General features: G+C 42.9%; 2 protein-coding genes and 1 non-coding gene across 5 annotated transcripts; 1 reads left to right on the top strand and 2 right to left on the bottom strand.

Moving 5' to 3' along the window:
* Window positions 1-65,549: 65,549 nt before the first annotated feature.
* Cmc1 (C-X9-C motif containing 1) lies at window positions 65,550-120,206 on the top strand. Of its 2 annotated transcripts, XM_051173602.1 has the most exons (4): window positions 65,550-65,608; window positions 81,308-81,397; window positions 116,242-116,332; window positions 119,950-120,206. In XM_051173602.1, exons 1-4 carry the CDS (start codon window positions 65,590-65,592, stop codon window positions 120,068-120,070), a joined length of 321 nt encoding a protein of 106 aa, XP_051029559.1. In that variant the 5' UTR covers window positions 65,550-65,589; the 3' UTR covers window positions 120,071-120,206. The 2 variants fall into 2 exon arrangements, with proteins under 2 accessions (XP_051029559.1, XP_051029569.1); XM_051173612.1 differs by lacking the exon at window positions 116,242-116,332.
* LOC127213528 (U6 spliceosomal RNA) lies at window positions 85,274-85,378 on the bottom strand. The gene has a single exon (XR_007833645.1). It is a non-coding gene; the product is annotated as a U6 spliceosomal RNA (small nuclear RNA).
* A 1,570-nt stretch (window positions 120,207-121,776) lies between the features above and the next one.
* Window positions 121,777-142,604, bottom strand: Azi2 (5-azacytidine induced 2). Of its 2 annotated transcripts, none has more exons than XM_051202168.1 (8): window positions 142,490-142,604; window positions 136,013-136,233; window positions 134,273-134,398; window positions 133,722-133,821; window positions 132,781-132,929; window positions 129,747-129,841; window positions 125,853-125,971; window positions 121,777-123,607 (listed from the first exon to the last, which is right to left on the bottom strand). In XM_051202168.1, the coding sequence occupies exons 2-8, from the start codon at window positions 136,226-136,228 to the stop codon at window positions 123,195-123,197; spliced, it is 1,218 nt and encodes a 405-aa protein (XP_051058125.1). In that variant the 5' UTR covers window positions 136,229-136,233; window positions 142,490-142,604; the 3' UTR covers window positions 121,777-123,194. The 2 variants fall into 2 exon arrangements, with proteins under 2 accessions (XP_051058125.1, XP_051058114.1); XM_051202157.1 differs by having other exon boundaries at window positions 142,408-142,556.
* Between the last annotated feature and the right edge of the window lie 1,575 nt (window positions 142,605-144,179).

Here is a 144,179-nt window from a genome sequence, read left to right as displayed (position 1 = left end):
TTTATTTTTCATGCCTCAAACAGTCACTGGGTGAATGCTCTCTGATGACAATTAGGGTTGTCACCCATCTTCTGCAGACTTTCTTTCCCTCAGCCTCATCAGTCTCATGCCTCTGCCAGTAGTGGTCAACTTCCTTTATACTCCAGACACATGTGACCAGTGTTTACAAGAGGGACCACATGTAGCATGTCCAAAGGGCTGGTTTCGTACTGGGCATGCTGCAATTTCAGCCCTTGGAAGGTAGAAGAAGTAGGATCAGAAGTTCAAGGTCACCCTCGGTGTTCTAGGCCAGCTAGTATAGAAACTGCTTCAAACAACAACAGGAAAAAAAAAAAAACTGTTTAAAAGTATCAGGTTTTTCTCTGTAACTTCTTTCTGAGACAAGAGTATCACTTTGTAGCCAAGGCTGACCTCAAAAATATGGGAATCCTCTTGCCTCAGCCTCCTGCTTTTTGCCTAACCTTGAATCCGATCCATCAAATGTGGCTTGTGGAACATTGTTTATGTAAATCTTACATTTTTTTTTTAAATGTGGGCTTTATGTTTACATGAAGTCTAGGTGCCACATATGTGCCTGGTGCCCTTTGAGGCCAGGTGTTGGATCCCCTGAGACTGGAGTTACAGGTGGTGTGAGCTGCCATGAGGGTGCTGGGAATCCAAACTGGTCCTCAAGAAGAGCTGTCAGTGTTCCTAACTGCTGGGCCATCTCTCCAGCTGTGGAGACATGTGGAGAAGTTTTAAAGAATTATGTAAGTATGTGTATGTAGTATATTTATGTGCATGTTTTGTGTGTGTGTGTGTTGAGTGTCTTTATCTCTCTATCTTATTTTTCTGAGTCAAGGTCTTTCACTGACCCTCTATCTTGCTGCCTGGCTAGGCTGGCTGGCTAGCAAGCTCCTGAAACCCTCAGTTCCCAATAGGGCCAGTGCTACAGGCACGTGCCACCAAACCCAGCTTCTTACCTGTGGTTAAGGATGTGAACTAAGTCTTTATGATGCATGGCAGGCACCTTTTCTACTGAGCCATCTCCCTGTGGTTATGGCTAATTTAAGACCCTGTCTCTTTGGGTGCAGGGGAAAGTAGGGTGCCAGAGCAGAAATGTCTGGATTCTTGTGCCACTTCACTAATAATTAACTGTGAGAAATTTTGAGCCTTGGAGTCCTGCGCCTTGTGCGTCCTTCGAAACTTAGTTACAAAGACTTCCGCCTCCCAAGAATTTAGTGGTGTGCAGTCAATTGTGATTCCGTGAGCAGGGGCTCTGTGACCTCCTCATTTATGCTCCTCCTTAGCCCTGAAAAAAGTGCAGGCTGCTCTATGAATCAACTTATATGGCTTTGTCTGCATCTCATTTTCAATGTTTTCTAAGTTGATGCTGAAAACCCAGAGTGAAGTTTTAAAATGTCATTTCTGGTTTAGCACTGTGCCTATCATCTTTATAACTTTACTGAATAATTTAACATGGTTTACATAAAGTTCTATACAGCTGCACGCATGCTCGTGCGTGCGCGCACACACGTACACACGCACACACAGTGGGAGAGAGGGGAGCGTTGAGAGAGAAAGACAACATCTGAAAAACGTTAGGACAAACATTTCTCTCTGTTGACGACATGGCTTCAAGAAATAATGGGACCTACTGAAAAACTGTTGATTTAAATCCAAAGAGAAAGTATTCTATTTCAGAGGGACCATACTTTTGCCTTCAGATATGTGATTTTTCGGTCTCTAGAACTAGGGATCATTGGAGCAGGGAAAGGAATACTAAGGTGGAAAATGGGTGAAGCTCTAGTCACGCCTCACTCTCAAAGAAGGGTGTTTTTGTTGGTAGTGGCCATGATGGTTAATGCCGCTCTATAGACCACAGTAGCGGTTCTGGGTTTAACTGGTGTATAGTGGTAGGAATGGGGAGGGAGGGTAAGCTCACATGTGTGTGGAACCACTGGAGAATGACAATCCAGTCTCTCACTGAACCTGTCGTTCACCACTCCAGCTCAGATGGCTGACCGATGAGTCCCAGAGGGTCTCCCGTCTCCAGCCCCACAGGGCTGGAATTACAGGTGTGTATGGCTATACTTGACTTAGGTCCTCAAGCTTGCACAACAATTGTTTTTACCGACTGAGTCCCTCGACCCACCCTCAGGCAGTAATGTGGTACGGTATTGGTATTTTAAGGAGATTCTGGCCACTGCAGAAAGACCGCACGGAAGCAACTGTCATGGATGCGAAGCTGCTGCAATTGCCAGTTCTTGGGGTAGGGAGGCAATGGTGGAGAGTAGAGAGAGGACCTGGCATATGTTTTCATAAGCTGCCTATTGGCTAGAAAAAAAAAAAGTGTCATGAAGGACTATTTAGGATGCTTCTCAGGTTTTAGGTATTATAAAATTGTGTTGTCCTTTATCATGGGAAAATTGGAGAAGATGAGGTTGTATTGCAGTTAGTGCGGTAGCCGTGACCGCAAGTTTAACCATAAGCAAAAGTTCTGTTGGAAACCTATTAGTTACCAGACATGTGAGTATCCAGGCTTTAAAAGCAGGTTTCACATCAGAAAAAGATGCAATGCCAAGCCTTACTGAGGCAGCCTAGATAGAAAAAGAGGAGGAAGCAAATCCAATCTCAGTGCTAGCCCAACAATAAGATTCAGGGTAAAGGAAGAAAAGAAAATCCCATCGCTGAAAGGGTCTTTGTGCACCTCACCTGGGCAGCACAGTAGAGCCAATCCTGTTGGCAGAGGTGTAGAAGAGTAGCCCCATGGTTTTTTAGCAAGGAAGAGCTGTCCCCATTACTCACCTGTCATGTCTGTCATGTGCCAGCATGGGAAGGGGAAATGCTCCCCGCCCCCCATCAATGCCCGAGGCAGGTGGGAAAGCTGACCCTGCCCCTCGTCAGGGGCAGCACTCAGGAGGGTGGCCTCTATATCATGCTTGGGCAACACAGTAGAGATGACCTTGTAGGTGTGGATGTGGGAGACCCAACCCTGAGGACATGTAAGCCGGAGAACTTGGCCCTGCCCTTCGCTCATTGTTGCAAGGAATGAACTTGCCAAGGCAATGCAGGAGACCTCACCCTGTTGGTTAGGACAAGGTTGAGATGGCGGATGGGCTGCAACTACCCAGGCCCAGAGCCAGGGTTATGAGTTGGCACACCCCAACATCCACCCATCTGCGATCTGCTAGAGCACATAAAGGGACCAGCTCTGCAGACCCAAAGCTGCAGGATCTCTACAACAGAGCACAACAGCAGGATAACCAAGAGAAGCTCCAGTGAGGGCCCAGCATCAACAGAGTGGCAGAAACTAAAGGCCTTGAGACTAGACCAGCGATTCTCTGCAATGACACTTGCAAGTAAAGATATATGGATGAAAGGGTTTACTGCATGGCTCACTCTGTCACACTACAGCTTCCCACGATGAGAATGATTTTTTTTCCCTTTTCTGTCTCTCTTTTTCTTTTTCTTTTTTCTCTTAAATCTTATTTGTGTGGGGGGTTGCAAGGGCAGAGAACATATATGAAGGGACAGAAATGAATAGGATGGAGATGCATGATGTGAAAGATGAAAAGAATAAATAATAGTAATTTTTAAAAGGAAGGAAAGAAGGAAGAGAGGCAGAAAGAAAGAAAGAATGAAAAGAAAGGAAAAGGGTCTTGGTGACCTGAACAAGAAGAGCTTTGGTAAACAATGGGAAACTAAAAGGAAAATGAGTTGAGGGGGAAATGGGAAGTGTAAAAATGGTGATGGACATGTGAGGCCATGAACAGGCTCTTCGATGAGCAGCTGCATGGCTGAGCTTTTTTGGAGAGTCCGAAGCACAGGGGCACAGGAACGGGGGGAAATGCTTTCACTATTCTGCTTTGAGGATTCTTCCCCTTGCAGAAGCCAGCATTTCCTGTGTCTTTTCCTGATGATGTCTTTCATCCTGCTATTCTTTTGAAGGCAGCTGCATGACTTGGCTGAGTTCACTCTGCTTTGTAAGTATACTTCAGGGCCTGAGGTTATCTCAAGATGGTGTGTTGGAGTCTGTACAAGTTTCATTTATTTAAAGCATGGACTTGGTAAAAAGAGTCTCTGGAGATGTAACACCTTCCTCCTCTGGCAGGCGCAGGGAGGGGAAACAGACCATACATAGCAAATATCATTTACACCATTCTAACACATGCATAGCGCTCTTACCAAACCCTAATGAAGGAACGAGAGGATGAGAGCTATGCAGCTGTTTTGAGAGTACGAAACCCAGGAAGGGAGTGGAGGGGAGGTTGCTATCGCCCCCAGTTTTTGGCCTTGAAGAGATACCAATATCTATAACATCAAAATAAAAAATAACTGGATTCATGCCTCTAAAATAGGAAAACTTGTTGTATTGTGATACTAATACTGATGATCAACTCAACAGGATTTAGCATTACTGAGTTGATCAACTCAACAGGATTTAGCATTACTGAGTTGATCAACTCAACAGGATTTAGCATTACTGAGTTGATCAACTCAACAGGATTTAGCATTACTGGAGAGGCAAGCCTCTGGGATGTCTCTGAGGGATTTCTACTTTAGGTTAACTGAAATGGGAAGACTCACTCTAAACCCAGGTGGCAACGCTCCGTAGACTGGAGTCCCAGTCTGAACAAAAAGAGAACAGCAATCTGACCATCAGAATTCATCTCTCCTCCTATGGACCGGGGCCACAAAGCAGCCAGCCACCTCATACTCCTTCCGGCATGGCTTTCCTTGCTATCTCTCTGAGGGTAACGAATCTGTTTTGCCAGATTGTGAGGTACTCTGTCTCACAGTGAGGTACTCACTCACATGGACTCATGCGACTGATAGGGAATCAATTTTGTCAGTCCTCGCCTCTGTCTTCCTGCTACAGAGGTCACAAAGTCAGCATTTCCTACCCAAGCCTACCTTGTAGTTAAAAGTAACCACGGAATCCAGTTCAAGTCAAGGGTATATAAAAACAACAAGAACAAAAACAAAACAAAAAACACCAAAAAAAGTGAGGATTTGGGCCGGGATTCTGTCTTCTGTCTTTCTTTTAAAAGGAATCATGGTAGGAGGTGTGTGTGTGTGTGTGTGTGTGTGTGTGTGTGTGTGTGTGTGTGAGTGTTCTTTCTTTCCTACTTCTAAAATTTGGAGTTAAATTATAGATGAGCTGTATTGTCACTAATCAACCACAGAGAAGAAAATAAAGGGACTCACAGATAACATAGAATGCTTATGTCATCCTGTGACTAACCATAGACTTGTTGCTAATTAGTTGAAGCCTGTGGATTAAGCCAGGGTTGGCTTTTCAACTACCTAAAGCTATGACAATAACAAGTCTACAACAGCTCTAGGCAATGGTCATTGTCCATTATAACAGCTCTATCCATTAGTATGATCTCTCCTCTACTAGGAGGTGAATCCTGACTCTTGTGCTCTCTCCACGGAGCTATAATCCCAGCCCTCAAATTTACTCTCTGCAATACTATTGTAATGTAAGGCATTCCTAATTCTCTAATGGAAGACAGGTGGGAAACACAGACCTTTCAAGATTGCAGCCTAATACACTTGGAGTCCTCTCCTTAGCAAAGCTCAATTTCCAGAAAAGCTATCTTTTATTTTAAAGGAAGAGTGTTTTTAGAATTTTTATATAACCATTGACATACTAAAATGTCACGGTCAAGATGCTAGGCTATGCAGGTTTTAACATCTTTGACAAGTAGACGTGAAAAGGTATTCCTTGCCACTCAATTAGGTCACTTTCTCTACTTGCCTAATGACTATGGGACCCGACAATGTGAATTCTGAGAGACAGATTTGAAGCATGCCTATAGCTGCTTTTTAAAAAATTACCTTCATTGCAATACACTATCGGAACATGCATATTTTATGTCATCTCTAAATCCATGGATGATAAAAAAGGCACTACCCACTACATTCTATACTTTATATCATACTAAGAATCAATATGGCTTACTAATTTATAACCTATAACTGTAGATGACTCACATCGGAGTCCAAAACCCCCTATTTACTAATGAATGCATTTAGTCTTAAAACAAGGAATTTAGATACCAAATTATTTGTGATTTTTTCATGGAAAAATTTCAATGGTTTAAAAAATCAGATTTATTTTTATGTGTATGAATGTTTTGCCTGTGTGCATGTAAGTGTACCATGTTCATACCAGGTGCCCATGAAAGTCAGAAGATAGCATCAGAAATCCTGGAACTGGAATTATGGGTGGTTGTGAACTAGTACGTCAGTGCTGGGAACTGAACCTGGGTTCTCTGCAGGAGCAACAAGGCTCTTGACAGTGGCTCAGGGGATTACAGAGTGCTGGGATCATATATGCATTACCATACCGATGGGGCATGTATGTGGGATCATATATGCATTGCCATACCCATGGGGCATGTATGTGGGATCGTATATGCATTACCATACCCATGGGGCATTTATGTGGGATCATATATGCATTACCATACCCATGGGGCATTTATGTGGGATCATATATGCATTACCATACCCATAGGGCATTTATGGAGGTTATTGGAACACCTGTCTCATGCTCGATGCTTATGTGGCATATGGCACATGCTTAACTGTTGAGCCAGGTTCCAGGTCCCACCTAATTTTTGAGACAAGGTCTTTCTCACTGCAACCTAGGCTGTCTGACTAGCAAGCCTCAAGAATGCACAAGAGCACACTGACACACACACACACACACACACACACACACACACACACGTACATACACATCTGCATGTACACAGACATACGCACACACAGACATACACACCTGCATTTGCATGCACACATATACCTACATGCACACACACACACACAAACACACACACACACACACACACACACACACACACACACACACGGCTTTTTTTTCCTTTCCTTTAATTAACACAGACACTGGGACTGCAGCTCAGGTCTTCATGCTCCCATGACCATGGCAAGCACTTTACTAGTGGAGCCATGGCCCCAGTACCAAAGAGTGTTAAATGGCTTCTAAGAAGACTGTAGTCATTTTTCTCTGTTTGCCACGGTAAGGCATGCCTTCCTGGATGTCTTCTGTGACACTTATTCAATATTGAAAAATCATATGAAAACCTTCAACTGAAGGGCTATTGACAGTTGATGGCTTCTGGTGGAGGAAGAGACACTTTTAAGATAGTGTGGCCCCTGGTATGTTGACCACACTCCAGTGGATGGCCCCATTTCTTGGACTACATGGTCAGCACAAACTGGCCTCAGTGGATTATTTATAAAACAAAAACTAAAGAGGTCATGAAGTTTGGAAGGGGTGGGCAGGCGGGGGTGACTCTGGAAAGAACTATGAAATTCTCAAATAAATAATAAAAGTATTAAATATAAAAGGGCAGGCGCAACTTCTCAGCTGGCTGTTGTAGTATACATGTGTGATCCCATCACTCAGGAGACTGAGCTGAGGCAGGAGGATTGTGAGTTTGAGGCCTGCTAGGGATACATTATAAGACTCTCTGTCACAGAAGTTTCTCTAAAAATCAGAGAACTCCATAAAAATCCTTTAACTATAATCCCCTTTCTCAAGTCCTTTCTTACTCTCAATACGCTGAAAAAGTTCCCTAATATGCCTTAACATATATTCTGTTTTTCAGGCATTGTGTTATTATGCATAGTTTACTTGGAGGAAAATGCTTCTTATCATTTGTTCTAGTTGCTGTGATGAAATGCCCTGACGTAAAGCAGCTTAGGAGAGATACGGTTTAACTGGGCTTACATTTTCAATTACAGCCCATCCCCACAGGAAGTGCACAGCGGCAGGGGCTTTGGGACGGCTGGCCATATCACACTCACACTCAGGTAAAGGAGAGAATGAGTGTGCTCAGCTCGCTTTCTCCACTCTCATAAGGTCCAGGACCCCTGCCTAGGGAATGATGCCACCACAGTGGGCTGGGCCTTCCCACATCAGTTAGCTTAGCTGAGATGATCTCCCCCCATCCAAACCAGACCCTCACCGGGACTCTTCCAAGGTGTTTGTAATCTACCTTCATACCGATTTCTCCAAGTTTCCCCCACCGGAACGTCTACCATTCAATTATTAGGTCTTTTCTTTTTTATTAACTTTAAGTTGTGTTTATTAATTTATTGTGTGAATGCACACACACTACAGCACATATACCCTCTCCCTCCACAGTATGGGTCCTGGGGAGCACGGTTTTCATAACCGGTCTCCTCCCTCCACAGTATGGGTCCTGGGGAGCACGGTTTTCATAACCGGTCTCCTCCCTCCACAGTATGGGTCCTGGGGAGCACGGTTTTCATAACCGGTCTCCTCCCTCCACAGTATGGGTCCTGGGGAGCACGGTTTTCATAACCGGTCTCCTCCCTCCACAGTATGGGTCCTGGGGAGCACGGTTTTCATAACCGGTCTCCTCCCTCCACAGTATGGGTCCTGGGGAGCACGGTTTTCATAACCGGTCTCCTCCCTCCACAGTATGGGTCCTGGGGAGCACGGTTTTCATAACCGGTCTCCTCCCTCCACAGTATGGGTCCTGGGGAGCACGGTTTTCATAACCGGTCTCCTCCCTCCACAGTATGGGTCCTGGGGAGCACGGTTTTCATAACCGGTCTCCTCCCTCCACAGTATGGGTCCTGGGGAGCACGGTTTTCATAACCGGTCTCCTCCCTCCACAGTATGGGTCCTGGGGAGCACGGTTTTCATAACCGGTCTCCTCCCTCCACAGTATGGGTCCTGGGGAGCACGGTTTTCATAACCGGTCTCCTCCCTCCACAGTATGGGTCCTGGGGAGCACGGTTTTCATAACCGGTCTCCTTCCTCCACTTGCGCACGTGCCTGAAGTTCCTAACCCACAGCCTCGTGCTGGCTAATCTAACAAGGAAACTTCCTACCAAGCAACCATGTAGGACAAGCAGCGGAGAACAGTGTCCCCTATTTTCAGAACATACCTCCAGTAGAAGCCATTTCCTGGTTCTTCAGACCAAAGTTTAAATGTTGAGTGGCAATGCCATTGGCATCGTGTAACTAAAAGGTGGGATTCTGAAGTTTGACAATAGTGAAAGGCTTCTGAATGTGCAATAAGCAAAACTCAATTAGAAGTGAAACACACGCAATGAATCCACAGTGTTTCTTTGCCTGTGTGGCTTCGTGCGATTTCACGAGGCCTCAGCGTTAGACTTGAGCTCTTTGCATTACGAAGGACGTACTTATAACTGACTTATGGGTAAATGTTTCATTTACATACCCTTTCTGTGTCTGTATACGCAGGGTCACATGAGAACTCTCCAGTGAACAGATGTCAGGAGCTGACAGGAACCCCATAAAAATATATCCAGTACATGGCTACTGCTACTCTACCTTTCACACGTCTGTGCACATTCCATGAGCACATGCACAGGGACACACACACAGTCAACCACTGACACACAACCTCCCTCCCTCCTGATACACTATCACAATTTCCCCATCTCCTTTTGTATTTCTATGCTATTTCTGCCAAACATTTAGATTCACTGATAAAATTATTTGCTTCTTTTGCTTATTGTGATTTTGCTTGAGGACTGTTTTTATCTGTTTCAAATAGGTGAAGCCATCTCTTCAGTTTCTACATTAATTTTAAATAAGCACTGTCCAATTAAATGTGTTGTGATGGCAGAAACATCCTCTCCCAGATCTGTAGATCTGTATGATGTGGCATACAAAACTAGCTACATGTGGCTATTAAACATGGAAATGTGACTGAATAGCTGAATTTTCAGTTTAGTTTCATCTTAATTGATTTATGTATTAATTTGATACTTGCAAATGGCTGTTGGCTGTGATTCAAGACAATACAATTCTAGGAAGCAAAGCTGATAAACTAAACCAAGACTTCAGCCAAACAGACTGCCATTTCTATCACAGCTATAGATTTGGTCTTTTTCACTCATAGATGATTAAATGTAATTAATTCTCCAGAAGCACTTCCCATGCCACTGTGAGCCCGAGAAGCCCAGCTGAGGAGTCAGACTAACGTACAGCTGGAATTTCCAGCAACATGACAGATCTACAAATTACCCTTTGTTTATTGTAAGAAGATATACTTTGCTAGAAGTATTGCTATGGAATGCTAATGCTAGAGCTCTTCAGTTGTACTTTCTAGCTTCAATTTATTGATCAACAACTGAAGTTTGGGTACAAGGTAAACAGATATTTAAAAGATTAATTTTTGTATCACAAGTTTCTGGCAATGATTGCTTCAGTGTTTGTATTAAAAATGAAAGTTTCAATGCAACTGAGACTATTACCAACTACATTAATATGAATTCCATTTTTAACTACTAGTTCATCACAAAGCATCCCTTGTCAGGCTAAATAAAGGTTTATGTCTAAATCTCACAAGGTATGGGAAAAGCTTGGATCCTTGTATATGTGAATTCGTGGAAATCAAACATCTCTGAAAACAGTATTCCCGTTTACTGAAGGGCACTAATGGCTTTAACAAGAGGGGAATATTGTGCTTGAGGCAAACTGATTGACCTTGACAACAGAAGTGTAAACAAGAGCCTGATGAATATTAATCTTTCGTCTTTCCTGCATTAGCTCTAGCTGTTGCTAATTCACTCTGACACACGGTCAAATTAACAAGCACATTTGTAAGACTTTCCCATTGTTTGAATTACCCACAGTATTTTGGGGCCTTGGTAGGTTATTATTGGCAAGTCGCCATCATGTCTTGGAAATCCATCAGATTACCTTCAGACAATCAGCTGTGCTCACGCTCACATCCTACATGTTTGTTTTGAAATGGGTGCACGCTCTTCCAATAACTCCCGATGGGACCTCAGAGGCTGAGTCATGATGTAATCTCCGTTATCATGCTCACACCGGGTTAAACCGGTTTTCAGCTGCACTGATGCACGGCAGGATTGATGCACCCAGAGTGCCATACTCAACTAAGTGCCACTTCTCTCCTGTCCTTGCCATCTGTGGGATGACACCAAAGGAGAGAAGGCAGGAGCAGATGGGACCACAGTCGATGAGAGCAAAAGTCACACCCACAGCGCTGCGCTGCCGGGCGAGGAAAGCAAGGTGAGGCGCAGCAGCGAGCAGAAGGAGACTAAAGCAGGGTCACAACGGTGCTCTGATGATGGGGTCTGACCCGCTGAGCCCCCGTCATCCAGACGGGGACAGTGAGCCCCGCCCCACTCCCAACACACATTTGTCATGCTTTGCAAGTCCCCAACCTCCTTGGCCTTAGAAGATCTTTTCAGGTGGTGGGCACCCACCCAGGCCCAGGCCCATTTTGCCCAGAACTTGAAGCAGGTAAGAGCAGAAATCCATTTTAAAAGAAGGGTTAGTCAACCACCGCGCGACGGCAACACAAGAGCCGTCGGAGATTTCGGGGCTGGCATATTACGAACCAATACTATCCGCACTACTTTCGGGGCTGGTGGCTGGTTCAATTGGTAAAGTATCTGCTGCAGAGGCATGAGGCTTGAAGTTCAGATCCGTAGCAGAGTGGCATGCCTCTGCAGTCTCAGCACTGGGGAGATGGAGACAGCTGAGCCTCCTTGGCTTCCCCGACCAGTCAGCCTAATGTTCTCTGAGAGATCCCTTCTCAGAGAGCAACCTCAGAGTGCACTCAGCATAGACTCTGGTTCTCATGTATGTCTACACATACATGCGCACGCACACGTGTACACTCATGCACATAAGCACATGAACACACATGGGCTGGGGGGAGATTGCATTTTGCAGGGCAATCTCTGGAATGGAATTTAGATGGAATTGCCTCTGCCTTCTCTACATATAACACGACACAGATACTGGGAACCAAAATCTGGTCCCACAAGAGCACTGCATGATCTGAGCCCCTGACCGATCTCTCTAGCTCCAAAGCTATCTTATTTTCTTGTTTGTGCATCCTGACCAAAGCTTCCCCTCCTCCCACTCTTCCCAGGCTCCTCCCCATCCCCCATCCACTCCTCCTCCAGATACAGGCAGGCATCCCATGGGCATCAGTCAGCCATGATATATCAAAGCTGCTCTGAGACCAGGCGCCACCTCCTCCACCAAGGTTGGATGAGGCAGTCTGGCAGGAGGAATGGGTCTTAAAATCAGGCAACAGAGTCAGAGACACCCCCAACCTCTGTTAGGAGTCCCACAGGAAGGCCAAGTTACACAACTGTCACACACATGCAGAGGGCCTCCGCCGGTCCCATGCAGGCTCCCTGGGTGTCGTTCAGTCTCTGTGAGCCCTATGAGCCCAGAGTAGTTGGTTCTGCCGGTTTTCTTGTGGTGTCCCTGACACCATTGGTTCTCACAATCCTCCCGCTTCCTCTTCAGGGTTCCCTGAGCTCTGCCTGATGCTTGGCTGTGAGTCCCTGCATCTGTTCCCATCAGGTGCTGGGTGAAGCCTCTCTGAAGCCAGACGGGCTAGGTACCAATGTAGGAATCACTTGGTTGAGTTGGTGTTTTTGTTTGTTTGTTTGTTTGTTTGCATTGTGTTTGGTTCTATCCTCCCTCTCTGAGGTGTCCTGTTTCTGGGTTCTGGCCCTCGGGTCAGCTCCCTCTCAGGGAATGGGTCTCCAGCTGGGCCAGTCATTAGTGGTTACTCCTACAGTTTCTGTGCCATCTTTACTCCAGCACATCTAGCAGGCAGGACAGCTTGTAGGTCAAAGGGTTTGAGGCTGGGTTGTGGTTCCCAGATCCTCCACTGGAAGTCTTGCCTGGTTACAGGAGAGGACAGTTCAAGTTCTGTATCCCGCATCACTAGGAGTCTTAGCTAGAGTCATCCTAAAGCATTCCTAGGACTTTCCATTGCTCTAGGTTTTTAGCTCATCCAGAGATCCCCAGATTCCAGGTGTCTCTTCCAGTCCTCTCTCCCTCCGTCCTCCCCCTACCTGACCCCTCCTGTTCCCATCCCCATTGTCCCTTCCCCCCCCAATCCACTGGCGAACATCCATTCTATCTCCTCTTCATGGTGAGCTTCACGAATCCCTCACCTCCCACCCCTCTTGAGCCCTCCTTATTGGTAACAGCCAGAAACTGGAAACAACTAGATGTTCCTCAACCAAAGAATGGATAAAGAAAACGTAGTACGTTTTCACAACACAGTATTTCTCAGCTGTTAAAAAAAAAAAAATGACATCAGGAAAGTTTTTGGCAAATTGATGGAACAAACAAAAAAAAAAAAAAAAAAAGAAAGAAAGAAAGAAAAGATCATTCTGAGTGAGGTGACCCAGACCCAGGAAGACAAATATGGCAGGAATGTCCTCACTTATAAGTGGGGATAGATAATAGCCCAAAAGGAAGGGGAGACCCCGCCTCGGCCCAGACCCAGAGGGACTGAAGCTATCTTTTAAAGATCTATTTTGAAGTAGGGGAAATAAATAGGATACCTGAGACTTACTTTAAAATAACCCAGGCTAAGGATGAAGGATAGAGAGTAGGAGTGGCTGTACTTGAAATATGCCTGGGTGTGATGCTGATTACAGAAGCAGACTGAGGATTCATGGGCTTACCACAGCAGTCTTGCTTTTGTATGCTTCAAAAACCCCGTGATAAACAGGCATCACCTTCCTGATTCTAGTCTAATTTTAGCATCTTTATTCTTTTGAACTGTTCCTGGCTTGGGCTGTTTTGTAATTAAATCATGGGCTGAGGTTCCTTACAATTGAATCAAAAGGAGACATGAGCATCATGAGAGGTAGGAAGCCACAAGTGTATTCAACCTAAATATCCCCTGACTTCCAAATAATAACATAATCGTACTACATAATTACATGTGCCCTTGCTTTTGTTTGGCTTCTGATGAAGCTGCGATTCTGCAACTGGCTGCCACTGGATAATGGCGTGTGATGAATGTCAAACATAATTAAAACATAGCAGAGCACAGGAAGAGACATTGTCAGCAGCCAGTGAATGCTGTCCTGTTCTTTGCCCAGTAAGAAATGGTGCCGCGGGCAGATGAGTAGATGCTACTTTTAACTCAAAGGAGTTTATAGACAAGGCCAGCAATTTCACAACCCTCGATGGCCCTGTCCCCAGCACTGCCTGGACCGTATTAGCTGCACTGTTCAGAGAGCTCCCGGCCTGTGTTCCTCCCCTCCTGTCTCTCCCTCTCTCAATCAATTCCTAAAACTCGGCCAGCTCAGATGCTGCTCTCGGGCCACTCAGCTCCAGTCACCTGCTACAGTCAAACCCCGCGCTTATCCCAGCATGCAAAGCTTTCCGCCACCCCTCCTGCCCTTTGCCCCAGCTCCTCTTCTGAGTTGCTGGCCCAGGCAGAGGTCATGTCCACCTCCTGAACGCAGCAGCCAGCTCCCCTTAGAGTCCTCACCAGCTGTACTTACTATCCCTGACCTTTACCACCCACGCTTCTCACCCCCACAGCACCCTGGGCATTTGGAAAGAAAATCTAAAACTCAAGAGAAGTGGGCCCGATACAGGTCAGTGGGGAGAGAGATTTCCTAGCATGTACAAGGCCCTGGGCCCCGTCCCTGAGCCAGAGAAGCGGGACACCGTGGCACATACCTGTAATGCTGCCACTCAGGACACGGAGGCAGGAGGGTCAGGAGTCTGAGGTCATCTTGACTCCGTGGGGAGTGTGAGGCCAGCCCGACACACACCAGACTACTTCAATAATGACACGGGAGTATCACAGTAAGAAAATTCAAAAGCAAGGCTGGGAACGTATATCCTCACCGCTTGGAAAATTTACTTTTTTCACGTGTGTCTGTCTCCTCACCAAAATCATAGAGACCTTTTCATATTTGTAATCCCAGGGAATGATGCAAAACAGCAAAACTGGGAACAACAAACCTTAGCTACATAGCCAGCATTGCCTTCTTATGTTTGTAAACTCCTCTCCCCGATTGATGTCATCACTTTTTGATTTTTGATTCCTCTTTAGAAAACAACCTTTTTTTTTTTTGGACAGGGTTTCTCTCTGTAGCTTTAGAGCCTGTTCTGGAACTCAATCTATAGATCAGGCTGGCCTCGAACTCACAGAGATCCACCTCCCTCTGCCTTGCAAGTGTTGGGATTAAAGGCGAGCACCAAAGAAAACAAACATTTACATACCAAGTTTCCCTACATACTTTTTTTCAAGTAGAGTATACATGGACACTAACCACCCTAGAATACTCGTGATAGGGTGTTTTCATTTGCTCTTATATCTGTTTCAATTTGAGAAATTGGGAAAATTGGAAAATAAATGAATTTTGCATGGGAAGTTAAATTTGACTTCTCAGACTACAGCCACTGGTCCAAATCTATTTTTATGGTCTATGTTTTCAATAAGGTTTCTGCTGAAGAACATCTGTATGCACTTCATTGTGAATTAATTTTGCTTGTTTTTATCCTGTGAAGACTCCCCTAGCCTCAACTATTTGAAGCCTGTTCCTTTGTAGACAAGGTTTCATAATCTAATACTTTAGTTTAAGAGACTATTAACAGAGAATCTGTGGCTCAATCTTTCCAAGAAAGTCACCTGTAGGGAACAGTTTCAGCGTCTAGTGAACCCCTGATAAGTAGGGATAGTTAGAAGGGAAAGGCACATGCCCAGAGGAAAACAATTTAGAAACAGAATCCCAGCAACAACAGGAATGCCCTTTGCCTGTCTGATGTTCCAAACCCAGATCACATCACAATCAGCTCTGCTGGATCAAAATTACTCAGTTGAGGGTTTGTTCGTGGCCCTAAACTAGTAGTTCTGAGTGTGTTGTGGAGCGCCACCATTTCATTAAGGATGAAGTGTTAGGAATTAAGGAAGTGATGAGGAGCAAGACGGGGAATGCAAAGCTAGGGGCCCTGGGGCAGATAGATTAGTTCACCAGCAATCCTTTGCCTCCACTGCTACTCGGAGACTGGATAACATCACCCATGAGGAAGTCTCCAGCATGGTGGAAGAAAGCTGAGCAGAGCCCTGGAATCCACCCACCAGGAAGGGTTTGCTGCTGACTGTGGATGGTGACAGAATCAGTTTCCCATGGAGGACAGTGATCAATCCTGCAGTGAGAGCAGGGATGTCCGTCTGGGTCTGCTTTCCCTCAGACCACCACAACAGCAAAGGCCTTTCTTACATGCCAGGTGCCAACCCAGAGTCATTTAGTCACAACTTGTCATCTTGTAGCACTAATGGCCATGGCATCCTCTCCGTGAAATTGTCCTAGTGTCCTATTATCATGATGGATCCATCCACCAAGAACCCAGAATTACTATCCGATTCTTCTCTTACTCCCAAAGTCACCCAAGGAAGTACTGGCCTTGGAGCCCCGTAAGTAGATAGCAACACCCAATCCACACTTTGAGTTCCCATCTTTAAAGTGAGCCCCTGATCTGCTCTGCTTGACTTTCGTAAAAGACCAAGGAATCCTTTGGTGCCCATTTGTCTCTGTTCTGCTAGACTGGCCCTGTTTTCCTCTGCCCGTTGAGAACGTGCTGTGCTCTAGCTATGTCCCTAGGGTTTGAGCACAGGGCATGTCTTAAGGTAACAGCTGGTATAACAAGAAAAAGTTTACATTCCTCTGCTGTAAACCCACAAAAACTATTTTCTGGTGAGCTTGTACTTCTGGCTTCTGAGAATGATGAGGTGGAGGGTGCAGGGGTGGGGGTGGATCGCCAGGATAGGGAGGGGGTATTGTTCCATACAATCACCCTGGGGTCCAAATTCTAGAGGCTCTGCTACTTTCTACATGTGAAATTCCAAAAATGTCAGCTGGAGCTCTGCAGATGAAGGATAAGAAAGCCTGAAGAATGGTTGATGGAGGGATTACAAACCAGGTATGTAAGGCGGTGAGCCCCTCCCTTTCACCCACATTCCACCATCCAGAATGCCCTCATCTGACCACACTCAGATTCAGGGTTGCTGATAACTGTTATCTCTGGCTGAGTCTCCTTTCCACAACAGTGCTGTACCCCTAAAGGGAAGCAGGACGTTTGCTGACTGCTGGCCAGCTTGCAATGCTTCCCTGCAGAGACAGGGCACTATTCACAGGGCCCCTAAGTATCCAAGGCAATCCCAGACCTGTCAAAAGCAAGCTTGTCAAAGGGGACACGTGTGCATACATTTTCTGTTGACAAAGGGTCCACTGGGTACTTAGTGAGCTATCAGAGGCTCTGAAGCAAAGAATGTGCAGGTGACCCACACGGAGGGCAGAAGACAAGAGAGGGATACAGAGGGTTAATGTCAGATTGCTTGATTGTTAAGCATAACTGTATTTTACCATTTATTAAATCATTCAGTTATTTTCTCAAAATTCTCCCATCTTGAATTTGTTACCACAATACCAAGGAAGCTTAAGTAAATTAAAAAAAAAAAAACATACAAATCAATATGCTGAAGAATCTTTGAAGAACATCTGCCATGGTGTTTAATTCTATGTTAACAGTCACCATAAAATGCATTAATGACTTCTGCAGTTTTAAAAACTGTTCATCATGAGATTGTGTTGATCGTGTTGTATTATAAAGTTTTTGTCAAGGGGGGGGGGAGAAGTTTCCAACTATCACAGGAACTCTAGGTCCTAATTAAGCAATCAGATTTGACAAAGTGTGTATTAGTGTAAGATCACATACCCTAGGGTACTGAAAAGATGAAGTCTGTCCTCTGAAAGTCAATTACAGTCTGTGGTGTCACAACATCACTGTAAAATTTCCTGAATTGTAACTGAAAGTATTTCCAGGCATAAGGAGACTTGGAACTACAGACATGTCTTAGGTGGTCCATACATAAGTTTATTGTATAATCGTTCTGACTGTTTTTTACCTAACACTATGTAGCTAAATTTTGGGTTTTTAAAAATTTTTTATTATTATAAGCATCATTATTATTTCTATATGATGATAATGATGATGATGATTTTTTCCTTTTTTATTTAAATTTTAAACAAGGTTGTTTTACATGTCAATCCCAGTTCCCTCACCCTCCCATCCTCCCCATCACCCCCACCAAACCCCAGCCCATCTCCTTTCTGCTTCCCAGGGAGGGTGAGGCCTTCCATGGGGAGTCTTCAAAGTCTGTCATTTCATTTGGGGCAGGGCCTAGGCCCTCCCCCATGTGTCTAGGCTGAGAGAGTGTCCCTCTATGTGGGATGGGCTCCCAAAGTCCATTTGTATACTAGGGATAAATACTGACCCATTACTAGAGGCCCCATAGACTGCCCAGTCTTCCTAACTGGCATCCATGTTCAGGGGGTCTGGGTCAGTCCTATGCTGGTTTCTCAGCTATCAGACTGGGGTTCATGAGCTCCCCCTTGCTCAGGTCAGCTGTTTCTGTGGGTTTCTCCAGCCTGGTCCTGACTCCTTTGCTCATCACTCCTTCCTCTCTGCAACTGGACTCCAGGAGTTCGGCTAGTGTTTAGCTGTGGGTGTCTGCTTCTGCTTCTATCAGCTACTAGATGAAGGCTCTAGGATGGTATATAAGGTAACCATCAATTTCATTATTCATTATCGTGGGAGGGTATTAAAGGCAGCCTCTCCACTATTGCTTTGATTGTTAGTCGGGGTCATCCTTGTAGATCTCTGCATATTTATTTTCCTATTGCCAGATTTCTCGTTAAACCTATAATGGCTCCCTCTATTAAGGTATCTCTTTTCTTGCTCTCCTCTGTTCTTTCCCTGACTCAATCTTGCTGCTCCCTCATGCCCACCTCTCCCCTCCTCTTCTCCCCTTCTCTTTCTCCTGACTCCCTCTCCCCTCTCCCCATGCTCCCAATTTGCTGAGGAGATCCTGTTCCTTTCCCCTTCTACAGGGGACCATGTATGTCTCTCTTAGGGTCCTCCTTGTATTCTAGCTTCTCTGGTGGTGTGGATTGTAGGCTGGTAATCCTTTGCTCTGTGTCTAAAATCCATATGAGTGAGTACATACGATGTTGTCTTTTTGTGATTGGATTACCTCACTCAGGATGGTTTCTTCTAGTTCCATCCATTTCCCTGCCAATTTCAGGATTCCATTGTGTTTTTCCACTGAGTAGTACTCCATTGTGTAAATGTACCACATTTTCTCCATCCATTCTTCATTTGAGGGGCATCTAGGCTGCTTTCAGGTTCTGGCTATTACAAATAATGCTGTTATGAACATAGCTGAACAGATGTCCTTTTTGTACAAATGTGCATCTTTGGGGTATATGCCTAAGAGCAGAATTGCTGGATCTTGACGTAGACTAATTCCCATTTTCCTGAGGAACCACCCTATTGATTTCCAAATCGGCTAAGAGTTTGCACTCCCACCAGCAGTGGAGGAGTGTGCCCCTTTCTCCACATCCTCTCCAGCATAAACTTTTGGTGTTTTTTATTTTAGCCATTCTGATAGGAGTAAGATGGTATCTCAGAGTTGTTTTGATTTGCATTTCCCTGATGGCTAAGGATGTTGAGCACTTTCTTAAGTGTCTTTCAGCCATTTTGTATTCCTTCATTGAGAATTCTCTATTTAGTTCTGTACCCTACTTTTTAGAAGCGTCTGTAAGGCAAAGGACAAAGTCAACAAGACAAACCAGCAGCTCACAGAATTGGAAAAGATATTCACCAACCCCACATCTGACAGAAGGCTGATTTCCAAAATATACAAAGAACTCAAGACGCCAGTTACCACTAAATAATCCAATTAAAATGTAGCTATGTTTTATACCCTCTCACATGGCACACAGCACCAGGCACTAGCACTTGTCAGCTAAATGTTAAAATATCAAGAGGTGTAATATGTGGAAGAGAATAACACAAGTGTGGAAAGGCACACTTGTGGAGCATTAGTGGGAGCATTAGTGTTTTGGAGATTTGAGTGTGTGTGTATATGGGGGGGTGGTATTTGGCAGTCCCAGTTACATGGCACAGAAAGGACTGTATAATAAACAACCATTCACCAAATTCCAGTATCTCATCAGCTCCAGGAGACGAGCATCCTCACCGTATCTCATAGGGTCCAGGAGACGAGCATCCTCACTGTATCTCATCAGCTCCAGCAGACAAGCATCCTCACTGTATCTCATAGGGTCCAGGAGACACGCGTTCTCACTGACTCAGCCAGAGGCTACTCTCTTACAAATGACCATGAAGAACTTTTTCATAGTATTTTTCTTTTTGAGAAAGGGACTCCTGTATCTCAGGCTGACCTGAACTCCATAAGCAGCTGAGGATGCCTTTAAACTTCTGATCATCCTGTCTCTGCCTCCAGAGTGCTACAATTACAGATGTACACCATGTATATGCCATTAGGGTAAGTTTGGTTCAGGGATGAAATGATTCTGCAAATGCAATAAATAGCAGAGAAAGTATTGGACCAAGTCTTCCTGGCCTCACAGAGAGGATGCTTGACTCCTTAGGGTCCACTATCACTTGAGAAAGCACTGATGACCGGTTAACCAGGTGAAGCTACTCACGTTGTTTCCAACACCACACAACCGGACTCCCAATTTCAGGTGAGGAGAGAGAGGAAACACCTAAAAAGTGTTTCTCGAATGTTGATGCACGTTCTCAGTCCCTCAAAAGGCAGGTTCTGACTCTGTAGGTTACCACTGATCTATAGACCAGTTTTTAAAGAAGTAAAGACCTGAGAAGCAAGGGTGGGGATGACTCTGTAGGTAAAGCATTTGCTACACTGGTGTGAGGGCTGGAGCTCAGACACTTAGAACCCACAGAAATGCTGAGTGGGTTTGGCAGCCCAGCTGCAATTCCAGCCCTCAGAAGGCAGATTCTTAAAGCAGGCTGGCTACACAGACTAGCCCAGTCAGCAAGCTCCAGCTCAAGTGAGAGATCTTCTTCAATATACAAGGTGGTGAGTGGTTAAGAAAATCACATAACATCACCTTTAACCTCTACATGCATACATGAGTAAAAAAGGAAGCAAAGATCTAGAGATGAATTTCAAATCTAAGTGCATCCAAAGTATAGAAAATTGTTAATTTTTACATAATTGAAGCAAATAGGAAAGGAAGGTGTAACTTTTTCAACTTTGTCACAAAAAAAAAAAAAACTGTGAAGTAAAAGGAAAGCAGCCGGGTGTTGGTGGCGCACACCTTTGATCCCAGCACTCAGGAGGCAGAGGCAGGTGGATCTCGGTGAGTTCAAGACCAGCCTGGTCTACAAATAGAGTTTCCGGGACAGCCAGGGTCACACTGTGAAACCCTGTCTCAAAAAACAACAGCAGCAGCAGCAACAACAACAATAAAAGAACACACTAACATTAAACAAAAAGGAAGGAAGGAAGGAAAGAAAGAAAGGAAGGAAGAAAGAAAGAAAGAAAGGAAGGAAGAAAGAAAGAAAGGAAGAAAGAAAAGACCACCTACGGGCTGAGAGATGCCTTGGAAGTAAGAGAACCAGCTGCTGTTCCAGGAAAGCCTGAGTAACAGCATCAGGTGAAGACTCACAGCTACCTCAGCTCTAGCACCAGGGAGTCGGGTAGGTGCCCTCTTCTGGCCTCTGAGGGCACCTACACACTAATGTGCACACAGTCTCTCTCCCTCCCTCCCCCCCCTCTCTCTGTCTCTCTCTCTGTCTCTCTCTCTCTCTCTCACACACACACAAATTTCTAAAAAAAAATTAGATTTGTCCAAGAATAAAAATAATAAGCAAGTGTTTAAACGAGAGAAGTTAGCAAACATGACACAATTCTTGTGTACATGATCTTTAGAGCTGACTAAAATCCCCAAGCACAGTAAGCTCTGGAAGTAAGAAATCATACACATGAAAACCTATAATCAAATACTAACCTACTAGCATATGTCATGAAATGCAGTACCAACTATAAAACTATTAAATATTATTTAACAGCAGCATACTAAAGTAAGATAGTGTAATTTCTAGTCCCTTATTCTATCTAAGACACTGTATATAACACTATACATACATATAAGTACTGAAGTCTACATAGCTTGGAGAGATATACACAGGGATGCTCTGTAGTTATGGTACAAACAAATCTGAACACCTGTGGGATAATCTGAAAACTTTCTTTAAAAGCTGCTGGACATTTCGGTCTGTGACCCCCCCCTCACTCCCCCCCCCATGCTAGGCTCTTTACTGTATTAAACTGCTTCCCCCACGTTAAAAGTAAAAATGCAACAGAAATCTCCAGGGGCAAAGCCACCTTCGCACAGCTCTTCTCCACCAACAACCTCGCAGGCACGTGCGAATCTTTGACCCCTACCAAGCTGGCAGCCTTCTTAATTATGACTCGGAACCAACCCTTTTCATGGTACTCATGCTAATAACAGACTCAGAGAGATGAATAAAACATCTTAATTTTCAAGTATTGCTTTTTAAATTAATGTGGAGAGAAAATGTCTTGTAAAGAAAGATTCTTTTAGGCATGCTGTTCTGGCATAGAAGGTGCAGTCTCTGTGGCCTGTCTTGTTAAAACTCTTCTAGTGCCCGTCTGATGCACACTTATTTATGGATTGCAGACTAAGAGCTCTTTCTTTGCCAGTTTTCCTCACAAGCACTTATCCCCACACCCTCATTAGGTGGTTTTTCTCTTTCCTTTTTGTTGAGGCCTGGCCATGCCCTTGGTATACTCTTTTGTTCCTTGTTGCAAAAGGAATGGTTTTAAAGCCTCCCTCTCTACAGTGCCACCTCTTCTCCCCCCCCCATCTCTTACCCCCTTTGTAATTAGCCTTATTTGAGGACCAGAAAAGCAAAAGACTGCAAAGAAATACAAAAACTACTGAACAAAAGATACGATGTTCTTTCCCCCAACCATATGCTGGGGAGCTCATGTACAACCTGGGTCAGATGACTTGCATATATGCCTTTAAAATGAAAAGAGAAGTAGAAAAAAAAAAAAAAAGAACTAAAGAACTAAAGAAAAAGCCTAAGTTACTCAGCAGCTGCATTGGTATAAGCGGGCTCGGAGTAAATGTCACAGTCAAAGGAGAATAATACATCTTACCTTCCTTGCAAAAGTAATTCACATTGAAACCAAAGAACATGATGAGACGGGAGATGATAACAATGCTTGCAGATAGCCATTCAAACTAGCTTAATATGCATTCACTCTGATGGGAAGGAGAGGCATGCTTTCCTTTTTTTTTTTTTTCCACACTCATATGCTCTGTCATCCCAGCCACAGGCAACTAGGACAGTTCCATAGTTTGTTTCCAAATGGGTTCATTAGGGACAGAGATGATGGTTCCATTAGCAAAGTGATTGACTTGCAAACAGGGACTCAAGTCCAAAATCCAGAACCCATGTAGAAAGGTGTGGTGGAATGCACTTGCAGTCCTGGATCAGGGAAATGGTGACAACTGGAACCCTGGAGCTTGCTGGCCAGCTGGCCTCAGTCAGAGAGAGACCTTGTTTCAAAACCAAACCAAACCAAACCCAACCAAACAAACGAAACAATATGGAAAATGTGTTGAGGAAGAACATGGGTCGAGTTCTAGCATGTGCATGCACACACCAGGCCACATGCACATACACAGTAAGTCCATTGTAGTGCATGCATGCACACACCAGGCCACATGCACACACCCATATCATGTCATGTCAGTGATTCTGATGCAGTGTGGACAAGGTCCATGAAAACGAACAAGAGGTGAGTAGTTAGTACTGATGGCTGTTCTAGGCTTGCGGGGGCAAAGGAAGAAGCCATTTACCAAGTCTAGAGTTGAAGCAATGTAAAGTGAAGTGAACTACGGCTCTGCAACCCACAGGACCAGGAAGTATAGAGGGGAGACCAGCCTTCTTTCTTCCCACTGTCTGCCTCTACAGAAACGCAGGGGCAGACAATCGTGCACCAGCCTCTCAGAGCAGACTTCCGGGAACAGGGGCAGTGGGGTGGGGGTGGAGGTAGGGTGGGTTTCTTTTCCTCTTTAAGTAGCAGATGAGCAGCCCTTTCCCTCCCTAACTTTTGTGCCACAGAGTCATCTATTCCCTTCCATTTCCTCCCATTTGTACAAACAACCAATGTAATGGAATTCTTTCGGGTAGCAATTCTGTGTCTTCTTCATTAGTGTATCAAAAAATCTCAACACTTCAGAAAAATTCTTATGGTTACCTTCTTGCTCACTATTGGGTGGAAAGTGATTAATAAATGGACCCATTTAATTCAGCAAGTACTCGAGTAGTTGCTCCAGGTCACACCCTGTTCAGGAACCAGAGAAACCACAAGCTGAATCAAATAAACATCCAATTATTAGCACAGACCTCTGCTTTTACTCTGATGTGCATGGTCAGTTGCAAAATTGGGCACATGACTCATGTTTGCCAATCAGCATTCTCCGTCCCTTACCAAGGCTGTACGCTTATGACAAATTAACTAGGGTAAACCAATTTGAGTTTTCTTTGCAATGTTACAGCCATATTTACCATTAAGGATAAGATGTAATCTTGTAAATACAAAGGGCATATTTTATCATTTAAAATTTTCCTTCATGTCAAATACAATTTGGACAGGAGCCACACACCCAGCTGATATGAGAAGTTGGAAGACAATAGGTTCCGGGCTACCCAAGCTGACTGGACCGCCTTAGACTCCTCCACCTACTGAGGCACTGAGTTATCTTGCTGAGCACAAGCTCCGATTGAGGCCTTCGCACCTGGAAGAGCTTCAGCTATCATTGTGTTCAACACCAAACACAAAGTGTTACATTTTAAGTTCAAGGTACTGTATTTTACTATTTCAGAAATGTTTTAAAAACCCCACTTCCTCTGTGCGTGCGTGCGTGCGTGCGAGTGTGTGTGTGTGTGTGTGTGTGTCTGTCTGTCTGTCTGTCTGTCTGTCTGTCTGAGATGCAAATGAACTTTTGTGAGGCGGCCACCTGAGCACCGGAAGTCAGAAGGAGGCAATCACGGGTGTGGGTATCTACCTTCTAGCTTGCCTGAGACAAGGTCTCCTCGTTCACTGCTGCCTATGCTGGGGTAGCTGGCATGTGAGCTTCTGCAGTCACATCGCTACATGAGCCCCAGCATTACAGCTCCATGCTAACCCAGCTGGCTTTACACCAGTGCTGGGGACTCAAGCTAAGCTCATCATGCTTGCATGCAGCTTACCCATGAGCCATCTCCTCATCCCTGAAAACATCTGTTAAACATGAGCACATGTGGTCTTAGGCGTCCTTGTGGCACTGAAAACCATTTTGTTCTGTTGACTCCCCTCCTTCTCCTCCTCCTCCATCTCCAACCCCTCTTGCACACACCATCCCAGCCAGCCTCCTTTCTGCCTCCCAGTCACGTGTGTGCCCTCCGCCCTCATGCTCCCAGCCCCTCTACAGCGCCGTTCTCCTTTCACAGCGCGCATGCACACGCACTCACACCTGTATGACACTATGAGCTAGGATCCGAATGCTAAAGAGAAACGTTTATTTCTTTATTGTTTTTGGTCTGTGTTATATAGTTTAATATAATACTTTCCAGTTCCACCCATTTCCTGCAAATTTTGTGCACAGAATACAAAGAGTTGATGGGAGTTAGATTTACTTCCAGAAGTACAAATCTAAACAACGAAAGCAATTAAGATGGCATTTTGTGCATCTCTAAATTTGAGGCTATATTACATATGCACATATTAATCTTGAGGAAGCTGAGCATGAACAGAGGGGACAGATAAGTGTGTTTGGGAGCTGGAGCGACGGCTCAGCAGTTAAGAGTGCTCACTGTGATCATATGGGACCTGGCTCCCAGCACCTGCAACAGGTACTTCACAGCTACTTGTTAGTCCTAGCTCTCCAGACCCCACACCCTCCTCTGCTGCCAGCACTGTAAGGTCTCCTAGGCACACCCACATACACATGACCAAAGACAAACCTTAGAGATGAAAGAAGTGTGTGTGTGTGTGTGTGTGTGTGTGCGCTTCAGAGGAAAAGAGGTGGAGAATACATTTTAATTTATCACATGACTACACTAACATTTAAACAATGGAAACAACTCTAAAATATATAGAAAATATTCAACAGTGGTTGCCTCTTACATTACCCACATGGATAATCATTCTCTGACATTTTTATTTTCTTCAAGCTGTGTTTTGTTAATGAGAAAAAAAAATTTAAAGTATAAAATTATTAGAATGTACTGAAAATGGGAGGGAGGTCACAATTAGTGTTGACTTTTTTTTAAATGTTTACGTCCATTTAGCTTTGACTCAAGACTAAAGGTACATGTACCTTTCTGTGTTCTTAAGTACATGGTCTAAGCTCAAGGCTAAAGTTTACTCAGGCCATCACAGCTTGAGGCTGAAGGCACTCACTGCTTAACAGGCTGCCTTCGATCAATGGGTGTCACAGAACTTGTTAAAACGCCTCCTCATGGCACTAGGAAACTAGGTTTTAGAGATTTTTATGGTCTTACCAGAGAATCCCATACTCAAGAAACACAAACCAACAAGCACATCAAAGCCTAAAAAAACCAGGAGCAACCTGTATGCGGCAGGGTTTCATGAGCGATAGGGGAGTCTGGGTGTTTGCTTTCCAGGAGGGAGAGACTATACACAATGCATATCGGTCGTTTTCAGATGTTAAATGTCCATACATGTATATACATGTGCATGACCTTACTTTGGTAACACATAAAATGTACTCATGTCAAATTGTGGAATGGATAGGATAATTTACTTTATGCTATCAAGAAAATTTACGATAAGTTTAAGAACTATTCCACCAGATGAACAGAGAAAGGAAAAGTCAATGGGAAATAAAGTATCCAGAACAAACCCTACATCACATTCAGGACTTGCAACCTTTGGAGTGGAGAAAGTAAGGACAAGCTTTTCAGTGCAGTCTCAGGTTGCACATAGCCAGGGGAGAGGGGAAAACCATGGTGAACATTTTCTGTACACTATCAGCATCCACACATGGACCACATGAGAAGGTCTTGCCATTTCCCTCTGACCTCACCTTGGGGCCGGGTGATGGTGGGAGTCTGCCATTTTCCCATGGATTTAAGGCTAGGACCCTGGACATGGCTTTGCCCACAACACTCACTCAGGGCTTCCTCTCCTCCCCACAGACCGCTACTGCTGAAGCTGAGATTTGACCTCCAGGAATTCTGACACAGAGCTCTTACTGTCTGGTTTCTCTATAATGGTGAGACAGATGATGCATATGAACAAGCATCCTTAAACAATTAGCTAAGTGGGGCCTTACTTGTAGCTCGCTTGGTAGATTGCTTGCCTTAGCGTGCACGAGGCCCTGGGTCAGTCCCCAGTACAGCACTAACCACATATAGTGTCACACACCTGGAATCCCAGCTCCCAGAGATGGAAGCCATACTTGAAGGACATCCGCATTGATATAGAAAGGTTAAGGCCAACCTAGGACAATGGACTCTGTCTCAACAAACACACACCACACACACACCACACACACACACACACACATACACACACACACACACATACCACAACCACACACCACACACACACATACACACTCCACACACACACACACATACCACAACCACACACCACACACACACACATACACACACACACACACAAACCAAAGAAAAGAGGAGGAGGATTAGACACTTGTTAAGCATGGTAGTGCCCCCTGTAACTCCAGCACTCACGTGGGTAAAGTGTAAAATCAGCCTTAGGTACATGGTGAGTTTGAGGCCAGCCTGGATTATATGGGACTCTACTCACAGAACTAGAAACACATTTACCCATCCGAATCAAGAGAGTGACGAGTTTATCCTCATTTCTCGTTGTCCTTTGGGGTGGAGGATGCTCACCATGCTTTCGGCTTTGGCTTTAGTATCTGTTTTCACACAGCATTGGGCTCAGTTTGTATCTAGGTTGCTTCTAGAACCATCTACTAGCCTCTGTGTGCCCTAAGACGCTGTTTGCCAAGGACAGTCTACTACTATTCTAATGCTGACATTAGTGAATTCAAACAACAGCTGATCGCACACCATGATATCCACTAAAACCTGACAGCAGGTGTAGTCGCCAATTTTGACCATAATGACAGCAATAAGGAGACTTTCTGTTATGGGGACAAGAGAGAGCAGATATCTGGCACTGGGCACTGGGGGGAAAAGGCAAGGCACTTTTAAACAAGTGCCACACACGGTGACTCATTAGATGTTGAGAGCTAACGAGATGCTGGGGGTTTTGTCTTGGCACTGATACTGTGGACGGCAGGCTACCCTAACATCAGAAACCGAGAATGAATCAGGAGGCGGCGATAAGTCCTGTGCCGGAGCCTGGTGTGGGGAACTGGTGGGTGTATTTTCAGGATAAAGACACAGATGAAAAACCCAAGGATGTGCCAGAGGAAGCAAAGCAAGGAGACGACTGGACACTGTGTGCTCTCTTATTCACCGTGCAAGCCCTAAGTGAAGGACCACAGCCGGGGCGTCAGGGTACAGAAGTTCACAAAAGACACAGTCGTTCCTGAGGAGTCTGGTATTAATTTCACTGTTTAATTTACTTGTGTGTGTGCGCACTCGTGTGCATGAGTGTGTGTGTGTGCGCGTGCGCGTGTGTGCTTGTGTGTGAAGAATACCTGTACATGTATGTATGAGGTTAGAGTCAATGTCAGCTGCTTCTTCTCTTTCTCTCCTGTATGTTTTAGACAGGGTCTCTCAGTGAACCTGGAGATCACTGATCTAGCTAGGCCTCCTGGAGAGTAATCCCTGGGGATTCTTCTGTCTCTGCTTCCCCAGTGCTGAGATCACATGTCACCACACCTGTACATGGGTGCTGCAGACTTGAACTCAAGTCTTCATGATTGTATAGAGAGTTCCTTTACCTACTGAGCCATCTTTTCAGACCCCAAAGTAGCTGGCAGTTTGGCAGGAAATAACAATAGTATCAGTAACAACAACAATCAGGTAATGATCACACCATATAATTCATACTACATGGACAAGTGGTGATATATCATTTATGACTTACTAAAGCTTGCCTGAGGATCCAGAAAGCAAAGCCATCCTCAAGCTGTAGGGGTCAGGTGGTGATGGTGGTGGTACACACCTTTAATCTCAGGACACAGGAGAAAAACAGATGGATCTCTGAGCCCAAGACCACCCTGGGCTACTGGAGAGCGGATCAGAGCTCACGCCTTTAATCCCAGGATTTGAGAGGTGTAAAAGGTAGAGACCTTCAGACTGAGAGTCAGTCTGTAGCCACACTGAGGGGAGCAGAGCAGTCTGAGTGAATCTGAGGAGCTGTGAAGTTGGGAGCACTCTGAGGATTCGACCCTTTGGTCTGAGCTGAGGGAGAGGCAAGTAAGAGCTAGTGGCCGGATGCTTTGCTTCTCTGATCTTCACCTTGAAGTTTGAACAGGAATATCGGTCTGTGGATCTTTTATTTATTGTGCTACACAGACTTAAAGACTATCAAGTAGGATGGTACCTCCCACCTGTGATCCCAACAACAGGAAACGGGAGGCAGGGGAGTGTAGGAGTATAGCGGCGTCCTCAGAGCAAGTTTGGAGCCACCCTGAGCTACAGGGAATCCTGTCTCAGATAAGGGAAGGGCAGGAGGAAAGGAATAACCTCCCTGCACAAGAAAACGTTGAACTAAAGTCTAAATAATGAGAAAGAGAGGTAAGCAGAAGTCTAAATAGATACACCTAGCAGCATGACCAGCAGGAGCACCAGGTAAGTGTGGCCAGGGAGAGTGACTGGAGGGAGCCTGAGTGAGAGAGAGTGACCTCAGAGAAGAGACAGGGCACAGTTGGCCCCTTACAGAAAGACTGATCAAACCAGCCTGGTCCAAGATGAGCATAGTTTTAACTGGCAAGTGCTCTTCAGCTCTGTAATTGTTCATCACACTCTCCTGCTGTTCAGTTTTGGGGGCCTTTAAGCTGGGCAACATAACCTTACTCAAATCCTTAAAATGTTTCAGCTACAATCTGAGGATATTCTGTAAGGGGTAAAACAAGGCTGAGTCTTGTCCCAGGCGTCACAGCTGTTTGAGAACATGTACTTCTCACCAGATCGTAGGGAAACTTGGAAGAGTTCACCCTGTCCAACCTCCTACACCACACATGAGTGCTTCCTGCATTATCTGATGCCCACAATAAACTTTCAGACACTGAAAGCCAAGTAGCCCAGGCTGGCCTTAAACTCAAAATAGAGTTTAAGATAACCTTGGACTTCCGATTCTCCGGTTCCCACCTCCCAAGGGATGAAAGTACTGGAACTATAAAAGAATGTCTACATTCTATACAAGTCTATACAAGAATGTTTACATGGTGCTGGGAATCAAACCCAGGGCTTCATTCATGCTGGGCAAACACTACCAGCTGAGTCCCCCCCCTCCAAGTCAAGTTTTAAGAAGTTGCCGCTGGATAGAGAGATAGGACTAAAAGCAAAAAGAACCACAGGAAACAAACTTGAGCCCTAATCCTTCATAAGTTATGTGAAGTTCATGTATTTAATCTCTTTGCACCTCCAGTTTGCAAAGCAGATACAACAGTGAGCGCGGTGCCTGGTGCCCAGAATTTCACTAATATAGACAGAGTCTGCCTGTGGCTCAGGCCTGTAATTCCAGGTCTTTGGGATGGAGACGAAGGAAGAGCCACAAGAAATGAGGCTTGGGAAATTTAACGAGGCTTTCAAAATGAAAAGATCCTTTTCGGGTTTGTGGATACAGCTCATGTGGGAGTCCCTAGCTGAATCAATCCCCGGTATGGGAGAAAAAGAGAAAGGAAAACAGAGAGAAGTGGATCCAGGAGGGAAGGCTTCCAAACGCAACCCTACCTGATTACCAATCACCCTCAGGGTTTGTAGTTCACTTTGAAACTTTTAAAAAATGTTCCAGCTCCAGAATAACACCCACACCGACAAACACACGGGATTTTTTTCAAACATCCATTGGAGGTAGATTCTACAATTTTGTGAAAAATAGTTGAAAGGCTCCTTAGAAAATGAAGTTGGTGAACTGGATGGAGTTGGAATCCCATCTGAGCCCCACCCTCAGTAGCTGAAACTTCCGGGGAGGGGGGCTTAGTTTCCTCCCTCTGCTGCTCACACCCTCTCTAGTCTCCAGCCTCGCTGCCTCAGTGAGTAAACAGGTAAGTTTTACATGGCTAATAGGCTAAAGAAAGAAAAAGAAAAAAAAACCAGTGTCTTTCAACTGTAAACAAAGCCACCAACCATTTCCAGCCATCATTGTAGGCATGTGTTTTTCAGTTCAACTAATTTTCTGTCCGGAAAAGCCCGGCTGGGCCTGAAATATATATACATTCACAAAGGTCCTCACTCCAGCAACTACAGTAACCCAAATCTCTGTGATGTGAGACTGAAGGGGGCAGGACCACAAATGTCTAGCATCTAAAGGGCCCTCTCTCTGAGCACACAGGCAGGAATTGTATTGGCCCGGGAGGAAGTCCTCATAGAGATGCCATGGACCTTGTTCTGCGTGCTGCCCCAATCCACTGAGCCGCTAAGCAACAGCAGCCACAGCAGCCCTTCTGACAGCTCCAGAGCTGAGGTGTGGGCAATGCTGTCTCCTCCTGGGACCCACGAGACAGCTTCGCTCTGTGCCTCTACCCGCTCCTGAATGTTTACTCACAGTCTTGGGTGTTTTATGGTTTACTGACACAACCTGCTGCTCTTTACCTTTATGCTGACATGTTGTGCGTGCAGGAATCTCTCCGTGGGTAATTCATGGGTAATTCTTTTCCTAAGGAGACAGCAGTCATGTTGATGATGAGCCCACTCTGCTCCACAGGATCTCATCGTTCTGACCCTGACCCAGTTACAAACTCCATCTGCAACAACCCTATTTCCTATTTCCAAATGAGGTCACTTCTCCCTGTGAATTGGGGGTGGGAGGGGACAATTCGGTGTCCACACTACTGACGTGAGTGGCTCTCATTTTAACCTTTCTAGTTAAAGGGGGAAACGGTGACTTTGAAAAGTTCTCCAGAATTAACATACTATTTTAAAACTTGTTCCCAACCCTCTGGGTGTGGTAGCACACACCCTTAGTGTCTGTCCCCACTGAGGCAGAGACAGAGGCAGGAGGGGCTTTGTGAGTTCCAAGCCAACTAGGTGAAATCCTGTCCCCAAAAAGAAAAAGAATCTATGTGGCCATGTAAAAAACGCAAACAAACACAGCATTAGGAGAGGAATTAAAATGCAGAGGAGGCTGAAGCAGACCCTCCCACAGGAGCACTCTGCCTTTGCTTGTTTTCAGAGCTGACATCTGCATCTCAAGGGCGGTCCTAAACATGGATTTCATTCCCCAGATCTCGGGTTGGAACAACTGTTAGTGTTTATGGGACTCATGGTATGAAGGCTTCGTTCATTTTAGATTTGTCTGGGGACCCACAGTGATGCTCTCAAAGTCTGGAGATGGGATTACGAATGTAAACAGTTCTTGCTGGTAGCAGAGCATGCTGTTGGCAGTGGCAGATGCCATCAGCTCCTTTGTCCTGTGCCTGTGACTCTGCTTGAGGGCTGTCTTTAGGCCAGCCTTCAGGGAAGGCTGGAAGTGATGGGGTGAATACCAGTGGGAACAGCCCTCAGCCAATGGTTGATGAGAGTTGGCAGGTAGATGCTGTGACTTCTTCGCAACTGGGTTAGAAAATGTCTACACTGATCCTTAGCAACTCCAGGCTGTGTGTCCAGTAAGTCCACGTTCACGGGCTACAGGAGGATTTAGCCACTCACTCCTGCAAACTGATTGCCTCCTTGATTTTAAGACCACGCCACATGTATTCCAGCTCCCTGGAACTTCTGAACTTCCTTCCTTCACTTCCTGAGTGCTGGGGTTACAACCTCGTTTATGTAAGGCCAGGACCTGAACCTGGGGCTTAGGCAAGCATTCTGTTAACTGAAGCCCCAGCTCCAGCAAGCCTTGAGTGGCTTACTTACCTTTCCCACTTGCCTAGCTCCACACTACTTCCTGATTCCCTTTCCCAGAGAAACTAGTACACGTTATTTTAGGGTCTACTCCCAGTAGAACTTGATCTTCTCCAAAGCTGGTCCTTCTTACTTGCTTCCTAACTTTTGTCTCACCCCCCCACCCCCCCACCCCCTACCCCCCTGCCTGTGGATTTCAAAGAGTCTGCTTTGCCCCCACCCCTGGGAGTGTCCAGACCATACCTCCCGTTCTTCTGTGAAAGAGCCATGCCATAAAAATAAATAAATAAACAAATAAAGATCACATCTACCCACAAGCTGTATACATCAGTGCCGAGAAGGTGTTTTGTTGTGTTTGGTGAGTGGCCCAAGATGGTGGCATCAAATAAGATCAGCTGAGAAACCATCTCGAAGTGTGTATCAGTAAGTCCTTTTTTAGTAGGAACAAAAGTGCAGTGACATTTGCCACCAGAACAGAAAGGGTGACATCTATCAGGGACACCGTTGCAATAATAGGAAAGTTAATTAAATAAAGATGGTGCAAGCAAGGGTACCTCTGTCTTAGTGTGTGTGTGTGTGTGTGTGTGTGTGTGTGTGTATGCGCGCATGGGCGTGTGTGCACAAATATGTGTGGGGAGGTCAAAGGGCAACCTTAGATACCTTCCTCAGGAGCAATCTACTTTGTACTTTGAGGTAGTCTCTCACTGACGTGCCATGTGAGCTGAAGTGACCAGCAAGCCCCAGAGATCTGCCTAGCTTTGCCCCCGCAGGACTGGACGATAACCACGAACCACCCTGCCAGGTTTTCCTCCTTCCTTTCTCTTCTTTTCCATGGGAGTTTGGAGAACTGAACTCTACCAACTGAGCCATCTCTACAGCTTAGCTCTAGTTTTGACATGTATCTATCCCTATGGGAGACATTCGTATATGATATTAGTGTATCATGTAAAACTATATTGCTTCTCTTCTAGGGATCAAACTAATGCCATAAAAACCACGAATCCTGAAGGTGGCAGGTACTGTTTCTGAGCATCCTGCAGTGGATTGCATCCGTTGAAATGAACGTATCTTCAATTAAAGTACAGTGCTACTTATGTGACTTAAATATAAATTATGCTCTGTTCTTTATGAGCCTCTGACCATTACTTACAATGTTCAACTGTTTATAGTTTGTACATTAAATCAGGTTAACACCTCTCTTTGCATTGACTTGCAGATGGCTGTGTTAGTTACTGTCCTCCTGCTTTGCATACACTCTGCTTTATTTTCAAATATCAGAAAATACCCACATGTCACAGTTGTGCTCTCTTTTCAAGGCAAGGTGGCTGATAAGATGCTGCCAAATGTATGGTTATTCCTAACAGTATACTGTGTGCACCTGGGCTTGCTTTATCAAAGTATAAAGACAGTTGGTTCATTTTAGCCATTCAGTCAGTCAGTCTTGGTAAAGCATCTATTAGTTGCTAAGTGGTATGGCCCAGAGTAGAAGCTGGATTTAGTGTGCTGCATGTCTGTGTAGGATGTACTGCAACAGCCAAGTGATAGGACCAGTTAACGGACTTATGTTCACCAAGATCTTAACAGTGGGTCAAGAGAAGATGGGGGAAAAATAACCCAAAAAACCTCACAACACAAAAGAGCCTTCAGTGAGAGACATGAACAAGCTCTGGCACCCAAAACAAACCATCCTCAACTCCAGTCCCACAGGATCCAACAGCCTCTTCTGGCCTCCTTGAGCATCACAGGCAAACACACAGACAAAACGCCCCCCCATACACACACGTGTGCGCACACACACACAAATGCAAACACACTAATGCACACACACAAATGTACACACACAAATGTACACACACAAATGCACACACACAAACACCCCCCCACACACAAACGCACATATATATACACACACACACACACAATGACTCTTAATTGTGGGATCCTATAAATAAAAACTGTTACTATATCAAAAGGGAAGTTCCAGGGTAGCAGAATGAAATTATAGAAAACCCCAGATCCAGAAATTTAAGTCATGCTGGGTGGTGGTGGCCCATGCCTTGAATCCCAGCACTCATGATTTTCTGGGCTCCAAAAGTCTGGGGCAACTCTACCTCTCCAACAGCATAGTTTGTCTAGCAGGCTCAGGCCAGCTCTACTTGACACCTATCAATGTTCTTGGTAGATGTCTCATGGTCTTCCTATCTCCAATATCATGGGGTTGCCACAACTGAGTATGCACATATACCAATGGCCTCTTCTGGTCTCATTTAAGTGATTGGCTGTCACATGGTGCCAGGCCTCAGACACTCTCCATGATTCCAACTATCTTGCATTTTTCATGCCCCCAAACTGGGATCACATGGGAGAATGTGAGAGCCACAGTTATATTTTAAGTTTAATTACTGTGCCTAAGCGATCCCTGAAACAAAGATGCCTCTGATCTGCAAGTCCCTTGGCCAAGGTCAGACAGTTCCTGATATGCTGGAGGTTACTGTTTATGGAGCTAACAGACCACATGTTTTCCCTCCCTAACAAGTCTGTTTGACCATCTGCACCCGCTGTGCTTCCTCACATGTGGGCGGGAGGTGCGTGGGCAGGAACTACATCAGGATGCTCCCTTGCCCCTGATTGGATGTAAGCGGGAGGTATGCTCATCTCTGATTGGATCGCAGGGAAATTTGGTAAATTATGGATTTTGCAAAATGTGACTCACAGCCATTTTCTGGGAAACCAGAGATGCACCTGGCCAGAGAGTCCATCAACCTGGCCAGTATTCAATTAAAGTTTCCTTAAAAATTGACTTTAAACTTGTTCTCCACTGGCGGGGTTAATAGACTCTTACATATTAACATGTTTTGCCTACCAGCTTGAGATGCAGCCTTACCCCTTGCCCTGGACTACAGCTTGTGTGTGCTGGCCCTGAGAAAACACGTCCTAGAGCACCAGGCCTAGAAGGCGGCTAGTCCTGAGCCATCTCTCCGGCAGCCCCAGTTCTTTTAACTCTGTAATCCCACAGCCCTCAGATGCACCCTTCTGGTAGATCCTTGACAACACGTCTCCTACTCACAAGGTTATAACTCGGCGGTTCTCAAACTATGGGTTGAGACCCCTTCGGCAAACCTCTATCTACAAAAAATATTTACATCATGATTCATAACAGTAGCAAAGTTACTGTTATGAAACGGCAAAGAAAATCACTTTGTGGTTGGGGGTCATCACAACATGGGACTGTATGAAAGGGCCACAGCCTCAGGAAGAACATGGGACTGTATGAAAGGGCCACAGCCTCAGGAAGAACATGGGACTGTATGAAAGGGCCACAGCCTCAGGAAGAACATGGGACTGTATGAAAGGGCCACAGCCTCAGGAAGGTTGAGAACCACTGTCCTAGAGTATTTCACCTCACTGACGGGATTTCTTACTAATTACCACTGACTCTTTGGTGCCAGTGGACCACCGTCCATTGTCCCAGTAAAGCACAGGTCTCACGTGAGTGATGTTGGATCTTCTGTTTATCACAGCTGATTCTCGAGCTGCAGATAATCAACACACGGACCCTTACTCTGAAACATGGCACCAGTAGGCCCGGTACTTTCCGCCTCCCTTTGAAATGTCACAAGCCAGGCATCCACTGTCTGCATTTGTCTCGCCATTCGTATTTTCCAAGTCAGCATGGGACAGCACAATAAACTCTGAGCCATCAATGCTGCTCTGTCTCAAACTTCAGCACTTCCATAATCCCCCAGCCAAAAAACATGGTTGGCTCCATCACAGCTCTTCTAGCTTGCTTTCTGTTGCTGTGATTAAAACAACTTTGAGGAGGCCAGGATTGACTTCAGTGTATACTTTAGCTCACTGTCCATGCCTGAGCGAAGTCAGGGCAGGACCCCTGGTAGGATCTTGAGTCAGAAATTACAGAGCAACAGTGCTTACTGACTCCCTAACTGCCTTGCTCAGGCGGCTCTTATATACCCTAGGACCACCTTCCTAGGGATGATGCCACGTATAGTGGACAGAGCTGTCCTAGATCAATCACATACATTCATTGGCTACAGGACAATCTAATCGAGACAGTTCTTTAGCTGAGATTCCCTTTTCCTAAGTGACTCTAAATTGTGTCAGACAGACAATAAAACAAATCAGGACACACATTCAGAAACTTTTACTATCATCCCACATTCAGTTATGTGACTCCATGTCGGGTTAAAACCATGGCTAAGAAACTGGATGCTGGGCAAATTCTCTAACCACTGAGCCACACATTCATCCCTCTACCCACCCCACTCCCCATGTAGGAAAATAGGTACTTTAGGTAAAGTGATTATAGCAAACTTATAAAAAAGTCTTTCCAGTAACCCTACTCTGAAGAGAAAGAGGAAAGTCAGACATCAAATGAAAGTGGAATCACAGTGGAAAGTGGGGAAATGTTTTAAGACAGATGCACAAATCACCAACCAGTACACAGGGAAATTGTGATGATGTAGAAGTAGCATCAATGAATCATGACTTTGAAGCCATTACTATGCATGCCAATGTATACAGTAGATGTTCAGTGATGCCAAGTGTGAGATGTATGCAGCAGAGTTCAAAGCCTCTATGCATCCTTCACCTCCCTCTCATACATGGATGCTGCTTACAGCAAAGCACAAGGGCTTTTTACAAGTCTGGTTCACAGATGTCAACCTCCTTCCTCCTAAGCATACCTCAGCCAAAGACTTATGGGTACCAGAGTGCTAGTACTCTCTATAGATCCCTGTCTTTCCCCGGGCTAGCCTGTGGAACTGGCCTCAGCTTAGCTGACACTTACTCCTTGTTCATCAGTGATGGCTGTTTTTCTTTCCCTGTTTCCTTTTTAAAAGGGTTATTTATTTATTTTTTAAATCTCACCCCCCCATCTGTGTGTGCACCCACACACGGGTGTGCATGAGTTTTTCTGCACCACATACTCGCAGGAAGGAGCCTGTGGAGGCCAGAAGAGGGTGATGGATCCTTTGGAACTTGACTTAGAAGCAGTAGAGAGCCATCACATGGGTGCTGCAAACTGAACTGGATTTTCCCAAGGAGCCAGTGTTCTTAAACACCAAGGCAAGGCATCTCACCATCTCTCTCTCTCTCTCTCTCTCTCTCTCTCTCTCTCTCTCTCTCTCTCTCTCTCTAATATATATATATATATATATATATCTGCATCCCACAACTCTAATGCAATGCTGTCTGTTTTCTTAATAATAGTAGATTTCAGTTTGCAGTGTTTGCTTGGTAATAACTGACATTTATGTAGGTATTTCACATGCACCAGACACTGTAATATGTGTTTTGCATTAATCACAGTTTTATTCTTCATGTCAACTCTGTGTAGTGGATATGATCATGATTATCACTCTTATATAGGGTTGAGATATTACAGATTTTTTTTTTGAGACAGGGTTTCTCTGTGTAACTGCCCTAGCTGTCCTGGATCTCACTCTGCACACCAGGCTGGCCTCAGATTCCCAAGTGCTGGTATTAAAGGTGTGTGATACTACTGCCCCTCTGAGTTTAATTGGTACATTTTGAAATCATAGCATCTCACGGCTAGACAGAACCTTAACACTTTATTTTGGTGCCTTTTTTCTGATAATCAAAGATTTGTCTAGTCTCATAAAATAGCAACAATAGGTGTAAATATTAGGAAGTGCCTGCATGTTCTGTTTTATTTTTTTTACCAGACTCAGAATTGCCTTTTTTCTCCAGCCTGCTAAGCTCTCTAAGGCAGAGCTCCTTTATCTCAGCTTTTGCCAAGGGCATTTCTTCTCCATCGAATTCTGGAACACACAACAATGTCCCCAAAGTTTTCTCACTCAATCTCTAAAACCTGTAACTATTTGGAGCTAGGATCTCACTGTGCAGGCCTGGCTGGATAGTTACTTGCTTTGTAGACCAGGCTGGCCTCAAACTCACAGAGATCTGGCTACTTCTGCCTCCTAAGTGCTGGGATTAAAGGTGTGTGCCATCACGAGAGAGAGAAAACATAAAAGAGGGAGCCATTATTGGTTTGAAGAGAAAACTGAACCTAAAGAAAGGTCTAGAGACTTACAAGACTGACTCCAACTAACAATTTGAGCAACCGTGGAAAGGCTACCATAAATGCCCTTCCCTGATAGTGAGATCAACATACCCCTTTGAGAATAACACATATTTTTAATTATTGTATTCTAATGTAAATGCCATTTTGACTACTCCTAGTGTAGAACCTTCAAACAAAATTGCACTAGCATATTAGCATATCTTTACTATAATTTCAGGAATGGCAACTTTATGTACATTTCATAATTTACATAGATGATGATGGTAATTACAACCTGTGTGCACAGGATCCATTTGTATCTGCTCATAAAGAATAGAAACTTATAAATAATAATAATAAAAACTCTAAAATTGTAAGTTATGTTGAATTAGGTAGGTGGGTTGCAAGAGGGTCAAAATGAGGAAAGGAGAGACGTCCACAGAAGCATAACACAGGCTTCAGTCATCATTAGGAGAGGACAGTGAGCCATGGAATGGAGTGATTTCTAGAACATGGAACAAACCAAACAGCAGATTCTCCTTCAGGGTCTCAGGAGAAAATGCATCCCTCCTTACCCATCTTAGACTGGAGTCCCAGATCAGTCAGAAATGAGTCTGTCCACTTGTGTCACTAAGTTCTTAGTAACTTATCATAGCAGTGACGGAAAGCTAATACCAATCCTTCAGATTTTGATTCTTCAGGGGATGTCTCTTAGCACTCTGACAACAGATTCGTCAGGCAAATGCCTATTTCACTGTCACATCATCTCATTTTCTCTTATGACTCCTAGCCCTGACTGACTATTTGATTAACATCTGTGTAACCAACCATCCTGTCACTTCTATGAGGATAGAGCCTAGGCAATTTTACTCCCTACTGCCATCTTAGCTTCTCATATGGTAAAACTCTGAGCAGTCCACAAACTGTTGTTTAACCAGTGAAAAAAATGAAATTCTTAATTGAAATAGGAAGTAAAAATAATTTGATGGGTCCAAAGGGGCATATTAATAATACAGTTATAATTTTAACCGATTAGACCTATACATGAGAATGAATGTTTCAAGGACAGATGTGGGGAGTATTAATGTGAAATGAACTGAACTAGGCTCAGTAAAGCAAAGATGACACATTCTTATTTATGAGAGGAAGCTAAGAAAGCTGATTTCTCATAGAGAGAGCCTGAGAATGGAGGGTGGATAAAGTGTAGGTGGGTTGGGGGAGTGACTGCTAACTGCTTAGTTCGGCAGGGTAACTATGGTTGGTAATAACTAGTTGAGTATTTCAAAAGTGCTAGTAGAGAGGAGTTTGAATGCTTCTGACAAAAGAACTGATAAATGTCTGAGGCAACAGACATAACATTATTTCCCAGTGCCTTTCTGAATTGAAATGTTATACTCTATATGAAAGTATAGTTAATATGTATCAATTAAGTGTAAAAACATTTTCTTAAAACACAGGCAATCAATATTAAATCTTTTAAAAGTCCTAACAGAAAAGAAGAAAGGAGGGGAGAAAAGAATAGAGGGAGGAAGGAGAGAGGTGGAAAAGGGAAGCTCATGCTGCATATAGAAGCATCTTAATAGTCTGTGAAACAACAAGACTATACTACAAAGACACTTGAGTTTATGGCCATAAGATTCAAAGGTGATGAGGAATTTCCTTCTTTGCTTAATTTGTCCCATTTTCTTGTTTCTAAGTCAGATATTTTCCTTCTTGTTTCAGTTAAAAAGTATGACAATTATCTCAAGAAAGTTTAGCTCTGAGATGTGGTGTGTGTGTGTGTGTGTGTGAGTGTTGCATGCACAGATCTGTGTGAGGGTGTGAAGGATTTCACACAGCAGAGAACCTTGGGTATCGCTCTACCATCCTCTACCGTATCCCTGTGAGAAAGAGTCTCTTTCTAACCCAGAGCTGGGCTGGTGGACAGCAAACCTCAGCAATCTCCCTTCACAGCTCCCTATAATACCGAGATGATTATAGAGAAAGGGTTGGGAGGGAGGGAAGGAAAACGAAGCTAAGTTATTTCAAGTACAGCACACTGAAATTTATTTTGGGATGATTTACATGAGGATTTATTTTCCACTCTGAAAATAGTATGCTGAGATAGCAAAGAATACATGTGAACGAATGGTGTGTGTTGTTAATTAAATGAAGGATTAACAATGTAAGAATTTAAAGGTACGTCCTCTCATCTAAAGAATCAATATACTAAAACTGCAAATTTTTCTTTTTAAACCATCTTCTTATATGCTGGCTTTTGTTTCAATTACCTATCACTGCATAGAAAATTATCTCGGAACTTGTTGATTTAAAGTATAAACAAGTTTGGTACATTGCACTGTTTTCTGGGTCAGACTTCAAGCTGAGTTGCTAGGTGGTATTCACTGAGCTATGAGTTCATCTGTAATACTCAAGACAGTTTTGAGCCTTGGCTGTTTGTGACAGCCAGAGGAGTGGGCTCAGTGTGTCTTCCCTGTGATTTTCCAATGAGATTATCAGGCTACCAGTGGAGACTCAGGGTCTCTAGAGAACAAGGTTAAAGCTGCCAGTCCTCTAACAGGCTATATCTAAAACTCACATGTCATTTCTACCACTGTCTACATGTCCAAACAGTCACAGGCCGGCCCAGATTTAATAGGCGTGGCATCAAATAACTTGTGGCCATTTTAAATCTTCCATAAAATTGAGAAAGAACCTTAAATGTCACCAGAGCTTATAAAGAGCCAATGTAATCATGCCTGCTTCTACATATACAACTGCCACCAATGGTAGAGAGTAAATCTTTCTCTTATATGCTGTGTTGGCTGGTTTTATGTCAACAGGACACAATCTAGAGTCACCAGAGAGGAAGGAGTCTCAACTGAGAAAATGTCTCCATAAGATCTGGCTGTAGGGCATTTTCTTAACAAGTTAATCATGGGTGACAGCCCTGCCCATTGTGGGTGGGGTTACTCCTGGGTTGGTGGTCATGGTTCTACAAGAAAGAATCCAAAAGGAGGACCCCAGCTAAGACTCCTAGCAATAGTGGAGAGGATGTCTGAACTGGCCTACTCCTGTAATCAGATTGGTTCATAACCCAACTATCATCATAGAGCCTTCATCCAGTAATTGATGAAACCAGACTCAGAGATCCACCACCAAGAACCAGGCCGAGCTCCAGGAATCCAGTTGAAGAGAAGGAGGAGGGAATATATGAACAAGGGAGGCCAAGATCATAATGGAGAAATCTACAGAGACAGCTGAACCAAGCTTGTGGAAACTCATAAACTCTAGAGTTACAACTGTGGAGACTCCAGGGGACCCCGAACTAGACCCTCTATATGTGGGAGACAGTTTTGAAGCTTCGACTATCACAGGGGTCCCTGCCAGTAGGACCATGAAACAAACCTGGTACATGAGCTGGCTTGTTGGCACAAGTCCACTCCCCATGGTGGGATGCCATGCTCAGCCTTAATTCATGGGAGAGGGGCCTGGCCTTGCCCCAGCCTATTATACCAGACTATGTTGACTACTCATGAGAGCCCTCACCCGTGGGGAGTGAGGGAAGGTGAGGAGAGGTAGGAGGAGGTGTGAGAGGGAGAACTGTGTGTGGTTGGAATGTAAAATGAAATAAAAAATAATATATATATATATATATATATATATATATATATATATATATATATATATATATGAAAGAAAGAAAAAAGAAAGCAAGCGGCTGAGCAAGCCATGGGGGCAAGCCAATGAGCAGCTCCGCCTCCATGGACTCTGCATCAGCTCCTGCCTCCAGGCTCTTGTCCTACTTGAGTTTCTGTTGTAATTTCCTTCTGTTACAGGGAACTGTGAGTGAAATAAACCCTTTCTGCCCCAAGCTGCTTTTGGTAATGGTATTTCAGTGCAGCAAAAAAACCAAAACCCTACCTAAGATACACATCTGCTGCACTGAGGTAATCCCTGCTTTAAGACATGCATTATAAAGCATGCATACTTTTCATACCTCTATCATTTGTTCCAAGGAAAAACTAATAATATATCTTGCTTATAAAGTTTATCGCAACATGGGTATTTATATCAATACATTAAAAACATTGTTTGTCTACATAACTGTAAAGGCTGTGGGTAGAAGATCTGGTACTTTAAAAATAACTTTTAGTTAAAAAAAAAATATGGGCTATAGGCTGGAGAGATGGCTCAGCGGTTAAGAGCATTGGCTGCTCTCCCAGAGGACCTGGATTTGATTCCCAGCACCCACATGGCAGTTCACAACTGTCTGTAACTCCAGTTCCAGGGGATCTGACACCCTCATACAGACATGCATGCAGGCAAAACCCCACTAAACATTAAATAAATAAATACATCTTTAAAAATTATGGCCTATGATATAAGATAGGCAGCCCAGCTGGGCTAGGGAAAGGGGTAGATAGTTAAGAGGTGAAAAAAAAATGTCTAGAGCTTGCCTGAAACTTAATAACAGAGATTAATTTACCGACACAATCCATAAGATGTATGGACACATCCAATAGCATGGCTCAGAATGTCCAAGAAAACAATGCTTTGCTTTGCCAGAAATATTCACCTTTCCGTAGCATTACTGAAGCTTAGCAGCAACAGGCTGCACCAAGAATACCCTGCCATGCAGGAAGAAGGGCTCTAAGGCTAGGCCAAGTGGTGGCATCCAATCAGCATCCCATAACCCAGGAGTTAATGGCTTTGCATGTGTGTGTGGGAGGCCCATATTCTCTAGAGATAGTGACAGTTTGCTGAGCTCCCAGACTTATCTGGCTCTGTTGTCTTGGAAACAGAGCAAGGGCGTTTCAGGGATGCCATGACCTTCTTGAAAATTTTGATAATATGAAAATTTAGGAGCTCAAGATGGTTCGGTGATTAAGTGTCCTTGCTACTCTCACAGAGGACCAGAGTTTAGTTCCTAGCACCCACACTGGACAGCTGACAACCTCTTACAAATCCAGTTCCAGGGGATTCAATATCCTCTTCTGGCCTCTGCAGAGACCTGCACACACACACACACACACACACACATACACACACACACACACACACACACATACTTACTTTAAAGTTTTGAATAGGTTCATGTTAGAATAATAAAAATACTGAGTTAGCTTTGCATTGGTATAGAAATACCATATTTAATCAACTTACAAAAGAGAAAAAGTTATTTGCCTTGCAGCTCAAGGGTTTTTAGCCATGACTGATTGGCCATGCCACTTTGGATACAATAGTATGTAACATCAGGAGCACATGTGGTGAAAACTGTTTACATGATACTCTACCCCCCCCCCCCAGACCTCTCCTCTTAAAGTTCCATCAGATTCCAATAGCCCCAAGCTGGGGGTGAAGCTTTTGACACTGCAGTCTTCAGGAGACATCTCAGGTATAAAATATGACACAGGGTTCAAAGATAAAGGGTCCATTTGAAGAAAGTATTCGCAATGTCAATTACTATCTAAGTTATACAAAGAACATCTACAACCAATGGAAAAAAGGCAAACCACATGAGATAAAGATGGGCAAAGGGTATAATGCACCTTTCATAGACGAGATGGTGGAAGATGCTGAGTATCACTAACGGGGCATTAATATTCTGCACCCGAGAGACTGAAAGGAACAACTGAACATGATAATATCGAGTGTCAGCCATTCTACCGAGAAGGAGCTGCCGCTTCTGGGGACAGCTCTGCCCTCACATGCTGGAAACACTGACGGGCCCTCTGCAGTGCTGCAGGGGCAATGCGCTGGGGCAGACTGTGCAAGCTGAAGGCCACTTGCAGCAGCATTTATTGGAGCAAAAAGTACACATAGGCTGTGTGTGGTGACAGGCGGAGGCGAGCAGATCTCTGAGTCCGAGGGCAGCCTGGTCTATACAGTCAGTTCCAGGCCAGCCAGAGACTACTTGGTGAGATCATGTCTCAAAATCAGTAAGTAAATAAGTGAGTAAGTAAATAAATAAATAAATAAATAAGATAGGCGGTGGTGGCGCGAGCCTTAAATCCCAGCACCCAGGAGGCAGAGGCAGGAAGATCTCTGTGAGTTTGAGACCACCCTGGTCTATAGAGCAAATGCCAGGACAGGCTCCGAAGCCACAGAGAAACCCTGTCTCGAAAAACCAACCAACCAACCAACCAACCAACCAACCAACCAACCAACCAACCAACCAGATAAATATCTTCAAAGCAGAAACTCTGTTATCACTAACTTACATTGTTGCTATGCAAAATGAAGAATTTTGTTTTGCCAAACAGTGACAAAGATCCATCCTTTTACTGTGACTTTACAGTCTGGGTTACTGGTTAAAATTCACTAACTTTAGTAGGAACTTTAGCATGACTGATTTTTTTATACTTTTCTTTTTTAAATATTTTTTCTTATTTTACATATCAATCCCAGTTCCCTCTCCCTTCCAATCTCCCATGCCCCCGACCGGCTCTCCCCCAATCCCCCATCCACTCCCCCACGAGGGATCATCATCAAAATCTGTCAAGTCATTTGGGGTAGGGCCTAGGCCCTCACCCATGTCTCTAGGCTAGGGAGTATCCCTCCAATAACTAATGCTTTATGCAATTATTATTACAGAGAACCATGTTAAAAGTTAGCAGGAGTTTGTATGAAGTATTATTTGTAATTATGAAAAATAGATATGTAAATATTAGTAAAAGAAAAATAAAATAAAATATACCAAAGTGTCAGTTAAAGAATGGATATGTTTATAGATCAACATATACTAGTTTATGTGATGAATTTTGGGGTTAAAAAAACATGGTAGAATATTATATTCAGTGATATCCTATTTAAGCCAATTATGGAAAACAATAGAATGACTTGTCATGATTTCATGTGTAGCAACAAGTAAATATAAAGAATAAGTTTTAGGGTATTTATTTACAAAGCAGTTAAATTTTTCTACATTTATTTATTGTGTAAATGTATGTGTGCTCACATTTATATTTACCATGGCACGTGCATGACGATCGGCTTCAGAGATAGTTTATGGGAGTTGGTTCTCGCTTTATACCATGTCGATCCTGGGAGTCAAGCAAGTACCACCACATGCTAAGTTAAGCTATCTCACTACCCATACCTCTATGAGAGTTTTCAAGATGAGGACTGGAATTCAAAGTAGGTTCAAAAGGGACTTTGACGCCATCTGTAATATTTTCATTTCTATTATGACAATAATTTATGAAAAGTAAGAAATGAATCACAACTGTTTTACTTCAGATTGTTTAAAGACATAGACATGAAACAGAGAGATCGCTTTATCATATTGTGGAGTATTTTCTAGAACAATATGCAAAGTATAACTTCAATGGTACAGAAAATCTGTTGCCCAGATGCATACTATACTTAAATAAGAAATACAGGAAAATGGAAGGATTGTCCCAAGTTGTTAATGGAGGTTACTCTGTGTGGGAAGGAGTTAAAGCCAGAGGGACAGAGGACAAGAAGGCTCCTCTACAGTCTGAGTTTCACAACTGGAAATATTCTTATAGCAAGAAAGAATACTAATTAAGAAATAAATGCAGAGATGGCCTTCATGTTACCAATGGGACAGTCTGAGCTTTGCACTTAGATCTCTGGCTATTTCTAGGTCTCACTTTTGCTTATGGGATGGAAGCATTTGTACTTCAGAGGTTTACTGGAAAATTATGCCTTGTCATTAGACAAATGCCTCCTCTGTCAACATGTATACTGATTGGGCTCCTTCCTTAAGGAATAAAGAAAATAGGAAAATGTAATTATTCTTCACTAAAGTTCAGGTAGAATATCATACAGAAAGACATTGCATTTCATCATTATCCATTACTGTTGGCTTCCCAAGTCTGCAGGCACATGAGCAAAATGATCTGAATCAAATCACAGCCAAGAATTTGATCTAGACCAAACTGTAAACTGAGAATTAGAAGAGACCTGAATAACTATATATGACCAGATCATAAGGCAAATGCACAGACAGACACGGTGGCTGTCCCACCCTTTCTTACCCCGATCAAAACCCAATCTTTATGAAAAGGGTAAAAGGGTCTACTTTGATGGTCTCAGCCATGGTAGGAAGAGCCTCTCCCTTTAGTCATTTCCTGTTTGTCAGTTTCTATCTAGGTGTCAGGTTTAAATTTGGAACATGCAAGATGCAGTGAAGTTATCTTGGGCAAAAGAAGAAAAAAGGAAGAAAAACTTAAGTTACTTATTTAAAGTGAAATATAATTTAATATATAAGGCAAGGTAATGCTTTCTAGTTATAGAATTGGTGGTGCTATGTAGAGTCAATTTGTATAGTACCAGCAAGAGCTGTAAGTAAATAATGGCTCTAATTGTTAATGAATTGTTAAGACTGCGATTTGAAGCTCGATTTAGAAAATGCTGACATGGAAAGATGATAAACGTGATAATGAAAAGCAATAGATTCCAAAATGGGAGAAAGTCTGAAGTGAAATATCAAAAGCAGATACATGACAGAAAATGAGGACATAATACATAAAACACTAAATATAATAAACCCCATTAAACCATGTGATCTGTATTAGGACCTACTGTTGCAAAAAAATGCAGTTCCCTCTTAGCTAATATACAAAGATAAGGAATGAGTTTGGTTGTTCCTATATGAAGGTCATTATGAATGAAACTGTAGGTTTTATCCCTGTTAACACTACTGACATTTCTGCCATCTCTTCCTCATCAACCGGCTCACATTTTTCTAGTAACAATGAAGATCAGCCCAGAGAAGTTTGTTAATGGGCCTGCTGCTGGAACCATAGAGCGGCGCATGAGTGTCAGCCTCTGTACATAGGCAGGAAGGAGGAGGTAAGGCATGTTGGTGCTAGTTGTGGCACAACCCTTCATCAGATGACAGACTGATATATACAACAGTCTCAAGACTTCTGGTCCACAGTGAAAGTGCTCCGCCGAGGCTTGGATAGAACAGCTGTGGGTCATTCAGAGTTTACCAAAGCCTGTAATGATTGCAGTGCTGCTTTCCAAGGCCATGGGACACAGTCGATAATGGTTGTGACTTGAGCATGTCTCCGGCCATGGTTGTACTGGTTATCTGCAGATGCTGGAGTGTCAGAGCAAATACTTAGTCATGCAGTGTAAAATCCTCCCTAGAACGCTGGACTAGAGCTTTCTGTTGAACAGGAAGGCTTTTGGAAGTTCTAAGTTGTTACCCTAAGTAACAACTTAGTTACTTAGTTCAGATATTGAAGGACTCATCTCGGGGGAAAATGTGTGTGGCTTTGTTTATTGGGGTTTCACTCAAATAAGTGTAAGACCCTTTGTTCTAAGTATCCCTTTAATGCTTCCTAGGAGTGATTACAACTGTCAAGAGTGGCTGACTGACAGGCTCTTGCTTAGAATTGGAAGCTCTCAGCAGGAACGTTCAGCCAGGTAGCTCTTTTCTTAGCATCTCCTGGACCTGCTTCATGGAAGCTTGATGATTTTGGGTACCACAATTGCCCTGAGGATGCTTCAGCAGCTTCAGATAACCAATATAACCATGCACACTTGATGTGGGCATTGTGAGCCTTAAGGAAATTGTAAGTGAAAGCACAAAAATCACTACTAAGGGCTGTTAAAATGGTGAGGGCTGTTAAAATGGTGAGGGAAGCTCTGTTTGAGGAGGATGCGAAAGGCATCTTGGTTACTGTGGCACACTTTGGCAGTGCTGCTGTCTGTGGTACCCTGGGAACACAAAAGACACAGGCTTTATGCACTCATAGACTTGGCTGTGGACATGTTCAGGTAAAGTGTAAACAGTGCCAGCTGCTGGCTTCTTCTAACTATGACTTCTTAACTTCAAGAGAAAGTTGAAAGAAAAAGGAACTATTAAGTTTTCAGTCAAATTTAGAGGAAATAGAAAAAAATCTGGACTTCATAGGCTTGGCGATGCAACTGTTTTTGTTCCCAGTGTCTGTCTCTCTCTCCTCCTTCCCTCTTCCTCCCTCCCTGTCTCTCATGTTTTAATAATCAGGAAGAACAAATATGCTTTCATTTCTAATTTCCTTAAGGCTACCAATGCCCATATCAAGTGTGTATGTTGTTGTTGTTAAGAATCACTCTATGTACCATAGTTACACACACACACACACACACACACACACACACACACACACACACACATTCTATTAAGAGGTTAGGTATGAAGCTCAGTTGGTGTTGTGCTTGAAGAACATGCACAAAACCAATACAATATAAATTGGACACAGTAGCATTCACCTTTAATTCCAACATTCAGAAGGTAGAGGCAGAAGGATCAGGAATTTAAGGGTATTCTTGGCTACAATGTGAGTTTGAGACCAGTTTGAGCTATACGAGACCTTGTCTCAAAAAATAAAGAAATTATATCCAAACAATGCCTTCAAACAATACTCAACTTGAACCTGGGCAGGGCCAAGATGCTAACATTTCCAGTGAACCAAAGCAGGAGTTACTAAGCTTCTGGCCCAGCCTGAAGACACACTGAATATCACTTCTGCTGCTATATTCTATTTGCTATGAGTGAGCTGAAAGATACAGAAACTATGCGAGTAGGAAGACGCAAGGAGACATGGTTTACAGGGTCGGGGGCTGCTATTGGGAGGGTGACACAATCTTTGGAGTTGATGCCGTATGTGATAATAGGTAGAAAGCTGCATGGAGACAAGTGAGAAGCACTGTGGTGTCATCACTCCATCGCTCCCCATCACTTCCCATCACTCTACCATCACTCCATCATCACTCCACCATCACTCCATCACTCCATCATCACTCCACCATCACTCTATCACTCCATCATTACTCCATCACTCCACCATCACTCCTTCACTCCATCATCACTCCATCATCACTCCATCACTCTACCATCACTCCACCATCACTCCATCACTCCACCATCACTCCATCACTCCATCATCACTCCACCATCACTCCATCACTCCACCATCACTCCATCATCACTCCATCACTCTACCATCACTCCACCATCACTCCATCACTCCACCATCACTCCATCACTCCATCATCACTCCACCATCACTCCATCACTCCACCATCACTCCATCATCACTCCATCACTCCACCATCACTCCATCGCTCCCCATCACTTCCCATCACTCTACCATCACTCCATCATCACTCCACCATCACTCCATCACTCCATCATCACTCCACCATCACTCTATCACTCCATCATTACTCCATCACTCCACCATCACTCCTTCACTCCATCATCACTCCATCATCACTCCATCACTCTACCATCACTCCACCATCACTCCATCACTCCACCATCACTCCATCACTCCATCATCACTCCACCATCACTCCATCACTCCACCATCACTCCATCACTCCACCATCACTCCACCATCACTCCATCACTCCACCATCACTCCATCACTCCATCATCACTCCACCATCACTCCATCACTCCACCATCACTCCATCACTCCACCATCACTCCACCATCACTCCATCACTCCATCATCACTCCATCACTCTACCATCACTCCATCACTCCATCATCACTCCATCACTCTACCATCACTCCACCATCACTCCATCACTCCACCATCACTCCATCACTCCATCATCACCCCAACACTCCACCATCACTCCATCGCTCCATCATCACTCCACCATCACTCTATCATCACTCCATCACTCCACCATCACTCCATCATCACTCCATCACTCCACCATCACTCCATCACTCCACCATCACTCCATCACTCCACCATCACTCCATCACTCCATCATCACTCCATCACTCCATCATCACTCCATCACTCCACCATCACTCCATCATCACTCCACCATCACTCCATCATCACTCCACCATCACTCCATCATCACTCCATCATCACTCCATCTTCACTCTATTATCACCCCATCACTCCATCATCACCCCATCATCACTTACTCCAGCATTCCATCACCACTTCATCATCACTCCATCACTCCACCATTCCATCATCACTCCATCACTACATCAGCACTCTATCACCACTCCATCACTCCATCATTCCATCATCACTCCATCATGCCATCACTCCCCAACCAATCACAAATAAGAATGGGCCACATTTGAGTTTAGTTTTTGGTGAGACAGGGTCTCCTGTATCCCAGGCCAGCCTCTAAATCACCGTGTAGCTGAGGATACCCTTGGCATTGTAATCCTCCTACATCTACCTCTCCAGGGTTGTGATTACAGGCATACATAACCATGCCTGGCTTATGTAGTGATGCTGAGCAAACCCAGGGCTTTGTGCAGGCCAGACAAGTGCTCTACCAAATAACTATCTTTAAGCCCCACTCTTTAGATGTTATACACAATTTCTGTGTTGTGTGATTAACTCAAGATTTCTGAAACTCACTTTCTTCATTTTGTGAATGGTGAAAATGATATTTAGGTATGATAACTTATTTTATTTTGATGTGATGATTAAATTCAGATGACAAAGTACAGAGGACAGTAATAGTATAATAATATAAATATGACAGTTTGTTATTTTTCTTTTATGACTCTTAATTCAAAGGATTTATTTGTAGAACACAATAACAACTAAACAGATGGAACTGATATCTATTAACTGAGATAATTTGATTTTGTCATTGATTCTCAGATACAGTTGTATGTTATTTAACAAATGGATCTGCTCTGAGAAATGGGTCATTACATGGCCATTCTATGCACTAGAATGGTACTTAGATTAGGGAAGAGTAATTGAATATGTTGACTGGCCCATTTGCAATGATGCCACATAGGTGGCTACCCACAGAATAGTTAGTAATATTACAATGTTAGGCTCCTTCTTCCAACTATTTGATTCTTTGTTTTTAGATTATTACCTCATGTGGCCAACCACTATTTGGTTCTCATCTCATTTTTCTGCTTCTACAAAACTTGGTCACTTAGCATCTGCTTGCCCAGGCTCATACCCAACCAAGAAAGAGCGGTACATTGGGGCTGTGCATTTAAATTGAAGACCGGAAAGATCTCAGAGTTCTGCAAACTTGCTCACGTAAGGTCGCACTGGTAGGATGAGCGCATCTGCATAGCTTCAGTGAGAAGAGAGCTGACATGGGGAAGAGGGGGCATTTCAGTCCATCCCAGTGTCCATCTCACTGCGTTAGTGCCGGACCAAAGCTCATGCTGGCCTGGGAACTCTCCCTTTCATCATGGATGAGTAGCTGAGCTGATACAAACGAATGTGGCTAAAATCCTCATTGTCTTCACCCACCCCGCCTCAGGTATCCCAGGCAGGCCTCAAACTTGCTGTGTATCTAACCCTGGCCTTGAACTCCTGATCCTTCTGGCATTTCCTAGTGCTGAGATGACAACGGGCATGTATTACCATGCTCGGCTCTCAGTTCCTCTCTTCTGGCATGCTAGCCTACATGTCAAGGCTAATTCATTGAGACAGAAAAGTCAGATCCCCTGTGACTCGGTGAGCCTGATTCTAAATTAACAGGGTTCATCATTGGGGAAATCAAAAGCCAATTGGAGAGAGCTTATTATAACTGTAATGATTACAAGCCCTCCAATTACTGTTGTTATTTTGAGTTACCCGACTTCTAGAATGCTTACTGTATTTAATTAGCATTTCAGAGGATAAGTTCCCAATTTTTGGCTTTGCTCTACTGAAGCTAGAGGAATTGTTAAAATCCAATAACATTTCTATTCTGTTTTTCTAATTCCATGAGAGACTGACATATTTGTAGACTGCCTCCTTCCATTCACTCACAGCTTAAGACTTGCACCCATCTACTCGATTGTTTTATGAAACAGAATTAAAAGTATAAAGCAATTAACATTTAAAGGCATGTCAACTGGAAGCTCTCCTTGAACTCATTTGACCAAGCCTCTCCCCCATTTTTTGAAATCACACCTGTGTTAAGATGTGCACCCTCTTCCTCTGTCTGGTAAGCACAGGTGTGGGAACTTGTGCAATGGATAATTAATCTCTATTGCTATCTATAGTTTCATAGTTAACACTGTCTTAGCAGAAGTGTGAAAACACATTCACACCTTTGAAAATGGATGATTAACTAATCAAACGACAATATGAATGTTAGATAGAATTACAGAAATGACTGCAAGGCAGAGCTATTTATGATTATAACATTCTATTTAATTTTTAAGGGTGGATTGTTCAGTATAATCCCTGCTCCTCAAACATCTGAGCAGATTCTCAACTTTTTAATTATACAACTCCTCCAAAAAGAATTAAGACGATTTCAGATTCCTCTCTAATTATGCATTTTACACTCAAGAGGTTAAAAAGGAAGAGAGGGGTACATACAGTTCAAGACCACAGGCAAAAAGAAGCCAAGAAAAAAAGAATCACATTTGAGTGAATAGTCAGTTAGCTACCCCCATGGACTTCATTAGTCTGATCTAAATGGAAAATTGAATACACAAGTCTATCATGGCAAGCTGTTTGTAGATTACTTGATACGCAAAAATCCAAGATAGGTCACTGTCTTCATGATTTTGTAATTAAAAAATTATCTGCCTTTTTCTCTTAAATAAATGATTGCTGGGAAAAAAATGATGATACCATTGGAGGAGAGCAGATACAGCCACTGAAGCTTTAGGTCAACATTCCATACACATTAAAAGCCCTGAGAACAGCTGCACATGGCAAAGGCAAAGGCAAAGGCAAGAGCATAAGGAGCTTCAAGGTCATACTCAGCTATGTAGCAAGCATAGCAAACTGGAGGCCGCTCTAGGCTACCTGAGATTCTGCCTAAAAAAAGGAAGGAAGGAAGGAAGGAAGGAAGGAAGGAAGGAAGGAAGGAAGGAAGGAAGGGAGGGAGGGGAAGGAAAGAAGGAAGGCAGGAGGGAAGAAAGGAAGGAGGGAAGGAAGGAAGGAGGGAAGGAAGGAATCATCGCCAGCAACAAGAATCTCTAGAATAGAAATATTTACCCATATTTGTGTTTTAAAGGAAAAAGTCGGTTGATGGCACATACCACCTTTTGATCTATAGTAGTATATTTCAAGGATGTCTTGACTCCCCTATGATCCTCTGAAGCCTGGCTACATGAATGTTTCATTATCCTGCTTTTGATTAATGCAATGCTTTATACTAAGTAGGAATCTACTAATTACAGTTAGTCTTATTAGTGATAAGACTAAAGTTACTACAAAGTTATACTTTCATGGGAAAATCTGATTATTTTAAACATGAAGACACTACATTGGATTCATAAATTAGTCACAGATCTATTACTTAGTAACAGTTTATATATTAGTGCATACTTGTTATTAAATGTTACTTGAACATGGCTTCTGTCTCCGTTTCTTTACTGAAACCAGTCTGGCCCAGGTCTTTCTCATCTGCTTTTAGCTCTCAGTGTCATCGACTCAGCTCAGTACTTCCTGTCGGGAATATTACCTTCTTTGGTTCCATGCCATGCCCTGCACCTTTTCTTGGTAGATCTCATTTAGATTCTGCATCCAGTTCCAGAGATCTTTTGTGGTAGCTATTAAGTCTCCAAGTTTAAACTAAACCTCCTGCCCTAACCTCTTTCACCTTTAGCTCCACACACACATGAATGTATGATGGCACACACACACATGAATGTATGATGGCATACACATGAATCATGAATGTATGATGACACACACACATGAATCATAACTGTATGATGGCACACACACACACACGAATCATGAATGTATTATGGTGCACACACACACACACACATACACACACACGAATGATGGCACAAATACACACATGAATGTATGATGGCACACACACACATATATACACACATGACTGTATGATGGCACAGACACACACACACATACACACACATGACTGTATGATGGCACACACACACACATGAATGTATGATGGCATACACACACATGAATCATGAATGTATGATGGCACACACACACATGAATGTATAATGGCACACACACACACACACACACATGAATGTATGATGGCACACACACACGAATGTATGATGGCACACACACACATGAATGTATGATGGCACACACATACTTAGGTTCTATTTTCATCCTCCAAGCACACTCCTCCATTGTGTTTGTCTCATTTGTAAAAAAGATCTACTTACTTTGCTATCTCAGTAGAAACCTGAGTACCAGGACTACACCTCCACGTCTGATCCCTTACTGTGTCTGATTAATTCAATCTCTCAGCTGTGTCCTGCATTCTTCTCTTCCTGCACACTTGCACTGCCCTCCTCTAGTCTGGGTAGCACCACACCCCACTAGCTGCTCTTTCTGTTCTTGTCCTTGTTCCCTTCTGTCTGTTGTCACAAAGGCGATTTTCCTAACTGAAGTTTGTGAACTACAGATATGTATTTGGAAATATAAATATATATTTTTGTATACATCTTGAAGTTGGCACAAAAATATCTGGTGTAAGTGTAAGTAATTGCAAGTAAAAAGATGTAATGTAAAGACTGATGAAGAGAAAAGCCTGTAGATGTCCCTGCTTTGAAGGAATCCCAATGGATATAAATCATGAGATTTGATAGTGCTATCATTTAAAAACACAAAAACATGAACGTGCCCAGTGTGGTGGCACTCACCTGTATTTCAGCACTCAGCAGGCAGAGGCAAGTGGCTCTCTCTGGACTCGAGGCCAGCCTGGTCTACATAGTGAGTTCCTGGCCAGCCAGAGAGAGCTACACAGAGAAACCTGTCTCAAAAGCAAACAAAGGAACAAACACAACAGGTTCTTCTCTAGTGGTTAGTTCGTTCATCCCTTTGTCCTTGAATCCCCCGGTTCCCTTTTCCTGAAGACTTTATCTTAAGATGCATATTACCTCTTCCTCATTGTCCTATCATACCACAGCACAGACATAAGCTGAGATTTGTGTTCATTCTTGTAATCATATAACCTAAGTATGAAATAATATTGTGCATGTTCATTTATTGCTCCGCATACCTTTGTCACATAATTGATGAAAAGAAGACAGACTATACATTCAAAAAGTACTTATCAAGCAAATTTAAGCAATTTCTTATGCGAGCTTACTTCTTAGTAACAGTCAGCATTTCAGTTGTAGAACCACATCCTGTCACAGTGCCAGTTTTCTCCACTAGTTTAGGTGTCTGTGGATACATATTACTAATTTCTAGAATAAATATTTAGACTGGATTATATTTCAGTGTTGAATCTTGTAAGTTTTGAGAAGCTCTGATTCTATAAATAACCATTATGACAAGGAGAAATTTATTATATCACTGACTGTCACCTCTTTATACTTTCCCCAAGTAACTCATGAAAAATTACAAGGTTATAGTACTAAAAGAAAGTATGTTAAATTGTCTTTCGGCTGACATCTTGATGAAATCCTTAAATTTTATAAAAAAAAAAATTGAACATCATATATTTTGTTATAGATGATTGTTTAACCTCATGTCATTAAATTTCTGGAAACATGAAAAGTTCTTCAGTGGAGTAAACATGTGGGGTAAGGAATGCAGTTGTACAGTGTCTGCCTAGCATGTAATCACCGTGTAGAGCAGGGGATGTAGGTGTACAGTGTGTGTCTAGCACGCATGAAGCCCTGGGCTCAATTCCCATCACCACACAGACTGGGCATGCTGGTGATATCTATAAACACATCACTCAGCAGGTGAAGGCAGAAGAGCCAGAAGTTCGAGGTTACTTTTTTGGTTATAGAGAGTTAAAGGACAGTGTGGGATAGATAAGACTTTTTTTTTCCAAAAGCAAAAATAAACCTTATCAAGTAATACTTAATATTATTCTTTAACTTACGCTCAACTTTTAATTTTGGATTATGTTATCAAAGCAGTAAATGATGATAAATTACTGTCCATTATTTGTCCATTAGTTACTTTTCTGGCAAAAAGTTTGGTTGGTGTTGGAAAAAAAGAAGGCAAATTTTTAGATTATTGCATATTTCACTAGTGTGAAAGAATCAAGTCTTAAAGGGAAGAGTCTCTAGGGAAGAGAAATCTACAGTATGAAAAATTACGCACTATGATTTGGATTTGGGGAGTGAAGTATAGGACTTGGGTTCAAAGATGATTTATATTTAAAACAGTCCAGTTCTTTAAATACTGAGAGGAATTACGGTTTTTACCCAGTGTACTGAGTTTAAGATATTGTTAGGAAGATCTTGGTCTGGATTCTCTGCAACTCCTTATGGTCCTTATGGTCTCCATCAAAAACAATTCAGATGGGACCCACAGAGCATGTGAATAAAGGAAACAGGTTTTGAAGGGATGAGAATGGAAAATGACCATAGATACCATTACATAAGCATACTTTGTATGTGTAAGAGTGGGCAGTGGTGCTGTTAGAAACCATGTACTCAAGGGCTGAGAATAGACAAAGGTCAGAGGGACTATTTGATGGAGGGCAGGGTGCACTCTCTAGGGTGGACAACGGGGAAAGACTCCACTGTGCTGATCCTCATCTGAGGCAGGGGTTATGTGCCTTTTAAAGTCTCTTTTTCCTGAGGGACAATGTCTTGTTCCAGTGATTGACATGCCCATGTCAAGGTATGTCCTTGTCCTTTATCAGAAAGTCTGCTGCCAGATGGGAAGGTTATAAGAGTTAGGGCTGCTGTGGAATAATCTTGTGCAGTTATAGTCATGGAGTATAAGTCTGATGTCTTACTTGTCTGTGGTCTTGACAGTAGACACCATCTAGTGAATCTGATCCTACTTTGCAGCAGAAAATGCTCCTTCTTGGGGCTGTGAACTTTGCTAGCTCTCCTCCAAAAACTTCTAGAGCATGGATAGTGTGTGATGGGACATTTACCACATTTAGTGTTCCTCCTTCAAACAGTCCAAGGAGAAAATTATTTCCTTGACCAAGGTGGTTTATGAGCATTTCTATTTCTTAACATTCAACCCATGGAAGCCCAAGGCACTCATAGAGATACAAAGCTCACAAGCAAGAGTTACAGAATATCTAACATGTATTGACCACCAAACACTAGCCAAGCATCGACTAGGATTTCCATCATTATTTTCTCCTCTAATATTGAGAACAAATAACAAAGGAAGAGCTCCCCCCCCCTTTAAAAAATAGTATCTCAAAAACTGCTTGGTACGGTGGTGGAAAGCAGGGTCACTATATTTGTAAAACTGAAAGATGTCTAACTTTGGAAGAAAGAGATCAGAGTCAAAAGAAAAAAAAAAAAAAAAAAGCAGCTCTAAAGAACAATGTTCATCAGGACATGTGCCACCTTCTGGTTTGTTAGTGAATATCTGAAATGACAAGTGTGGGAAATTCGATACAGAAGACATTGCACTGAACGTTTTATGTTCGGGGAAATTCCATCATTTCCGGGTGTAAGGACTTTCTCTCAAAGGCAGTTTGTCTGGACCAAGCACAGTTAAAACTTTTAATTTGAAACTCGACATGCTGGCATAGCTGTTATCACTTGCATCTGTTTTCATCAGACCCTGACAGGCTTTCTTTATTGATTTAAACTTATTTAGCTTATGTAGGCTATAGACTATCATTTATACTTAAACCCAACTTTCAAAGTAAAACATGCAAATCCAAGGCATACTTCACCCTGAAAGTAAACTGAGTATATAATCTTTCAGGGCTAATAATTTCTATAATTGGAATACTTCTGGGCTAATTAAGAAAGAGTAGCTTTAGTCATCCTCTCTGAAAATACAGCTCATATTGCCCTCTTAATGGTATGCTGAAGAGGCTGTCATTAGTAATATTTTACAGATGGGTTGTGTTTGAAATTTTATTTATTTATTTATCCATTCATTTATCTGCTTAGCTTCCCCCCATTTATGATTTCAGAGTGTATATTAAAAATTTCAAGCAGAAATATAAAACACAGCAAGCTCTTTGTCTCCTTCAAGTCAAAGGAGGAACTGAAGAGTGGTGGGTTAATAAATTGAAGCCAACAGAAGAGTGTTTGCTGTTGAGCCCTAAGCAGAAGGGAAGCCTCATCCAGAGGCCCAGAGCACAGCACCCACAGCTGAACAGGCCATAGTTCTAGCGGGCATAGCTAGTTTCACAATTCAGGAACCAGTGAGCTAAATCAGATCAGACAAAGTTCTTGTCCTGTCCTGATAAGATGTAGAAGCCAGGGAGACAAGAAGATCAGAGAAGCCTGGAAGGGTGTCAGGCCAGAGCATGGGCAGTAGAATTCTGTTGCTGTGATAAACACCACAACCAAAAGTAAATGGAGTGAAAAAGGGTTTATTAGATTTTTGAGGATACAGTTCATCATGGATGGAAATCAATGCAGGAAACAAAGACAAGAGCTTGAAGCAGAAACTACCAAAAAATGATGCCTCTTGCCTTCCTCCTAGGCTCACAACATCTGTCTTATACTTTCCAGGCCTACCTGCCTAGGGATGGTATTGCCCACAGTGGGCAGGACTGTCCTTCATTAATTGTCAATCAAGAAAATACCCCCAAGACATACCCACAGGCCAATATGATGGAGGAAATGCTTCAGTTAAGGTTCTGTCTTCCCAAAGATTAGCTATCACATATAGAGAAGGCAGCTACATAGACTCGTGAGTTATATGAGATAATGAACGAGACATTAACCAGAACTACTGTCTGCTAGGCTTTCTGGTCAGACCCTAACAAAACAAAGAGAACTCTGTAAGATGTTAGGGTGATCAGATAGCACACATCAATCTAAACCTTTCATACAAAATTAAAATAAAGCAACTTTAAGAGTGAATTTAACAGTAGCTAACCTTGCCCAGTAAGTGGGCCACTGGAAACATGAAACCATAATAGTTGCTCCATATTAGTATCTTTCACAGTTTTGATGAACTTCTGCAGTCACAAATAAAAGACAGTCAGTCATAAGCTATTGCATTTACAAGATACATTGGTAGGCTCAGTAGTTAGCCAGGTCCTTCCATTCATGGGTCTGGACCATCATAGCACACCTACTTCATACAGTAATGTTTGTAAACTAGGCTTCCATGTCTTTTTCTTCTTCAATGCCTAATCACTACTTAAGATTTACTTTATATATAAACATCTTTCCAAACCTTCTAAGTTAATTTTCTTTTCTTCTTAGGCTCCCACACCATCTTCTATCACGTGCTGTAGCTATTTATTTGCATATTTGTCTCTGTGAATATTTGAGCACACAAATTCCCTTAAGGGTGAGGGCTTCATCACTTATTTATTGTTACTTTCCCAGGATTCAATGCAGGACTTGACAAGAGATAGCTGTGACTTGGGAGCGAAGCAAGTGAACTCAAGTCATTTGCCCTCTTTCATAGTTAACAGTGAAAGGGTATTCAGAATGTGCTATGGACTTTATTTCCTCTACATGAACAACAGTCCTCCGGGTGTTTTTAGTACAGTTGTTCACTGAAATAGAATGTCCCTGCACTGATGGTTCAGACTCAGAAGAAAACAAAACACATTACAATTCTTTGTCAAGATGCTTAGCTCCTGTGAGAATGTTTAGAGGCTCACTTTATAGTATGAGACCAAGGAGAAACCCAGTAAACCCATGGTGCAGTATTATCCTCACTATCATTCTTATCAGTATTTTTGTTCATTTCTTATGACTTTTCTACATTCCAATCCCAGTTCCCTCCCTCCTTTCCTCTCAAACCCTCCACTCCCCCCCACCACCTGCTCCATGGAGAGGGTAAGGCCTCCCCTAGGAAGTCTACTAAGTCTGTCCCATCATCTATCTCATTGGGGCAGGACCAAAGCACCTCTCGACGCCCTACACCCCTGTGTCTAGGCTGGGCAAGGTATCTCTCCATACAGAATGGGCTCCACTAAGTCAGTTTGTGCATTAGAGTTAGATCTTGGACCCACTGCCAGTGGGCTCATACATTGTCCCAGTCACACCATTGTCACCTATATTAAGGGAGTCCAGTTCTGTCTCATGCAGGTTCCCCATTTGTCAGACCTGAGTCAGTGATCTCTCAGCTCGGGTCAGCTGATTCTGTGGGTTTCCCATCATGGTCTTGACTCCTTTGTTCATATGTTTGCTCCTCCCTCACTTCTCTTATCAATTGTTTGAGGTGCTGGAGATTGAACCAAGAACCTTGTGAACACCATGCAAGTCCTCTACCATTGGTCCATATCCTTAGCCCCACATTATTACCTTTAAAGATACTTATTTTTCTATTTTAAATTATGTGTATGCGTCTGTGGGTATATATGTACATGTTAGCAGCAATTGGCAGGGGACACCAGAAAAGGTGTCAGATTCCCTGGTGCTGGAGTTACAGGTGGCTGTAACTCAGGTGTTGGTAATGAATCAGGGTCTTCTGCAAGAATCGTACATGCTCACTGAGCTGTATCTCTACCCATCATCGTCACTACCACTTTCTTTCTTTCTTGTCCCCCTTCCCCCTCCCCCTGCCTCCCCACCCCTCCCCCTCCCCCTCTCCCTCTCCTTCTTCTTCTAGGCCAGGGACTCAAGATCCTCCTGCCTCTGCCTCCTGGGTTCTGGGTTTAAAAGGCGTGCACCACAACACCAGGTTCCTTTTCTTACTTCTTAAAAGTGAACTAAAAATCTTTGACCCAAGAGAAAACTGTGGTCTGTCTCAAACAAGGCCATGCAGAAAATAACATACAAGAGAAACAAAACACAAATCTAGGCAGCTTTTTGTAGAAGAGAGAGGAGATTTTGTCATACTTATTTTTTTTTCTCTCTCTCTCACTTGAAGTGACAGGGCACACTGCTAACCCTCCTCTGCTCACCTGAAGCATGTTTCACAGAATACTGAGTTAAGCATATTAGTGCCTAGATTTTAGTCCTGATGGTAGGCTAACGCTGAGTCATTAAATTTTAAAAAGTACACACAGTATAACAGTAGCTCAGAAGAATAGTTTTCCAAATGAAAAAAATAGAATACATGGAAGACGTAGAAGATAACTTTCACAGTAACAACTGCTCTCAATCGTGAGTGGGATGATCAGTCCCAGACACCACTGTTAGGTTTTCTAATGGGTCATCCATTGAGCTCAAATGCATGTGTGTTAAGTTTACAGTTGAGGGAACTGAAGAGACGTTATTTATTGAATGCCACATTGGAAGTTAGAGGAATATAGATGAGTCTCACAGCTGTGAAGCTGGGCAAAAGAAAACAAGTCTAAAGGCTATCTTGCATGACTAAGTTGAGATAAGATCCAGAATGGGCAAATATAATCAATACTCACTGATGTTAATAACACATGCACTTCTGTGGCCTGGGATTGTACTAGGAAGTTAAGTCATGGAATCTTCTAAACCATCAATATCCAAAAGTATACCCACACATAACAACAACTCATTCACCAGTACAAAGGTTTTATATATATATATATACATATATATATACATACACACAGACACACACACACACACACACACACACACATATATATATATATATATAAACACACACACATACATATATATATATATGATACATTAAAAGATTACCGAGGAAGAATGAGGAATGAGTTGAGCTCTATCCAGGTAACCCTGTGTAGTTCCAAGATCTCTCTCACTGGCTACATTGGTACATTTCACATTTTTAGGTTAAACACAAACCCTTAACCATTTTTACCAGGAGAATGAACAGATAAATTACTACATGTAAGTTAAGGGTACTGAAATTCCCAATTCATGTGAAAACCTATTTTACAAGCTTTCTAATACACAATTCAAAATAGTTTAATTGGAATTACTCTACACAGGGTGATACTGCTCCTACAAGGTACCACAGTCAAACAAAAAGCCACTCCCAGGTATGGGATTCACCCCATCAAGTTGTTGGCTGGTTGGCCAAAACAATACAGGCTAAATATGTTGTACTCGGTTACCCATTGGAATTGAGGGTAAAAGCCCATTATTGCTAACGGTCCCATAGACTTTGCTCACAAGACTTGGAGAAATCAACTGGTATTGACCTGGAGTCCTTCTCCCTGATGTCCAGCTTTCTCTCACAGTGTCACAGGTGCTCAGCTGGTGCTGGAGGGGAAAAAGTAACGACAGTCTTACCCAGCTGTGAACCTGTGAACTACATTAACGACTCACCTAGCAAGATACACTCATTAGTGCGAGAGCGCGTGCGTGTGCGCGCGCGCGCGCGCACACACACACACACACACACTTGCAGACTAAAAAGTATATGAAAAGGTCTTCAGAAAAAATTGACTCCAAAACTGTTTTTCTTTTTCTTTTTTCTTTTTTTACCTTAAAATAGCGCATAAGTTCTAGACTGTTTATGGCAAGTCCGTCCACTCTTGAGCCTAACGGTTAAGTTTATATCTCTCTGGACTCTTCCGGTATGATCTTATTTATAATTACTTGATCTTTACATACCCTTCAGTGGGTTTCCAGGCCCGCCTGCCGCGTTTCTGCCAGCCAGCCATTTTATCTGCATCCCTGTGCTGTTGCTCACGTAATCCCATTCTTTGGCCTGTCTGAGCTAGGGTTTCTGTTGCTGTGACGAAACACTGTGACCAAGACAAGTTGGGAAGGAAAGGGGTTATTTTATCATACAACTCTTCGGTCACACTCCATCGCTGAGAGGAGTCAGGGCGAGGAACCCAGAGGTGAGGACTGAGCCAGAAGCCGTGGGGAAACACTGCCTACTGGCTCCCTTCTGCATGTCTTGCACAACCTGCTTTCTTATACCACCTAGGACACTGCCCCCAGGGACTGCACTTCCCACATCCGTCATGAATCAAGAAAATACCCTGTGGGACAATCTCATGGAAGCATTTTTCTTTTCAATTAATGTTCTCTCTTCTCAGATGTCTAGGTATGGGTCAGGTAGACAGTACCCAATTGGCACAGACATCAGTCCTAGATGTCCTTCAAGAACTCAAATCTTTGATGCATTTGCTGCAGCTTTTCTACAAGGATGACACCCCTCCTTTGTTAGCTGGGCCACTACCTTTCAAGCCAAACGTAATTTTAACTGATCTTTCATGGCTCTCTCAAATACCATGGTACTCCAGTCCTTCTGAGAGACTACAGTGGAGCTATCTGGCACCAGACATTGTTTCAGCCTTGGGGATCATGGTTGTATGAGATGTAGGTTCAGATGTCCAGGATGGTGTGTTTTTCTTACTCTTTGCACTGCTATTGTACTGTTCAAGAAATTATCTCTCACAATGTGAGAACTTAGACCTTTTCTTCTGTTTTGAACTGCCAACTCTTTTCCTGGGACTTAACTCTTAAGAACGATTTGTATTGTAAAGACTCTGTTTTCCTCCAAAGCTTTCCATTTACTATAAGAATGGGAAGGCACTTAAGTACCAGCCACTGAGGTGTATTGCTGTGATTTTCATGGTATGGAATGCTTAGTAGTCAGTTTTAGGGAACATTTATTTTCCAAAATATTATTGTCTAAAACAGCAATTGTTTACAACTTCTGAGAGGTGAATTAAGTAGAAAACAACAATAATAATAATGTTTCAAGACATAGTACCATAGTCATGGCAAAAACTATACATGTGGTCTCTTAAAGTCTCTAATATGTGTTATTTTGTGTATTCCTAAAAAATGACCTTGAAAATGAAACCGAAGTCCCAAAAATCATTGGAACTTATGGGGCTCAAGGGAAGGTACCCACAGTTCTGCCTGACTGAATCGGACCAATTGTACTTACTTTATTGAGTTACGTTTCGCACACTTGGTTTGATTACTTGGATATGGGTGCCTGACTTGTGTTTTTATAACTCATTTTATCTCCTCTGAGAGATTCAGGTCCTCTGCTACACATCCAGCGAGGTCAGCGGGGGCTACATGAGGGAGTGTGTCTACCAACCACAGCAGCAACAAGGACAACAACAAAAACGTCGTTTTGGGCCTTTCCAAATCCTTCACTCCCAGAAAAATAAAAAGAGCACCCGTAGCGGGCTTCACGTGTGTGTCTAAGCACATTCATAAAACACACAAGCCAAGGATCCGGTTTCCTGCGTGGCCGAGTGAAGGCTTAATTCTCCACCTTGGCACCTCAGCCTGCAGCTGCATTGAGGGCCATTATGTCCAAACAGGCCCTTGAACAGGAGCCCTGCTGAGCAGAGACCCACTTTCCCAGGCCTGATCAACCGTGGCATCCTTGCTGCCAACCGGCCAGGCGGGCGCAGCAGCAGGGGAGGAGGGGCCGCAGGTAGGTGGGGAGGGGACCGTTTTGAAAGCCCCAGATCCCTCGCAGGGACGAGGCAGCTGCTCCGTGCTTCCCCAAACATCTGTCCCTGGCCTTACTCACCCTTTGGAGCGAGCTCATTAACTGGAGAGCCCACGAAGGCTCAGGAGCACTGAAGTCGCCCAGTGAGCGGGAAGCGGCCCAAGTGCCACCCAGAAAGTTAGTGCTGTCCAGGAGGCCTTTGGGGGGAACTGTCCCCTTATGTCAGCCACAGAGGACAGCTCTCCAGGAGCGTCAGGGTGCATGGCATCACCCACGGTGGGCTCCACGCCCCCGAGTGCTCACAAAACAGGGGTCTCCTGGGCCGGACTGCGGCAGGGGCATTTCTCCCAGCCTGCCTTGTCCTCTAGCGCGCAAGGCTGAGACCTGACACGGACGGAGGACAGAGGGACTCGCGGCGGAATGACCGCGACGGTAAGGACAGTTAAGGGGAGAGGCGCTAGCCTCAAACGTCACCTTGTCACTTGCAAGGGCCAAGCCGCGCACCGCCAAGGCCGCCTCTTGGGGGCGCATGCGCAGCCACGCCCCCTCCCCGAGGTACCCGCCCACTGTCGAGCGGGAGTCCCCCGAGAGGGCGGTCGGGCGCAGGCGCAGAGCTCAGCGGAAGTAGGGCCAGGGCCAGGGGGCGTGGCCGGGCCTCTGCGCGCGCAGCCCCGCTTAGGCTCCTCCCCTCCCGCGAGCGGCCGGCTTCTTCTCCGCCCTCCGAGATGGCGCTGGACCCCGCAGGTACTGGGGTCGGCGTGGTTGTGGGGTCTCGGCGCGGCGCCGCCTGGACCAGGTGCTCTGAGGATGCGCAGCTTCCGCGGTTGGCGCCTCCCTCGGCCCCGCTGCTGGGTTTCCTCCCACGGAGACGCGCCACCCTTCTGCCGCTCGCCCGGCTCCTGCTGCGCGGCGAGGGGCGTTGGGCTGGTTGCGGCAACTTCTGTTCTCTATTCGCCGTCTGATTTTTTTATTTTCCTCTTGGCTCTCCGTTGGGGCGCAGGCTCTTTTCAAACAGTATCGGGTGCAGACACTGTTGCCCCAGGGGAGGGAAAATGTCAAGTTCCATGCTGGTGCAGTTTGATACTTTTGTTTCCGGTAATTTTTATGCCCCCTGCTCCCAAGTTCATCCTTGTAACCCAGTGTAACAAAGGTTCCCAGACCGACCGGCTGGAGTCATTTTCTTGGAAAGGCTCTCCCGACATCGCCCATGTCATTTTAACTTGCGTGGTGCCACTTGGGTTTGCAGTAGAGTGCAGACCCTCGGGAAATCCCACAGAAGCGCACTCACAGCACGTTAGGTGATTTATGGGATGGGGAAGAAGTAGAGAAGGAAGGGTTGACGCATTAGTCTGTTTATTTTATGGATAGAAAAAACTCAAGGCATTGATAAGTTAGAGACTTCAAATGTGTGGCGACCCTGTAGTGAAAGGGTCAAGTGTGACCCTCAGATAGGCAGAAAACTAGGTGTGGCACGCGGATAAACGGGACACTATATTATCGAGCTAAATGTATTCAGTTGTCCCAAAATACCATTTGCATGGTTGATCTCTCTTTTCGCAGAGTAGGAAACAGGCCCAGGGAGGTTACATTTCTCCTGTACACTCTCCCCCCCCCCCAACTCCTTACATACTGGCTTTTTCCTGTCCGCCAGACTTGAATTCAAATGACAGTTTCACACCGAACTCATCACTGTCGAAAGCAAACCTCTGTTATCTACCACAGCCCCCTGCTTATTTTCTGTGAAATGCCATAGACCACAGTGTGTAAGTGTGTGTGTGTGTATCACAAGTCTGAGTGCAGACAGTGATAAAATCAGGGAGTACTGTAATTGGAAGCGTAAAGCGGTTGTGCAGTACCTCACGATCATATCAATTTGAGGCTAATTGAATTCTGAAGCGGGTGGCAATAGAACAGGCTTTGAAACAGCAACATGAGCTGTTGTGTGGTAAAGCATTCTCTGTCATACTTAGTTTTAGTGACCACCTTGATTTGAAGGTGGTAGGTAGTAATGAGAGATGGGTAAGGGAAGTGCAGGTGAAGTCCATGTAATTTTGGTATTTCATGACTTTGAAAATAAACTAATTTGGATGAGGACATGGAGACTCCGGTTAAGGCAGTGGTTCCCAACCTTCCTAACGCTGTGACACTGTAATACAGTTCTTCATGTTGTGGTGAGCCCCCGACCCTAAAATTATGTTCATTTCTATTTTATGATTATAATTTTATGAATCATCATGTAAATATTTTTGAGATAGAGGTTTGTATCTGGGCGGTGTTGGCACACGCCCTTAATCCCAGCATCCTGGAGGCAGAGGCAGGTGGGTCTCTGTGAGTTACAGGCTATGAAACAAATTCCAGGACAGTGAGGGCTGTTACACATAGAAACCCTGTCTCAAGAAAGGAAACAACGACAACAACATGAAACCAAGGGAACAGTGACATGCAGACTGCATCCTTATTCTTGTGTGATGTTTCATTTAAGCCTTCCCATTTCATAGGGTTGGTAACACACCACACGAGGCGGGTGTGAGCCACAGTCGTGCTCACCATCTCCTACTGCGATTTGTGGGGGAGACAGGAGAGCCAAAGGAGCACCACCTGAAGTGGCTGTGGGGGAGACTGCCCTTGTGATTGTTCTGTGATTCTGCCTGAGCTGCGCTGAGATGCTCTGGCATGTAAACATTTCCTAGGCAGCTGCATCGCATCCACAGTAAGCTGTGTTCCTAGTTTTACTGACTCATCACTCACCTGCTCCTCCTTCCCCCCCTTCCCGCTCTTACAGGAAATTCTTCCATCCTTCAGTCATAAATGGGACCTTTGACCTTAATGACATTACAAGAGTTTGTACATCGGCTTATTCTCCTATACTAGGGTTAAAGTATATCTTATTTCAGGTTACAGTCCTTTGCAAATTCATAATGCAAGCATTGTATATTTTAGGAAAACTCTAGTCAAATTTAGTGATTGAAACTTTCAAAGATTTTTTTTTTAAATAAAACATACAACCTACGATCACCTGGTTAAAATTCATGCTTGTTAAATATAATTTTCAAAAAGAGTGAAATTATGAGTCATGCAAAAAAATGGATATGTGTTAAAGATTTTCCTCAACCCATTAATTAGCGAAGGAACCAGTAAGATGTAAAAATTAGTTCAAAAATGTTTGAGAGACTACATATATAGACAGTTTTATAGGTTATGGCCATAGATAAGAACTTTAATTTACATGAGGTTCTCTTTGGGACTATTTCAAGAATTATTTCAGTTTCTACTTGACAGAATTTTAGAAGTTAGCCCCTGTTCCTGACAAGATATAGAATATCCAGTAATTGAAACTATCTAGAAACTACCACTTACCTTTGCTTATTCTGACATTTCAGGAAAATTTTCTGATACTATTATGTTCCCACATGATAGCCACAGGCACTTGGGTTTCATAAGCTTCCTCCCTCCCTTCCTCCCTTCCTCCCTCCCTCCCTTTCTCCATCCCTCACTCCCTCCCTCCCTCCCTCCCTTCCTGTGTCTCCTAGGAGTGGTCCTGCCCTTCTCATTGTTCTCCATTACCTTCTTTTTTTTTAACAAGACCAAGGATTCTCTGTGCAAGCCTCTTCCCTCAGTTAGTACAAATTCATTCCTTCACTTTTACTGTTGAGGGATGGGGCAGTGGATGTATGTGTGTCTGTCTGTGTCGTTCTTTGCCTGTCCTGACATTGGTGTTTTCTTCCCAGAATCCGGTAAGTTTAGAAAGCTGGGATATTGCTAAGGCTTAGGGTGGACAGTGAGGTGAGGAACTTGATGGCACTCCATGGGTGGGTTTTAAAATTGTATCTTAGAGGAGGAAGGTCGCGGTGACAGCTCCTGAAGTGCTTGGGTTGCTCTGGTTCTTTTTGTTTGCTTGTTTGTTTTTGAGACAGGGTTTGCTTTAATTAGTTAATTAGATCAAATTTATTCATATTTAGCTGATACTGTGTAAGTGGTGTATATTTCTTAGATTTACCTGGAATCCCTTGCCATATGATTGTCTTTTATGATGGTGTTAACTTTGATTACCCATCGAAAGCTTCCCCTTTCTTTGCCTTTTTCCCACTCCCTCTTGCCATTAATATATACTTTATTAATCTGTGGGAGGGAGGGTCTCTTGCAGCTATGAATGTCTGCTCCTTTAAAATCCCCCTTTGAGTTAGTATCAGTTGGTTCTTACTTTATTTGTTATTTCCCATGATGGTTATAGAATGGTTCTCTATCTAAGACTTTGAATGCTTGTGTTGCAGAATAAATGTATATGGCTGTATTGTAGCAAACTATAGATTTGATGGTTTTTTTTTTTTTTTTTTGTAGGCTGTTAGACATGCACAAGATAGGTCCCCAGTATTTGTATCTGGAGATAAGTTTTTAATTTTTATATTTGTAGTATTGAGGATGGTTTTGTACTACATACAAAATTATAATTAATAATTGATATGATGGTTTGTATACTGTCAAATGAAAAAAGTCTTCAGCAGAATTTATACATTTAAAGCCATCTTACATTTTCTTAACCTACAAATAATTTTTTGAGAACTTCATTCACGAGTATACTGTATTACATCATTGCTACCCCTTCACCTCCTCTAGGATCCCCCTCATCACTGTAGAATTTACAACCCCTTGTTCAATAATAATAATTGTTACATACCCATGCCTACACCCCCCCCCCCCCACACCACCCATAAAAACCCTACGGAATCCAGGAATGCTGCCTGATATGTATATGTGTTTAGGGTTCACCACTGACAGTTGTGTAGCCAATCAGGGACTCCTCCATGGTAGCCATTGACTTGCCTGTAGCTCTTTATCTGTAGTGGGTCTTTGTGAAACTCCCCTCCATGCTTGCATGCCAGCTTGTCTGGCCTGTGTACATTTTGTGCATTCCGCCATGTTGTTGAGAGTTCATGGGAGCAGCATCCTGTCCTGTCCAGAAGAGACTGTCTTGTAACAGGTGTTCTGGTCCCCTGGCTCTTAGAATCCTTCTGCCCCTCTTCACGCTCCCGGGCTTCTGTGTAGGGTGATGTTTAGCTATATCAGGTTGGTGTGGTAGGGTCGGGCAGCCCGTGGTCCTGTATTCTCTGCATTTTTCCCTGTTGCGGCTCTCCACAGTGAGCTCCAGCTGCTGCCAGAAGCAGCTCCTTTGATGAGGATGGGAGCTGTACCTGTGTGGAGAGCAGGTACCGGTGGGTCACCATCATTATCTGAGTGAACATTCAGGGTTTGCAAAGTTGAAATGATATCCATGCAGTTCTACAGCTGTTTCTGTAGCATCGAGAAGGAATTTTTGCAAGACACTTACAAGTAATGTGTTTGATAGGAATATTAGAACCCAGACTTCATGACAAACTCTGCTGCAGTTTATCCCTGAGAAAACGGTTCAGTATATACAGTCCTGTCTCTTGCCAAGGAACTGATCCAGAAAAAATAGTTCCTTAGTTGCCTAAAACTCTTGCAGGATTTAGAGAAAAAGAATAGATTCACCGGCGTACATACTGATAAGTTATTCAGTAAGACTATGTAGGTGGAAGGAAAAGGTGAATCTTTGAAATTGATTTTATGAAGTAGATCAGCAGTCCATAATTATTTGCCTTTGTTCACAGTTGCAGTGTTAATTATTGATGCCTAGTTATGATTTACACTGTATATACGGAGACAGAGACAAGGAGTGTGCGGAGAGTCCTGGTTTCACATACACACAGACACTGGCTTTCCACCGGACAAGGTGTTTTACAAGCACTTTTCAATCCAGCATGCCCAAAGCAGAATTCCTCCTTCCTCTTTTTTATTCCCCCCCCCTCTCTCTCTGTGTGTGTGTGTGTGTGTTCACATCATTTCACTTGGCGTTAGGGGACAGGGATTGCTTCTTGAATCGTCAGGCTCCCTTCGGGCTCCAGTGCTCTGATAGGATCCTTTAAATCTATTCTTTAATGCCCATCTGTACTCCCAGTTTATTTTCAAAGATCACTGTCTGCTTCCATCCTAATGTTGTGGCAGTTTCTAGAAAAACTCAGGGGGGAAAGATAAACATAAATCAATAGTACAGTATAGAGTGTAAGAAACGGGCTCAGGAGCCATATCTGGTAAGTGCCGGAAGGCAGAGGTGCTAGTGAACTCTTCATCATTGTTAGAAAACACAAACACACAAACAGAATAGAGAAGGTAGGTAGCTTAGGAAGGTACAGAATATTTACACTGCTGCTTAAAAAGTTTGTCTTCATTGACATAGGCAGTGGATATTTGGGTACAGTTGTGGATGTGGTCAAGAGAAAAGAAATCAGGAGAACAGCTTTGTGTATTTACCATGAAATTTTGGATGAGACGCTTGGAGTCCTTGAGAATTGAATCTTATGTTTCAGTCAGCCACACTAATTAAGAAGACCTTAGAAAATTGAATCTGTACCTAAAATTCTTTGTGTCTGTAGTGTAACACACACAGACACACCCACCTACAACACCACCCCCCACACCTTGATAAGCGGTATATGAGGGCTCTATCAGAGAAACCATCAGTAGGAGGTACATCTATATCCATGTCTATTTATTTATGAAGGCATTAGTGCACGGAATTGGTGTAGCAGCTGGTCAGTATTGGTTGTGGGCCTGGGCAGGCTGTTAGGAAGGGCAGACTCAGCAGTTGGTCAGTGCAATTGCTGAAGAAAGCCTCATATTTGCTCTTTGGCCCCTTAGACTGTGTAAACCAGTGCAATCCTTAGAAGTCCACAAAATGTTTCCATGACTATAGCTGGGTTCCTGCTCCTTGAATAACAGGCCTGGACAAGGTGACCCGTGAAACACTGTTACAGGTGTTTCCAGCAGGCGTTATCAGAACCGGCAATAATCTTTACACAGGTTGAACACCCCTGATTTTGAAGTCTGAAATGTTCCAAGATCTGAGACACACGATTTATGAGTGCTTAGCCAGTGAAGTCTTTGTAAATATTCAAAAAGTGAAAAATGGCAAATCAGAAACACCAGTTTGGAGAATCTCCGATAAGGAGCATGCAGTCTGCCCGGAGTCTCTGTAGGTAATATGACTCTGATGCTTAACCTTGACTGAAGATAAGACTGTCATAGGAAATTCTGACATCAAGATTACTGAGAAAAAAATATCTGTAAACAGGACCCAAGCATTAAAGACAGGAGGAGCCCTAGTCTCGAGCACTGTTTTCCCAAGGAGTGTAGAAGATGTGAACCAGCTTTAAGTGTGGCTCTGCAGAAACTGGAGAAATAACCTGTTGTTACCTCACTGAGGTAATGAGGGGGCCAAGGGAGCCTGTGCTCGCCTTATATAACTTGGCATATTATTTATAAACAGACACTTTCACCCGTAGGAATAAATTTAATAAAAGATTAACACTAACTTTCAGGAGAAAATCATGGAACTTTGCTTAATCGTCTGACTTCCAATAGTTAGATGTTAAAATTTACACCGAGAACAACTTTTTATTCTTTTAAACTGAGTTATTTTAATGCTAATGAAATTTGAAGGTCTGTTGCTTTGTAAATGTAACTCAAACTCTCCAATGGCCGCCTCGATCCCCGTAGACAGCCGTGGTTCTAAGTTTTACTAATGCGGGTTAATTTTGCCTGTTGGTTCTAAGTTTTACTAATGCCGGTTAATTTTGCCTGTTCTTGCATCGGTAGCCTGTACCCTTGTGTCCGTCTCTTCTTATCTCAGAGTTTTGAGATTTATCCATGTTGAGTGTTATCAGCATTATGCGTGGTAATGTTAGTGGTAGGACACCAGTGTTTATTGCTAAGTCAATTCTGGCTAATATGATGATGTACATACTGGTTTTTGACATGGTTGCTTCATTTCTTCACCAATGAATACGAAGAAATGGGACACAGGCCCAGCACTCGGGAGGCAGAGGCAGGAGGATCTCTCTGGGTGCGAGGCCAGTCTGGTCTACAGAGTGAGTTCCAGGACAGCCAGGGCTACACAGAGAAACCCTGTCAGGAAAAACAACAACATAACAAAACAAGCGAACAAAGAAACAAAGAATAAAGGAACGGAGGGAATGAGGCTGAGTATGTATGGTTAACACACCACAGTCAGCATTTTCCAGGGCTTTCACACTCCCACCAGCAACAGATGCACGTTCTTCCATCCTCTCCATCACTTAGTATTGTCAGGGTTTTAAATTTAGTCAGTCCGGTAGTTACGAGTTATGTACTGTTAGCATTATTAGTTGTCCTCAATACTGTTTAATTATGACATTTTCATACATGTATATAAACATATTTTGATCATATGACATTCACAATCCTCATTACACTTTTTCGTTTTGTTGTTTTCAAGACAGGGTTTCTCTCTGTAGCTTTGGACCCTGTCCTGGAACTGGCTCTGTAGAGCAGGCTGGCCTCGAACTCACAGAGATCCGTCTGCCTCTGCCTCCCGAGTGCTGGGATCAAAGGCGTGTGCCACCACCGCACAGCTCCTCATTACAGTTTTGTTTGTGTGCTTCCTTCCCTCTTCTGTACCGTTTTAGCTGTTATTTTTGGGTTTGTTTTGACCGGGGCGTTTGGAGAAGGTGCTGGAAGGCACGGGGAAAGGAAGGGTTGCTTTAGGATCACTTGCCCTTCCTTGTTTGAACTAGGCTCTCTGCTTTCAAAAATCGCTCGACTTTTTGAGCCATGACTTTACTTTCTAGTGATTTCATAATGTTCGTAAGAAGCCGTGAGTTGGTACGGTGCCCACATACCTTTCCCTCAGTCGTCCCTAATGATAGCCATGTAACCACGGTCCATGCCACCTCAGCAGGTGACAGCACCCCTGGAAAGAACCAAGCTTGCTATTGGAGGAGGTACCAAAATCTCACGCTTTAATATATAAAGCCTTGTCATCCATGACACATATGAACATATACAGTGTCCCTGCAGTATCAGTATCTCATAGGACTGCCGTAAGAGAGAAAGCTCCATTTAGGGGGAAAAAAACAACAAAAAAGGCCGGACCATGCTACTGTGATTCATTGTGGAAAAGCCAGGGATTGATATGTCACCCTGCTGTTGACTCTTAGTCAAACCACCTATTTTGGCTCCTTTTTTTTTTTTTTTTTTTTTTTTTTTTGTATGTAGTTGTATGGTATTTTCCCATGTATAAAGTTCAAGTAAGCATGACCACAGTCAGTATCAGATTGAATCATATATTTAATTATTCTTTATCAATAAAAACTCAGGAGTCAGATATCGGGGTAAGAACCCTGATCAGATGAGTGGCAGCGAAGCAACCAGTGACCTCCTGTCAAGCCCTCTAAGCTCCGCCCTACGACTTCCTGCCTCTCTGTCCTCAGTCCTCCCAAACCTCTATGGTTAATTATGGTCAGCTGGTAGCTAGGTCGGCCCTCTGATTGAAAGCAAACTCTGTTGGCAGACTCCAGAGCAGAGCACCAGGATGCCATCTAAATCCCGCACTACAGCAAGTGCTCTGTTAACTACTGAGTGTCCCTGCTCGGCCTCTCCGGGATTTGGCTTTCCTTCAGTTTAGCTTTGTCATTGTCATGTGCAGCCTTTGAGTTGTTGTATGTCACAGGTCACTTTGCTGTACTGCGACTTAAGATTGTGGGGTCTTAGTTCACTTGTTGGGTAGCTTCATGTTATGTGTTATAAATACAGCTATAGTGAGGTTTGTGTGCAGATATCCCCAAGACTTTGCTTAGCTGTGTGGTAAGTGTCTGCTTAGCGTTTTGAAGACGTGCACCCTCATCTTTCAGAGGGCACCATAGGAAGTTCCTACCAGTAGCATAGAAGGGAATGTGTTTGCTCTGTATCTTTGTCAGCTCCTTGGCATTTAAATTGTGTCCGGTTTAATAGACTCTTATTGGTATCTCCTTGTCCCTTTAGTTTGTCTTTCTCTAAACGTAGTAAACAAGCATCTTCATATGCTTATTTCCCATAGTGTATCTTCTTTGGTATAATGTCTGTTCAGGTCTTTTGTCCATCTGTAATTGGATTTGTCTTTTAATAATTAAAATCACTACCATAGTGTATGTGTATGCCTGTGAGTGCACATGCATGGCATGTGTGTGTGAGTGTGAATGATGAGGTGGGGGGGTGGGGGGCAGCAGACAAACTTGTGTGGTCTCTTCTCTGTTTTCACTTTTCCTTGGGCTCCATGGATGGAACTCAGGTGCCAGACTTGTGTAGTAAGCACCTTTGCCCACTGACTCGTCTTGCCAGCCCTTGGATTGTTTCTTCCTGCTGGGTTGAAAGAATTGTCACTTATTTCCAGTATAAGTCCTTTGTCACTTGTGGTTTGCAAAAGTTGTTTCTGTCTACAGCTTGTCTTTATTGTACCCTCCGCCTCCGTGTTGCTGGCCATTTATTTCTGACAGGGCTAGGGATGTAACCTACGCCTTGCACATACTGGACACGTTGTCTCCGAGCCACACTCCAGTCCACGGCTCCATTTGACTTTCCTCACTGGCCACTGTGACTGATCCTCAGGTCAGAAGAGCTGCTGGCTGATCTGTGGACAGACAGCTTTTCTGCTCACACTGCCCCAGGCCGTAGGGATCCTAGACCCCCAGATGCATCTGTGGCCCCAAGGTGTCTTTACCTTCTTAATGGATACTTTCACAGAGCAGAATTTTGGAAGTTTGATGAAATCTAATGCATTAATTGTTTTTCTTTTCCTTAATTGGCTTATAGGTTTGATATTATAGTAAGCACTGGTTCCTGATGATTTTTCTGTGATTTCTTCTAGAAGTTTTTATCTTTAATTCTTTATTTTGAATTTTAGATCCACAAAATACCACATACACTGTCATATCTTGTGAAAATTTTTTCTTTCTTTCTTTCTTTCTTTTTTTTTTTTTGGTAGGGGTGACTTTAAGATGATATTAAAATCACAAAATTGAAATTGGTACAGTATTACTAACTAGTGTGTGGACCTCTTCACTTTCTTCCAGTTTGAAGCGCTGGGAACCTAACCCAGGATCTTGTTAGACACTGTCCCAGTGAGCTACATCCCTAGGCAGCTCTGTGTTTATAGTTCATGTTCTAGTTTTTATAAGGAAAGTGTTCAACGTTCTCCTTTGAAGTATGATCCTAGATGTATAGGTTTTATTTTGTTTTGCTATTTTGTTTGGTGCTTAGGTACTTTTCATTGAGTTGAATATTGCATTGTTGGGATAGACTCAACTTACTTGTGTGGTTTCCTTTTTATATATTGTTGGGTTTAATTCACTGGTATTTTCTAGGGATATGCGCATCCTTGTTAATGAGGCATACTCTCTCTCTCTCTCTCTCTCTCTCTCTCTGTGTGTGTGTGTGTGTGTGTGTTGTAAATACTGCTGTTGCTTTGGGTGTTCGCATAATGCTGTTGTGAAATGTGTTAGGAAGGGACTGTAAAATTGATGCTATTTGTTCTTTAAATATTGGGCCAATTTGGTTAAAGAAGCTCCCACGACCAATCCTGGTGACCTTAAAATATAAACCTGCTTGTTTTTCTCATGTGTCTCCCTGTCATCCTTTTCACCAAGTCTCCTCACCCTCACCTGAACCCGCTTTCCGCTTTTCTAGTTTCATAAATGGAATTTACGATTATTGTCTTGAGACTTCATCTTTTACTGTGAGCTTTACTGCAGTAGGTTCCCCAGAACATACTGACTGATTTAGTTTTGTCTCAGAATTTGATGTGTAGTTGTTACTTTCATTCTTAATAGTGAGTTTATTTAATGTTGGTGAATGCTTCTTTGTTTTCAATTTTGTTTTTGTTTTTTGTTTTAATTTATAATGCTTTGTAAGTTTAAGACTTGCTATAGATTACACTATGCATGTACAATTTATTAAGGTCTATGGTCATGCACGTTTTATCATTCAAGTGGAATATAGATATCTGTATATTTTTTTTTTTTAAATGTATGTGTTAGTGTATGTCCGTGCATGTGTGTGCAGGTTCACAGAAGCTGAAGGACAAGCTTGATTGACATTGCCAGGAATGCTGTTCATTTCCTTTGAGACTAGATCTGTCTCATCAGCCTGGAATTCACAGATTAGGTTACGGTGGCTGGTGAGTGAGTCCTCACCCTATCATTACTGGGATTACAAGTAGTCTCTGTGGCTGGCAGATTATGTGGCTCTTAGGGCTAGGTTCTTGTGCTCATGCAGTAAGTACTTTACTAAATAAGGCACTCCCTCACATCCCTCTGCACGCCCCCCCCCTTTTTTTTAGAGACAGTGTCATTTGTAGCCCAAGCAGCCTTAGATTTTCCAAACGATGGGATTGCAAACATTTGCCACCATTTGCAGCTGGAACGCAGATGTCTGTAAAAAGTTGCATCCTCTTCTTCCTCGTCATCATCATTTTTTTATGGGTATGGGTATTTAGCCTGTATGTATGTCTTGTGTGCCATATATATCTTGGTGCCTGCAGAGGCCAGAAGAGGGCATCGGATCCCCTGGAACTGGAGTTACAGAAGGTGTGGGTGCTGGGAATAGAACCTCTGTCCTCTGGAAAAGCAGCCAGTGCTTTTCACCACTGAGCCGTTCCTCTAGGCCAAATGTAGATATCTTAACCACCACCAAAACTGTTTTTATCATCTATTTGTGTTTAGGAATGCCTCCTCATGAATGGAGAGTGCAATTAATTTAACTTCTGTTTAAAAGCACTTTTAAAATTCAAGAAATATACTGCACTTAGTCTTTTTCTCTGTTGCTATGATTCTAAATATCCTTTGAGAGTTTCTTACCATTCTGAACAACTTTTGAAATTGTATAACTTCTTTTGAATCATCCTCTGAGTCTCTCTTCCTGTTCCATCTGCATTTGAATTTTGCACATTGGTTTGTGTCTGTCAGTCTTGCTAATTCTTTTACCCAATTTAGTAGCTTCTTGTAGAGATTGTTTCTGATTTTCTGTAGAATTATTTATCTGTGATAGCTGTAATTGTACTTCTTCCTTTCCAATCTGACTTTTTAATTTTTAATTTTTTCGTGTGAGCTTTATTATGCTGGCTAGAAAGTTGAGGATGATGCTTAGGTCAGAATGGTCAGAATAACTTTCTCTATCTTGACTCCTCTCTCAGATGAAGTTTTAACATCGGGTGATAAGTGTCAGTTTTCCCATTTAGAGTTAGATATTGTTACCTTAGCAGTTTCTCTCTGTCCTTAATTTATTGAGCTCTTTCATTCTACATGAATACTGTATTTTTGTCACACTGTCTATTGGGATAGGTGTTTTCCCATATGTGTATTTTCACTTACTGACTTTGTATGTTTAATGAACCTTGCAATCCTGCAATAGATAACACTTAGTCATAAAGTACTACTGTTTTTGTTTGTTTTTAACATATTGTTATATTCAATTTGCTTATTGTTAAGAATTTTGCATGTATATTCATCTAAGAGGTAGAAGAAGTAATGTGTGTTTGTGTTTCTTGTTGTAACTTTGGTTTTAATGTTAGGATACTACTGATGGAGATTAATTTTCTGGATGAAGGATTTGTATAGAACTAACTAGTTTTTAAAATGTTCAATCACAGGGAAACTATTTGGGCTGAGAATATTTTTTTAAACTATAAATTCAGTTTCTTTAGTAAATATAAGATTATACTGGATATCTGCTCTGTTATAAGATTTGATTTTGAGTTTCAAGAAATTTGTCTATTGTATTTTAATTGTCAAATTTACTGTTCCAAATTTGTGAGTAACCTTCACTTATTGTTTAAAAATTCATATTTTTCATATTTGAAATTTGCACACACCCCATTAGTATTAGTGGGGTTTATGAATTTTAATTATCTTAACCAGTTTTTGTTTAATTGATTTTTATTTCTATTATTTTTGCTTTGCTTTTTATATTATATCATTTCCTTTGCTTGTTTTGTGTTTTATTTGCTAGTTTTTTGGTTTTTTAAGCTCGATGCTTACATTGATTTAAAACCTTTTTCTACGTAGGTTCTTAGTACCACACTTTTCCTCGCAAGTACTGTTTTAGCTATAGCATTGAACTTTTGATAGATTTTCATTTCCACTAATTTTGAAATATTTTGTTATTTCCTTTTGATATTAGTTTAGACCCTGTGCATTACCTAAAAACATGTTATTGTTTTTAAATGTAATTAGAGACTCCAATGATCTATCACTTAATTACATTGTTGTGGACAAGCTTTGTGTGCTTTGAATTCTTTAAGTGATTTACTTCATCCAGTTACCATTTATTTTGATAAATGTCCTATTGTTAAGTGGGCAGTCTATAAATGTTTCATCAAATCACTTGATAATGTTAAAGTAATTTACAGTTTAAAATGTAAAATTAAAGGGCTGAGAGGTTAAGAGCACTGGCTGCTCTTTCAGAGGACCTGGGTTTGGTTCCCATTATCCTCAGTGAGTGCGGCTCACAGCCATCTGTAACTCCATTTGACCCCTCTCTGACCCCCAATTGCACTAAGCTTGCATGTGATGCACATGCGTGTACATATGCCAGGCAAACACACAAAATAGAAACAAGTGAGTCTTTTGAAATAATGTATCTCTATGAAATATGCCTTCTTTTTTTTTTAACCATTTAGTATGTTTTTTAAATCACTATATATTGTTTCTTTACAAAAGTTATATTATCTTCCATCTCTCATGCTCCTTTGCAATGTGATCTTGATGCAAATTATGGAGTTCAGCTTCTTTCCTACCTAAATAGGGTGTCCTAATAACTTGGAATCATATAATGATGCTGAGAGGTTTGGGGGACAAAAATCAAAAAAGGCCACATGGGGCTCCCCTGGCTGTTGGGAATTGCTTCACCTCTGCACATTTCTTTCTCAGATTTCTGTCTGCAGAACTTTAAGAACTCACGCCAAACAGAGAAGCCTGTAAGTGGTCTGCCAGCTAAGCAGGCCCTGCCTGTGGCCCTCCCAGCCCAGATGTCAGGTGCAGGGGTGAAGAGGGTGTAAAGAAACCCTCCAGTCACAGCTTTTGGGAGTGTTGAGACCGCCAGCACCAGTCACTGAGTCCTAGCGTAGGAGTCCTCCCACCTGACCTGCAGGACCCTTGACCACAGCAGCGCCCTTCTGGGTCATGAAGGAGATGACGCGGAATGAACGCTTAAATCCCTGCATTTCTGAAAGTCTTTAACCTCGCTCTTAACTCCTGTGTTCCTATGTGTAAGGAAACCATCTCTCAGAGACTTGAAGTCATTTCTCTGCTGCCCTGTGGCTCCACATTCCGGTAGACATGATGCCCACGTCATTCTCTTGTGTGGGCAACGTGCCTTTCATTTTGCAGGGTTAGACATTTTACCCAAGTGCGTTTAGATAGTCCGTGCCCTGCTTCTGTCTGAGGACTCATGTGTTTATTTGTTTCTCTATTTGTAAAGTGTCTTTTCAACATCCCCTCTCTTATGCTTTTAATTCTCTTAGAAGTTGATTACTCTTTTCTAAATTGTGGTTGGTCATTCTGCGTCACTGTTCTTCAAGGTGATTCTTGGATGCTTTGTTCTTGTTGGTTGCCTGCTCTCTCTCTCTCTCTTTCTCTCTCTGTCTCTCTTGTTTTCTTTGTGTTATAGCTATTATCTTCTCTATAAATATGTATTTAGTTCATAGCTGCCTGTACCCAAAAGCTTTTGACATGATACCAGAAAGTGTTTAGAGGCTCCAAATCTTCTTAGAGAATCCCTGGGAAACTTCCTGGGCGTTGGGGGTTAAATACTTTTCTTTCACTCTGTGGTCCCATGGTATCAGCGGGTTGTTAGTAACTGGTTTCTGCTTTGGTCCTTAGGTAGCTTCTGCATGGAGTAACACCTTGGCATCAGTGCTTATGAAAATATGGCCATCACCTTTAATCAGATCTCACCTGTCTTTTGTCTTTTGGATTCCTTGTGGTTTTATAAGGAAACCACTCCTTTGCTTTTCAGGGCTCTCAGAGTTTGGGAAACCCGTGGGTTGGAGTTGCTCAGTTTGTAATTTCAGCCCATGGTGGATGGTGTGTCTTAAAGGGCACAGAAATGTCACATAATTTCTTAGGCCTCTGCGGTTTTGGTTTTTCTATGCCAGTTATTTATTTCTTAGGCCTCTTGTATCAAAAGTAGGGCACACTTTTCATGTACCCTTTAATTTTGTGTCTTTCATCTGTCCATGCATCTCAGTATCTGAAAATCAAAATATTTGTAAATTACATTAATAAAAAAAATGAGGCTCAAGCTTTAAATTTGTGCCAGTTTGAGTAGAATAAATTGTCAGAGAAATGTTGTAGCAAAATTGGCAGTTTTTTTTCCCCTAAGGAAGATGTTGCTTGTGACCTTTCTATTTTCTTTTCAAAAGTATTTAGAGTGATTTATAGTAATAAAGGAGTCGCAGCTTCATCTGGTGGTGAAAGAGCCATTGAAGACACATTTGCTTAGGCAAATAAACTAGAATGTTAATAGTGCTTTTTTTCCCTATGTGGTTACTGACTTGAGACACCATACAATCTCTTTCAGAGCCACATCTCAGACATGTGGAAAAAGATGTTCTGATCCCAAAAATAATGAGAGAAAAGGCCAGAGAGAGGTGTTCTGAACAAGTTGAAGGTAAGATTCATATATTCATGTAAAGATCAAACTCATTTGTAATAATGGAATGTGAATTTAATCCTTTGCCTCAAAGTCAAGTTGTCAGTGAATTAATATGTATGAGTTGCTTCTCACACTTCCACTGAGATAGAGGTACTAGCATTCCAGCTCTCAGACCTCCAGTCAGGGTTCAGTTCATTTACAATTTAAAAGCATCCCTCCTGTTCAGGAGCAAGTTCTCCTTCCCAGCCTGTATTTTACAGAGAAAACCTTAATGTGAGTGTTCAGAAGGGCCGCTGGAGAGAGAGAGAAATTATCAGGTGTGGTGTGGCCTCTGGTAGCCTGTTCTTAGGTCATACACACACACACACACACACACACACACACACACACACACATGCGCGCGCGCGCGCGCGCGCGTGCTTACACAGCCATGGTTTCCCTTAATGTCGGGTCTTGCTTGAACTTGCTCTGTGTGTGCTCTGCTGTGACCTGTGATTTGAAGTGGAAGTTACCATGTAAATCATGTAGGGGTACTCACACATGCATGTCTTTGAAAATGTTTTTCACAGTACTGTTCCTGTGTATGGTAATTTTAGAAATATTGTTGATTGATACATAGCACCCTGGTGAAAACACAATAAAAGTGATAGCGATGACTAAAAACTGGGATCACCATAGCATAGGTCTGTAGTTGCTGGGCTGTTAGAAATGCTGTAGATATGGCTTTAAAAGTAATAGACTTCTTGGTTGGAGAGATGGCTCAGCCTTTAAAGGCTAGGCTCATAACCAAAAATATAAAAAGACCTCTTGGAATGGCAATTAAAAAAAAAGGCAGTAAAATTTTGCTAACGTGGCTGGGGAGATGGCTCGGTGGTTAAGAGCACTGGCTGCTCTTGCAGAGGACGCAGGGTGTCCCAGCACCACAGGGCCGCTCACATCACCTGTAACTCCAGTCTGTCTGACACCCTCTTTTGTCTCATTGCACACCATTACATGTAGACAAAACATTCATGATACATAAAATAAAAAATAATCAGTCTTATTTATCACCTTTGCACAAGTGTGCAGTAATTTCTAGTGAGGGAATTGTGCCACAGTTCACTGCAAGTTTTTTTTCTGGGGAATCAGGTCGTGTTATCTCTAGTTTTATGACTGTCAATAAAGTTAACATGCTAGGGACCTTTTTCTTCTTTTCCCCCTTCGACCTTGAGTTGACTTCTGGAATACAGTGGAGGCAATAAGACAGGAATAGTTCCTATGGGAGCTCTGTGTTGCTTGCACCGTAAGATCAGTATGAGTATTGTACTTGGAACCCTCCATCAATTAGTGGCTTAAAACCCTCCTGTCATATTACTCTTGCTTTCATTGGAAATGAATTGTTTAATCACAGCGCCTCCCTTCAGCTCCCCTCCCCCAGGTGCCAGGAGAGATTAGCCCACTGGCACCTGCAGGGTTCAGGGCACATCTGGCATTGGCAGGTGTCACACTAATAATCTCAAGAGGCGGTCTGCCACTTGCCTCATGGGACTTTTCAAAGCACATCCTTATTCAGGCGAAGCAGGGGGAGTTTTTTGAAAGTGGAATAAAGTTGTTGGGGTCGAACTTTCCACTACCAGGATCACCAGTCTAGAGTGGTAAACACAAGCGCATCTTTCCTGTTGTGTAACCCATTACCGTGATACCTGGGGTGCAAGAAAGCGAGCTGACTCAGTCACCGGCTAACTCGTATGATTCGGATGAAGATGCACAGTAACCGCGGAACTCTGTGTTGGTTTCTGAGACGAAAGAAAGAGCAGGCTATGAACTATCTGTACTTTATGATGACTACAGTACAGTCCTGACTTTTGTCAGAAATTATGTTATTTAGCATGTTAAGATTTTGGTTTTAAAAAATTACAATATTTTGACAAGTACAAGCATCTTAGTTGGTGGCTGGTGAGGTGGCCCAGGCATTTGCCACCAGGCCTGGAGACCAGAACTCCACTGCAGGTCCTACAAGTTGTCCTCTGACCTCCCCCCCTCCCCCCAGACACCTTGGCGTGGACCCCTGCATACACACAAAACATGCACATGCACAGTAAATAAGTAAATACATATAAAAACATGAATGAAAACATCTGAGAATTTGAGATTCATTTAGATGATTTGATTGATTTTCCATTACTAGAAAGTGTGCTGTAATTTATTTCTGAGTATTTGAATATTAACTTTTTTTTTTTTTTTTTTTAAAACACTGTTCCTAAATAGTGCTTAGAATGTGAAATTATTTTATGGACACATACCGCTCCTTAGCTAGTATCTGCCCCATGGCAGGAGTGCACACTAGTACCAGGCCGGCCCTTGGGGCTGTGCCGAAGCAGGGTAGTGGGTCACAGTTTAGAGCCAGGACATTCCCACTTACATACTGTTTGTACTCTGCTTTATTAAATGGTTATGGGATTTATTTCACTTAGGAGCAGGATGGATGCTAATTGTATGGCTCCTGAGTAAAGATACAGGAATTGTAATAAGCAATCCGACTTTGTGCTAAACGTCTGAAACTGCTATGCAGGAAAGCTGTTCTGTTGCTTTTTTCCAGGGCCTTCCGACCCAGCTGGGTGTAAGGGCTGGGTCAGACTGTCAGCAGCTCAGGTTTGTGAAGGAGACAGATAGAGGCTTTTCTAGGGACGAACGGATGGAGATGACATCACTTTCAGTGAAAGGCGGGTGCCTTGTTAGAGCCACCAGCAGCAGGTATCGACAGCCACACTTCCTGTTAACAGGGAGCATTTAACTAAGAGTTTGGCTGTCGGATCTTTGGACTTGATCTAATTTGCTAGCATTAATTAGTTTCTTTTGAGCACAGACACTTGGTCCTCACAGCTATAGATTTGGAGGGCTAATTAGGGTAGAAAATTGAACAGAATGGGGTAAGGCATTAACCTTCCACCGTTACCAGCTGGGACACTGATAAAGACCACAGAGTCCAAATGGTCGCTATTGACGTGAAGAGTACCCTCATGAATATCAGTGTCAGCCCGGTTGCTGTGTCCTTACTGGTGCTCTCTCCACTGTGATCTTTAACCAGCTTCTGTAGTACCTTTGTTACCCACGCACTATTGGGTTTCACTATACAACGCTTTGTTCTGAGTTGCGCATATTTCATCGGAGGTTTAGAGCCGTAAAACCGTCTTTAAGCAATAGGTGATGTTTAAAATCTTTCATTATTTTATTTCCAAGTAATAAAATTTGACTTTAGTATACAATTAAGTGATCCTGATTCTGTACACCTCCTAAATGCTGGGATGAAATGTGTGTGTCACCGTGCCCGGCTGTAAATGCCTGTAATCCCAGTACTTCGGATGTGGAGGCTGGAGCATCCAGGGTTTGACACTAACCTGAACTATAGAGTGAACCTTTGTCTGGTGTGTGTGCGTGAGTGCGCATTTCATACATACATAGAATAAGAAACACAAGTGTGTGTTTCTTTTTTGACTAGAAATGTCCTACTTATCGTTTGATTATGTAAAGGGAGTATATAAAGAGGTTATTACATGGAGTGTTCTGCTCTTATTTGTATAAACTTTGACAAGTTTGTAAAACTTTTATATCAAAAGAGAACAGCTTCTATCATCCCTTCTCTGCCAGCAGTATTTGTGTTCATGAATAAAGCCACTAGAACAAATGACTAAAGGCTGTGAGCTGTCCTCACCTTACTGGATGGGACTGGTGGGAAACCCCAGAGAGGCTGAATTTCTGGACCCTTCGCCACCCCCACCCCAAGCAGAAGCCCCTCCCCTTCCTGACAGCTGTGATGTACTCTTTCAGTCAGGATTCTAGGCATTACCTTGTTTTAAGGAGATGGTTAAATTCCTTGTTACGTTTCTTGGCTTTTTGTTTGTTTGTTTGTTTTTAAATATGGAACACTTCATGAATTTGCGTATTATCTTTGTGCAGGGGCCATGCTAATCTTCTCCATCATTCCAGTTTTAGTGCATGTGCTGCCGGGGCGAGCGTGCTTCTTGACTTTTCCAGTGCATAGTTGACATTCGGTAAATGTTTGCTATGTTGTCTCACGGTTTTTTTTTTTTTTTAATAAAAGTAAGACTTTCCTTTTTATTATCAAGATAAATAAGTATTTTGTTATCAGGAGTGACCTAGAACACTCTTTAGCCTGGCCTTGTTTTAGCCTGTGTTTGTGTTGTAGTCTTCTTAATCTTTTGGCCAGCAAGTGGAGGTGCTGTCTAAAGGAATAAATGTAAAGTAACAAGATAGAACATGAAAGATGAAAATCCAGAGACAGACACCGGGGTTCAGGCTGAGGGTCAGGTAACCAAAGCAGCTGCTGCCCCCCCTTACCTCTCCCTCGGACTGAAAGGGTGGTCTGGCTCGCTCCGTGAACCCTCACACTGCAGTCCTAGACTGCTAGACTGCTGCTGCCGCTCCTCAACGTGGCTGGAGACTAAATCTGTCCTCCAAACCTCTGACTGCAGTTCTGCCTCCACCAAGCTTCAGACTGCTACCCCAGACTGCTGCCTCTTCCTTTCATACCCCTCAAAATTAGGATTCAGTGCGTGTAGTCCCAAGTGCTGGGATCACCTTTTTGTGAGCTGTTTCTCTTTCGGACTGGATCATTGTCATGTAGTTCAGTGTGGCCTTGAACTAACAGAGATCCACCTGCTTGTCTCTTGAGTCCTGGGATTAAAGGTGTGTGCCACCTTCCCTGGCTCTGTGGCTGTGGCTAAATTTGCTTTCTGTACCCTTAGGCAAGCTTTAATAAATCATAAGCAATATATTACTACAACAAGTATGTTTGTGTCCTTGGAGCATTACAGAGCTGACATTAAGTAGCAAGAAGCTTGATAAAATGCCTGCCTTCTCCTGTCAGACTCAAATGGTGTGTGAGTAAAGCAGCAAACAACAGAAAAAGAAAGTCCAAGTAGGACCACGTGAGATGTTCTTAAGGGAATTTGCAGAGAGCACTGAACGATTAACGTCTCCGCTCAGCTGCGTGGCTTGAAGAGCCCACACCTTTCCTTTCTTTTGTGGTTGGGTTAGACCATTGTTGTCATTCCATGTCTTTGCCCTTTGCCTCAGTTTGCTGATCTTAACCGACACTAAAGTGGAGATGGGACGGCTTCAGACTGGCTTGGATGCATTGGGAAGGTCATGTCACATCACTGGTATAGTGTCTTGTATGTATATAGCAATGTTGTTTAAGAGGTACAGATGGATGTAGAGTCCATCTGATGCGCACGGCCCTAACACACTGGATTGTGTTAGGGTTCCTACAGCCACCCCTGGATTCAGGGATTTGCTGTAAGACCTCACCACACAGGCATGATCATGAAAATTATTTGCAGTTCCCAAAAATCTTTTCCTGGTAGAGTCACTTACTGTGGAATTAGCTTTGCCAGTGTGGGATTATGACAGTGCAGGTTAGGTATGGTCTACCAGGGAAGCTTATTAGAGAGACCATCCATAGACACAGAAGTTTGACTGGGAGTTGGGTCTGTGGGCAACTTCTGCCTAATAGGTACCATGATTTCAAATTCCTAGAAGGAAGGCTGTTGTTGAGTATAAACCATATTGCTTGCACAGACAACTTGAGCTCAGTGAGCCACTCTGGTCAGCTGCATAGCGATGAGCACATTCTCCCAATCCAAGTTCTTAGATGCCAGCCAAAGCCCAGCCTTGACAGCGAACCAGCCTCCCGGGACAGTGGCAGGGTCAGGTATGTTATGTTACCTGTTCTGTGAACGGACATCATAAAAGTTAATTAGCAATACTTTTGTCTTTCTTATGAGGCCTGATGTTATACAACTGAATTAATTTTTTACTAACTGAAAAGACATAATGGTGGTCATTGTTCATTGACCTAGTTGCAATCTCGGGCTTCTACTGCCAGACTTTCGGCTTATTGTGAGTGCCGTATGTTATTAGACACAAATACCCTTGAATATTGTGATTTCAGAAGTAAATCAAACCTTTTAATGTTTTAAATATTTAAATGACAATATTGACAGTGGACTATTGTGAAGGCACCTGAGCTTAATTCTTTGTTTACTTGTTTATTTCTTTGTTCAAGTGGTGTATACATGTCTATGTGAAGGGGTATGCGCATGTATGTGCAGATTGTGCATGTGTGTGCGTATGGAGGCCAGAAATGGAGGTGGCTTCAACCCTGTTTTCTGATACATGGTTTCTCATTGAGTCTGGGACTCATCCACTGGGTAAGACTAGCTGGTCCCAAGACAGAACAGGTGACCCTCCTGTTCTGTCTCCCCAGTGCTAGGACCAATGGCATGCGGCGTGGCCGTGCATCTCCTCTTTTAATGTGGTTGCTAGGGACCCAAACTCAGGTCTTGATGCTTGCACAGCAAATTCTTTTTCTGTTGGTGCTGCCTCCCAGCCGTGAGCATAATAGTTTAAAACAACTGATGTGTGCAGCTAATCCTTGAAGATGCTTCATTGCAGAAAGTTTACATTTGACCTCAGCAGCAAAAAAATGCATATCTTAAGACTTAATAGTATTGTCAAAATGAATAAACATCATTATAAAATATCACAAGGCTTTTATTCCACTATTTCATTAACAAGTTTTTATTATCCTGGTATTCCTGAACATCAACTTTTAATTATTATCTCGTAAAAGATATAAATCCTTTCATCTTATGAGAAATTAATCCAAAATTAGTTATAGTCTTTAAACAGTACTGTGCCCTTGTATTTAAAATCTGTCAGAGATGACACTTTGCTTAAGCTGTCTGATGCTCTTCCTGCGGTGACTTGCGTTCTTTGCAGGGAGCCAGAGCCTGGCTGGTACTTCTATTGTAAACTTTGTTGTGGCGATATCTTATTTGTGCTTTATTTAACAAATAAAGCTTGCCTGGAGATTAGAGTACTGAGCTAGCCACGCCAGTTAGCCATAGAAGCCAGGCAGTGGTGGGAAACACCTTTCATCCCAACACTTGAGAGACAGAGGCAGAAAGATCTCTGTGGGTTCAAGGCCACCCTGAGCTACTTGAAATTCATCCAGTCTAAAAGAGAAACAGCCAATCTGTGGTAGCTTGGCTTTAATCCCAGTACTTGGGAGGTGGAGACAGGAAGGGATGTGGCTGGGTGGAGAGAGGAATATGAGGAGGAGGAGACAGCGGCTCATTGCATTCAGTCTGAGGATTCGTAGGGACGGGATCGCCCCTTTGGGCTGAGGACTCAGCAGAGGTAAGAGCTAGTGGCTGCTGCTCTGCTTCCCTGACCTTTCAGCATTAACCCTCTGTCTGACTCAGGGTTTTTATTATTAAGATCAATTAGAATTCATGCTACATATAATGTAATAGAAATTTTGTCTGTTCAGAATGATGAAGAGACTATTTGGTTTCCACAGAACTCAAGAATGTATTGACTACTATAAAGAGAACCACTAACAGCCATCCTTTTGTGAGTCGGTGTGTGAAAGTGGGTGGTATCATTGTACAATCTGGCTCTTAAATGGGAAGTTACAGATTACAGTTGCGGCCCAGTAACCTCCTTCTAGTTTGTTTTTGTGGTTTTCTTTTCCTTTTCTGTCTTTTTTGTTTTCTTGGGGGGATTGAGAATTACAGAATTACTCAAAGACGAGGGGCCCCTCCTCTGTGGAGCTGCACACCTGTCGGCTCAGTCCTCGGGTGCTGAGAGAGGGCAAGGCCACTGTGGGCTGTCCTGAGATTTCAGGTGCAGCCTTAGCTATGTACTGAGACCCTGGTCCCCAAACACAATACTACTTCTCTTCTTATGTACAGCTTGTTTTTTGTGTTGAAAACGAAAACCTGTTACTTCCTTTAATTGTATCCTACGTGCACAAATCCTAAGTATGCATCTCAATGAATCAGGACAGTGAATGTGCCAGTATAATCACCATTGAGGCCATGAAATAGACATTATCGGAAGCCAGCCTTCCCCTTCTCTCGTCCCCTAATGTCATCCCTAGCAAAGGCAGAAATGAGAGGGGAGTCAGGCAAGAGAGAGGGTGGCTCCTTGGTGAACGTGCCAGGGTAGCTGAAACTGAAAAGGCTCCCAAAGAACCGAAAAATAAAAAAGAACCCTTTAACCTTGCTAGAAAAGTTTGAGGAGGCAAGGACAGGAGTTGATCTAACTGCGGGTCCTAAAAGATAAGAGAGAGAGAGAGAGAGAGAGAGAGAGAGAGAGAGAGAGAGAGAGTGTGTGTGTGTGTGTGTGTGTGTGTGTGGTGACGTCAGGTGTCCCTCAATTGTTCCCCTCAGTTTTTGATAGATTTCTCACTGAACCTGGAGTTCACTGATTTGGGTCAGCTGTCTGGCCAGCAAACCCCAGGGCCCACTTACCTCCGCTGCGCCAGTGCACACGGCTCTGTGTCACCCTTGTGACAAGGCTGCTGAGGGTTAGCCCCGGGCCGCATGCTTGTGCTGAGGGTTAGCCCCGGGCCGCATGCTTGTGCTGAGGGTTAGCCCCGGGCCGCATGCTTGTGCTGAGGGTTAGCCCCGGGCCGCATGCTTGTGTAGCAAGCACTGTAGCGACTGAGCCATCTCTCCCGCCCCCACCTACCTTTAGTGGCACTAAAGAGACGTATCCCTTGAATGCCTACCGCCTGTCCAGTGTAGTGGGAAGTGCTATCAAAGTAAAATAGACGTGAAATTGGCTTTTGAATATGTTGTGGTCAGGTGGATTAGGCAGAAGCCGTATACCTAACTAGAACTACATGGCATGATACAACTTGTAATAGCACTCTTAGATATTAGTTATGGGGAATAAAAGCCAGAGCAGATCCAACTTAAGCAGTGCCTGGGTACAAGTGTCTCCCAGACTGCATGCATTTCTAGTGGTTTGGGTAAGTGTAGGGAAACTGGAGAAACCGTTTCAGACCATAGTAGACCGGGTCCTGCAGAGACAGGCTTTCTCTACCTGTCAGCAGGAAGGCACTTAGAGCCGCATCGAACTGTGGGAGAATTTAGCAATGAAGGTGAAGGAAAGGCTGATTCAGGGTGCTGTACAAACTGGAAGGGGAGTTGATTATTTCCTTTCTCTTTTTTCCTTTTTGATTTTTGAGACAGGGTTTCTCTGTGTAACTCTGGTTGTCCTGGAACTCACTCTGTAGACCAGGCTGGCTTCGAACTCAGAGATATGCCTGCCTCTGCCTCCTGAGTGCTGGGATTAAAGGCGTGTGTGCCATCACCACCTGTCAGGTTTTTTTGTTTTTTGTTTTTTTATATACAGAGAGAATTGGTTTTAAAGAATTGGTCTTGCTGTGTAGCCCAGGGAAGCCTTGAACCACAATCTTCCTGACTCAGCTTCCCACTTGGATTACAGGCATGTACCATACCACCAAGATTCACTTTACAAATAAAGTAAAAGAAGATGGATGTTACAGCAGAATATAGGACATTGATAACATCTGCTTAAATTTTGGGTCTGTACATTCTTTTTTATTGTGAATGTATTTTTGTGTATTTAAAATATTTTTCATTTTACATGCTAACCCCAGTCCCCCTCCCCCCCCCATCTTCACCCCTTTCTGTGCACTGTGCATTCTTTAAAGCTAGATGTTGTTGATTAATTGTGGCTGGCAGTGGTGTTTGCTTTGCAGGGCTGTGGTTCATTCTTTTCTCAGATGAAAAGTGTTAGGCTGCTCTATGTTCTAGGTGTGTCTTGTTCTTCACCTTCTCCAAAGAGATGCTTTGTCAGATCTGTTGGATTTTTAAATGAAGCATTTTAAGACTCTAAATTCTAAGAAGTCTTCTTGGCTTAATTAAGAATTGCTAAATGTCATTGACATCCAGCTAGCAGTCCTTTGTCTGAGTATCACTGTGTGAAGCTTAAGTTACTCGCACAGCTGAGATTGAGAATGGTTAGTGGGTGGGAATGATCCCTTTGGCAGCTGCAGCCATGCTGTATAAACTACCCACCCATTAGTTACTCAGTAACCCTCAAGCCCGCTCACGCACACACCAGCCCTGCAGTGCAGTGCCGTACTCAAGCGCCAGAGTGCGCTAGAGAGAAGGCAGCTCGCCTCACATTCGGAAGGCACATTAACTCTGGCGCTGTATAGTGCAGCGCCCAGGACATTCTAGAAGAAAATAGAGCATCTCCTAGGTTGTGATTCTAGCCATAGTTGCAGGCAACCACAGATGGCTTGGAACTTGTCTTCCATGGATGGAAGGGGGGTTACGTTATTCTCATACGTTGTCGACACTCGGTTTCTGTGTGTAGACTCTAAACATCTATATTGTCATGCTGCTCTTCCTGATTAACACTAGTTTAATCTGCATTTTAACGCCCACACGTGAAGTGAATAAATAAATAATCTTTGCAGTTGAACTTTTTCAACCCTTTGCTTCACCATAACTCTTGAACTTTAGTTTTAATGACAGTTGTGCCAAAAACAAACAAAAAACAAAACAAAACAACAACAAAAAAAAAAACCCAACGGATTAACTCTGAGCCTCCATGTTAGATGCCTTTCCTCAATTCAGCTGTTCGTACTAGCAAAGGCGGAGCAAGTCTGCTGTGACTTCATGAAAGTAGAGCGGATGCATCTTCCTGCGGGGTTTCCAGCTCGCCACACACAGGGTCGGCTTTCTCATAACATTGTGAACTTCACCCTGTGTTTATTACAAAGAATTGATTGCCCTCCCTCCCTCACGTGTCTTTAGTGTGACCCAAGCCTGTCTAGAATTACAGTGAAGCGCAGTCTTCATTGTTTTTGTGAGTGTACTTTATGCAAAAGGTAGGCAGTTGGCTAGCTGTGGGTAAGCTGTCGGTTACTACAGAGAATGTGGTTTGAACCTAGCTGTGGGTTATTGCAGAGGAGAGTGGATTTTCAGTGGGCCAGCAGGGACAGTTTTATTCCAATCCAGCACAAACTTATGTGGGAATAAGTCTGCCTTGCTTTCTTTCTTTCTTTTTTTTTTTTTTTAATTAAATTTTTTCATTTGTTGTATATCTCAACCACGGTTTCCCTCCCCCACCTCCTATCTACCCCCCCCCCCCCATTCAGAGAAGGGCAGGCCTCTCATGGGAGTCAACATGGCAGCATGGCATATCACCTTGAGGCAGGACTAAGCTCCTCCCCCTTCATCAAGGCTGGGCAAGGCATGCCAGCATTGGGAGGGAATAGGTTCCAAAAAGCCAGTTCCTACGCTAGATACAAGTCCTAATCCCACTGCCGGGGCCCCACTGACAGAGCAAGCTACACAACTGTCATCCACATGCAGAGGGCCTAGGTCAGTCCCAGGCAGGCTCCCAGAGTACGGGAGCTTCCAGTAGTTCAGGTCAGCGGTCTGTGGCTTCCCTGTCATGCTCTTGACCCCCTCCATGGCTCATACAATCCCTCCTCCCTCTCTTCAGCTGGCCTCCTGGAGCTTTCCCAGTGCTTGGCTGTGGATCTCTGCTTCTGCTTCCATCAGCTACTAAATACATCACTGTCATTAATTAGGGAAGTCACCAATCTAATTACAGGAGAAGGCCAGGTCGGCGCCCTCTCCACTATTGCCAGGAGTCTTAGCTGGGGTCATCTTGGGGCTTCCTGGGGGTTTTCCGGGCACTCGGTTTCTCCCTAACCCCAAATGACCCCCTTTCAAGATACCGCTTTCTTTACTCTCCCCTCCATCCACCCCCAGCTCGACCAACCCAGTCCCTCATGTGCCCATTCTCCCATCCCCTCCCCTCCACAGAGGGTAAGAGCGCTGGCTGCTCTTCCAGAGGTCTTGAGTTCAATTCCCAGAAACCACATGGTGGCTCACAGCCGTCTGTGATGAGGTCTGGCGCCCTCTGCTGGCACACAGGCTTTTAAAAATCACTCACACAGACTGAACAAGCTGGCTTACAAGAGTTAGTGCTGCATGTAGAATCTGAAGTCCTCTTTCGGAGAAGTTAGACTATCACTACACACTGGGTTGTGTCAGTGTGTGTCATAAACTTAATGTAAGGCAGTTGTGCCTCATTCATCATACTTTGCTTTTAGTGTATAAGACTAAAGTTTTTGGAAATTATTGTCTGGTTGCATTGAGAATCTCCGTAATTATACTTTTTAATGATACTGTAAAAGCCTGACCCATTCCTTTCTTTGTAATATGGCTGTAAGGAGCTGGACTATGGCCCCACCACACGATTGAGTTATAGTTCATCTCATTAATACCCATGATTTTCAGGTCTCTTCACTCGATACCTCAGGTTGAGGACATCATGTCTTTTTTTCCCTGTGCTATCTTTTCTTTCCACGCCCTCCCCGGTGACATGAATTCAAATGGTGAGCACATCCATACGGTGGAGCGTACTCTGTCTGCATGATCTTGCTCACTTAGGTTAGATCACTGGCCTCATCCTTCCCTGTCAGTTGTCTTAGGTGGAAATTAAAAGCAGCAACTAAGAGCCGAAACAATGACAGAAGCCATCAGCGTGTATACAAGCGTCTTTCCACGCCACGAGGAAGGTGCTAAGGAGACGCGAGCGAGAAAGGACAGTTTTATTGACTTCTCCGTGGAGTGGCACAGAGACGCGGCCAAATGGCATCACGGTCTTTAGGAGCCCAGCTCCACTGCTTCTGCTATCCACACACTACAGCTTTTGGTTGTGCTGTCGCTGTTAGATTTGGTGTGTGCAGAGTTGCTAGAGGTTTGGAGTTTGACTGTCCCTTATTTTATCATGGAGGTTGAGGATGACAAGGTCATCTAGGTCAGCCTTTAAGTTCTTTGGTAAGTGAGCTGGCTAAAGACACTCTTGCAGCCCGAACCATCACCTTTTTAGTTTAGAGATTTTGTGTCTACTCTTTTACTGGCTTCATAGTACAAACTTCACCTTCTTCAGCCACGGCTCACCTGTGTTTTATCAGTTTGCTCTCTGATTTAATCTGGTTTTATCAGAGGCCGATTTCTGATCATTTTAGTTTCTTGTGTATGCAGGATGTATGTAAGTACATAACATAAATCTGGTGGAGGAAATTATTGTAGCATAGAGAAAGGGTGTCCAGCCAGCCTGTGTAGTGTGTGTGTGTGTGTGTGTGTGTGTGTGTGTGTATGTGTGTGTGTGTGTGTGTGTGTATGTATGTACGTATGTATATGTGGTTTGTTTTCATTTTTCCAAGCTAATGAGTGGTTCTACCCTTGGATATAAGGAAATACTGTTGGGCTGCCCTGCAGGGAGAAAACAATGTGTGCATCACCCACCCCACCCCACCCCACCCAACCCCACCCCACCCCATCCCTTCTCATTTCAAAACTGTTCATGGTTTGGCTGATAAATTTGTTCTAGTATGTATTTGTAGTTGGGTGTTTTTTACTCTTTACACTTGATTCTTTGCGGGGGCTGCCACCCAGCTCCCAAGTAAACATACATGGAAACTTGTTCTTTCTCATGAATGCCCGGCCTTACCTTGGCTTGCTTCTAGCCAGCTTTTCTTCTTATGCTACCTACCTCTGGCTTCGATCTTTCTCCATGTCTGTGTCCTTTCCTTTACTTCCTACTCGTGGCTCGCTGGGTGGCTGGGCGGCTGCCCCTGATGTCCTCCGTTTCTTGCTCCTTCTTTTCTCATTCCTTCTCTTTTCTTCCCAGATTTCCCCTCCTATTTATCCTCTCTGCCTGGCGGCCCCACCTATTTCTCTCTCTGCCCAGCTGTTGGCCTCTCAGCTCTTTACTAGACCAGTCAAGTGTTTTAGACATTCAAAGTAACACAGCTCCACACAGCTAAACAGATGCAACGTAAAATAATGCAACACATCTTTGTATCATTAAAACAAATGTTCCACAGCATAAACGAATGTGACACATCTTAAAATAATATTCCACAACACATATTGTAGAAACACACTTAAAGAGAAGAGTTGATTTAAAACTTTCATTTGGGTCTTAATGACTTCCCAGGAGTTGTGGTGCAGGACTTGTGTGGCCGAGGCAGGAGGATCCCGAGTTCAAGGTCAGTGTATCCAGAGAAGTCCTTTCTTTGAATACTGGGGTGAGGGATATAGCTCAGTGTTATAGTTACCTAGATGGGTAAAGACCTGCCTTTAGTCCCAGAACTGCAGAAATACAGAAAACAACAAAGCATGATTTTGTTATGACCGATGCAGATAAGTTCCTGGTTCCTTCTGTTGCGCTCTTGTATTGATATGTATATTTTAGGCTTATATATGCTTAGTTTTTAAGAGTGTCTAAAAAGGTAGACTCTGAAACATCATTGCCAACTTGTGGAGGTTGGTGGTCTTCCTGGGTGGTACTGTTTCAGCCTTACAGAACACGCCATCCTATGCTTTCATAGCTATGATACAGCAGCTTCCTCCTGGCAGTGGTATTTTGAGGGCCAGCATTGCTACCACCGCACTGGTGGCTAGTCAGCGGGCTTCTTGATCTTTGACTTTGGAGGAAGAACTCTATACTGAGCTTTATTTGGGGAGCTCATGCAGGGTTAATTGCTGTTGCATCTGGATTCTTCACCTTTTTTCCTATAAATTTTAACATGTTATTTAATGAATGTAAAGTTATGCAAAACATTTATATTAAATAGACTTGTTAAATATATCTTTCCTATCTGCCACCTGATTCCTACTGAGTGTTAATATTCAAATATTCATTTGTGATGTGTATTGAGGAATAGGCTTATGGGAGAAGTCAAATTAGTAGAGAGATGCCTGCCACTACTGTACCATGTTCCTCTGTTACCAGTTATCATTAAAGAGTAAGTGCCTCAGCATCTTCATTAGTGGGCAGGACATAACCCATTTGCTTTCCTTTCCATTGTTCTAAGGCACCAGGTCCAGTGTGCAAGGAAACAGGTCGTGCTATGGAGAAGCTGGAGAGAAACGGCCAATGAAGTGTGTTAGGAAGCTGAAAAGTGGAGCTCCATTGCCCTCTAGGGGTTCACTTTTAACACAGCCCATTTTCACTTTTTTTTTTTAATTTTATTTTTTTTTAATTTTATATTTTTAAAAAACAGTTTAGTGAGCGCTTTAAGGAGAGAGGTCTGCACAGAGGAATGCTGTCATTAGCTATAGAGTGTGAGCATTTAACACTAAACACTCGTTTACAGTATTACAAGTGAAAGCACACCTAATGCCGTGTCGCATTTTAACTGACTGCCTGTTTTTAAAGTCGTAAGTCTTCAAGAATGCTTTGGTGACTAACCCATCATTTACTCTTTTCAGGGTACTCTCCATACTCTGTAACAGACCAGGGAGTTGGGTAGGAGGTCATCAGATGTGTTTCATGGGCGTCTTTGTCTCCGCTTGTGAGACGACTTCTCCTGGTTTCATGTCACCTGCCAGTGCCCTGGGATGGTTGCCCAGTGTTGGCTTGCTGGAGGTCAGGCCGGCTCACGCCGCAGGGTCTGCAGTTACTGAGTGTGGGAAGGGAAGGAGTTGGTTTTTATATTACTAACGTATTAGCCAAACGTTGGCTGTGTAAGTGGTGCATGTGGAGTTTGTGTGCAGATGTGGTAATATTCTGAATGTCTAAGCACATGTCTATATTGAATGTGAAAATGCATGGGTTATTAACATATTTGGAAAAGGTTTTTGTGTGTGTTAATTTGTATGTATTCACACTTTGATTCCCTAGAAGGATGCCACAAAGCTGCACAGTGGGTTTTTAGTGTTTCTGATCGTGAGCTGTGATATCAGATATTTTAATAAATAGTGTATGCTTTTGCAGTATATAAATGCGTTTACTGTATCTCCTCCTAGTGGTAGAAAAAGAGGCCAGTCCTGTTAAGACCTTAGGTCAGTGCTTGTGTGGTTTGCAGCCTCTTGCCTCTTCTCTTCCATCACTGTAAGCTGAGCACTGGCTATTGAGAGTTTGGAAAGCTGTGGGTCTTTTGAAGGACCTAATTGAAAAAAAAAATTAGTACTGAAAAGGACGCTCAGACTCCGCATCCCGAGAGTATGTTAGAATGTTGAAACAAGGAATGCGAGCATTTTAATCATGGTTAAGAGGAAAAATAAGCCTTTAGCTGTCTGCCAGAATAAGTAGTTTTGTGTTAAAAGAGTTGCAATGAATATTTTTGCATGCTAAGTCTATAAAGCTGTTTCTTACTGCCTACTCAAGTGAGTGTTCAAGCTCTTAAAGCCATTTTCCTTCCTCTTGGCCCAGGGTGGAACTCAGCGGTCCATTCTCAGCTCGTCCAAAGCGTGGGTTCGGTCCCCCACACCACGGAACGAGGAGGCGCGCTCACGTTTGTTTTGTTCTTGTTGCTGTATTCCAGTTTTACGGTTTTCAAGTGTTCTCACTCACATCCTTATGTGGGTCCCATAGACTGTATTTTAGAAGTGATGGAGAGTTTTATTACAGGTTGTCAACCAGCAGTCTGTGGATACACACAATTGGAGCGTCGAGTGAGGGGCCGCTACTGGAGGACACTACTTTAAGAGTCTTTCAGAGCAGGCTTACTTTTATCACTCTTAGTTTCTTTTTAATTGTTTAATTATCCCTGGAGGTGGCTTTGAGGTCCCCCCCCCCTTTCCAGTTCAAACAGATATAATCTGCAGTATAGAATTAAGCTTTAAAATACAAACTTGGAACGCTCTCAGTTACGGAAGAATATTTTAGCACTTTTGTCTTTATTTAAGGTGTGTTACTAGCGTCAATCATAAAAATATTGTGAAAGCCTTGAGTAAGCTTGAGTATTATGTCTGTTTTACCTACATATTCCAATTTTGAACAGTATTGATTGAGTCCGGCTAATATATATATTAGGTTTTGAAACCATAAAGGCTTTGTTCACCCCTTCCTCAGTTCACTAGTTTTTGATCCATCTTGCTTGAATTTCATTTCAGTAGTTTAAAAAAAAAAAAATCTTTGAACTAAAAGAAAAAAACAAAAACAAATAACACACCTTTGTGAAGTTTTGAACTGAGCTCAAAATACAAAGAGCAGTCTTATTCTACAAGAGACTGTGGAGTGCTTGCTTCCCGACATCTGGGGAGAAGTGCTTGTCGACCTGTGTTTTGCGTCGGTGTGGGTGAGGTATTGCCCAGTTCTGTCTTCTCCACCTGGGAGCTTTGTGCACATCACATGGACGTTTCGGGACGTTGAATGCAGTTGGCTTTCCTTCCTGCCCATCACCAAACACAAAACTTAAAGGGCCCTTTAGGCGGCTGCCGCGGCGGAGTGCAGCAGCTTCGCCAGGCGGGGAATGGCCCTGCTGCTTTTGTCCCCGTGTCCCCAGGCCTTGCAGGCATCAGCTCTTTGTGCTGAAACCGGCTCATTTTTAACTGTACGTAGCGCAATTGTTATGATTGTTATAAAGTGTCTTCTGCTGTAGAGTTTTCTTCCTCAAAGGTGGCAGGTCGTCCTCCGAGTGTGGAGACAAGGTGCGGCTTTTGCTCCCCTGCTGGTTCCCCGGGGAAGTGCTGGACTGTGGCAGTGTCCATTCACCAGCAGATGTGGTGGTCAGGCCTCCCTCCGGTCTGCGGTCTGCGGTGCTGCTGTGGGTAACAGTCTCCAGGCCTGCTCTGTCTTCTGGAGCCTGCACTGGGAAGCTTCTGCTCACTCCGTGCTTGGTGACAGCATTTGTTCCCTCAGGAGCTTGTTACTTAAGTCCTTCTCATGTAGAAGTCCACGGCACTGAAGCCCCCGGTGGAGGAGAGCACAGCACACAGGCAGAGACAGCCGCACGCTGGCTTCTGTGACCTGACCATGGAAGTGGCATCATCTTGTCCAGATGGTAGCTGGACCTACCCTGTCCCCTCTTTGGGAGGCATTTGCTCTGGGCATGGGCACCGGAGCTGGGACCCCGGGAAGCTGCCTGGGCGCCTGCCTGCCACACCTTTTTCTCCTTCTGTTCCATTAATCATGTTTCCTGTTTACTGAACTGTTTTGTCTCATTTCTATAAAACCTTCTACTTGAATTTTGCCAATTCTGAGCTGTGTCTCTGCTGTATTTGTTAGCACTGTTGGGGATTTATTTTGGCTTTCAGTCTCTTTATCTCTTTTCATCTCACTTTTGACAACTATTCCTGGAAGTATACTTTGCTGAATTTCAGCTTTTAATAAGTCCTTACATAGTGTGACATCCGAGCGACGCTGCTTCCTTTCCTGAGGCACCGGTGCCTGCCGAGTTGTCCTGCTGCTTCTGAAGTGCTGTGAGCAAATGCTCTTTAACACCCGCCACCTTCTCCTGATGTCTGTCCTCCCTGTGGGCTCTTGTGAGGGCTCTGGTGCTCTGCCTACTCCTGAAGCCTGAGGGTGTGGGTGCAGGGGGCAATGCGGTGGTTTTGTTTGCTAGCCTTTAGGAAGGGTCTTTCTTTCCCCACGAGGGCACATTTGGCTTATCGTCTTCTAGTGAGTGTGGATCCCTGAAACATGACCTGCCCTGGGTGTTTTTGCCGAGCCTTGCCGGCGTCTCCTAAGGTGCGCAGAAGCTCTTGTACTGAATGGGTCTCTGTTTCAGTCCACGCTTTTCTGAGATTTCCTACACGCCTGTATGCGTGCCCTCGGCATTCTGTTGAGAATGAGGGATGCTGTCACTGGCGTTCTAAGAATCTTAATGCATCTGTTGAAGCAGCACATCCTAGGGGGTGGGATTGGGGCCGAGTTCTGAGCTCCGTTTACTCTGCCTAGAATCTATGAGGTGTGTGATATGTGACTCTCCTGTCAGTACAGTGAGTATGGTGGCAGCCGGCCAACTTCTGCCCTCTAAAAGCTCCTCTTGTTGGTTTTATTGAACGTTCACTTAGTGCCCTGCAGTTTTTACTCAGGGTTACCTCCTTCTTCCTCGTCTGATCTGTTCCGTTAGCACATGGGCTGTCTTTCTCCATCTGGGAGATTTCCTTTCTCTTTCAGTTTCACCCAAACCCTGTTGCCGGTTAAGCTTGGTTGGGTGTGCAGCTCAGTGACATTACCACGGTGTGTAGGATCTACCCTGAACTCTTACATTATTCCTTTTTTGAATGAATGCTGTCTATTTTCCCGCACATGCTCTGGGAGGACCTGTAAGACCTGCTTAGATGATGCTGTCCATTGTGGCTTGTCGGCTTCTCCAACCCTGACCACCTTCCATAACAACTCTATTCTCAATGTCAGGATCCATCTGAGGATGCATTTCCGGAAGCGAACTCAGATGGGCTGTGCCCCTTCCCGGGATTCAGCGGTGATGCTGAAGTTGCTGTTCCTGTTGCGTTAGGTTTCACCAGACATCGAGTCTTGTCGGGATTATCGGTTGACACTGCGCTTGTCAAATTTTAGGTTTTAAAACTCTTCAGTGCAGGAGGTTGCGTTATCCACGAGAAGTTGCACTGTCCATCCCCGCCTCCGTTCATCCCGTTCAGGAGTGTTTTGAGTCTTGAGTTGGTCCTCTCCTTGGTCTTATCTGCATGCATTTAAGCTTGCGTTGCTGTCCCCAGGGCTGTAATATAATGGGAAGGGGAGCACCGCAGTCTCCCGTGTCCCTTCTGACTTCACGCGGGTCCCTTTCCTTCTGCTTGTCTCTGTGCCGTGAGATTGGAATCGTGTTCATTCTGTATTCGGGCTCAGGGTGCATGGAATAGTGCATAGTGAAGACGTGCTGTTCCTTTGACCAAGCTGCAAGTAGAAGGCTTGCTTTGAGGGAGACAAGTAGTATCACACCAAACGTTAGCCTGACATGGGGTTTAAAAAAAAGAACTGTGAGAGAAGCCAGATCAGTGAACTCGGGCATGTTAGGTTTGGGGGGGGGTTTGCTTGTCAGCTGACAAGATATATAGCCTTCAAAAAATATACATAAATATATGTGTACACACACACACACACACACACACACACACACACACACACGGCTTTAAGTCCTAGTTTCTGGATTTTCAATAAACATACATCATTTAAAATTGTGTTTATTCATTATATGTAGGGGAGGGGAGGGCAGTGATTGTATGGAGGTCAGAGGATAATTTGTAGTGGATCCCAAACACCAAGCTTGGATTATCAGACTTGGTGACAGGCACCTTTACCAGTTGAGTCATCATGTCTTTTAAAAGTACCACTTTTTAAAAGAAGGTTGGAAGATGGTGGCATGTGCCTTTTAATCCCCGCACTCAGGAGGCAGAGGCAGTCCTGAGGATCTCTGAGTTCGAGGCCAGCCTGGTCTACAGAGTGAGTTTCAGGACAGCTGGGGATACACAGAGAAACTCTGTCTTGAAAAACCATAAAAAAAAGTAAATAAATAAGCAAGCAAGCAAATAAATAAAGTACTTCTTTAACTTGAGAGTCCATTCAATCCTGCTAAAACTGTGAGTTTTCTTCTCAACGCAGCTTTAAAACAGGTTATAGGATTAAATTTGACCTAGGTAGTCACGTCACAGGACTTTTCTCTCTGTCATAAGGCAGGGTGACAGTCAATATCAGGGTTCGTATGTGGGTGGAGCAAATCTCTAGGCAAATGCTGTCTGCAGTGAGGTGGGTGGCATTGCAGCACGGGAGTCTTAATGGCTGCCGACGCGAAAGACAGAAAGTGTTCTTCCTCCCTTGCTGTGTGTGCATGTCTGTACAGTTGCTTCATTTACTTAGAGAGTAGTGCGTGCAATGTGTCAAAATTCAGCATAGCTTGTCCTGTCTGTGGTGTAGAATAAATTCACGTCTACACTGTAGGACAAATACATTTTTATCCATCACTTCAGCTGTTAGGTGGGTTTGGAGAATGTTTTGATAGAGTTTACAGTAAGAGGAAGAACTTGGAGCAGTGGCCATGGTACCCCTGGCAAGGAGCTGTGGGGTTCCTATGGAGACTTGAGGGATTCTAGATAATTAGGTTAGGTATGGAAGCTGTCTGTGTATGGCTTTACGAACATGGAGTTAACCCAGCAAGCTTTGTCATTGCTCCCCAAACCCTAAAGGCTAAAAACCTGATAAGCTGGGTTTGTAAGAAAATTTGGAGATTGCATCATAGTTAAGACTATGATAGTTAAGAATATACAACTTTGTAGACGCCTTTTCCTTTTGAAAAGCTTTATAAGTTGGTGGAAAGTGACTTACGGGGGAACTATTGGACGGGCTTATATCCTATCCATGCTTTCCTTTCAGAGCCCCTACGCTCGATTGCAGTGTCCATGCTCATGAGTTCCTTGTTTATAGCTCCAATAACTTCTGGTGTCTACAGTCTGTTTATGACATGTTGCCATCTGATGGTTCCCATCAGGTGACAATTCCACTGGAAACCTGAATTTCTATTCCTTATGCACAGTAAGTGGACTGTGTTATACTGAGCTGAAAGTTTAATTAGACGGCATCTTATGTGTGTGTTTGATTCTTAAGATGGGAGCAAAGGGACCACTCCTTCCTTCCAATGCACTCTGTAAAAGATAATACTTAGCTTTTAGAGTTGGTTCTTGTGCGAACCAGACTTCTTATCTTGTACGTACTGAAAGGAAACCCCTCTAGAGAAATGTGAATTTTAAAAACAAATGATAGTTCTCAGCCCAGTACTATTTGTAGCTGGAATCATTTAAATCTAATGGGAGTATGTTGGGAATGTTTCTCATTCTCAGTTTCATACCCAGTACATCGAAGACTGAAAATAATGTGTGAAAGGAAACACAGCCAACATGAAAATCCCTGTTTCCTAAAAGTAAGTGTGGTGCTTAGCCGCTAAGTCTTTAATGGTTATGACATCACTGGGTATGTGGTACCTCAACAGATGTGATATTATCTGAAGGAGTTGTTTAACAAAAACAAGTTAAAACTGTAGCAAAAGGACTTATATGTAGACACTGAGTCCTGGCAATTAGGAATTAATCTGCTTTTACTTCACAAGCACAGAAAAATTCTCAATTGAAAATTAAGAAATGAATGGAAATGATATCGACAAGTTAAAGCCAGCACAAATCAGAAGTACCAGAAACCCTAGATCTGTTTAGAGTATTTCAGTTACTTTTAGAAATGTAATCAATCTCTGTAGCCTTAAGTCTTTGAGTCAGAGTTCTCCATCCTCCCTCTGTCCTGCCTATCGTATATCTTGTCACCTGCGTATTGCATGTCTGTTACACTACCCACCTGTGTTTTACAGTCCTGGGAACTAAATCCTCACTACTACCTCTTACTTGCTAGACAGTGTTCTGTCTCTGAGCTGTTTTTCCACACCTTCTCTTTAGAGATTTGGGTAGAGTAGGGGTTTTCAGAACAGGCTGTAACTGCTAGATCGGTCACTATAGCCCAGCAGCCAGGACTTCCAGTCCTCACTGTTAGAGATCCGGCTTTGCTGCTGCTGCAGACTTAGCTCTTAATTCTTTCGTTGCCTTGAAGAAGTTGCATCGATCTTTAGTTTCTGCTGTTTTTTTGTGTTGAAAAATAAAGCAAAGTAAGATGCAGTTTCTACATTCTGCTACTCCAGAAATATCCTTAGTGAATAATGTTTTCCCAACAGATTGCTTTTATTTCAAACCTTTTATTTTTATTTTTTAATAATTTATTTTTTTGAAGTTATAATTACACCATTTCTCACTTTTTTCCCCTCCCTCCAACTTCCCTGTCTATTCCAGTTACACACTTTAAAACTTATAGCCTCATTTTCTTTGGTGTGTGTGTGTGTGTGTGTGTGTGTGTGTGTGTGTGTGTGTGTATTCTGTACACTGCTACCTGTGTGTACGTGGTCTGAGGGCTGACCTTGTGGTTTTTAACAAATGTAGTCTTGTGTCTTCATCTTTACCTTCCCTTTTAGCTCTTGAGCACAAACCCTGCCTGAGTCCCACATGAATGGCTGAGGCACTTACTAGCGTTAATGGCTGTGCCTTTGCAATGGTTGGTGGAGTGGACTGTGGCAGGCTTCGGAGTCTAGTAGCCTCTCGTCTACTGTTACCTTCCTCATTGCCTCGTTTTCTTTGTAAATTGTTTGATTGTCACGGACAGAGTTAGACATTTCGGCATTACTGGCTGAGAAGTGATCTTGTTGGTTTCCTTGCTTCTTTACGTTTTTTCCTCTGACAGTTTGTTCCCTTGGAGGGCGCTACCTGGACAGTCCGGCTGGAAATGTATTGCTCCCTCCCTTTAACCCCGTCTCCCAGTGTCCCCTCTTGTGACACTGTAGCAGCCCACAGTGTCTACCTTTGAGAATAAGCTTCAAAGGACAGACTTCTGGTTAGTTTCACACAGCTGGAACACAGCTGGAGGGAGAGATACATTTGGCATGTATTTAACAAAAGAATGACCAAAGATGTAGAATTTGAAGAGGATAAGAAGTAGCATGCACTAGACCAGTGAGTGGCCCTTTGGTTCTTGGCCCCACAGCTAGGTTCAAGCCAACATGGGTGATATGGTCAGACTCTCATAAAACCAAATGGGGAGAAAAATGTTTTTATTATGAAGATACGACAGATGTTAGAGATGCTCATGTTCAACGTGTGTGTGTGTGTGTGTTTATTTAAACATATATATATACACACACACATACATGTATATATGTTAATATGTACTTTTTGAAGTGTTAGTTAATGTCAGAGAAGAGTATATTGTTTTTGTCCATGATATTTTTATGATCCACTAAAGAGTTGTAGGCTTTCATTGCCATGTACAACAGGTAAACCTAAAACAAAAATTACATAAGCACATGACCTGGTTTCCCTTTGTGAGTATTGGTGTTCTGTTATGACATCAGATTGATCTTGGGTGCTAGCAGCAACCTTTAAGCATTTCCACGCTTCATATCTAGTGGCTGCTCATATGTAAGACTTGGGTGTTATATAACAAGGGTGAGCAGGACAGTGATTCTTCACTCCGCCGACTTGTAGCTCCCACTTTGTCCTTTTTTGATGAATAGGAAATAGACTAAGACTGCATTGGGCTGCAAGGCAGTTGGTCGGGCTAGGGCTCGTTTTGGAATTACAATAAAACCCAGGACAAAGTAGGCCAGGAACAGATTGTTAGAAACCTGCATTATTCTCTCTTCCCAGCTGTTATAAGATGTAACAGGCCAGAAACTATGCATATGTTCAGTTACAGAGTCTTCCCATGAAAATGGCGATTCTGAGACTCCTTGAATGTGTTGTAACTGTGGGATATTCTACACCAAACACAGAAGATCTCACAATAACATACTCTGTTTGACATGGAAAATATGATCCTGTGATGTTCAGGCTTGTACATTTTAAGGAAGCTCTTTTTAGCCTAATGTCAGCAAAGCAGCTGCTGCTTGAATTTAGTTTGCAAAACACTGAATTATTCATTTCCATAAACAAAACTTCCTTAGTAATTATTTAGCATTAATTTATTTCTCTTTATTTCAGTAAACCCTGTTGACATCCTGGTTTAAAATTAAAAATACTCTTTGTGGAGTTTTAACAAGGAAGACTTTGTGACAGCTACTTTTTCTCCCTCTATTCTTATGGCAAAAAAACGTATATTTGGAGACATGAATTATATCTTATGGTTAATTTTTGGTCTTTTAATAAAGTTCTTAATAATACAGAGAACAGAAGTACAGTATTTTCCTTTAGTGTCTTCTGAGTTTTCAAGGCTCTCGTTGGCACTGATTTTTGACTTGTTAGATCTTAGTGTGATGCTTATGCTTGCACATTGATAGCACATATCGAGTCTGAAACCCTTCATTGTAAGTGCATTAGCAGTATTTTAAATAACTGATCGTTTGTATTCATATTGTTTGATAGACTATTTAGCAGAATAAAGAGGTAAAGTTTGTTGGTCTGTGGTTCTTTGAATTCCCTTATCTACAAGTGTAAGTTTATGAAGTTTAGAAATAAAGAATTGTACATTTTTACATTATAGTAAGATTTTATATATAAAATGAATATAACATCATTGCATTATAACGTGCAGTTCTGTTATATATTTGCATTGTATGTACAGCACAGTTTTGATTTACACTACTCAAAATTCTCAACTCTAGTAAACTATATTTAGCTGTAATTTTCATCCTAAAATTTTAAAGTTTTTCTAATTTTCTTCTAAATTTTTGAGTTTGCTGACAATCAAAACAGCCATTTCTGGTCAATAAACACATCAAATAATTTGATGTTACAGTTTGTCTTCATGTTAAATTTAAAGGAAATGAAGAAGGGTAAAGCCAATTCCACATTCTCTTATCTAACAGTTACCAGTTTGCATAAGGGTTTTCTTATTTGGGGATTTAGTGATTTCTCTATTCAACAAGGGTGGGTCAGTCTTTTTCTCTTTCTGGAAAGGTCACTTAGAAATAGTTGGCTTGGTTTCAGGTGTGTACCTGCCTTTTGTAAAGGGTAGTCACAGAAGAGTCACTGTTCACCAATTAGAAAAATTAGAAATATTCCTGGCGTGTCTTTTTTTTTTCTCTAAGAGTAATCGATCTCTAATAAAACTATATTATTAACTACTTGAGCTGATAAACAGCAATGTTTGTTTTAAAGAAGTCAAGTTTATTTTATGTCAATTTTCTATTTGCCCTGTATAAGATATATTTAATTACCTTACTTCATTTCTGGGTTCAGATTAATCAGATCCTGCTACATAGTGGTGCTCAAATTAGAATACTTTAATGAACTGTGTTACCCATGCCATGGTAGACTAGGAAAGCTACTCTTGGCATATTGAAGATGCATGCCTTTTATTTTCTATTGTAATTTAAAAGTAAAATCAGAAATATTGATTTCTACTTGACTGGAGAGATGATTTAGTTTGAATATCAGTCTGATGTTAATCAGGTGAGAATTAATTGAGTTGGAGGTATTAGATATTCAGTGCTGTTAACTGAGCCGTGATCAATCTACAGAGAAGCTTTCTGTTGGACTGTGCTAGAATTGTCAAACAGCTCATGCACTACAATGTAGAATAATCTTTTCATGTTCATCCTTCTATCTTCTTGTCTCATTAAATGCACCACTAAATTCATCCTATACACAGACTAATCTTTAAAGTGTAGAATGTTAATAAATCCTAATTTAATAGAAAATTAAAAGCATAATAATTTTGTCACAAAGTGCTTTTGTTGTCACAATTTTTGTAATATGTTATCTAGAGTCGAATTGTAAAGCCAAGTGATTAAATGCCTTCTTCTGAAGTATACTTGTAACATAAAAAAAGAGAAGGAACCCTATATAGTCTTATTCAACTGTTCAGCATTGGAAGACGTGAGCAGTACAGAATTATTTTAATGTTTACCTCCTGAAATAAAAATAGAGTCAGTAGCATTTGGTCGGTCTGAAATGTGGCATGGGCTTTTCATCTATTTTAAGAGTGTGATAGCAATATCATAAGTGTTGTGAAAATATAAATGGTGAGGTAACACCTCCATAGGACCTGAGCTTAAGTAGTAAAATCTTCAAGTGGACTGCAGCCAGAACTAAAGGATCGCTTTGTCTTGGTAGCCAGGGATAGTACACTTATTAAGTCTCATTAAATTCAGGGCTCTGTGGCTTTTCAGCCCCTTCCCCCAGTTTATTTTTTCTCTTCAAAACTGGAAGAGTTTGGATTTACTTACCACCAGGGTAGCTCATATTATTGTCAGATTTCTTTCATGTTGGCATTGGTGTGACTGTTAAATTAGAAGAAAGCCTACAGGGTGATTTTTGAGACTGTCTTTTTACCTGCAAATAATGCTTTTCACTTGAAACCACATAGACATACATTTCACGAAAAGGAATTTCTAAATTTGTAGTTGAGAACAAGTAGTATTTAAGGGAAGTAAGGTATACAGGGGAAACAGCCCTGGAGGGCGATGAATGGGAGGTTTTGCTCTCGGGGATTCCCACCAGGTGTTGCAAGACAGAGACTGGGAAAGGGCTGTAATGGAGAGGTGGCTGGTCACCTCATGCCGCTCCCTCACCATCTCCCAGCCTAGAGCTGCCTTTCTTCTTCTTCTTAAGTTGACACTTTGTTCAGAGTACCAAAACCCCCGACAAACAGTCTCTCTGGTCCTTGTTCCCCAGACTGTGGGTGCCCATGCTGAGAGCTAGCCCGAGCGGTGGCTCTGCCTTTTTCCTAGCCGCTGCATGCTTCTGCCCTGAGCGGTGACGGGCAGTGACAGTCTGCAGCACACTCTAAGGCGTTTCACTAACATCCTCTATGCCCTGGGCACTGCTGGTGGCACAACCTACCTGGGCTGTAACCCCAGCTCCTGGGGCGGGGCACAGGCAGGAGACACTTGGGTCCGGCAAGTTGACAGTGGTAGCCCCTCTCAACAAAGGAAAGGAAAAGAGTGTGGAGACCAGGGCCCGTCAGTCAGTTGCTCTACGTAGAGGCTGTGTGCTGTTTTGCGGTGTAGTGTTTTCATTTTGGCAGGTGGTGTTAGCGTTGGAGCTGGTGTTGACCGGGAGACACCTTGTTTTGAGAAGATAGGATATGGCTGTTGGTATGCTGTTCCTTTAATGAATACCTGTGCAGTATCCTCTATGGTTGTTCACAAGTTAGCTTACTTTAAGAAAGATGTACTAGTTGTCGTGCTATGACTGCTCCTCTGACTGACTCTGAGGGCTCACTGCCTTTGTGGACTCTGAACTGTTAAAAGCAGCTTGTTGTCCCAGCACTCGGGAGGCAGAGGCAGGCGGATCTCTATGAGTTCAAGGCCAGCCTGGTCTACAAGAGCTCGTTCCAGCATAGGCTCCAAAAGGCGCAGAGAAACCCTGTCTGGAAAAACAAAAGAAAACAAACAAGCAAAAAGCCTGTTGAATATTGGTCACACCAGCCTATTCCAGGTTGGTGACCATTCTGGTTTGTGAGTGCAGTTTGTCAGGTCCAGTGACGGGGTGTGTAAGGAAGTCGGGAGACTGACTCACTGATGTCTTGTCTCTGTTGCCAGGCTACTTCCTCAGTCCTCTACTTCTCATCACTAGTGGGTGCTCATGGGTGCCCCCGTCTGGGAGTCGCCTACCTGCGACCTTTGAAAAAGGCAGGGTGGTCAGGTGCTGTGCTGGTCTCCTGACTTCTCATGCCTTCCATTCCAGGCCGGGCAGCTCTGTGTTGGGCTCAGGCTGCCCTGGCCTGCACTGCGTTCACCCGATTGCGATTGTGTGGAGCGTTGGCTTTCGGAAGGGCTGTGTCTTCTCTGGTGTCTCCAGGGCACAGAGCAGCCCTTGGCTCCATTGTCAGTACAAACACGGAGAAAGCACGCCTGCTCGTCACTGTGTGTGAGGAAACAGTACCACGTGTAAAGGAAGCAAAGGGGATTGGGACCATATGGGCACACAGACATACTAAAAACATAGCAGGCCAGGAACTTCCTGAGCCCTCAGATTGTGGCTTTCCACACCCAGCACTGAGACAGGAGACACACAGGAAAACCCTGTGTGTGCATCAGCTCAGCTAGATCCCCCGCTACTATTTAGGACTTTCTCAAATTGCCATGTGACTGTCTGTTCATGCACCTCACCATTATGGTCCGTGTAGTCGTCGTGTCGCCCCCCCCCCCCCCCCCCCCCCCCCGCAGCTTCTCTCACTCCTGAGGCTTGCCCTGAACTAGCTTTCCAACTGATTTGGTTAACATTCTGACTGCCTTCAGCGGTTTTTAGAATGCTGGAATCTTTGTCCACCCCCATCCCCTTGAACTTTGTTGCTTCTTTAACCCTTTTATACCCCCCTCCCGTACCCAGATACAAAGAGACAGAGACATAATTACTACGTGATGTGTGATCTGAGAGTCAATATTAGTAATTAAGATTGAAATTAATCTCTCATCAGCCAGCTATCAAGGGAAATTTGGACTACTTGGCAAATTCCGTCAATATACTGATGATGTCGCCTGTGAATTCGTCATTATTCTGTAAAGTATGGTTGTGACCTTGTGGAAAGACACAAGTGACACACTTCAAATCTAAAATGCAGACTTGATCTTTTTAAGCTTATGGAAGGAGAGAGGCTTTACCATTGCCGTTCTGAATTTATTCCCCTTGGCCTCTTCAAATAGACAACAAAAGTATCGGCCTCTGTCCCTATAAATAATCCTATCTGTGCATGTAGGAGCTGTAAATAAACTAACTCATCAGGTTACAGGAAAAATAGATAAAAGGAAACAACTAGCCCATTATATTCAGTTTTGAGAAGCCACTTTCTGATGTGTAGAATTCTTGCTTAAAACATATAAAAGTATTTATACGGATTCTGCAGAATACAGACTCCGGGAGCTGGGGGTGGGTGGGTATCTGATGCTGTTTTATCTGTGGTGGAGACTAAGTTGTCGTTCAGTAAGAAGCCAGCACGCAGCCCTGATCCCCTGCTTTGTGACAGTAGCAGAGCATGCCCAGGCTCCAAGTCTTCACCCTCAGGCCTGCTAGTCTGCTGATGGCCTGAACGTTCCTACTGGGTGGTGAGCTCTGAGGGGAAGCTGTCTTTGTGGGACTGCAGTCAGAACCAGCCACCGAGTGAGCAGCCCCAAGTCCCTAACTGAGTGTGTGTGTGTGTGTGTGTGTGGGGGGGGTGAATGAGGGAAAGGCTAGCTATGGACATAAAGAGAAGAGAGAATACAATGGGGGGGGGGGCAGCAGATTCAGGTAATACTGAATCGCCCGGGGTTTATCTCTCACCACTCTTATATACCTGAACCAAAATGGGGAACACGGCATCATGTTTACTCAACAGACTTTTCTTCCTCACTTATTCTAAGGGTTCAGTAACCACGCCTTAGATTCAACTCTTCCCTAGCCTTGAGAGTCAGAGTAGCCACGCCTCAGACCAGTTCTGTTGTTATTTAGAATAAGACAGCCAAACACCCTACTGTTGGCTGACACACCTTTGACCTTCAGGTCTTATGACTTGCTGAGGACAGTTTTGAACTCTCTGCCCTTGTGCCAAGATGGAGTGCAGCCATCTTTATAGGTACCGACAAGCCTCGCAACCCTTGTTATCGTCATGGAAAGGAGTGAGAGGGGTCCAGTAGTTTCAGACTTTTTTCTCGAATTTAAAAAGCCTGGTTCTAGTCCAGTCTGTGCCACACTGTATGATCTTAAAATTAGGATGTTACCTATTTAAAGCCCAGTCTCTCCAACTGAAGGTGAAAATGGTGCCTATTTGGTGGAGCTTTTATACACATAAAGCATTTATTTAGCACAGTGCCTAGCACAGGTGAACAATCAGGGTTGTAGTCTCCATTGTTATTATCAATAACTTTAAGTGCCCTGTAGGAAAATAATCGTGAAATTACATGGAAAAACAGATGAAAAAAAAAAAAAAAGCCCTCATGTAAGCTAATAAATACAGTTTCTTCTGTGGAGAAATGAACCACTTTCATTGTATCCCATAAGTGCATCCATTTCATTGAATTAACAGGAAGTCTTTACTTTTTTTTTATTTCTTTCTTGACCAATGGGTAAATGAGTTGAGAGTTGTTTAGTTTCCATTAGTTGATAGGCTTTCTCTACTTTGTGTTGCTGTTGAACTCCAATTTTAAACCATGGTGATCTAATGAGAAAGCAAGTCTTAACAGACCAAGTATATGGTCGGTTTTGGAGAAGGTTCCATGAGGTGCTGAGAAGAAGGTATATTCTCTTATGTTTAGGTGAAATGTTCTTGTTTTCCCTATCTGTGGTTATTCAGAGTTTTGCTGGGTCTGCCTTGGCATCCATGATACAAGAGTTCTGTTTAGGTTCTTCTGGTTTTTAGAGTAGCCATTGAGAAGTCAGGTGTGATTCTAATATATGCTTTTATATGTTACTTGGCCTTTTCCCTTTGCTGCTTTTAATATTCTTTATGTTTAGTGTTTTTTATTATTGTGAGGGTGAGGGGACTTTTTTTTCCTGGGCCAGGCTTTTTTTTTTTTTTTTTTAACTTTTGTGGGCATCTCCTTCTTTAGGTTAGGGAAATATTTCTGTGCCTTTGAGCTGGGATTCTTCTTCTATTCCTGTTAGTCTTAGGTTTGGTCTTTTCACAGTGTCTCAGATGTCCTGGATGTTTTGTGTCAGGAACTTTTTAGCGTTAACACTTTCTTTGACCAATGAATCCATTTCTTGTACTGTGTCATCAACCCCTGAGATTCTCTCTTCCATCTCTTGTACCCGGTACCCTGTTGGTGATGCTTGCCTCTGTAGTTCCGTTCACTTACCCAGGGCTTCCATTTCCAGAGTCCCCTCGATTTTGTGTTTACTGTTTCTGTTTCCACTTTCAGGTCTTGAACAGTTTTATTCGTTTTCATCAACTGTTTGTGTTTCTTGGTTTTCTTGACATTATTTAAGAGATTTATTGGTTTCCTCTAATTTTTTGTTTTTTTACTCAATTTCTTTAAGGATTTTTTTTTTCATACCCTCTTTAAGCAGCTCTGTCATCTTCATAAAGTTACTTTTAAGGTTGTTTTGTTGTGCTTCAGCTGCATTAGAATGTTTAGGTCTTACTTTGGTAGGATTGCTGGGTTCTGGTGGTGACATACTGCCCTCTCTTTTACTGTGTTCTTACCCTGGCATTTAGGTTTGGGACGATTGTAGGTCTAGATGTTGATTCCCCTGTTTGTCTTTGATGGATGAGTGTTTTGTTCCTTGGTTCGTTTCCTCTCTGGTCTTGTGGCCCAAGTGGTCAAGGGTTCTTGTCATCGGTTTCAGTAGGTTGTCTCCGCTGGGGATAGGGGCCTTGGTTCCCTTGGTCTGGTCTGGCCTCTGGTAAGAGAAGTCTATTTGGGTCTCTGGATCTGGCCTGGCCTCTCTAGTACAGCCTGAATTGTTTTCTGGGTTACCTAGGATGAGTCTGGCCCCCGGCAGAGCTTCTGGGGCTGTCCTTTTGACTGGTGTGGACTGTGTTTGGGCCTATGACATCTGCAGGAGTTCTGGGGAAGGGTGGCTTTGGGGAGAGGATGGTGAGGTGGGAGGGGTTGGGGAAGCAGAACCCTGGGGTTGGGGACAGTCCAGGTGGGAGGCACCCCCTGCCAACTGAGGAGGGAGGGCTGCACCAGAGCAGTGGGGTTCCTCTGGGCTTGGAGGCAGGGCCCAGGGGCAGGGCCAGGGACAAAGGGGATAGAAAGCCTTGGCCTGGGACGGAGGGAGGGACACAGCTCTGCTGGCAGGCGGGTCACCTACAGTTATGGATTGTGCATCCTGGGCTTGCTTGGCAGAGGTTGAGGGGGCGGCTTTGGGGCCAGGGACTTGCTGGGCTTGGAGAAGGGTCACCAGGAGTGGAACCCAGGGAGGCGCAGTTCTATTGGCAGTCGGGTCCCTCACCCTTTCTGACTGGGATGGTGCGTCCTTCAGTGGCTGAAGTCAGCTGAGGTTGGGGTCAGGGCCCAGCAGCGGAGGGTCAGGGAGGAGATGAGTTGACATTGGAACAAAATCTCTCCCTAGACATTTCTCATTCATCCTTTATTATACATAAAGACTCCTTTATCAGTAGTTTATTATATGATAGTAGGTAGTTTCTTCAAGAGAATCTAAGTAAAGGTTGCATAAAATATATAGATGTCCAGTTTCCATGCTACACAGGGTCTCTCTGTGTAGCACTGGCTGTCCTGGAACTTGCTCTATAGACCAGGCTGCTTTGGACTCACACAGATCCGCCTGCCTCTGCTTTCTGAATACTGAGACTGAGAGTTTCATGCCTTTGGCATTTTACTGAAGAAGGTCTTGAGCACACATTTCATTAAGCTTTGGAATAACTTAATCTTTTCAATTTCATGTTCATTTGTGTTTGCATTACTCTAAGACATATTTAGTTAAATGAAATTTTATTTTTATAGTTCATAATTTTACTTCAATAGTTCTTAATTTCTAGTTCTCTTTTGAGTCCTCAAACTGTGTGTTGTTTCTGTAGTTCTCATTAATGTTCAAAGGTTGATAGAGTTGGGTGTGTAAACTCTTAAAGCTTAACATAAAATTAAGAGGTAGAAGCTATTTACTTTTAAGACTTTCCTTTCAGAGTATCATTTTAGAATCATTTGGCAGTATTAGCAACGTTATTCTTACACGAATATGTGCTAATGAAGGGAACGAAAGATCCTCTTTAAAATCATGTTGCTAAATGCATGATAGAGCCCTTATGTAACGTCTTGAGGCTTCAGGCCAGTTAGTTAATCCAGAAGAGATTTGGGCAAGGAGAACATGACTGTGGGCATCTCTCCCATGTGAGCAGAACACAGAAATGCTGTTTTTATCAGTTTCCTACTCAGGACACTTCTGTTCTTATGGGGAAAATGGATATTAAGACAGCGCAGTTCCCACGGGATGTGTGCTGAGCTGAGCCAGTGGAGTGTACCAGGCTTTTTCTTTGGGGCCAACAACCAGCTCCCAGATCCCGACACTGGTTTTGAATGCGAGGTCTAGCTTAGGTCCTTCTTGCTAGCTCATATAACTCTATGTGCCTTTCTGTGTTATGTCCTGTTTGCTTCATCTGCCTTTCCCGTTTTCTTAGGGGCGGGGGGGGGGGGGGGGCTCGCTTCCTCCCGCACTGCTGTGCGTCTTGCTTTCACTGCTCCTCTGTGTCTGCCTGGCTTCTGGCTCCAGGCCTCTCCCTTGTTCTCCCCCCCCCCCCCCCCAGGCCTCTTGCTCCTCCTATCCTTTCTTTCTCCTTCTATTTATTCTCTCTGTCTGCTAGCCCTGCCTCGCTATTGGCTGTTCAGCTCTTTATCAGACCAGTCAGGTGCCTTGGGCAGTCATAGCGAAACAGATGCAAAACGTCTTCTCATAATCAAACCAAAGCGGCATAGACAAAAGTAACACACCTTTGCACAGTTAAAGTAATATTCTGCAGTGTAAACAAATGCAACACACCTTTGCCTAGTTAAAATACTATTCCACAACAAGTAGAGTGTTGGATTTGTTATGTATGAATTAAGCTTTTGATAATAGCCACTGTGTTTTCCAAAAAGGCCTGGGAATTTGCCAGCTAGCATCCCCCCCCCCCCCCCTTCCCGGTAGACCTCAGGATGGCAGTGAGTTTCTGTTTCTTCCAGTCGTTATCTGAATAGACCAGTTTGGTGCAGTCATGTTGAGGTGTCTAGCTCACCTTTTATCACCAATATTGAACATGACAGTTCTCTTAAAGAATCCTGTGTCAAAGTGGTCAATTCTGTGTTAACTTGAGGGACACATTCCCTTTGAGGACTGCCCCTATCTCTTTATTTGTGATCATATCTTAGTGTTCCAAGTACAAAAATAACTGTGTAAGAAAAACAGGCATTCCAAAGTCAAAAGTAAAGGACATCTCAATATCCGTGTGACTGCCCCTTAGTGTGTCCACTGATAATGGGCTATCCTTACGCCTGCTTTGTGATTTGAGTTGTTGGAAGTTCTTGCTCAAAGGACACAAACAAAGTCCATTTGGGTTGATGTAGTTCTCATGCCCAGTTCATTTGTGTAGAGGACAGGCTACTGGAAGCACGTAAGTCATAAAGTCACAGCAGCCAGGACTGTTGCAAAGGGGGACTGTTGCAAAGACTCAGGCAAAGAGCACTGGCCTGTGGGGTGCAGAGGGGGCAGCTGCACTTGAGGCAAAGCAAGGGTAAGGCACAGTGGCCGGTGGCCTGGCTGTGGGTGGAATGTGGTCCCAGAGACTAAAGTGCAATGTAAAAGGCGAGATCGCAGGATGGAAATGAAACAGAGGACAGTCTGTCATTTTTATGGTGTCTTGGGACTTGGTAATGAACAAGAGCCCTGTTACTAGAAGTTAAGGCACATTGCATGGTTCTTTAGAAGGCAGAGGCTTTGATGGCAACCATCAGAGGGAGGTCTTCACTGAGAGGAAACATAGATGGACACCAGCCACACCTGGTCCTGGGAACAATCTTAACTCCTGGTACTGATTTCCCTTGGGATGTGCTCGTTTCCCACTAGGAAATCCTACAGAAGTTTCTATGGTCTGTGTGTCTCCAGGCAGCTCCCTGCCTTAACCTCACAGGCCCGCCCTCCCCCCGAGAACCTCTTGTACAGTGAGCAGCGCTCAGTCTGCCCTTACGGTGTACATGTGCTTTATCGAGCGTGGGATGTGTACCGTCTGGATGCTGGAGTCTAAGTGAGAGACTGTGTTAGAACTTTAAAGTCATGTTCATGTAATAAGTGTTTTTTTTTTTATTTTAATTTCAGATTTCACCAGATGTTGCAAGGACTCTGGAATCCTTATGGTAGTAAAATGCCGGAAAGAAAATTCTGCATTGAAAGACTGTTTAACTGCTTAGTAAGTAGTCAACTCAGGCTGTAGGATTGTACAGCAAGTACTTTTACTTGCTGAACCATCTTGACAGCACTGATCAATTCTTTTTAAAACAGCATTTTAATATCATAGTGATGAATATCTCACTGTTGTTACTCACTCTTCTGCTGTTGGCTTTGAGATAGCTGTGGGCATGTAGTTCTAGCTGGCTTGAGGTTGGCTTTGAGATAGCTGTGGGCATGTAGTTCTAGCTGGCTTGAGGTTGGCCCGACCCTTTTGCCGCTGCCTTCTGGGGACTGGGATTATACTTGGGAGCTGCCAGGCTCAGCTCCGTTCTGTAATTCTTGAAATGAGAGTGCAGAGTTCATCATGGTGGTGCACGCCTTTACTCTCAGCACTCAGGAGGCAGTGTCTGGAGATCTGTGAGTTCAAGGCCTGCCTGCTCTACAGAGTAAGTTCCAGGACAGCCAGGGCTACATAGCAAGACCCTGTCTGGGGGGGGGGGGTGGAGAGGGAGGGAGAGAGAGAGAGTTCATTGAATGTAGGTGTTTTTTTTTTTCCTTTTTAAAAAAATTATTTTATGTATAGGAGTGCTCTGCATGTACAACTTTATGCCTGAAAGGGCATCACTCCCACTACAGATGGCTGTGAGTAAACGTGTGGTTGCTGGGAATTGAACTCAGGACCTCTGGAAGAGCAGCCAGTGCTCTTAATGTCTGAGCCGTCTCTACAGCCCCCTTTGTTTTCATCTCTGCCGTTATGTGTTTATTATATACATTGTTGACAAATAATACCCCAAGATATTTTAGTAAGTTGTTAATTGATAGTTGTGAGATTTTAATTTTGGCAAGCAGTTTTTCAGATGCAGCCGTTGAAACATAAATGTGAGTGTGGTGTGCTATTTTTTAGGAGAGTAAATTAAAAAGTGACGCTTTTCTGAACCCCTCATGTATCTTTAAGAACAGGCTGTGTCTATGTTTTGTCACCAGCATTTAGAATCCCACAGCTGGGAGGGACAAGCTCATTCAAACCTCCAAGGAGACAACCCCCAATGGTTGGCATGCTCTTCTCTGAGGCAGGAGTCACAGCTGTGGTGGTTGCTGGCCAGGACTGCACAAGCCCTTCACTGTGGAGGCGTGGCTTCTTCCGGTCCTGCTCCCTAGTTTCTCTTCCTCCTAAACAGATGTTTTTGTAGGTCTTCGAGACCCCAAACAGACCACCAAGGAGCCGACTCTGATGCAAAAGCAAAGGTTTCTTTAATAATAACAACAAGTTAACTGTATTACTTCTGTCCGTGTCGGTGTGACACAGAGGGTGGAGCAAGAAAGACCTGGAGTGACCGAGGGGCAGGGAATTTATTGGGGTGGAGCAATGGGGGGGAGTGTCTGGGGTCCACAACAGTCTCAGGATTGGTGCACTTCTGGGTTTTGTGTTAATTGGTCAACTGGTTGCTATGGCCTATAGGCCTTCCCAGGGCAATTGCTATGCCCAGTATGTCACTGAAAAGCACATGAGAGCCCACCAGCTAACGTCTGATTGGTTCCTTGTATCTGACCTCCTACTGACTGGGAGTCAGGCAAGGTCAGGAAGCTCAGCACATGCTGCTGATTCAGGGGCGTACATTCTGCTGGGTCTTTTCTGCAGCCTGTCATGGCTGCTAAAGCAGTGGGCTGAGGGAGGTCCCTTCAGTGGCAACACAAGTATTTTATAGAAATGCAGTAAAATAAAGCAAAATTAAAGCAGCAAACACATTTAAAAGAAATAGAAATGAGCTTAGCTCAAGAGAATCCACAGGTTTGTCCTTGGTCCAGACTCTGGAGTGAAAGATGAATGAAAAACGAGGCCATGGCATTCCTAGGTGTAGTTCAGGGCGGTGGGGGAGTGGGACACATGGATGCGGCTCAAGTAGGGTCTGCCCTGGCTGGAGTCCTGAGTGCAACAGAACACACCTGCTGAACAGACCTTTTGGTCTGAGATGGTCGCCTATTTCCTGCAAGATCAAAACATTTGCTACACTGAGAGGGTGGAGGGATCTGCCCAGAGGTCGACAGACCACAGGAGGCTGGCACGGCGCAGCCTTCACAGCACCTAACCACACTCTCTGTGAAGGTGGACAGTAAGCAAATCCCTTATCCTTAGTTCTGCAAGGGGTGCATAGCTTTGCCTTGCTGCTTACTCCCAGCAAAGAACATTGTTCTCTGCCTCCTGGAACTACCTTGATCCACAGAGACACAACTGTAAAAGATAACTCTGCTGTCACTGTTCATCACTGATGACTAAAGTTGTGACCCCAGATGTGCAAGAGGAAAGAAACACATGTCCAAAACCCAAAATGGTTGGACTTTAGAGATTTATTAACTATACAAGCTTGGCCTTTAATTTAGGCTTGTCCCCCAATTAGGTCTTAGAACCTAATTAACTTGTTTCTATTAATCAGTGTTTTGCCATGTTGCTTTTTTACTTGTCTTTTATTCTGTATGTCCGACTACCTCCATGTCTGACTGGGGTCTCCTTATAGACCTAGATTCATTCCAGGTTTCTCTCTCTGCCTAGGTGCCTTGCTTAAGGCGTCTGCCTAGCTATTGATCATTCGGCTTTTTATTAAAACAATCACAGTGGCACATCTTCATGCAGTGTAAACAAATATATCCCAACAGGCTACACATTTCCTTACTCCTCAATCTTGTTTCCCTTAAGCTATTTCTTAGAAGTTTGTTTCTTTGGGTTCTGTTAAGAATCTTAAATCTAAGTGTAATTTATACCCATGGATCGAATCACCACAGATCTCATTGTTTTGTTTTCTCTCATGCCCTAATTGGAACTTTTTTGTTGTTGCTCAGACGGTTGTGTTGCTTGAATTATAGTTTTCTATAGTCTGGAGTCATTACCTAACTAACTCTAGTTATTTACCAAATCGTCCCCCCTCCCCCCATTGCATCCCTACATCTTTTCCTTTGGGCTAGCAGAGGCCCACATCATTTCTTGAATGAATTTTAGTGATCCAGCTTTAAAAACCTTGGTGTCCCTTTCAGCCAGCCTGCCACACACTGCCAATCATTCAGGATTCTTCAGTTTGCAGTTAGTCCTGTCTTACTGCTTTTGGGATAGATTGTTAGAGTTTGGCGTAAGTGGTCCATCATAACTAGGTTCCTGTGCACTCTGCTTCTTGGGTTCTTTCTGCTGTGAGCACAATCCACTTTGTTTGGTTCAAGTTACCAGCCCACTTGAAGTGTCTTGCGTGTCTCCCTGTCCCCTCATATGTGCCTTTCTACATGCCCTTTTGTTGGCCTTGCAGAGCTCAAGCGTGTTCTCACGATCCCTCCTCTTCCTCATGTTTCCCTATGTTCATCTTTGTACTTTCTGTATTTGTCCTAGTCCAGCCCTTGTCTGTTAAGCCATGAGCTCCTGGAACGTAACGTCATTTGTTGTTCTATGATAACACTGAACTTAAGACTTTTATCTCACTATATACTTTATTAATTAGAAACTTTTAAAAATCTTTTACTTGTTCATTAATGTTTATTGTGCCTTGGTAACTATTCCTGAAAGTGAACTTCTCAAGATTGAATCTCATGAATATCTGAATGTTATTGAAACTTATATTGCATTTATTTTAAAATATTTTAATTTATTCCTTGTAGTTATAATGATCCAGCCTTCTATGAAGAATGCAAACTGGAATATCTCAAGGAAAGGGAAGAATTCAGAAAAACCGGAGTTCCTACCAAGAAGAGGCTACAAAAACTTCCTACAAGCATGTAGGCAAATAGTGAGTCAGGAAGCCACATCTTATGGAAGCCACTTGTAATGTGTCAGAAATGATGGACTGAAACAATGTTTGCTCACCCTAATCATGAAAATACTGATTCTTTTTTATGAAATAAAAATCTACTTCAGAGTTCTAGTTTATTAAATATGGGATAAGAGGAAAACTAAAAGGGATGTTTTCCTGGTATTTTTTTTTTTTTTTCTTTTCTTTTAAAACCATGTTCTTCTACAACTCTGACTGACTGCAATCACAGTGTATGGTACTTTCTCCTGATTATGTAGTCTGATGGCTAGTGTAGGATGAAAGTACTAGACTGCACAGCACAACAGCGGTGGGCCAGAGCCCTTCTTTGTACGAAGTCTCAGTGACTGGGACAGCTCGCTCACACAGCACTGCCAGAATGTAGGCATGTAGGCAGGGCTGGGCTTCACATGGCCCTATTTGAAAAGCATCGATGAGGTTAGTGGATTAATTTTCTGAAACTTTTGATGGAAAAGTTTCTACAATATGTTTCTTGATCTTTTCAACTTTGTATAATCTTTGATTTAAGAAGTTGTCTTGTTAAGTGTGAACATCTGTTTTGTAACATTGGGGATTCACGAGGTGCTGTGAAGTTTCTGTTCCAGTGTGTTAATTTGTGCGAGGCTGGGCTTTAATTTTTTTTTTTTTTTTTAAGTTATTTTCTTAAACAGGAAGATAAGATTTAGCTTTGGCTCTAATCCCATGAAAATTTTTTTCTCATTCAAATAGAATGAGCCATGAATGCATGTGAAGTTTCATACAGTACTCACCAAAGAAGTTTTTTACTTGTTTGAAAGTCAAAGAATCCATTCTCACAGACCACAGATGAACAGAAGGTGGCGTGGCCAGATGCCAAAGCAGAGCAAATCCAGGAAGTCTAGAGGGACTGCACTGCAGCATGGGGAGAGGCAGACAGCTTGTTGGCACTGGTGCATTTCGTAAGGCACAGGGCTACAGTTCTTGTTTTCAGTGACTCAAAGAAAAGGTAGAGCGTTTACTGTTAGACACAGTCTCTTGCGTGTCACGAACTGTGTTCACACTCACTTCTTGTACCTGCTGCAGATGTTATCTTTGGCCCATTGGGTTTCAACTGTTGCACACTCATAGTGCAGGTTTATTCTTGACCTATATATACATTCAGTCTTATTTTGGCCTCAGCTCAATACAAGAACCTCTAGAGGTGTAAGTTTTTGTTCCCCCTTAGGCCAATAATGGATCACAAGGAAGGGACAGGTGACTGTTAATTATATTCTTTGTATTATTGAGTTACAAGTGTGCTTAAAATCCTTACCATAAGAAACCCAGCTATTACAGAAAATTTCAAGGGAAATTCTTTGGAGTGTTAGCTAATATGAAAAGGACCAACAAAATTGTCAATTTTAATGAATCACAAAATACAGATGCCACCTCTTCAACCACAGGTTTGACTAAGTGTATACTTAAACATTTTATGACTAGATAAAAATATTTTGGAGTTTATCTTTAGTTAAGGGGTCTTACATGGTTGTTAACATGTTAACTATTAGAAACATCAAACTGAAATTGTTACTACTGGGTAGAGGAAATGTGTTTGAGAAATAAAATATCAGACTTTGGAAATACACATAGGCAAGGACGAAATACACATAGGCAAGGACGAAATACACATAGGCAAGGACAATATTTCACATCCAATTAAATTTTAAAAACAAAAATAATTTTAATTAAAACAATTTCTTGGAATTGTTCAAAACATTATAAGACTCTCTTTACAAAGGAAAGCTTCTAATCTTGGTTTACAAAAAGGCAAACCAGTAAGCTACATTAGACACGAGATGATAGATATCCTCCGCAGCCACATGAGAAATGTCTCTGCTTTCTTATTACACAGGTAGTTAGTTCCTTCAGCTAAAGCCTGGAATCTATTTGTTTTATGCATATTGGATCCTGTTGTATTACTTGGCAGGAGGCTGTACTCCCTTGAGTACAGAACACATTCCAGCATCTGACATCAATTCCATTAATCATGGGTAGGCATGAATGAGTGAATAATACCAATACAAAAATAACTGGTGAAGAGTGAACACTGTTGGGCTATGTATGATATTCAGCTATATGAGGTTGGTCTGAGATCCTTTAAATTCAGGATATATGAAATGCCATTTAGATAAGGATAAAGTCTTACCTCAAACAGGTAATACATAATTGCTAATACTCTTAATGCTTCAACCCTGAAGGAATTATAGATGAATTTTCACATGAAGCCATCTTTATTATTTCTTATTTATAAGTGAGTGGCCAGTCAGAATGAATTTGGAGACATTTCATAATTACACTGCACAAAATTTAGTTCTAGATGCAGTTAATTAAAAATCACTTTATCAGATGTTATAACCTAACAATACATAAGCTGTGCAAAACAGCTGTCCTGCTGAAAATGACCACATAACGACACACAAGACGGACTCATGAATCACCGGAGAGACTGCCCCGTGACATGCCCTTTCTACTTTTAACTGGATGTTGTATACGTTTATATAGTTTATTCATATACCATGTCATTTTTAGCTATTTAGGATTTGAATATATTGGGGAAAAGTTGGCTCCAATGGTCAAGTATTAGCATTCAAATTGCATTTTAAAATTGTATATACATGTTACTTAGAAATGATTTTAAATCTTGAAACACACTAGCATAGAGACATAATAACCTACTTTTATTCCATTATATTTCAGATCTTTATGTATGAGGAAGTCACAGAAGCACATCCTATTCACATTGCCACTTGCTTCTTGATACAATCTGAAGCAGCAGACATGGTTTTTTCATATTAATAAAGGCTGCTTTTTATTTAATGAATAGGTATTTAGGCAGGACATATACTTTAGAAAACCATGTCTAAAATTTCCATTCTTAAAACCAAGAAGCAAAAACTTTGTTACCAAAGGTGTGACTGGAGGTTCTCACGCTGAACTGCAACTACACAATGTTGTACAAAATGTACATATTGGAGAACTTTGCAAGATTTTAATCAAAGTCTGCTTCAGTCTGAATAATCTCTGGGAGAACCAGTTCGGGTTAAGTGTCCTCCTGTTCCAATCGTGAGTCCCATCAAATTAACTTTTGTAAAGGCAGTTCTGATTATGCTGATCCAAGTAATGCAGCGGCGGCAGGTTGGATAAAGGTAAGGTTTTGTTTTTATTTTCGCCAAATGCTGTCTCACTTGATTTAGGAGGGCTTGGGAACACCCAAGAATTATCTTCCAGAGAGTTTCGGCCGTAAGAGTTGTGCTCCTGAGAGTCGGTACCATCATTAGGGACCAGTCTCTCGTTATCTGTCCATGACTGAAGAACTGCTTTGTCTGACAAAACCTTTACGTCTCCTGGTAAAGGAGAGGATGGAGCATAACAAGGTGCTTTGCCATTTGGTGACAAAGGGGGATGTCTTTTGTATGTTGCAGTGAAATTTGTCAAATGCAATTTCGCGCAGTCTCTCCCAAGGTCTTCAACACATCCTGCTGGGGTGCAGGCTAAAAAGAAAGCATAGGCTAAGTGTCAATTCTCTAACATTGTGACTGTAAACATGTCATACACCAACTTTGCAACTGACACTAAAATGATCATTTCCAATTCAGTATGGCCACTGGGAAACTGATTTGGAGACACTTCACAGGCTAGAATTCTCATAGAGTCCATACTTACTGACAGGGACTTAAGCTCACTCATCACTCATCAACTGCTTCCTCTGCAGAACGGACCTGAGGTAGGGATGGGACCCCTTCCCTGCTGTCCCCTCCCGAGTCTACACGGTGTAAAGAGGTGTCATCTCTTTACAAGGTGAACACAAGTACAACTCTTGGCCTTAGTGTGGCTAGTGAGGGTTTTGGACAATACTGGGTTAGTGGGGACCTAGAAAGTCTAAGAGTTAGTAGATTTAAAATGTATTCTTTTGTTTGTTCAAACATTTCCATGGAAGATGGTCCAAGTGTAATTTATTTTTATAAATTCTTAAGAATCAATGAAATCTTAACATATATTCAAAGGCTTTTTTGGATAAAGTAGTTGAAGTAGAAGCTGTAAGTTCAGTTTCTTATAATAAATATAACAGTAAATATGTAATTCTGCTTTAGCCAACAAGGAAGTCAATTAAAAAAGGAAATAAAAAGGTCTTTCACACATATAATGGCATAGGAAAGGCTGCTACGAGGTGATTATTTAGCTGCCCCGTGTCTAGCATACAGGCAACAGTAACATCGTTTATTCTTCTCATTTAATGTGCCACAGCTGAAAGCTACATTTCATTCTCAACCTAGGGATGACCAAAGGCTTGGCTCCGTGCAGCCTATATTTTATTTTTATGTGTGTATGTTTGTGAGCATGAGGATAGAACTGCACAGACATGAGCATGAATGTCAGAGGACAACACTCTGGGGTTGGTCCTTTGCTTCCACTGCGAGTCCCAGGTGAATACAGGCCCTCTATTGTAGGTGAGCCCTTCCACCTGCTCGGCCAACTCACGCAATTTTTTGAAGAAACAACTTGAAACATTTGGGTGGGGGAGTAGGAAGGATGGATAGTGATGGGCAGGCCAAGGGCACTTAACACAGCGAGCTTTAGGGACTGGTGACTGTTGGTCACTTGGACTTAACGCTGTGCAAGGAAATGTTCTAGAGACTGATAGTGCAAAGGCATCAAAGGACTGCGGTCTCACTCAGCCAATTAAGAAGGAAGACAGGAGGGAAGGAGCTCTTCTTTATTATGCTTTGGAACAAGACAGTTCGTTCCACAACAGCTTTAAGGAGGAGTCTTATTTCTGCCGTCCACCTATGGTATCCTCGTAAGTAAGCTTAACCACTGGAAAAACTAGGGCAAGGTGGACCATAAACGAAGCTATGTTTGCTTAACATCAAATTAATTTGTCTGGTTCTTAAGTATCCAGCCCTGCAGAAATAAGAAGCAACTTTGAATTCCATTCCCCCCCCCCAATGTGAAACATTTTCCCCTACAAACACTCCTGAGAATAGTTATAAAACAATTTTTCTTGTTTTCCCTTACGATAATCAGAGGTACAAATAACAATTTTTATTTAGATGCTGTTCACCTTTCAAAGTCCATCACATTCCTCTGAAAGTAAAATTTAAGGCATTAAACACATACTGTGTTTCAAATGTAAACCTATGCACAGTGTGGTGCAAACACACCCAGTTTTCTAAGTTACAAAAACAGCGCTGGCAGAAGAACCCTCCACTAGCTGACATAAAGCTCAAGAGCATCAGTCAAACTCTGGATATAAAAAGAAAGCAATGAAAAATTCTAGTTCAGTCCACCTTCTAATCAGACACCCTGCATGGAAGTCTATAAAAAGGTTGGCAGGAACTAAATGAATCAAGAGCTGTTTTGAACATAAAAGCTAGGTCTTTGGTATACTTCACAGCACTGAAATGAAACTTTGGTTTGGAGTTCTTTTCAAACCTACATAGTTGCGGTGAAAGGCCAGCTAGAAGAAACCGAACACCTCGGCCTCACACACATTGAGTGACACTTGGCTGAGAAAAGCCACAGGGAGAAGAACATGGTATTGAAGACAAACACCAGCAACACGCTTGCGTGTGAAGCTGCCCGGCCATCGCCTGAAGCCGAAGCAGGGACGGTGTGCAGTACCCTCCGCACAGCCTGCGTCTCTGAGTCTCAGGGTGAGAATGTGCTAAGAAACCGCAGCCGGCTGTTCTTGAGGCAGTCTGGCTGGGTCAGTGCTCCCGGCCGCCAGTGACTTGCCTTTCTGGACTGCAGCTGAGGTCCTCAATTTCCTCAGAAGCCGCGCTTGCACCTGTGTCACGAGATGCAAGTTGGACATCTCCCTCCTCAGCTCCCAGTACGCATGGTGCATGCTATCCCTGGAATGGAATTTTGAAGACACGTTACATTGGTCCTTTTTTATGTGTAAAGGGGAATAACTTTACAATACAAGTAAGCAGGTTTATATTTACATTGTTTTATGACAATATAAACAAAACTAAAAAATGTTTAATTGGACTGTTGTAAGTGAAAAACATCTAGAGATAACATGGCCCCGATTTCAGTAATACTATAATAAACATATCATGACAAACACTCTAACCAGTGAGTTTCTTACTGGCTCTTAGAACCAAGGATTTATTTTAGCCAGTAATATTCAGTGCTGTTAATTAGTAACCAGTAAGGAACATGTTCTTCCTTTGTCACTGATCAAGAATAAAATTGCATTCATTCATGTATGGTCTTTGAGTCTGTCTTTATCTTTGGATTGTTTTGACACTGTGAAATGAAGTGATGAGTAGATACCCAAGACCACATTAAGACAAAGTTGAGGTTTCATGCATTACATTCTTTATGTCTGACTGGGCTGTCTCATACTGTTGGCTCTAAACCAATGTGACATGACAGCACAAGACATGAGTAGGCACATGATTTCCTTATATAACGAAGCAGCAGCTAGAGAAGCAGATTACTGGAAACAAAACTTCAAAATGCCTTTCCATAGTTTTATAATTAAAAGGATTTTTACCTCAGAATTTGAAACTGTTTATATCTAATTTTAAAAGCTTTTATTTTCCATTAAATCCTCTTAGGCTCATGATTTTCTTTAGTTTCTTAACTGCCAACTAAACGAACTGAAATCTTCAGCACACTCTCTTGTTTTCCTGCACAGTGATAAATGAATTAGCCAATGTAAGAACTGACTTCATAATATTAGAACAACCACTATTACAGGTTTGAGAATGTAAGTGCTATGGAAATAAAACCAAACAAACATGCTACCGCATCCTTATTTTTTTTTCTAACAAACAACTTAAACTTTAAAGGGTTAACCTTGAAATCTGAATCTAGTATCTAATGACAGAAGCAATAGATACTTAAGGACAATTAGGTTAAACTGTGAGGTGAAATGTTATCTCTTTTGACAGAGTATTTCTACCTTACTTGTACTGCAATTCTTGTATTATAAACAGTATAGCAAACTGTAGTGCTTTGAAGAAAAATCTAGTATTTTAAATATCATTGGTTAACCTTTGTTATATTTAACCAGCTCTACTTCAGAACCAGTAAACACTGGAGATGCTTTTTATAATGACTGCTTCATAACAAATTCCATCTTCCAGGCGAGGGAAACTACCAGTTCCGTGTACAATTCTGGGCATTTGATGTTTTTCAGAGTCACTCAAATTATAAAGCAGCAAGTTAAGCACTGTACATGTGCTAATTCAGGCACACAGGCATGAATATAGTATAAAAATAATTATTGTTATAAGATGGTGATTCTGTACCTGTCTTAAAAAAATATTCATGATGATACTTGGATACTCAAACACCAAGTACATGCCAAGTAAAAGGCGATTATAAAGGTGTTAGTACCAATATCTAAAGTACATTTTAAAAATTCAATTTAATGAAGACTGTTTAAAAATCAGGTTAAGACGAAACTTCATCACTAAAATTACCTTTTTTGTGCTTTGCTCTTAGTATCACCTACACTAAAACTACACATTAAAAAGAGTAGCTCAAGAGTGCTTACTGCTCTCCCTGAGAACCAGGGTTCAGCTCCTAGCATCCAACTGCCTGTAACTCGTTCCAGGAACCCAGCGCCCTCCTCTGGCTTTCACAGGCTCCTGCACACCCATAGTCCTCATGAACTCACCCAACCTCACACATAAAAAGGTCTGTTTTAAAACCCTAAGATGATGGGTTGGCAAGTGACCTGAGTTTAACTCCTGCAATCAAGGTAAAAGGAAACTGAGAACTGTACTGAGTTATCTCTGACCTCCACACTGCCACCCCAATATCTAAGGTTACTACTAGTTACAACTCTTCCTCTTGTGAATGACAGCATCCAAGTATTGTAATCGTTAAAGCGTGTGAACAGATGTTGAAGCCATTAAGTAAGAATGAAAAAGCAAGTTATCTCTCATTCTTAGCAGGGTTCCAGACAACCCTGATGAACACTGGGTGTTTGATCAAGTGTGTTTGAGGACTGCTTCTGTTTTGCTCTACTTTCTTAAAGAGGCGTAAATCTAACTTGCTTTAAATGACTTAAGAAAAATACATTTCATGTATATAGTTAGTTGCCTCTAAAGAACTTATAGAGCAGTTTCTTGAGTACTTAAATGATAGTTACTCTACTTAAGAGCCCTGAAAAACAAAACATAAGAATAAGGATGGCTGGACTGGAGAGATGGCTCAGAGGGTAAGAGCACTATTTGCTCTTTCAGAGGTCCTTAGTTCAATTCCCAGCAACCAGAAGGTGGCTCACAACCATCTATAATGAGATCTGGTGCGCAATTCTAATGTGCAGACATACTCTGTGTACATAATAAATGAATCTTATAAAAAATGAAGGTTAAGCCTTCATTATGTGCTAGGCACTTAACCGCAGTCTCATACCATCCTGGGAAAATGGCTGTGTGGGCTGTCTATGTCAGCTTGACACAAGGGAGAGTCATTGGAGAGGAGGGAGCCTTATCTGAAAAAACCAAAAATTCCCCCATAAGATTAGGCTGAAGGCAAGCCTGTACATGATGTTCTTAATTAGTGACTGGTATGAGAGGGCCCACACCCCATTATGGGTGCGGTCACCCCTAGGCAGGTGGTCCTGGGTTCTGTAATAATTCAGGCTGGTCAGGCCAATAAAGCAGCACCCCTTCATGGCCTCTGCGCCAGCTGCTGCCTCCAGGATTCTGCTGTTTGAATTCCTGTCCTGGCTTCTTCGATGGTGACCAGTGCTGTGGAAGTGTGAGCCACATAAACCCTTCCCTCCCCAAGTAGCTTTGGTCATGGTGTTTCATTGCAGCAACAGTGACCCTAACTAGGACAGTGGGCAATCTCATTTTGCACATGAGAGAGCAGTTCAGGAGTCAACTCCACTCCACAAGGTTACTTCTTCAAAGCTGTCTACTTGTCTAAGTACTGGTCACAATGCCCTTTTAGGGACCGCATTTTCTTACAGGCATTGTCATACCCACACCAAAGTACCTGTAAAGTGGTTGATAGCCTACACAAATACGCTTAGTCTGACTACAAAACTTTCACTCCTCTGTGTCTGGCATTATAGAACTCATCTGTATCTATTCAAGAAAGCATTATATGTCTTGTTTAGAAAGTACTGTGAAGCTCTGCTCTCTTGACCAACACTATATATATCAACCTTTTTGTAAATGAACACAGCTCATAAAAAAAAAAAAAAAAGAAACTACTAATCTATGATTCCACAAATGATGTAATTTTCTTTAACATTTGAAAATTAACTACATTCCCTAAAAGCAGCAGTTTCAACCTGGGAGTTGTGAGATCAGAAATTTACATTATGATTCATAGCAGTAGAAAAATTATAGTTGTGAAATAGCAACAAAATAATTTCATGGTTAGGGGTCACCACAACACCAGGAGCTATAGAAACATTTGGAAGCATTAAGTATGGTGTTTGTTACAGAATAAAAAGACATTTATTTTGTCAACTGTAATTTCTCTAAAACTGTCTTTCAAATCCTTTTGATAAGTATGGCACAGTGACCTGGTCAAGCCTCTTGGTAGTAACAGTTAAATCATTTTTATACACATATGGTAGCCAGAGATTACAGCCATCACCCAGTGTTTGCTGCGAAACCACATCAGAAAGGTAGGAAGCACACAGGAGACCTGTGGGGAAGGCCCTGATGTGGAGCGTCTTCCTCCCGGCACAGGCTTGGCCTGGCGAGGTCTCTGTCCTGAGGGATGTCATCCTGAGGTGGCCCCTGTCATGTGTTTAACAAAGAAAAAAAGGAATTACTTCACTTTTCTCAGTCCTTCAACATCACACATGCTCCAACATACACAGAATACATTTGTAATTACATAGAGTGTAAGACTCATAGACTTCAGACTCAGCTTCAATGAAATACTGCCACCTACCCCCAAAATGTCTAATCACTTTCAGTTTTGTGGAGTATTCGTGCCTTTCCTTTACAACATAGTCTCATGAGTCTGGAATGCCATAAAACATACGGCAAAAGTGTATTACACCCATTACATTACTGCTTAAGGCATCTGCATGAATTCTATGGAACATGGGCGTTTCTTTGGTATTTCTTACTGCTTTACAAAAAGCCAGCAAAAATTGGCCATGTTACTGCATTAACCACCAAGTCATCCCTTCAACTCCAAGTTTATTTACTTTTGTCTTATGTGCATCGCCTGAACATATGTCTGCATGAGATGTCAGATCCCTGGAACTGGAGCTATAGACAGGTGTGAGCCACTCTGTGGTTGCTGGGAATTGAACCCGGGTCCTCAGAAAGAGTAGCCAGTGCTCTTAATCATAGTTACTGTTTTAAGACAGCATATATTTCCTCGTAAAATGACTGACTTGGCAAGAACTATCCTGTGTACAAATATTTTGGTCTTTAACTGTATAAGCAATTGATTCCAATTTCAGGAAATGCAATTATATCTTTAAAAAACATCATGAACTATAATTTAATAGTGTTCTCATTTAATAAATGCTACTGAGTTCTATTTTATTTTTCATCAAATGCATACGGTTTTAACTCGGAAACCTTGAAAAAATGCCACTTCAGATCTTACTTTGCTTCTCAGTATTGGTTATGGGGTTTTCACTGTATAACCTCCTGCTGTCGGGATTACAGGACTATGAAAGTAGAACAGTATTCCGTTTTTCTCACCATTTCAACATTCCTCCTTATCTCACATAAAACTGTTAAAGGTTTCTTGCCTCTCAGAATTCAGTTTAAACTGATGAAGCTATTAAAAGTTTCTTGTACTTCTAAAACCCTGCTTCTGTGAACTGTTAGCATATGACAGATACAAACTGAAAGCATATTCATTCGCTAGCACCACCTAGTGGAACAGAGTAAGTAAAAAGGACTGCAACCTGACCATACCACCCCCCCCCCACACACACACACAGACATAGCCTTTCTGAATTGCTCTAAACAGAATATATTGAATATATTCTGTCCAGGTGCTATGCTAACCTCTTTATACAATCCCTAGCTTAACGTTTATAAAAAGAGAGGTATTTAATGCTCATAGAAAATAAATTTCCTGAAAATGAAATGAAGTTCCTAATTGCTATATTTAATAAAAAAAACCAATAAGCCAGATTCTCATGAACACATGGTACTGTTTCTCACTTTACAGTGAGTATAAAATATAAGCATACTTTACGCATAAAAGCTATCAAATTATTTCCTTTTGAGAAGGATATACACATAATGATTCCAAGCTTCATATTGCAAATCTTCTCTTGCAAGCCAGCAGCTGATTTAAAAGGGACTTGTTGGTGGCTGTGGTCACTGAGCTTGCACAACAGAATGCTGACGCTTGAACGAATGGTGTGTGTAGCCAAGCACAAGTTTAAAGGTGGACAGTAACGCTTTGTACAATCGAGTAACGGGAACAGAGACCATCTGGGCAGCCGCTGTGCTGCTGCCTTCTTCGACCACATGCAGGCTCCTGGCCCGGCTTCTCGCTCAGTGCAGACGGAATGACTCAGGTGAAAGCAGGGTGCTACAGTACTTACAGGTAGCTCGAGCTCGGCGGGGGTCACTGATAAAAGACCACACTATACAAGTGTGGCAAGTAGCTCCACTTTTAGATGGCAACCCCCAGAGGAACGTGGGCAGGAGTCTTTAGCAGTATGCAAGGCTTTGGTGGGCAAATGGTTGAGCTGATTAAAATACACCCATGTAAAATATTTTGATGCTATTTCTCATACTCCCCAGCTTCATCTGAAAACTTGGCTTTTGTTTGAATCCAGTGGTGAACAGACTCCTAGAGAGGAGCTGAAAGGCAGTTTGTGTGAACGGATGACTTTTGGCTAATCACACTAGGGCAGCAGACTGGGCAGATGTTTTTCTTGTTGATTTTCCTAATTCTTGAATTCTCAAATGTTTTCTGAGTCTTCTGGAAAGAAACAGGCTACGTAAGGCTTCCTTTGTTAGTGGTAATTTTTTTTCTTGTTTTGTTTTTCAAGAATTATGTTATCTCTTATTTCTAAACTAACCAAAGTGTTATGTTAAATAAAATGGAAAAGTTAAAACTAAGTTCTCTTAAAATTTTTCAGACACACTCAAAATCAGAGGCACTCTAAGGAAAGGGAGTTGGAAAAACTGGAATACCCTGTGGTGGTTAGAATGGCTCTTATGTTGAATGCTTGGTCTTCTGTTGGTATTACTGTTTGGGGAGGACTGGGAAGTGGAGCCTTGTGGGAGGAGGTGTGTCACTGAGGGCGATATGGGTGGAATTGGAGGTTTAGCAAGCCCACGGGATTCGATAGCTCTCTCTTTCTCTCTGCCTTGTGCTTGTCAATCAAATGTAAGCTCTCAGCTATTGCTCAAGCACCATGCCTGCCTGTCTATTGCTATGTTCCCAGACATGATGATCACACAGTCAAACCTTCTGGAACCCAGAGTCCCCAAATTAAATGCTATCTTTTATAAACTGCCTTGGTAATGGTGTTTTGTCACAATAATAGAAAAGTAACTACGGCATAGCATAATCAAGTCTTAAAACTATATTCTGGGGTGAGACCGTATAGAGTATATGGAATGTCAGCAGCAATGAACATCCTATGGTTATAATTAATTACAGACCTATGATTTAGTACTTAGTTACAAAACCTATCTGATGCACAAAGTACACGGAGGTTCTCAGTGCGATGACTTTGAAGTACCGTCTGTTTGGCTCTCTGCAGCTCTATTTTGAGGTCGCTGCATTCTTTCCTCATTAGTTCTAGCTCTTGTTCCAAACCATGGATCTTCAAGTCACAGCTTAACTTTTCCACTTCCCAGTTTGATGAGGGTGGATTTAAATTCCTCATTACTAGAAAAAGGACAGACAACAAAATAGTTATCTTTGCTTTTTATACCAATTAAAGTTCCTAGGTGACACTGATACAATGTCGATAAATAACCACTACAAAATACACATGAATACTAAGGCTCAGCATCATGTACTCCATCAAAGGTTGCAATTTGACAGGCAGGTCTAGAATGCATGTCAAAACAATCTCACTCATAAACACCTGACTGTGGAAACTTCATACTACATTATCTCTGACTTAGACCTTCATTTCTCCATCTCCAAAAAGCCCCAACCATTTACCTGGAAAGATCTCAGATTAATTTTCTTCCAAAAGGCCTCTCAATAGGGAATTATTGAAACTGCTTATCTCAGGAGAGTATTGATGGGAATAAGACTATTATCTGTAATTCCCAGACAAACTTTCCATTTCAGAATCTTATCTATACATTTCATCAACTTTCAGAAAGAAGAAAATTTAAGAGATAATGAAGCTACTACTCCACGACAACACGTTTAATTGTGGGCAATAAGGTTAGTATGAATGCCAAGTCAGGAGATACCAGTGGTGAATGTTTTGGGGAAGATGGGGATTTTTTTTTCTCTACTTCATCACACACTATCCTTGAATAAAAACATCACATCTGTAGAAAAAGTACAATTTTCAGCTAGAGAGAAGGTAGTAAGATATTGTGTAAAAAAAGAACAGAAGAAAAAAATTAAGCCTCATTATAGAGATATAGGAAACCGATTATGAGTATAACACACTGACTACTGATTAATTAGAATATTCGTAACAAGTGAGTGGCATACCCTGCTGAGTTTCCACCTCTGTCCTTAGCTGCAGAAGCTCCACTTCTTTAGACTGTAGCTGTTCAGTCAGTGCTTTCAAAGATTCAGTACTGTCTTTATTCTAGTTAAGTAGGGAAAATTACAGTCAATAAAGTCTCTATGTTTGTCTTATATCTTACTTTTAGGTCAATATTAAATAAACCTCATTCTGACTTTCAGAAGCAAGGTTGGAAAATGAACCCTGATTCTCACTAATCTTTTGTTTCTTAGGACATCATTGCTCATTGGAATCAAAACAAAACAAAACAAATCACTCACAGTGAGTAATTCAACCTTGTCACAAGTTTTTAAAAGTAAGGTAGCGGTACTCAGAAGGCTCTAAGTCCTTAACATCATTAAATACCAACTATTTATATCTGTATATTAGTGGAAAATATAGGTATTAAATTTTTCCATATGCCATGAACATATATATTTTGTTTAATTAATAAATGTAAATGTTTAATCTTTTAATTAATTTCTTGCAAGACAAAATAATTTAAATATAAAGTATTATTTTCAAATCAACTTACTATTTTCTCCAATTTGTTCTTCAAATTGTCTCTATCAATGCAAACCTCTCGATAGGCATGATAGGCCTTATTCACTTGTTCTCGCCCCACAGAACTTGCTTCTTCATCTACTCGAGCTCCAACAAGCTAAAAGTATGAGATTAGGATAGAAATCTTCAGTAGGTAGTCTGCAGAATCAAGTAAGTCCATCTTCTGGACTCTACATCTTACTCTAACCTCTGCAATGCAAGGATAAAGTCTACCTTTGCCTATAATCCAGTGAATATTTCACTCCTACACAATCTTCATCAAGAAGCCAAATAGTACAGGGGGGGGGGGAAACAAAACCAGCCATCTATGTTTGCTGCTCCTCAATAATCTGTGTTTTGTACTACCTGCTTTATAATAAACTGAATCACTCGTACAGTATTTTGTCTTGGAAGTGTCTAGGTATTTTCCAAGTCTACAGAATCTTGTTTCTATCAGAGAAGTATCAAATCAGACTCAACTTCTTAAGAAATAGGCATACTACTTCATTAAGCCCTACATTATCCCAGCAATTGAAATTAATAGGATCGATGATAATAAAGTACAGGTTTTCTATGGTAACTATGCACTAGATTCCATGACTCTATTGAATTTTACACTCATAACTATTAGTTGTAAAGTTACCTTTGGTAATTTACCTCAGAATATAAATATACTTAATTACTAAGTTAAAATTAATGAAAAGAAATTATGGTAACACTAATAAATAACCTCCTTGTTTTACCACCTTATCCTCAAGTTTTTAAATGCAGAGAAATTTATCTTTTAGCATTTGTGGAAGCTCCTGTGTTTGTAAGATACAAATACAATTCTGATTATAGAAATATAAACTAATTAAAAGCTTTAAATGCCATTAAAAAAAGGGCAACCAAGAAAAATTCCAACATATAAAATCAAGTCAAGTCTGATGATTTAGACTGCATTTTAGCTACCTCATATAATATTCAGAAATGTAACACTCAGCATGGAAAAGTCCTTGTCACTGTCATCTCAAAGGGTCATTCCTACTTTCTGAGGAAATCAAAGGATCCTGGTGAAGAGCCCGCTGAACAGAGTGAAGCACTGAATGGCAGAAAAGGTCCCCTTTGAGTTTCATTTACTAGTATTTTATTATTCTGTACAGACTTGACTACATTACAGACATATATTGGGGCTATGTGACAGCTCAGCTGGTAAACTGCTTGCTGCATGAGCGTGAGGACTTGAGCCCAATCCTTACATTAAAAAACCAGGTGTGGTGGTTTGTTTCTGTAACCCCAGTAACAGAGAGATAGGGACTGGAACCCCAGTAACAGAGAGATAGGGACTGGAAGATCCCCTGAGGCTTCCTAGCCACACAGCCTGACTGATTAGTAACCCTTCTGACTTAGATTCTGTCTCAAAGCAAAGGCGAACAGCACCTGGCCTTCAAATACATGTAGGTACACACACGTGCACTACACGCATGCACATGGACACACACAAATAAAAACTGGCACCAATACATAGCAATGAGAGTAGGCAATCTGAAAAAAAGGAAAAGAAAATGCTGGAACAGAAACCCTTTAAGTAGTGAAATCCTATTCTGTAATATACCAAGCGCATGGTATAGCTGATGCAGCACTTTAAGTCTTGGAAGACAGATTAGAAAATATTTTAAATATCAAATATGTGGAATTATTCTTTATGCCAAACACAATCAAAAGAGAAAATTAAAAAAAAAAAAAAAATCACCTTTTCTTCCAAAGCCCTTATTCTTTTCTTTAAGAAAGAGTTTTCTTTCTCTGAATCTTTAAGTCTCTTCTTGATGTCTTCATATGCAGTTACAAGGGCAAAATGTGAAGCAACAGATTCATCTCCTGAGTATACAGATAGTGGAGTTACTGTCTCTCTTCTGTGGGCTTTCTCATGATTCAGAATGCAGATGTCATCTTCGACTAGTGTGTCCATGGCAGCTATGGAGATGAGAAAGTAGGATGGTCACACACGGTCAATGAGCAGAAAAGAAAAGACGTATTTACAATGTGAATACTGGAAATATTCTTTCAGAAGCAACATAGGATAAGTTTTAGCCCAGCTACCCAGATACTAGTCCAAGGTTCAGGGCCATGTGACTCAGTGGGTAAGTTGTTAAGGCTCAGGAAATATTAGTAACCACTTTTATAGTGAAAGGATGGAAAAGGATTATAGATAGAGCACTGAGATCCATTGCTATTAAGTTGTCTGAAAGTGAAATTAAGACTGGGAATATGGTTCAGCAGCACAGCATCTGCCAAGCATGATCAGGTCCTGAGCTGGCTCTCTAGCCAAATAAGGCAAAACGGTAAAATACTATTTTACTAGAACAACACTATACATACACATATATGTAATAAATCACATATACTATATAGTATAACGTGTGTGTGTGTGTGTGTTGCAATGCAGTCCACTTTTAGGGGAGGTGAAAACAGCACCCACACCATCGGACTTAAATAATAATCCTATCTAAATGGATAGAATTTATTGAATTTGAGTATCTTCAAAAACCAAACACTAATAAAGTGCTCTATAAAGGCAAGAAATACTTTTAAAGACCTGAGCTTTTTGCATTTTTGTTTTAAACAAAGTTCTAAATAATTCAATTGTAATTTCTGTATTCATATTTACCAGTAATCATTTTCTAAGCAGAAATAAAAAATAAAACTGCCATAACCCAGTGTGGGAGACAGGTGTACAGAAGAACTGTTATACTGTAATATAGCTGGAACAATACAAAATGCTATGGAGCCAGAGGAATGGGAGGCATGGTTTTCAAAGATGGTACCAAAATGACATCAGTTCACTCCTGTAAGTGAACAAGTCACTCTGACTAACTTCTAGCAGGTGAACGACTCCAAAGGCATGACAAGCGTGGGGAGGGAGGAGCTGAAAGGGCAGTGACAGGAGACGGAGACACAAACAGAGAACCAATGAGATGACCCTGTATGATGGAGAGGGTGTCAATTCTGGCCCTTATTCGATAAGATCTTTGTCAGCCCAGACATGACACCTGCACTTACTAAGAGTATTCAGACTGTCATGGTGGAGATGTTGGGTTGTTTAGAGGGCAGCATTACGGAAGGTCCTCAGGTCATACAGGCATGTCTTCAAAGGAGACTCTTGAACTACAGTCAAGTCCTCTACCCCTCTTCCCTACCTTGTGATGGGAGTTACTCCTAAGTAACCTGCCATGATGGGTCGCTTATACAGAGACCCAAAGACAAGGAACCCACCCATCTGAAGAGTTAAGTTCCAAAACTGTGTGATGGGAGATGTCATTCTGTATATATGTTTCTCATACTGGTTAATGAATAAAGCACTGTTGGCCAATAGGAAAGCAAGATAGGAGGGACTAGGAGACAAGGAGGAAAGAGGAAGTAGGAAGGAGAGTCAAGATGGAGAGACTGGGGAGACGAGACGCTGGCCCCTTTCCCTGGTAAGAAGACCACATGGAAATACATAGAAATGGGTTAATAATTAAGACAGAGCTAGTCGATAAGAAACTAGTACCTGGCCAACAGAATTATATCTAATACAGAGTCTCTGTGTGTTATTTGGGGCTGGTGCAGCGGCGGGACAAGACCAGGCGGCGGGCAGGAAAAATCATACTCCTTACAACTGTGACCTAAAAGGAGTTTCCTTTCCTTCGTAAGAGCCTGTCCACATGTGTTTCACACTAGCAACACAAAACCTATTCATATAACTACTAATCAACTACTTGGCTTTGTGCTGTTTAGAAACATCCACTTTAATTCTCATGGCTCCCTACGAGGTGTGAAGTCTTATTACAGCCTCTGAACAAACCAGCCCAGGTCAGGTTAGTGCTCAGCAGATGCTGTCTGGTTTAGAGCAGAGTTACTAAGAGTCTTCCCTCCACAATGAACCTTTTTCTTTTCTTTTTTGGAGAATGCCTTAGAAAATAGCTGGGGTAGCTGGCATCAGTAATCACCGCACTCGGAAGGCTGAGCCAGGACTACTTCTAGTTCAAGTTTGCCTGGGAGTGAGCTCTAGGCAGTCTTGGGCTAGCTACAGTATGGAACCCTGTGATACATGTCTTTACAAAACCAGCCAGCTGGCTTAGAAGTTTGATGTTTCTGGGTAATTGTCACTAAATTTAAATACATCAAGCTAACGCTAACATGTAACATTTTAAGAACTTGTTTGTACTACTCTTCTTTACTATAATTTAAAAAGACTTATATACCAATAATCTTTAAAAATTGAGTGTCAAGAATAGACAAATACAGTCCCTGGCCTGCTGTTGCTGAAGCTCGGGGGTAGAACATTTATCTAGCATATAGAAGGCCCTGGGTCACCCCCACCCACAAGATTAACTGAAAGCCAAACGGTGTTTTAATTACTCCCTTGCAAGGGAACTAATATTCACTTTCAGAACTTAATCACTATACACATACTCTCCAAAAAACAAGCTGAAGTGGGTTCCTCTCAATCGTAAAAGCAGTAATGTATTCCAGAGAATGCTGTAAATAAGAGCAAGGGATTGGTAGAAGGGGCCTAACCCAGAGATGCTGTAAACAAGAGCAAGGGGATGGTAGAAGCTGCCTAACCCAGTGTTGGGCAGTGAGGCGGAGACCATTACCTAGAACCGCTTGTAGTTTTGTTACAAAATGCTGGCTACTTGGTTTTACTGTAAATCCATGTAAATCAATTACCTGTGCTAAAAATTTCAAGTTGCACTCTACAGTGAGCATTCCAGGTTATTTTTAGTCCTATAGCTATTTGAGAGCTTTTTCAAGATACAAAACAACTGTAACTAGTGTTCTTGACCATCTACAGGCAAGGTGAGTTTTATGTTATCAATTGGTGACCCACTTATCTTTTGAATGAAGGAGGTGACAGTACAGGAAGTATTTCAACTGTATCATCTCATCATGAAAGTACTTCGGAGTCAGGTGAACATTTAAATGCTACAAAGTAGTTGTATAGACAAATATTCCATACGTTTGACAATGTCATGCCTTGGAGGATAGATTAAGAGAATACATTAGGAGTATAAATTAAATATAAAGTAAAACAGAAATAGGAAGGATTAAGGTAAATTATGCTGCCATTACTGCTGAAAGAAGTAAAATTCCAGGAATGATAAGGGAGCAGTCTGTTGAATGAAGTTGAAGAGTGTCTATGACAAATGGAGAGACAAATCTAGAAAAAGAGGTTCAAGCATTATTAATCAAAATTATTTTGAAGATGATAAATTTCCATCTTCACTAAAGTCAATACTGAGAGAGGACCTCTTTCAGGTTATATATACTGGGACTAGAAAATAAATACCTTCTAACACGAGATTGTTCTTTTTTTCTAGGAATTCATGATTATCCTGCCATTTTCAATACTAGAATACCTGCCATTTAGATCATTTGTCAAGTGTCAATCACTAATGCTTATACATGCACTTAGCCAGGTACTGTTAACCCAACTTATAAAACTTAAAGAACAAATCAGAGGCAAAGAACCCAGATAAGCTATCCTCTAAATCTAGGGGTTATTTCTTTTAAATTCAGACATATATACACAATGAAATATGATCTACCCATATTTCTCCTCCAATTCTCTCCATAGCCTCAACATACCCACACTTAAGCCTTATTTATTTATTTATTTTGGATAACCCATCTGGTACAATTGTGCTGCCTCCATGTGCACATGTGGGGGTCATTCACTACGGATCTCTAGTATGCATCTCTCCAGTGGATGCTGGCCACTGTGAAAACAAACTTCTCTGATCAAGGTCGAGACCAGCCCAGATCTGCCCATGCCAGCAGCTGGGAAGATAAGGGTGGGAGATGGGTCAGGTCAAATCTAGGTTCATAAAACACTCTGAATGTTGTGATTGTAATTTTCCCCAGTAAGAATCTAGACAAGGTAGAACTCTATGGTACACTGGCCTAAGATTCAGAAACTCAAATTCTAGTCTATGATCTGTCACTCTGATTATATACTAGTTCATTTCATTTCTCTCGATCTCAATTTTCATACCTATACATGGCAGAGTTGGATTGTATCATTAAGATACCACCTCCTTATATTGTGAAGGTAAAATTTTAATTCAAATACAGAATGGGAACCAAAACAGATTAAAATAAATAAATAAATAAATAAATATATAAATACCTCACAGTTGTGCCAGAAACTTGCTGGTAAGTTAAAACATACCTACACTAAACTTGGCAAGAAAAACTACAAACACCACAGTTGAAACCGAGGTATAGAAGGATTAAGTACCTGTGGCATTGTGCATTACCCTCTGAATGAATACTGTTTAGGATTTCCATCAGCTTTCTAGCTCTGAAAAGTTAGGATACTTGAGAAGCCACTTCATATAGGTCAGTTAAACAGTGGGCAAAAATAATGAAGTCTTATGTAAGAGAACCAGGAAGTAAGTTACTCCTTTTCTCAAATAATCAGGGGCAGGAATGGCTTCTGTTTCTTTAAAAGGGATTCTCAAGTGCCCCTTTTAAAAAGATGCCAACACTTTATGTACCTTAGCACCCACCCATATGTTCTGTAATTTATTAAGTGTCCGAAAGTTTAAGCACTATCAGATATGTAATACTGAAAATTATATTTTAGTTTTTATGATCCTGACTCACCGACTGAAGTCTAGAGGTCAGTTTCTAAGGCTAAGGAATCTTAAGACTAAAGTATAGCATGTATCTCGATGCAACCAAACACCTACATTAAATATCGATGTTTTCTAACAGTGAAACATAACTTCAATTCAGGTAAGTGCCACTAAAGTTAGGTTGGCCCCATTCAGAGACATTGTTAAAAGCTGTACTAGTTCACTCAGTGAGCATGACAAAGATCTGTGTTAGCATTCATGAAACCCTGCTGGCACAGGCAGTTACACCTGTGCTTCACCGTACGTATCCTTGACCAGGTCTCCCTGTGTGGTGGCTGGCCTGGAACTCAGGAGTAAGCCTGCTTGTTTCCCTAGTGTTGGGATTATTTTAGCCAAGTGCCACCACACCCAAAGTGCTCTTCATCTTTTAATGAACTAGGTAATTCTTAAGAACTTATACTTCTTAAGAATTCTTTCAGTCATTGTAAAAACACTAAGACGGGTAAGCACATCTCAATCTACAGACTAAGCTATTAAACATGCCAACAGGCTGCCGACTTCGGAGCGGACACAGCTCTTAGAAACTGTGTCTGCAAAGTGAGCACTGTAGTTCAGAAAAATGGGAAGGGGACTCAAGCATAGGAGGCTTAACCTTTTCCTCGTGTTAAGTGAACAGGTGGAAAACTCACTGCTTGCCTCCCAGAGCTTTTGATCTAATCCCCAGCTGTTTCCCACGACAGCATGCCGGCTCTTAGACATTAAACTCTTATATTTGTATGAAAAACGATCATTTACACACCTTAGAGCATTCAGTATTTTGTAGCCCCATCCAGGGAATAATCCCAGCTATTCCCAATTTAAGAAGATGGAGTGGTCACCACGGACCGGATAACGAGAACCTATTTTGGAGAACTAGAAATGAGAACTGCATTAAGATCTTATTCAATCCAACTTAAACTCAAAACGCCTTCTGTATTTAAAGAGTAGAGGTCAACCCCTGTACGTCAACGTTTTTGATCACCACATTATTTTGTTCCGAGCAATTTTATGTTCTGATTTCTGGTGGCTTCCATGGGCATTTTATTTTATCCCTTCCTTTGAGAGTACCGAGTTCCCTGTGAGGAGGACCAGAGTGTTAAGCCTACCTTGTAACAGAGCCGAAAAACGGGACCGAAGCACACAAATTATACTGCCCAGACGCCACGGGCACTACCCACGTCCCTGTCTTCCTTTCCGACATAAAAGCCACCTCAGTGCAGGAAATAAAACTGAAAGCATTCCCAGTCGGTCAGAGCACGGGCAGAAATTGAGCAATCCGGGAGCAGCGAGGGCTAAGGGCGAGCCTGCGGCGGCGGCGGCGCGGGTCGCGGGGATGGCACGGGCGGCGGATGCTACAGCGGGCCGCCGCGGGGCGCCGGGGACGGAGGGACGGACGACGTGTGTCTGGCCAGGGGACAGCCCTCCCTTCCCCCGGGCGGATCGCGGCCGCCTGCACCGCCCCGGCGAGCGCGAGCGATCCACTCACCCCGAGCCCTGGCTGCGCAGCGCCGCCCCCAAGGCCACCGGGTTTCGCTTCCCCAGAGTCTGGAAGCCGACCGAAAACAAACCGGGTCGCCAGGGGTCACCACGGGCTTCCGGTTTCCTCGAAGACACCGCCGCTTCCCCCGATCGGGTGGCGGCCGCAGGCGCACCGAGGGAGTCCCATGTCTCCGGCCGCGGCTCCCTCCCGCGCCGGCCCCGGAGGCCGCAGACGAGCCGGGCAGGGGCGGCCCGTTTCCCAGCAGCACGCGCGCCTGCTCCGGCCCGGGGCCGCTGGCGCCCGCTGCCCTCCCGGAGCGGAGCGGCGAGGCCGAGAGGGTTCTAGAAAGCTCCACGCACCGGGCGCGTGCGGCCTGCGCTGTGGCCCACCAGGGTGTCGCGGCAGCACACGGGCCGTGCGCCAGCGCAGCGCAGCGCAGCGCAGCGCAGCGCGACGAAACCGGAAGCGGGACCTGAAGGCTCCGGCGGGGAAGGGCGCTCTGGCGGGGAAGGGCGGGGCGCACTACATGTCCCGTGAGCCACTGCGGCGAGCGGGCGGGCGCGCACTACGAGTCCCAGTGGTCTCCGCGGCAGGCGGCAGGCGGCAGGCGAGGGGTGAGGCGTCGCTCCGGGCCGGCCGCGGGGAGGCGGAGTGGAGCTGAGTTGGCGTCGCAGGCCGGCTGCTGTGGGCCCGAAGCCCGCGTTCAGGGCGCCCTCTAGCGCGTCCTTTCCACGCAGCGCCCGCCCGGGTTCTGGAAGGTGGGTCGCTGCCGCTCAGCTTGGCGGCGCAGGGCTTGGTGGCTGCTAACCTGAGAGCGCACGCGCGCCTCGGGGACCCGGGGACCCACGCAGGCCCCGGGGCTCGGGTCGCGGGGCCATCTCCCCGGGTGTCCTTTGAAGCAAGGTCGCCGTGTGTTTCCCAAGCGCCCCTCCCTGGCTCAGTTGGGGTCCCCGGATGCTCTTCAGTATATGTTGTAGGAGAAGAGGGGACCTTGGCCAACTTTTGGCTCGTCCCCGCGTCCTCAGGGTTGTCCCCCGCCCTTGGTTGTTTCTGGGTGATGATCCGTCCTTTCTGCTGAGACACGGTCTCATGCACCCCAGGATGGCGACAGACACTCTCCCCAGAGCCAGGTGAACAGTGCGCATCTGTGATTCTCTCTGTGTATTGCTGACTAAATCGTTCCCTTCTGGGAGTAGGTGGGGGGGGGGGCAGCCTCTCAAGTAGCCCAGGCTGGCCCCAAACCCTTGAATTGCTTGTCCTCCTGCTTCCATCTCCCGGGTGCTGGCTTTAATACGCTTTGCCAAACTCTGTGACACAGGGCTAGCGAGTGAACACAAGCTCTTGTGCGTGCCGAGCAAGCATTCCGTCTCCTTGCCTCTCTTGAAGACACTGAATTAATTGTATGGTTAGGTATAGATGGATTGACTACAGTCTTAGGGGGTCGCAGACAGAAGAAAGCCCACAGGCTCGAGATTATTTCTGGTTAGATGTGAGAGTTAATGTTCACTTACTGCCAACCAGGAAAGCTCGTGTTTCTTGGTACACTCTTAAATACTGTTTTGTCAACTGAAACCTTAAACTTTGTCAGTGTTCTGTAGGAAGGTCTTTCAGCGTACAATGTTGCCTCTGGGTGGGTACCCTTTACACTGGAGTAGATTTGGATTTGAACAAACAAAAGATATGGACCTGGCATAACGTGAGTGTGGCTCAGCTCTCTTTGGGGCAAATATTTATTTTTTAGGATCACTACAAGTACTATTTTGATTAACTAGCTTGTT

Source organism: Phodopus roborovskii, unplaced genomic scaffold (genome assembly GCF_943737965.1).
Source record: "Phodopus roborovskii unplaced genomic scaffold, PHOROB, whole genome shotgun sequence".
Taxonomy (NCBI): domain Eukaryota; kingdom Metazoa; phylum Chordata; class Mammalia; order Rodentia; family Cricetidae; genus Phodopus; species Phodopus roborovskii.
This window is presented reverse-complemented; position numbering and strand designations above follow the sequence as displayed.

Coding starts and splice junctions, on each gene's coding strand:
- Cmc1 (XM_051173602.1), top strand. Junction 81,398..116,241: donor GTGTTCTGAACAAGTTGAAG/GTAAGATTCATA, acceptor TTTTAATTTCAG/ATTTCACCAGATGTTGCAAG. Junction 116,333..119,949: donor AAAGACTGTTTAACTGCTTA/GTAAGTAGTCAA, acceptor TATTCCTTGTAG/TTATAATGATCCAGCCTTCT.
- Azi2 (XM_051202168.1), bottom strand. CDS start 136,228: ATGGACACACTAGTCGAAGATGACATCTGCATTCTGAATCATGAGAAA. Junction 134,399..136,012: donor TAAGGGCTTTGGAAGAAAAG/GTGATTTTTTTT, acceptor TCATACTTTTAG/CTTGTTGGAGCTCGAGTAGA. Junction 123,608..125,852: donor CTCAGCTGCAGTCCAGAAAG/GCAAGTCACTGG, acceptor CTTTCTTTTTAG/CCTGCACCCCAGCAGGATGT.